Source organism: Dreissena polymorpha, chromosome 1, assembly GCF_020536995.1.
Source record: "Dreissena polymorpha isolate Duluth1 chromosome 1, UMN_Dpol_1.0, whole genome shotgun sequence".
In the NCBI taxonomy this organism is placed as follows: Eukaryota; Metazoa; Mollusca; class Bivalvia; order Myida; family Dreissenidae; genus Dreissena; species Dreissena polymorpha.
In genome coordinates this window covers 143,131,176-143,275,354 of record NC_068355.1, presented here as the reverse complement: position 1 = coordinate 143,275,354, position 144,179 = coordinate 143,131,176, and the positions used below count along the sequence as shown (strand labels likewise).

Sequence of the window (144,179 nt, the reverse complement as noted above, 5' to 3'; positions counted from 1 at the left end):
CCTTGAACTTCCACCATTCAAAATGTGCAGCTTCATGAGATACACATGCATGCCAAATATCAAGTTGCTATCTTCAATATTGCAAAAGTTATGCCCAATGTTAAAGTTTTTTTTCGGACGGAGGGACAGACTGACATACTGACGGACAGTTCAGCTGCTATATGCCACCCTACCGGGAGCATAAAAATAGGCTATGAGCTAGCATAGCTAGTAGTCTTTGTCGTTTTTTCAATAATTCACAGGTTCACCTACAAAAGCTAATATCTAACCATATGACTGGTAAAACATGTTCAGGCCTTATTGTTACATTCATCTAAGATGTTTGACATAGTGGCGCCACAGGAAATTAAGCAGATAAGTTGGTGATTAAGTCAGTGAAAAGGCATATCCAAACTTTTAAGAAACATGTCAATATTTTAAAATTTCATTAATTCAGCAAACCCTGAATAAGATGTAATATGTTGTCACTATTTATCAGATGTCTGCTTCTAGCATATACTGGTACATTAACTTAACATGTTGTTTAGACTTGAATTTCTTTATGACTAGAATATCATTTGACTGCAATTAACAACAGTTATCCTGTTAACAGATTTATACTAATTCTGTAATTATAGCTATTATTTTAATCTATGCCTTAAATTCTATAAACAATCCTCAAAAGATGACCCAAGTCCCTGAACTTGGCCCCTCTTGGGCCTTACAGAATTATCCCCATATCCATGTGGGGTTCCATGAGGGGAACTGTCATCAAACGAGGATCCCAGCCCAAGCACAGTGGACCTCTTCTCCCCTCGAAGAAACCTCTCAAGCTTCCCAACACAGGCTTCCTGGTAGTCATGGATCCACCTGCAAGACATTCATATTTAATCCTGACACATATTTAAAATTATATGAAAGGTTACTTAAGGCCAACAAACTTAAGTTTTTACAATATCCTAAATTAAAGCAGTCTTTAGATATTGATTGACAACAGTTTTCATTCAAAATGCTAGTCTGAATTTGACCTCAGACTGGTTGATAAAAATATAAGTAGTTTTCTTCCATTCCTTTTAAGTCAAAACTTTTGCCAGATATCATAAGGAAACCTAATGACCAATCGACCATCCAATTGACCCACAAGCCAGTGCAAAGCAATATACCCACATTTTAGAAAGTAGTGCATAGCAAACAAATACTGTCACAGAGAGTGTATTCCACACCACAGGTAAAATTTGTACCGTACATACACACTTCCAGTTGGGTAAATATATAATAAATAAGCACAAACTTCTACAATACCTTCCATTGGAGTTTCAAATATCCCCCAAGGACTTCATTACTTTGATCAAAATCTATTAACCGAGAGCTCATACCATTCTGAACCATTCTGAATTATCTCCAGTCAAAAGTTTCGCACTTACCCGCCCCTCTCCCAACTGCATAGGATGGGGTTATTTACCCTCGGGACTTCGGTTAAAAACCATTGCCCGAGCACACTGCTTAACATAGAACTCTACATAAAAAAGCCGAAAACGGCCATAAAATGGACAGCCCGATTTTACTGGGCTGTACCATTGGTATAAATATAAAACTTTGCAGTGTTGGTGCGGTGCCTTAATAAAAATCTATTGGTTTAAAAATATCTAACATTTATAAGAAGCGTTTAAAAGACGCAGTGCTTTACAATGGATGGGCCTAACGCTGTTTAAAAAGCGGCGTTTTTATTGGTTGATGTACTTTTAAAAAGCTGGCGCGGATTGGCCGAATTTTATTATTAAGGATTGCAAGTAGGTCAATCCGTTTAAAAATAGATTTTCCCACGGCTGACGTTGTACTTGAATTAATCCAAAAGAACTTGGAGTTGTTTTATAGTATTAGATTACTATGTTTTGTTATGTTACTGTACTTATTATTAATTATTATCATTAATATGATGTTGTTATTGTATGTTATTGTTTGTATGGTTTTTTAAGGAGGAGAGAGAGAAAGAATAGCCCAATTTTTATAAGTAAAGATGGTGAAAACACACATACTGTTGTATGTGGCATCATCATTACCAGACCCACTGTTCAGTATATACTGCAATGGGTTTGTTGGAGTCTTTAAACTTTGTGATCTGTGTTTTAAATGTTTGAATCCAAATAGGACTATTTTAATATAATACTTATAGAAAAAGGGATACACAGATGTGTAATATGTTTGTGTAACAAAATAATAATATTTGAGGGTTTTCCAGATCACAAAGTGGTTGAACATTACCACAATATGTTTACATACATAGTCAAGTACCATTTTTATGTGTATATTTAAAGTTTAAACTAAATGCCACACAACAAGATCTAATCATAGGAGGGATATGTTTATATCTATGAACATTAATTAATAGGGATGCCAGAGCCTGATTTAACAGCTCTCAAATGTAGAGTGGAGCTGCATGTGTAAATGCAATTATATGAGAAGGAAAGGAAAAAAGACAATATATAATAACACATAGGGAGTGTAACTCTCAATTATATATTAATATTGCAATTGAGTATTGAGTTGTTAAAAAAATTAATGAGTACAAGTTTATGTATGTGGCTCAATGTTGAACACTTGCAGACAGGGAATATAGCCGTAATGCTCCAACATAAGATCCTGTCTGTATGGAACGTAAGGAGGATTGGGCTATGGAGAAGAAAGGTCCCCCCAGAGTGGCATTAAAACAATATTTAAAAGTGGGTTTAGTAATAAACCCTTATATGTTAAGGGCAATAACTTACGTGTCTCCAAACGGTCACCTTCATAGGGCCACATAAAAATTAAGGGTAAGACAATGTGCTTACAGTTAAAAATGAGACAAAAACAGCTAAATTTGTACAAGAGGTACATTATTTACAATATGTACAGAACTATATGCATTTATATATTTAAAATACATGTTGCCACCCTGGAGGGTTGAAAGAAGGAGAGATTTTTGGAAGTGTAGGCCGATGTGGGTGGGGGAAAAGAAGAGCCAGCAGAGGTGGTGTCACTCAGTTGTACTAAGGGAGGTAATTGTGGTGATGGAGTCTACAATGGTTGTTTCCCCTGGACCAGAGGGAGTGCACGGTAAATGAAAATAGTTTGTATACTATTGAAGGAAAATTGATAATGGTAAGATGTAAAATGGTAAAAAGACCAAATATTACCTAGATGCATTAAGATAAACCCAAAAAGCTCTAATCTAACCAATATTATTAATATACTGATGATAACATTGGAGGAAATAATACTAAAGTACCTTGTATGGTATGCAAAATGACAATTAAACAGAAAAACCGAGGCAATTTGCTATATAAAATAGCAATTTAATATAAAAATTAGGATATTTGCTATAAAAGTAGCAATTTTAACATGAGTTAATGCAATACAAAGTAAAATGGTTGCTATGGTGTAGGAATAGCAGTATTGTGATAGAAATTAAGGCAATTTGCTATATAAAATAGCAGTTTTCACAAAAATAAGGAAATTGCCACACAAAATAGCAGTTATTATAATACTTAATGTACTCCAAGGAACAAAATTAGCAGTTTCAACAAGGTCGACAATACTTTGTCCTAGATAGGGCTAAATAGGTGTTTATAATGGTATAAGGCCCTGCACCGTGCACTCCAGTCCGACATGGTTCTTCGAGTTTGAAGGGGAAAGGGAGGGTGGGGTGTCAAAGAGGAAGGGAGGGGGTGCAATGCAGCCAACAATCCCAGGTTACTGGACAGCCTCGTCCTTTCTTGTAGTAAGAAATGCCATAAAATATGATTATATTAAAAAAACTGAAAAATGTAAATGGTGGACTAACGTCATACTCTCATAAAAAATGTATTAAAATAAAGAAGACCAGGTCAATGCCATTGGCCTGATTTAGAAAGGGCGGGGTAGAACAATAAACCCATTAAAAGCTAAAATAAAGGTTGTGTAAAAGCGACACAAATCCAACACAATTATTAGATTACATCAGGTTTGTGCAGAGATTACACATTTTAAAAGAAAAACAGTCACAAGACTGTATAATTAGGTGGGTGTTGGCTGCTCTCCCTCCCCCAATGACCTAGATTTTGTCAGTTATTTGACAATCTAGTAAGTATTTGGCGAGGGCAGAGAAGACCGGGCCCCTAGCTGCTCCCTTGGGGTCTAGCACGTTGGTAAGATTAAAAACTAGTCCATGGGAGTGCAATGCAGCTTCGAGGTGGTCCCTCTGCGCCTTATGGTTAGGACAGTGTAGCAGCATGTGAGGCGCAGTGAGAGGTTCCTGGCACCTAGGACATGCAGGGTCTATACAGAGGACATACTTTCCTGCGCCACCGGGTAATAGGGTGGTTCCCATCCTCAGGCGCGTGATGGCTCTGTCAAGCACAATGCTTGCTGAGTATCTGTCAGGCGGCCTGAGGGTTTTCGCAGGTCTAGTAAAAGTATGTCGATGGGAAGACAAATTGTCGGTCCGGAGATTCCACTCGCCCAAAACAAATTTCTTTGTCAAGGAGTAGATCTCAGATGGTGCCAGGGGTTCCCCAACATCTACGGCCCCCCTCAAGAGGCCCTCTTTGCCCCCCTGTCGGCCTTTTCATTCCCACTGATGTTGACATGTGCTGGACACCATACTAATGTGACCTTTCAAGCTTTATCTAGGCACTGTTGATGAAGTTCCAAAATGCTAGCTAAAATATCAGGCCTAGATCTGCTATTTCTGTTTTTTATGGACTCAAGAGATGACATTGAGTCTGATAAAATAGCAGTTTTAGTAGGTTTATTGACCAATATCCAGCACAGAGAGAATTTAATTGCCAAAAGTTCTGCTGTAAAAATAGAGAGATTGTTGCTGAGCCTGTGCGTTTTACTAATGTTTTTTGAAGGGATTACAAAAGAGTTGGCTACCAAACCAGAGTTAGGGCATTTGGAGCCGTCAGTGTAGATTTTTAGATGCTCAGCATACATATTATCTATAAGAGAGAGAGCTTCTGACTTGATGAGTTGTGGCAAGTCAGTTTTCGTTATTTTATTAGAGAGTGATAGGTCAACATCAATGGGTCCAAGCGTCCAGGGGGGGGCCTTGGAGGGCCTCAGGTCTGCTACATGTACCTTGTCGAGACCGGCATCCTCAACCAGGGTCCTAATACTCGCACCAAAAGGTAGGGCGACATGCTTACGCTTAAGTATTTTCCCCTTGATGAAGGTGCCAGTCCCGTCAAGTTTGTTAACGGGGTTTGAGCCATGCCGAGACTTAACCCTGGTCCAGAAATTTCTCAACTGCATGGGAAAAAACATTTACCGTCTTTATCCTAATAAACGCGCCAGGCGCGATGCAAATCACAAAGAGGGCGCGTTTATTTCACCCTCCTTTAGGTATAATATGAGCCAGCACATAAAATGTGTTAACAGGTATTTGCAAAAGTTCCGAGTTCATTGAGCAATCATAAACATATCACAAATAGTTTTTTAAGAATACTACACCCTATTATCATGCGAAATGAAAGGGCCGTTGTCGATATGACCCTAGCGAGAGCTGTAACAGTACGCGTGGCCGAGATATGAACAGTGTTAATAAGTGAAGGTTAATGGTTACGGTAGCTTTGGCCCAGCGTACCGCATATTGAACAACCTGGGTAGATCCGTATTTTAAATGCACGGTGTCAAAAAAACGTAACATGAATTTGACATTCAAAACTGAAAACACCTATACAATAATAAAATCGCCTGCATGTTGGAGTTTAATTCTTACATCGATCTGTTCCAAATGTATATGTTATTATTATTATTATTATTGAAGTTTTATTTCTATAAGGTCCTTGCCAATAACCTTGTTGATAAAAAAAATTCCGTCAATAAAATGCAATTACTTTACCCCTTAGCAGCCGAGAAATGGGGGCGCTGTTATTTTTATCACTCCTTCATTTTATTATACGATAGGGGCGCGTTTATTAGGGCGGGAGCGTTTATTAGGATAAAGACGGTAGGTCAATAGATACTGAAGAATCATGTCAATCTGCAGACAACATTTTCTACATACATACTTGATGCCATTAAAGCAGACAATCTGCCGAATATCCTCGGGTAAAGCCTCTGCAGCCGGCCAGTCAAAGTTGTCTGTGATGGGTATGATGTTACACTTGCCCTCCAGAGCAGCAACTATCTCCTATAAGACAAAACTTAGATATACAAATTAGGTAGTTTCAAGGATTTGAAAACTACACAAAATGTACAAATTATTGTTACGCTTTTCACATAACATAATTATTCACGGAAGGTCAAAAACATCATAAATCTCAAGCAATCAAGTTTATTTTTACTTAACACAATCTAAAACATTGTAAATTTGCATTAGTTAATAAGAAGTAACGTGTGATTTGTTTCATACATGTGCTACTTTTCATGCAACAAAGATATTCCAGATAGGATCTAGGTCAGACTGTTCAATTTCAACATAAATAGTTATTCGTATTATTTGCCAGCATTTCTGTTACACTTACTTAACCAGTCATGTGCAGCATCTGAATTGGCACATACCCATAATAGCATTCCACTTTTTTACTAAACAAATGTTCAGCAAATGTTTGGCCCTAAGACTTTATTCTTAAATCTCAATGAACTTTACTCTTGTAAGCAGGTAGTGTTCACACGGTTGCACAATACTCTACCTGAATTATAACAAAAATTGCTCTATAAACCTGGTTGCTATGCCAACTTAGAAAAAATGTGTACATTTCTTTAATGTTCTGAGCAACAATCTTTATGGATGGATATAAAATGTGACTTCTGAAATGTTAAAATGGTTTTATTTCAGCAAAATACAAACAAGAAATATCCTTTAAAAAAGATATGTATACGGCGTTGATTGTGGTAGGTAAAAAGGTAAAAAGTTCAATGAATGAGATTAAAGATAGCGAATGTCTTTTTCTGTGCAGTTCTTAGCTGCATCACACGCAGTACGGGATGTTACGCGGAGTTTTCGCGGCTTATTTTACATTATTACATATTGCTGGTCATAAACCTATAGATACAAAACAGAAAACCAAAAGAAAAATGTAAGTGAAATTAAAACATACGAGTCAACCGGCCACACGCGAAGTACAGACCCATGAAGTTTCATGTTGAACTCTTGTAGCACATATGAGATATTGTTTTGAAAAGTTTCATCATACAAAAACAACAAAGGAAAATACATGTAATTCTTAGTTAAGAAAGTGCAAGGTTATGGCACTTCTTGTGAATGGCACTTCTTCACATTGATTTCTACACATCCACAAAGTTTCATGTTGAAATGCTGTATCATATCGTTTGATCATACAAAAACAACAAAGGGCAATAACTCTTATTAAAGAAAGTTAAGGGTTATAGTTCTTAAGCAAGGCCCTTTTCCCCATTAATATCAATACAACCATGAAGTTCAATTTTGAAATCTTGCATGGTATCTGAGATATAAGCCTGACAAATTTCATCATACAAACAAAGGGCAATAAAAGTGTAGGGTAATGGTTCTTTTGCATGGCACTTTTCCTCATTTATATCTATACACCTATGTAGTTTTATGATGATATCATATATTGTTTCTGAGATACAGGCCTACACAATTTTGAGAAAGATGGACGAATGGACAACACCAATTCTATAGCCCTCCGCCTTTGGCAGGGAATAACAAGTGATGCATTTGTAAAACACAATGCCCCCTACTGTTCTTTGAAAACGCACAGCAGCTATTTAAGTAAAAACAAGGCAAATAACTTTGCCAACAATTAATGGACCAGAACAAAACTCACACTCCATCTGTAAGTCATGTAGGTAATCTCACATTGCAAATATTAGCTAAATATCTGAAAGTGTTTCCTTAAAAACCTCCGGAAAACAATTATTATAGAGAAAATTTCCAAGCCAAAGGCCCAAAACTTTGCCATAAATCAATAGACCCAAACAAATTTCACACTTCATCTGTAAGTCAAGTAGGTAGACTCACATACCAAAAATGAGCTCAATATGTAAAAGCTTTAAAAAAAAAACACTGGAAAATGTTTATTTTATAGAAAATTTCTATACCCCCATTGTCTCAAAACTCCATTCCTTTAACTTACTTTTAATAGAAGTTCCTCCATTGGATTATATCCCTTTATAAAATATTACTTCCCTTATCAAAAAAGACATTGTACCTGCCAAATGAAAAATAAAAATTATCTCCCTTTAAAGCTGAATACCTTTCTTGGCCAAAATTTAGATCAGTCAAAGGCCCATATCTTCCTAAAAAAACAACGGAATGGAGCAAATTGTACGCTTAATCTGTAGGTACTGTAGGTAGACTCACAAACCATATTTCAGCTCATTATCTTAAGCATCGCATAAACAAATCCAGAAAAAGGAATGCCAGATGGACAGACAGACTGACGGACAGAAAGTACAACTGCTATATGCCATCCTACTGGGGGCAAAAATAATATCTGAAAATTGTTCTTGTCAAGCTGGCAATAAATGTGGCCTCTAGAATGTTTACTTATGTTTTTTTAACTTTGACATAGTAACCTTGATTTTGACCCCATGTGACACAGTTTCAAAATCAGCAGCAATTTTATTGATTCAAATGTTCTGATCAAGTTAAAACAAGATTTGGCAACCTCCTAGAGTGTTCACTAACTTTTTCTTTTTTTGACCCTGTGACCTAGTTATTGACCGCAAATGACCAAATTTCGAACTTGGCTGAGATATCATTGGTACAAAATTTAATGTCTGTATCAAGTTGTGAAAGCTTTGGCAATAAACCTGGCATCTAAAGTGTTCCCAAGCTTTGGCTTAATTTCATCTTTGCCCATATAATTTTATCTTTGAACTAGGGCAATATATTATTTGGTAAATTGGTGTGACCAAGTTTCATGAAGAAAGGGCAATTAATGTTGCCTTAACAGTAAGCTTCAATCATATATTTCCCCTTGTGACCAATAATTATGTTGACGTCAGTTGACCCAGTTTTAAACTTGATATTGGACAAATGTTCTGGCCAATTTCATGCTGATTGGTCAATAAATGTATAAAAGTGTAAACAAGCTTTTGCTTAAACTTTACCTAGTGCCCTTATTGTTAACCCTTTGCATGCTGGGAAATTTGTCTTCTGCTAAAATGTTGTCTGCTGAATTTCTAAAATTAGCATTTTCTTAGATTTTTTTCAAAGAATACTATCAGAATAGCAAACAGAACGTGGGGTCTCATCAGGATCCAAACTGTTTGCAAAGGCCTTCAAAATTCGGTTCCAGCACTGAAAGGGTTAAAACCAGTTTTGAACTCAGCATCTACATGTACTAGTATATCATTTGTATACATGCAGATGGTTTGGCAAATATCTGTTGCATCAAAAGTGTTCACAATGCAAATGGTGTCAACACTTGACAGACAAAAGGCAATCACAAAAGCTGACCATGAGTATGCTGTGCTCAAGTGAGCTTAACCCATTTATGCCTAGCATCTAGAAACAAGATATGTGTTTGTCAGAAACACAATGCCCCCTATTGCGCGGCTTTGAAGCCATAAATTTGACCTTTGACCTTGAAGGATGACCTTGACCTTGACCTTTCACCACTCAATCTTCAATATTCAAAAATGTTATGGCAAAATTTTAACGAAGGTTAAAGTTTTAGGATGGAAAAATACAATGATATTTGACCTTTGACCTTGAACGATGACCTTGACCTTGTCTGTTCACCACTCAATAGTGCAGCTCCATGAGATACACATGCATGCTAAATATCAAGTTGCTATCTTCAATATTAAAAAAGTTATCAAACTTTAACCAAGGTGAATGTTTTGGACACTCACATACAATGACAGACAGACAGGCCAAAAACAATATACCCCCGATCTTTCAATCCAAGGGCATAAAAAGGCCTTGGCAAACAGCGTAGACCCATATGAGATGCCGCATGATGCGGCGTCTCATCAGGGTCTGCACTGTTTGCTTAAAGGAATTTCTGTTAGACATATTCTAAATATTGAAATAAATATACTAGACTTCCCTAATTTTGGAAATAAATTGATCCAATTCAGAAGGATGGGAGAATCCACTAGGCATAAATGGGTTAAACCATTGCTGTGTAAACCAAATGCTATGCTTCACCCTGTGCACCCAGTCTTTCCTCTGATCATCGCCAATGCACCTCTCTAATGCGTCTGCAGTCAGCACAAGGATGAAGTTCTTGGACTGGGCGATGCTTGTCAGAAGACCCTCATCAAATTTTCCTGCATTCAGTCGCTCAATGTCCAGGAATACGGAGAAGCCCCGCAGTTGTAAGTGAACTTTCAGGAGACTGTAATATTACAGGAAGTTCAGTTTAAAAGACGTTATTTAGAAGTACATTTGGGAAACGGGAATTTCAAGTAACGAATCTAACGGCACTGGCAATACAAATGGATACCATGTACAAGAAATTGGGGGATTTGTTTATTTGTCATCATTTATTTGAATGTTTATATTAGTTTATATGTTATAAAATGGCTAATAATAAATTATAAAATGACTTGAATTAAAGGGACTTTCAACTATGAATGACGAAAAAAGAAAAGTTCTAAAATACCCTATTTTCTTACAATTATTAGTTTATATTGATTAAAATATCACGACTGGTATATTACATTACTTGAAAAAAGTTCATATTTTCAGTATATTTGGTAATAAAATTTGGAGATGTGAAATCGAAAGTACATCACGAAAATAGGTAACATAACGATATACACACTATAAATAACGCAAAAAGATTGATCTTTTTATATATAAGATATAATATACAATTCACTATGCATGCATGATTTGCATTCCTGGGTTCACCACGCAACGACGATAATCAATCTACTGACGTTATTTATAGTTAAGTGGTAGTTACCTGGTAGACATACCCAGTAAAATATATTACCAAATATACTGAAAATATGAAAACGTAGCAACTTTTTTCAAGGTATGTAATATACCAGTCGTGATATTTTAATTAATATAAACTAATAATTGTAAAAAAAATACGGTATTTTACAACTTTTCTTTTCTTCGTCGTCGTGGTTGACAGTCCCTTTAAAGAGTATATTAGTGTTCAAAACTTCAATTAAACGCAAGGCCCTTTAACACAGGATAATTATCAAAAAGCAAACAATCTATACACCAATGTGATTATAGTGTTGAAATGAGAATAATAGAAAATGCTACATACATTTGTTAACCACGCAGTTTACTACTGTAATTTATTTCATGATATGAGGTGAATTAATGAAAAATACCAGGGAATAATTACAGAATAACTTAATTAACTCAAGCTTCAGTGCAAAATTTTTGGGTCATATTTATGTTGTTACAATGCATGGAATCTAATTATTCTCAAGTGACTCTTGTGCATGTTATTACTAAATCAAAATAGAGCATGAAATGTCTTAAAAGCTTTAAGTAAAATAGTATAGCCATTTCATTTATTTGGTGATAAACAAAATAATTTAACTCATTCCTCTGTGACTCATACAAATGTTCTATAAGAGCACTCATCAAATAATAATAATAGTCATGTTCTGAGAAAACTGGGCTTAATGCATGTGCGTAAAGTGTCGTCCCAGATTAGCCTGTGCAGTCTGCACAGGCTAATCACGGACGACACTTTCCGCTTTTATGACATCGTTCGTTAAAATGAAGTCTCTTCGTAGCAAAAATCCAATTTAGGTGGAAAGTGACGTCAATGATTAGCCTGTGTGGACTGCGCAGGCTAATCTGGGACGACACTTTACGCATATGTATTAAGCCCAGTTTTCTCAGAACAAGGCTCATAAGATCTTGCACTGATATCAACAATATCCTCCACCAGTATACCTAGCAAGCTGAGCGCCATTTATCCTTCGGTAGCTGATGAAGGCGTCAATAGTTTTATCACTGGTAAATGTGTCGGGTGCGTCTGTCACATCCACGCTTGACTTAGAGCTCACCCTATGCATTATTTGTTCTGGAAAAAAAAAAAACATGTCATAAAAAAGTTACATTTAAACTAGTTAGCATTCTGTAGCATATGCTTGTAAAACATGTGTTATTTACTATATCAGTATTCTTGTGTAGATAACATTAATCATGGCTTACTTCATATTAATAGCTCTCATATGACAGATCAGAAATCTATCACATGCATAGTTACTGACATGTTTAATATCTTTTTAGTGTATAAAAAGTTAAATATTAATAGAATTGATTTGCATTTGTATAATGTAATTCATGTTGTACTTAATAGAGACACCTCTTATTTTCTGCATCATTTTGACCCTATGAACTCCATTGAGTATCCCACAATCCTCCTTAAGGAGCTCTTCAGAGATCTGAGGTAGGAAAGGCCTGTCCACACCACTCTGCAGCAGCTGGTACGTGTACTGGACAAAGTCTGGCGACAGCTCTTTTAGCCAATCCTCTAGCTTTGTTGGATCACATGACGAATATTCAGAGCATGCCTTCAGTTCTTTCAGCTCACGCAAGAATCTTAAAAGATAAGTTTGTTACCTCTTAAAACAAGAATATCAGTGAAACTGATGGATACTCACCGATGATGCGCTTTGTCAATCTATGTGTTAATAACCACCTGAAAAAATCTTTTATTAGCCTGGATGACCTTGACCTTGACCCCAGTGACCTCAAACCTCATCAAAAGGTAGAGGTCCATGCAAGGTACCTACATGCCAAATATGAAAGAGATCGGTTAAGTATTGAAGGTGCTATGAGAAGCTGTTACAAAAGCGTGGCAGAAAATATATTAATAGACTCGGTGACCTTGAACCCAGTGACCTCAAACCTCATCAAAAGGTAGAGGTCCATGCAAGGTACCTACACGGCAAATATGTAAGAGATCGGTAAAGAATTGAAAGCCCTATGAGAAATTGTAAGAAAAGTGTGATGGGAAAATCTTTCATTAGCCTTGGTGACCTTGAGCACAGTGACCTCAACCCTCATCAAAAGGTAGAGGTCCATGGAAGGTACCTACATGCAAAATATGAAAGAGATCGGTAAAGTAACAAAAGCATGACGGAAAATCTATTATTAGCCTCTGTGACCTTGACCTTGACCCCAGTGACCTCTAACCTCATCAAAAGGTAGAGGTCCATGCAAGGTACCTACATGCTAAATATGAAAATGATTGGTAAAATATTGAAGGTGCTATGAGAAGCTGTAACAAAAGCATGATGGAAAAATCTATTATTAGCCTCAGTGACCTTGACCGCAGTGACCTCAAACCTCATCAAAAGGTAGAGGTCCATGCAAGGTACCTTCACGCCAAATATGAAAGAGATCGGTTAAGTATTGAAGGTGCTATGAGAAACTGTAACAAAAGCATGACAGAAAAATCTATTATTAGCCTTGGTGACCTTGACCCCAGTGACCTCATACCTCATCAAAAGGTAGAGGTCTATGCAAGGTACCTACATGCCAAATATGAAAGAGATTGGTAAAGTATTTAAGTTGGTATGAGAAACTGTAACAAAAGTGTGACGGAAAAAATCTATTATTAGCCTCGGTGACCTTTACCTTGACCCCAATGACCTCAAACCTCATCAAAAGGTAGAGGTCTATGCAAGGTACCTACATGCCACATATGAAAGAGATCGGTAAAGTATTGAAGGTGCTATGAGAAACTGCAACAAAAGTGTGACGGATGGAAGGAAGGACAAACTGGCAACTATATGCTCCCCGAAAATTTCCGGGGAGCATAAAAAGCAAGTTGCTGACTCTTTTTTTCCATATTAGGGCAGTGGCGCATACTATTATATATAATATAATCAGTGAAATAAGTTTTTTCATAAATATAAACAATATGGAAATCTAAAAAAAGGCCAATTAATACATCCTAGCTTTGTTCAGTCCTCTTATAATAATAATGCTAGTGAAGGAATGGTATTCCGTAAGATTAAATTGTGAGAAAGTTTCTGACTGACTGTGCAGTGTGATACATAGAAGTAAATTTATATTGAGCTGAGTAACATCTTCACAAAATATTATTTTACTGACCCACCTATGACAAACAGGGTCAGTAAGAAACCATATTATCAATCTTAAATTAAATGGTTTGCAAATTGTCCAATAAGTGATTGCATAGACGCAGGCAAATATTCTATATCATTGGTGGATCCAAGGGGGGGAGGGGGGGGGGGACGCGGCGTACACCCCCCCCCCCCCCCCCCCCCCCCCTCCTCTAAAATCGCCAAAGTAAAGTCAATTTATTTGATGTTTCACACTAAACTAGATAAAAATCACCTATTTAAACTCATTTTTCTTCTTTTTCGTACACACATTTCCCAATTATCACAGACAATCGCTAAATGTTTTAATTTTAGACTCTCTGTCACCCAGTTTTTCAAGTAAAACTTTGCGATTCCTATGTATCCCTCTTTTTGCACATTGATTCTCTTTTCACTGCATTTTATGTTAACGAAGATGGATGTGCCAACGCCAAAACGAGCGAAAATGCAGAAGACTTTGACAAGCTTTTATCCCAAAGCTGTGGGAAGACAGTAAAACTTCCACTAGCCTGATAACCATCAGTGTGTTCTTTTTTATAGCATTTCTTTCGGCTATATCCATCCATATTATGTATAAACTATGCATTTTTTTGCATTATAAGAAAGTACATAAATCGTGACATGCCGGATAAGTGGTTGTCAAAGCCTTCAAAATCACTAAAATCGTGGACCCCCTAGCAGGTCTTTGCCCTGCACCCTGGACCTGCAGCATATATATCCCAACCCCGCCCTAACCAAAAATCCTGGATCCGCGCCTGTATATGATATATCATTAAATCATATATTCATATTAAAGAGCCATATAAACTCTTTGTGAGAACAAATATTATCCCTTACTCTAATAGTATCGGTCCTTCTCATAGTATCATACCTTAAAAGAAAAACCTTCAGAAGTTCTGGAAAGTTAATGTTTTTTTCAATTTTTATATGTTGTAATTTATTTGATGGTTATCCATGACTATTACAATTAATTCTCATGATTTCTGGTGTTCGTTGGAAAGTAGGTCCTGTTTATTCAACGGTGATGCTATGATTTGTAATTATGTAACACCCAATTATGTTTGTTTGTTTATGGATTAATAGTAGCTTTATCAAATGTTTTATATGCCGCTCATTTTTTTATAAAATGTAAAAATATTTCATGTACAACATGAGCAAGAGTTTCGTTTTTTCATTAAGTTTCTTTTTTAGACCAAGAACATTCGCATAATAACAAATCTAAGCAACCAATCAAAAGGGCCAATATTATGAGACAATTGTACGTGAAATAGATTACTACGGGGTGATAAGTATAGCCAGTATTTTGTCAAAACATTTCCAATTTAAATGCATTCTTCGTTGTTAAGTCCGAGAATACACATTTAACTATAGATCTACATATAACATATGCATGTTTTTGTATTTGTTCACTTCCAAAATTCGTATGTATTCATTAATAGGGCCTATACTACAGAGAGACATGCTATTAACAAGTTTTATGAAGATTGGGCTAGAAAAGTTGTCTGTATATTGTTCAGGAGCTTTTTCTTTAATTTGATGTTAAAACATAGTTGTTAAACTTAACTTTGGTTACCTTTTCCTAATAATGGATGGGGTCATTGCAAGGCTGTCTGAAAGGTCAAGGTCATCTATTTTTAGAAGCAGATCCCCATCCACCTGACACTTCCTGAATTGCGGAATGTAGTCAGCAAACCCAACCTGCAAACAAATAACATGATTGTCGTCTGAAAATCAAGTCTCCCTCTACGGCCAGGGGTAAATGCAGGCCAATAAAATTGTGTCCATGATTAGCCTGTGCAGAATGCTGAGGCTAATCAGGGACGACACTTTCAGCTTTTAAGGATTTTTTTTGTTTAAAGGAAGGCTTGTTCCAAAGAAAATCCAGTTTAGACCGAAAATATTATTGAAGATCCCTAATCCCTGTGGACTTCACTGGCTTAGTGGCACTCCATTGGTCATTGTTGACTCGGGAACTTCTTAAAAGTATCCCCCAGACTTTTGAGTATACTGCGATGTAACCTATCTTGGAAAATATACTAAAGCATACCCATGAATATTAACCCTAAATTGTTTTATGTTGGCTCATTTTTCAAATTAATTATGTTCATACTTAGGTCAATACTCTGTTAAATTGCCTCTATATTATCAAAACTTATACTCAAAAAGGAATGTCCAAGCAAGATTTGTTTAAAGGGGATTTTGTTTCATAATGTTCTACCACATTGAATTTAGGGCTGTTATAAAACTGGGGTACAGCCTAATATTTGCTGGGTACTTTTTAGTATATTTTTCTTATTTGGGGTACATAGCAGTATACTTAAGAGTTCCCTGGGTACTTTTTAGTAGTACCGGAGTTGACAATGACCAATCGAGCACTACTGGCTCAAATCTATGATACATTACGCAGCAATCTCTAAGCCTCTTCAAAATGGTTATTACTTGGTTTCAAGAAGAAATTTCACAACAAATAAACATACTAATATATATAGGTTTCCATGGAAAGGACATTGTCTTCGGATCATTATTTATCCAAATGGTATTAAATATTTTGTTTAACCAAATGTAACTTGCTACTTTATTATTTGACTCCTCTGTAACAATTTTTTAAGTTGATTGAAATGCTAGATGTACTGTTTTAAACGTAAGGTTTTTAGAGAAATGTTTTAAATATACAAATGTATATCCATTATGTCTAAATTGGCAAAAGCACAAAGTAAAGGTACCAGTTTTGTTTAACATGATATCACATTATGACATAATGATACCGATTTAAAAGCAAGATAAATAAATGCTTAAAACCAACACCTGCACATTTGTGAAATAAACTTGCTCTTTAACCATAATAATTCTAATGGCCCTTCATGCAGAGTTAATTGATTCCGCTACCGGTATATCTTTCTACAGTAAACTGAACCTTGAAACTTTCTTACAATTCACATCTGTACAATATACACTTGATATAAACACCTTCCTTATTGTTTGTTAAGTGCATCTGTCAGTGAAGTGGTTCATAAATTTTATATTGACATCTATGAGAGCATCTTTTGCTGATACAGGTATAAACCACTGGGAACTTTCCTCTTCCTGTTTGGTTCCTCATGCCAAGTTTATAGTAATTTCTGGCTGATTCTTTATTAAATGTAACAACTGTTATTTGTTATATTTAATGAATATATAAGTTGTAAACTATTTGCATAATTTTGCGTAATGCTTTAAAAAATTGGCAAATACATGTATATTATTAGAACAAATGTTTTGTAAATTTGATGATGATTGGGTAAAAAATAAGACCTCTAGAGGTCTCGAAAGAATTCATTATAGCGATACAAATCTTCCCAGCCCAGTGACCATCATGTTTCAACTGACTGTAAGTTGTAACCATCTTCTAACACTGCCAAGATGCCATCAGCACCAATGATCTGAACATGTGGAAGGACCATTGGTAAAAAAATGGACTTCTTATGTGTTCAAAAGGTTTCAAAATAGCCATGAAAGGAAATCTTCCACACCCCTTTGTGGCAATGAATTAACAAAGATAATAAATCATCATAACAAATCTGAGAACATTCATGATGACTGGACAAAAAAAGTTACTTCAACAGTATTAAAAAGTCTTTAATTTGACCTTGTGACCTAGAATTGACCCCATATGAATAAAAGTCAAACTCTGCAGAGATATTAATGGGTTAAAAGATCTGATGATGGTTCATGAATATTGGACAAAACATGTGGTATCCAGAGTGTTTCAAAGCTTCTTCTTTTTATTTGACCTAGTGACATATGTTTTAACCCAAATCAAACTGAGGTTGGAACTTGGCAGAACTATCATTGGGACAAATTTCTGACCAAATTTCCTGAAAATTGGACAATAAATGTGGTCTCTCGAATGTTCGTAAATGTTTTCTTTCATTTTTCCAAGTGACCTTGATTGAAGGTAATCACAAAAGCTCAACATGATCATGTTGTGGTCAGGTGGTTTACAGAACACCGGTAATCCTCTTTTCCCCTGACCTTACCTGCGAAACCCAGAAAATGACGTCCTCATTAGTCCAGAGTGGAACACTTTGAGGCAGTTTATGTGGTATCTCCTCTCCAAGAATCTTCAGGGCGCTGGCAGCCAGGCGCGAGGCAGTCGGGTTGGGGCTCGTACTTGCAACCTTCTTTAACGGTTCTATTGCTTCAATCTCTTGAAATATCTGAAATACAAAGTATGCAGAATTGTATTGCTTTTTGAAACTGTAGCTCATTAGCTGGTATTTTTTGCATAAAATGCAATCTTCAAGTCAATCAATGATTTGCTTTATAATTGCATTGAGATGTGGAATTGTCTTTTTTAACAGGTATATGTATTGTGGTTGGGCAAAAAAATCCATAAAAAAATTAGTGACTTTAATTAAGGGTAGAATTTTTAACTTCAGACTTTTCCATATGCTTCTTAAGTGTTGAAAGAATATTTGACTGTGGCACTTCAACCATACCTTCTTTCTGCCCTGTTCAGATTTGATGCCAGCCTCCATGGCGAAGTGGAAAGCAGCGAGTGCCTGAGGTTCCTTTCTTTTGCTGTTCAAGACAGGAACCAGTCTCTGGAGCCACTCACGCGATCTGCCATGACGATGCCACAGGTCCATCTGTGCAAACTCCATCGGCGTATGGCTGCTGATGAAGGGGAGAACCAATTCAAGAGTTCCTGAGTTGAGGACAGCTGTCTCTACTTTTTTGTCATAGGTATTGGCAAGATGGACTAACACTGATATGGCTAGACAGGCATAGTACCTTACAACATCGTCTCTGTTGAAAGCTAACGGGAACAACCACTCTGGAACTTTCAGATTGATCATTTGGCCATGGTTTTCTGTTCCGCCATAAAGGGTGAGATTGGAGAGGGCGATGGCACAATGGCGCAGTGTTAACCGGTCCTGACATCTACACCAGAACAAAATCACTTCCAGTCCACCAAGGTCAATCAGACGAGTGCATGTGTCCTGGGAAGTTTTAAACATGCTCTCTAAAATACCAGTGGTCATTTGTGCCAGTTCTCGGTCTTCCTTGTGCTTTAAACACATGGAAACCAAGGATTCCAACCCATTTGCTGCCACATACTCTCGATTGCCAGTGGTAAGAACCTGCTCTAAAACGCGCACTGCTGCAATCAACAGTGATTTAGATCCAGAACCACATGTTTTTAATATGAAGTCCAGTGTTTTCTCCTGATGAATAATTGCACTTAGTCCATAGGCAAGATCTCTGCCAATAGCAGGCATGGCCCATGCTTGCTCAATTAGAATATTGATTTCAGAAAATATTTCAACAAGTTCTGTTTCCAATTTTGTGGCGCACAATTTTCTTATTTTCTCTTTCAGTGTTACAGACAAAGCCTCAAAATTTGACTGGTAATTCACCGCCTCGCAGCTGCCTCTTGTATCAGAGTCTTGATCAAACCGGAAAACTTTACCATCTACACTTTCCATACTTGAAGCACTACCCATCGATATCGACCTCTGATCACGATAATTCAAGGTCATTTCGTTGACGCGCAATTCTTCGTTTTGTCGTATTGTTTCTAAGAACCGTCCAGAATTTGACCTTGACGGTGCAAAGTATAGATTTTTGCCAGTGTGTTCCTCAAAAGTCTCCTCTTTTGATAGGTCAAAATACACCTTTGAGCACTCAGAAACATTGTGTAGCTCTAATTTTTCTGAATTTTCCTGGGAGCTTACTGAGCTTTTCTGACATCTTTTCCTTGACAACAGGGCTGCCTCAGACTGCGACCTCTCCAGTGATTTGTATGCAAAAGATGTCCCGTCACTTCTGTCCTCCTCTATAAGAAGGTCTGGCAGCTGCCCTGTAAATGGAGAACACATCATTATTGCTCTACAAAAAAACAGGGTTTAAGGCATGCATGTTTAGTGTCATCCCAGATTAGCTTGCGATGATTACACAGGCGAATCCGGGATGGCACTCCACAGGCTAATCTGGGATGACACCATACACATATGCATTTAGCCCCCCTTTACCAGAGAGAGGCCACTATTTATCAGTAAAATGTTGATCATATTGTTGTTGGTGATGTTTAAAATGAGCTGTATCTCCACTGAATAAAAAGAAACACTTCTTGAAGAGCACATCCCCCAAAGTTCTGAACCACACATTTTGAGGAGAAAATAGAGCATCGAGACTGCTGACTTCATGTGCTGAGTCCCAAAACACACACTTCATTTTTGCTTTTCTAGTTCTTCTAAAAATTGTTCATTAATATGACATCAAATATTACTGTATTTTGAATTGAATACATACCACATTGTAGATACTTAAGAAAAATACAATTACCAACTACAACAAGTAATGAAAATTTATCTATACAGAAAAAATACACACAACTGTTCTTTCAAATGATTTGAAATTAAAACAAATTATATACTGACACTCTTTTTACACATATAAGGTTTGCATTCATCAATATCCTTTACATAATAAGTAGACTTATTTAATGACTTCTACCCAACCAAGGACAATACATTTGTGGCAGGGCATTAAGTGGGCAACTTTTAGCAGGTAGAAACTACATGATAGCAAAAACATTGATACAAGCTAAATGCAAATCAATTAAAATATATGCAGTGTACCATACGTGTCTCAATAACAATACCAAGTGACAAAAGGTCACATTGGTGTAACAGATATGGTTTTGACCATCTGACTGAAAGACTATAAGATTGATCTAGGCAATGTTATAGTGATGTTTTGCCCTTTAATACTGGTAATATTTGGGCTTTGAAACAATTCAGCTTTAAGATAGAAAGTCTTATAATTTCACTGGAATAACTGTCTTATATATTTGCAAATACTGAATTTTAATGTATACAGCATTTTTTTTATTTTTTTTTTAAACTGATATTTAAGGACGAGAAACAGGACTGTGATCATGTTAAGAAATCTTCTTATACGAATGTACATACTGAGTAACATCCCATAAGATATTTATTGTAAAGGAAATGGGTTCAAACTCACTCTAAACACTAATCATTAACTTAACCCTTTCAGTGCTGGAACCGAATTTTAAAGGCCTTTGAAAACAGTTTGGATCCAGATGAGACGCCACAGAACGTGGCGGCTCATCAGGATCCAAACTGTTTGCTATTATGATAGTATTCTTTAAAAAAAATCGAAGAAAATCTAATTTTAAACATTCAGCAGACAACATTTTAGCAGAAGACAAATTTCCCAGCATGCAAAGGGTTAACATGTATAGAGTAACATCAATTTGAAAGACCTTAGAAAGAAACATGACCTGTAGGTACTGATGAAAAATTTTAATATATTCTAGCAATTATCACATGTCTTAAGAGATAATTGTGAATCTGTTAAAATTGTCACAATAAATGACACCACAGTTCCAATCTCTACAAGCCTTCAATACATAATGATAAATGTGTTTGTGTATTACAATGTGTTTCTGTTATAAAGGAGACAAAAATGACATTAAATTAAAATTGTCTAATGTTGAATGTCATTTTAAAGGGCCCTTTTCACGTTTTGGTAAATTGACAAAATTTAAAAAATGTGTTTCAAACGATTGAATAATTTGGAGAGTTCTGTTGTTGTCATTATATTTTGTGAAACTACGAGGATTGCTTATATGAAGTATAAAATACAGCCACCATTGTATGAGCACGGATGGCCGAGTGGTCTAAGTGGTAGACTTTAACTCCAGGACTCCAGGGGTCAGTGGTTCCGAGCCGTGTTGACAGTTACTTTTTTTCATTTCAAATTTTTTATTCTCGATTCTTTACTAGAGCTTTTGACATCCAATGTTTACATTTATCAATATAAAGCATTTAATGACAAACTTCAATACATGCCAAAATCTGTGAAATGGCCCCTTAAAAACATAAGAAAATTTCACATAAAGTAAGCAGTTAACCCTTTGCATGCTGGGAAATTTGTCGTCTGCTAAAAATGAGGTCTGCTGAATTTCTAAATTAGCATTTTCTTCGATTTTTTTCAAAGAATACTATCAGAATAGTAAACAGTTTGGATCCTGATCATCTGTATCCAAACTGTTTGCAAAGGCCTTCAAAATTCGGTTCCAGCACTGAAAGAGTTAACACAGATCGACCAGAAGAGTTACAGGCACCAACTTAATGCACTTCTTCTAGGGCAATTACAGCACATGAAGTACTGCCTTTACTTCCCATACATAGCTGTGATAGCATTCTGTGATTGATAGGACCACAATCAATAGCGACTGGATATAAAACAAGACGTAACAATCATTGATTAATCAACCACACAGGCTTGGACAAAAGTAACATTGGAAAAAGTCTTAGAAATGCCTGCAAACTTAAATACGCCATTAATATAAGCCAGCATTTTGCACTGAAAACATCTTTTTCAATACCAATCTAATTTTGGATTTTCTAGCTTTGACAGCTCTAACAGAGGAAGTCATACTGATTTGAGATTTATATGAAAGATGCCAGCAAAATTGTCAAGACATGTTAATGTCACTTACAAATACCACAAAGTATGTTTTAAAAGACTCTGAAACACCTGTGAAATGAATGAGGTCTTACCTGAAATCCTATCTATTCTTAAGGTGTAATTTTCTAGCCAGTAGTTAAAGAAGCAAGAAAAAAAATGTGGGTATATACAGAATAAAAGGTAACTGCCTGTTTTGTAATATATCAGGCGAGGCTTAGAATAAAATTAATGGCGAGGCTTGTCGAGCAGTTTTTATATTCATGCCGAGTCTGATATATTACAAAACCATCAGGCAGTAATCTGTTTTTCTGTTTATCATACCTTAACGTCCTACATTCTATAAGAAATTGTGAAAAAAAAATAGCACTGCATTTTTGCGGGAATGAATATGATTTTTGATGTTTGATGTGTCAATAATGACATCATGAGTACTTGCACTTAATATTTGTAAAATATGTTTTTTGCTGTTTATGTTGCTTTTTGTGTATAACATAACATCTTGGTATGAAATTGCTTTTTTTGTTGAAACTTATTCTATTTTACTTAAAATTATGACTTTATGGTTGATTCCCAGTAATATGACCTACCTCTTATCATCGACTGATATAAGAACTTCCTGTTGAACTGGTATAAAAAAACATATCATGCAACATTATATCAGGCAGATATCAATTCAGTGGTATAAGAATATTCTTTTGTGGAAAACCAACAAAGGGCCATCTGATTGCAGCCAAAATTCATTTCTCTACATAATGTACACATAAAAGTCATTAAACTGTGAAATTTTAGTGAGATCCATATAGATAAAGAAGACTTAAAACCACACAATTTTGGGACTATACTCTTTAGTGGAAAACCAGACTAATGGAAAAATCGTCACATATCCAAAATTCCTTATAACACAATCAAATCATTTGCTTGTGAATGTTCTAGCCACATACACCAAGTAATTAGTTGAAAACTATAAACAATATATTCCTCTGTGAATAAAAAAACCCAGACAGACAGACAGACAGACAGACAAGTGCAATGACTTATAATGCCTCCAAACATGTTGAATGTCTAGACATCTATTAATTGATGTTCAATTAAAGTCTATGATATGTCTTGAACATTTACACTTAGACCAACATCTGCTAGGCTAAAATCTTCTGGTCTGTGGCAGACAAATAATTGCAAGACACGACCTAATTAAGATTGAACACTCAAGCCACCATGGTAATCAGGAAACATGCTCATTAGATCCACAACGAGTTAAGTATTGTGAACTATTGCAGTGCATTTTAAACTGTGACTAAAATGGAAAAAGCTTTCCCAATAAAAACTAGATTCTTGCTAAAATATGGAAATTCAGCAATTATTGCAATTATTTTTTCTTTGCAATTTCAGTGGCTAAAATGTCATCTCAATAATGTTCATATGAGGTAGTTTACAGCTGGTAATGACAGTTAGTGGCTTCACAGACCTTTAACTATCAGTTACACTTTCCTGATGTATATTGAGGAACACAGTTTTTACCAAAATTATTTCTACAGATTACGAAGGTTAAAACATCCAAGCTGTAATAATCAAACATGGAACGCCAAGTATTTAGCTGTAAGCTCATTTAACCCTTTGCATGCTGGGAAATTTGTCGTCTGCTAAAATGTCGTCTGCTGAATTTCTAAAATTAGCATTTTCTTCGATTTTTTTCAAAGAATATTATCAGAATAGCAAACAGTTTGGATCCTGATGAGACGCCACGTTCTGTGGCGTCTCATTTGGATCCAAACTGTTTGCAAAGGCCTTCAAAATTCAGTTCCCGCACTGAAAGGGTTAAGGAAACCCATATGCCTTAATAGTTTCATAATTATAATGCTTCTCACATTTATTTAGCAAAAGATTGCAGCTGGACATGAAAGGATTCATGTGGATTCATTATGAAAAGAAACGAATACTGAATTATCTTCAAACAAAAAACACATTCTTAACCAATACTTAACCAAATAATAGGAATGCAACAATTGCAGGCGCAACATGACATGTAATAGCAGGTTCATCAAGACACAAGAATGCAAGATCAATTCAAGATTGAAACCATGTCTGTTTAATTGTCTCTTGTCTGTAATAAAGTACCATAATGAGTGAGTTTTGGTTTTCATAATGCAGGCTCTAGCAAGAAGATAAATCTCAATGGTAAACAAAACACCTAGGAATTATCAGCATTCATCACATAATGATCCTAATGAACACTAACCCTTAACGTAGCAATTCCCGACGGAAAATGCATGACAAGCAAATGGTTCAATCAAGAAAGAATGATAAAGAAGTTATGAGTTGTGTCATGTTAACATTGGACTCACACCATTATGCCTCCATCACAACTCCAACCCATGTCTGATGTATATTTACACAAGGTTTCATGGTCTCATAAGAAAAGGGCAGCTACTGGCCAGACTGTGCAACTACACAGGCTGGTCTGATGGTAGATTTGAAGCAAACGTCATAAGACCCATTTTTGCAATATGTGCCTCATAGTGTGCCTTGCTGACAGGTGGTTTAGGATTCAATCCATATTCAGTGAGTATCCATAAGATCTTTTCCAACCAGTTCTGCTTTTTTCAAGAACACAGACTAGATAGTGTCTTAGTAAGCTGCCAGGAGTCGGAAAGAGTAAAACTTGTTCTGTGCTTTTACTTTAATCAATCTTAAATAAAATGTATCAAATAATCTTCACATGGTACTCAGTTTTATATTTCCATTTCTTGGAGTAATTTAAGTTATTAAACATAAAGCGATTTAATAAAAATTGCTGACTTACAATTTATCAAAACAACAGAAAACTATTATACAACTATTACATATATGTCTCTTTTGTCAATTTTTCAAAAGCAAGCCACTATTTCAAGCAAGAGATCAAGATGATTGCAACCAAAAATGTGTTCCCTACCTTTCACAGCCGTTGGTTGGGTTGCCTCTGCCATGGTAGTGGGTAATGCAACAAGCAGTCAGGGTCAAACAGTTACCGCTTTATTATTTCCTGAAATGTACCATTTCAAAATCTGTTGAGGTGGTAAACTCTTTGAAAACAGTAATTTTCTTCATCGCATTTATGTAACCCTTCAGTTGATTATTCCCAAACACTTGAGTAACAACAGTAGTACACTTGTTAACACTTATACTGCAATGCACATGTGAAAAAATTACTTACAAAATGCATTCCCAATAATTCACTCATCACATGCTGTAGCTTTGATTACTGAGCCACACAGCGAGCTTGAGATAAAATATTAATATACAAGTACAACACATGCATGCTAAGACACATTATTTTATAGTACTACATCCATATGAGTAGTATTTGTGGTAAATGTTCTACTTAGACTGTATGTGTGGTGAATGTTCTACTTAGACTGTATGTGTGATGAGTGTTCTACTCAGACTATATGTATGGTGAATGTTCTACTCAGACTATATGTATGGTGAATGTTCTACTCAGACTGTATGCGTGATGAGTGTTCTACTCAGACTGTATGTGTGGTGAGTATTCTACTCAGAGTGTATGTGTGGTGTGTATTCTACTCAGACTATATGTGTGGTGAGTATTCTACTCAGAGTGTATGTGAGGTGCATGTTCTACTGACTGTATGTGTGGTGTGTATTCTACTCAGACTGTATGTGTGGTGAGTATTCTACTCAGAGTATATGTGCGGTGCATGTTCTACTGACTGTATGTGTGGTGTGTATTCTACTCAGAGTGTATGTGTGGTGTGTATTCTACTCAGACTGTATGTGTGGTGTGTATTCTACTCAGAGTGTATGTGTGGTGTGTATTCTACTCAGACTGTATGTGTGGTGAGTATTCTACTCAGAGTGTATGTGTGGTGCATGTTCTACTGACTGTATGTGTGGTGTGTATTCTACTCAGAGTGTATGTGTGGTGAGTATTCTACTCAGAGTGTATGTGTGGTGAGTATTCTACTCAGAGTGTATGTGTGGTGCATGTTCTACTGACTGTATGTGTGGTGTGTATTCTACTCAGACTGTATTTGTGGTGAATGTTCTACCTAGACTGTATGTGTGGTGCATGTTCTACTCAGACTGTATGTGTGGTGAATATTCTACTCAAACTGTTTGTGTGGTGAATGTTCTAGACTGTATGTGTGATACATGTTCTACTAAGAGTGTATGTCTTATGACAGTTCTACTAAGAGTGTATGTATTGTGAAAGTTCTAATACGAGTGAATGTGTGATGAATGTTCTACTCCGACTGTGTGTGTGGTGAATGTTCTACTAAGATTGTATGTTTGATGAATGTTCTACTCAGACTGTATGTGTGGTGAATGTTCTACTCAAACTGTATTTGTGGTGAATGTTTTACTAAGAGCGTATGTATAGTGAATGTTTTACTCAAAGTGTATGTGTGGTGAATGTTCTACTCAGACTATTGTGTGGTGACTGTTCTACTCAGACTGTATGTGTGGTGAATGTTCTACTCAGATTGTATGTGTGGTGAATGTTCTACTCAGTCTGTATATTGGGTGAATGGTCTACTCAGACTGTATGTGTGGTGAAAGTTCTACTAAGAGTGTATGTGAGGTGAATGTTCTACTCAGACTGCATGTGTGATGAGTGATAACAGCCACACAGCGAACTTGAGATACAATATTAATAAACAATATTAATAAACAAGTACCACACATACATGCTAAGACACATTATTTTATAGAACTACATCCATATGAGTAGTATTTGTGTTAAATTTTCTACTTAGACTGTATGTGTGGATATTGTTCTACTTAGACTGTATGTGTGGATATTGTTCTATTTAGACTGTATGTGTGGATATTGTTCTACTTAGACTGTATGTGTGGATATTGTTCTACTTAGACTGTATGTGTGGATATTGTTCTACTTAGACTGTATGTGTGGATATTGTTCTACTTAGACTGTATGTGTGGATATTGTTCTACTTAGACTGTATGTGTGGTGAGTATTTTACTCTGACTGCATGTGTGGTGAGTAGAGCTATTCTAATAAGACTGTATGTGTGGTAAAAATTCTACTAAGAGTGTATGTACGGTGAATTTTCTACTCAGACTGTATGTGTGTTGAATGTTCTACTTACCCGTCTGTAGATCTTCCATAGTCATTAGCACTTTTCTATGGAATTCCATAGAAAATGTTATGGAATTCTACGGAAATCGATGGAAATCCATGGAATTTGATGGAATTCCATCCACTTGCCAATTTTCCATCTGAAGCTGTTATGGAATTCCACGGAATCTCGACTAAAATTCCATGCATTTCCACGGAATGTATGGAAAACACCATGGAAAGTTGGACTTAGCCATTTTTTTCAACGGAAATCGTTATGGAAAATAACTTATACATTTTCTTGGATGGAAATCAATGGAAAATAACTTAGAAAATTTTTGCTGGTTGTCTGAAATGTATTTGTAGTTTAATACATGTATGAATTTATTTGCATTATGTATTTTGTATTTAAAAGAAAATGCAATAAAGATAATTATAAATTTGTTCTAGAAATTGGAACAGTTCTGGAACTGTTCCATATTTGTGTTCTAAAACATATGTTCTGGAATTGTTCCAAAACAGTTTTTTTAGAATAAATCCAGAACATTTTTGGAAAATGGCTTAGGACTGAAACTGTTCCAATAATTTCAAGAACCTTTTTAGAACATTTCAAGGACAAAAAATGGTCAAGAAATTTCTAAAAATGTTTTAAAATGTAGTTCTAGAACACATCTAGAATGCTTTAAGAACCAGTAGGTTCTACAAAAGTTCTAATGGGGAATAAGAACACATATAGAACACCTTACACTTACAAATAGCCTAATAGACTTCATAGTAGCGACAGCAGCAGCAGCAGTAGTAGTAGTAGTTGTAGTAGCTGTATAAGTAGTAGTAGTTGTTGTTGTTGTAGTAGGTGTTGTTGTTGTAGTAATTGATGTAGTAGCAGTAGTGTTTTTTATATCAGTAGAGGTTGTGGTGGTAGCTAGTAGTAGTAGAAGTAGTAGCATTAACAGTTTCTGTAGCAATAGTAGTAGCAATAGAAGTAGCAGTAGTAGCAGTTGTTGCAGTAGAAGCAGTTGTTGCTGCTGCTGTTTTTGTTGCTGTTGTTGCTGCTGTTGTTGTTGCTGCTGTTATTGTTGCTGTTGTTGTTGGTGGTGGTGTTGTTGATGTTGTAGTAATTAAAGTAGTAGTTCTGCAGAAGTAGGAGTAGTTGTTACTTTGAAAGCAATTTCTACAAGTTTAAATTCCTTAACCCTGTCCAAGTGGTATATACACTGTTTTTTCTCAATATCAAACTCAGCCAGTCCAGGTTGTCAAATAACAATCTATCTGATAAGACCAGCGCGTGTGCTGTGAGTCAGATGTTGGGTATGTTTGCTGCAAATCTATTGGTTATAAGATATAACAGCCTTTTCTAATTGGCTGAATTCAAATACAGAAAGTTTACCTGTTAGATTGAAACATGAAACATGGTGGACAATGTACTGGTTTAACTTGTTAAAATAAAGTTAAAGAAATTTAACAAACAGAAGAGTTCATTAGTTTTTCCATTAAAAACACTTTCTTCAAATACTTATGTATTTATATCATTTGGAAAGTGACATGAAATATTGTTAAAGAGTGATGCATACAGTGTTTGAGCAGGCTGTCTAGGAATAGAACAACAACTGAAGGTTTGTGATTTTTATTATTTCTAAATATTCCTTTAAATTTAATCTTCTTATGACATTATTGTAGACCTTTTTATGTGATATTTGAGGTTTTAGTATGGCAAATATTAGTTTAAAAGCAGCTGTCACCCAAATTTTCACTTAGTGGAGTTTGCAGGTTGAAAAAGGAAGTAATAAGACCTATGTGGAGAAATTAATAACGTTGAATGTAGTATCGGATTTTATCATGCAAGGTTATAGAACTGAGGCTAAGGAAGTTTTGTACTGTGCATGTTGAGCACTCAATGCTCATTAATGGTGTTAATGTTTATTATTATCCCCCGCCATAGGCGGAGGGATATTGTTTTGGCGTTGTCTGTCCGTCCTTCCATCCTTCCGTCTGTCCGTCTTTCCATCCGTCCGTAGCCATATCTTGGAAGTGCTTTGGCAGATTTCACTGAAACTTGGTGTGAGTATATATATGGATAAGAGGATGATGCATGCCTAATGGTATTGTACACCATTAGTTAATAACAGAGTTATGGCCCTTTGTACCTTGAAAAAATGCTTTTTTGTGTGTCCAAGGCCATATCCTGGAAGTGCTTTGGCGGATTCCATTGAAACCTGGTTCGAGTATATATATGGATAAGAGGATAATGCACGCAAAATGGCATTGTACACCATCTGTTAAAAACGGGGTTATGGCCCTTTGTATCTTTAAAAAATGCTTGTTTGAGTGTCAAATATAATACTTATGTGTCCAGAAGCATATTGGCGGGGGATATCAATTCAACGTTTTTGCTTGTAAATAAAAAATTAAACCAATGGAATTGGTTTTTAGGTATCTGAGTAAGCATTTTCATACCAATAGAATTACACATCATTCTAATTATAGCAATAATAAATTTGTACTAATCATACCAACAAATTAAGTTATGCTTAGTGCTTTGCGATGTATTCACTTCGTTTTTAGTTCTCTTTCTAAAGACCATTTAACAACTTAATATTTAAAACAATTCATGAATTACGTTCCCTATACATTTTCATTATGTGCTTTAATTACCATTGACCAGTTGATGGAAGATACTGCAGAGTTTGGCAGGGAAATAATCCAACAGCAAAGCGGCTCTTTAAGCGCATTTACCTAGAGGACTTACAGGGCTACAAATTCATGGTAAATATTGTCATGCCGTGGGCTAGATAAGTTATTTAATGTTAACCACCTGAAAGTATTTTGTCTTTTTGGAATTCAATATATTAGTCTAAGTCATTTACACTTTTCTGGATCCTGGGATAACTTTAAAAGTTCTAAGTATTTTTTCATGAAACTTGAAACATGAACAGATGACAATAAGGACATTTTGCACGTCATTTCATGTTGTTTATAATGCAAGAATTCTGGTTGCTATGGCAACAAATATATTTAACAAACTTAAAATAGTGAAGTTTAACAGGTAGGGGACCATATTGCTTTGCAATCTCTTGTTATAGTTTGAATGTAAATAACTCTTTGCTTTAGACATTTTTATGATTTTTTATTCTGTAGAGCACATGTGAGCAGTATACAATGTACCTCATACCAAAAAGGACCCGGAGGCAGTGACTGGTGTTCAATATTCTCAGAAGAAAAGGAAAATGGCAGTGGAAGACTTGGACAAACATTTTTAGCCTCTGTGTTAAGCCTGGCAGTCTGTGGCTGGTGACATGTTTTATTTTGGTTACTTCTTGTAAAAAAAAGACCAGTTATTTATTTTGTGAATTGTATTTTGTGTTTGTTTTTTGTCTTAATTTATTTGTTGTTTTTTTTAATTTAGGAATTTGAAACTTGGATAATTGAATTAAGTCCGTGTTCAACAGTACTGAGCATAGTATAATAAATAACAAATTTACAACAGTTGTTAATTTGTTATGTATTATTATTAACTATGCTCAGTACTTGAATACTGGCTGTCTGCATGGGAATTTGTTTTCTAGAAAGTTGGTTTCAGACTTAAATATTTGAAGTTAACCTTCGGAACTTTTCTAGAATTGTACTGGAACACATCAACTAGAACTGAACTTCTGTTATCTTACTGAAAGTGTTCTAGAATTAATAAGGAACAGTTGTTGAACGTTAAAATTTATGAGAAAAAACTCTAGAACAATTGTGTGTGATGTGTGTGTGCATGTAATTGTGTGTGTTTATGAACATATGTGAGAAAGGAAGTATACTTGTCATAAGAGAAATGTAAAATTCTACTTCTATGTTTTATATTGTGCCTTTTATAAGTTTTTCTGTTCTCCCCTGTATATGCGTGCATGTTTATGGATGTGTTTTTGAATGTGTGCATGCATGCCTGTGGTTAAGAGAGTTGGTACTTTATGAAAATGTAAAACCACTCATTTTTGAATATGTACTGTGACTGCATGTGTGTGGTAAATGATTGATGCCAGATCTTGTTCTTGCTTAACTTCTATGATGAAACCTTTAGTTACATTCACATTTGTTTTTCAAAATCAATAAAATGCCTTTGATCTATAATCTGTTTTTATTTCTATTTTATTCCAGCTTTATATTAAATTCCATAGCTTTTCATGGAATTCCACGGCATTCTATGGAATTCCACGGCATTCTATGGAATTCCACGGCATTCCATGGAATTCCACAGCATTCCATGGAATTCCACGGCGTTCCATGGAATTCCACGGCATTCTATGGAATTCCACGGCATTCTATGGAATTCCACGGCATTCTATGGAATTCCACGGCATTATATGGAATGCCACGGAATTCTATGGAATTCCACGGCATTTTATAGAATTCCATCCCATATCAAGTCCCCCTTCTGTTTTTTTTCACTTTTCCATTGATTGCATGGAATCGGATGGAAAGTTAGTGCCAATACTCCACGGAATTCCATCTTACGATTTCCATAGAATTCCATATGATTCCACGGCAGATCTACAGACGGGTTAAGACTGCATGTGTGATGAGTGTTCTACTCAGACTGTATGTGTTGTGAATGTTCTACTCAGACTGCATGTGTGGTGAATGTTCTACTCAGACTGCATGTGTGATGAGTGTTCTACTTAGACTGTATGTGGTGAATGTTCTACTCAGACTGCATGTGTGATGAGTGTTCTACTTAGACTGTATAATTATGTGGTGAATATTATACTCATATTGCATGTGTGATGAGTGATCTACTTAGACTGCATGTGTGGTGAATGTTCTACTCAGACTGCATGTGTGATGAATGTTCTACTCAGACTGTTTGTGTGGTGAATTTTCTACTCAGACTGTATGTGTGATGAGTGTTCTACTCAGACTGTATGTGTGATGAGTATTCTACTTAGACTGTTTGTGTGGTGAGTATATTACTCAGACTGTATGTGTGATCAGTATTCTAGTAAGACTGTTTGTGTGTTGAAAGTTCTACTAAGAGTGTATGTGCGGTTAATGTTCCACTGAGAGTGTATGTGTGATGAGGGTTCTACTCAGACTGTATGTGTGGTGAGCGTTCTACTCAGACTGTATGTGTGGTGAATATTCTACTCAGACTGTATGTGTAGTGAGTGTTTTACTCAGACTGTACGTGTGGTGAGTGTTCTACTCAGATTGTATGTGTGGTGAATGTTTTACTCAGACTGTATATGAGGTGAATGGTCTACTCAAACTGCATGTGTGGTGAGTGTTCTACTGAGACTGTATGTGTGATGAGTGTTCTACTCAGACTTTATGTATGGTGAATGTTCTATTCAGTTTGTATATGTTGTAAATGGTCTACTAAAACTGCATGTGTTGTAAATGTTCTACTCAGACTGTATGTGTGATGAGTGTTCTACTCAGACTGTATGTGTGGTGAATGTTCTACTCTATCAGTATTTGTGGTGAATGTTCTACTCAGACAGTATGTGTTGTGAATGTTCTACTCAGACTGTTTGTGTGGTGAATGTTCTACTCAGACTGTATATGTGATGAATGTTCTACTCAGACTGTTTGTGTGGTGAATGTTCTACTCAGACTGTATGTGTGATGAATGTTCTACTCAGACTGTTTGTGTGGTGAATGTTCTACTCAGACTGTATATGTGATGAATGTTCTACTCAGACTGTATGTGTGGTGAATGTTCTACTCAGACTGTATGTGTGATGAATGTTCTACTCAGACTGTATGTTTGGTTAATCTTCTACTCAGAGTGTATATGTGGTGAATCTTCTACTCGGTTTATATGTGTGGTATATGTTCTACTCAGACTTCATGTGTGATGAGTGTTCTACTCAGACTCTATGAGTGGTGAATGTTCTGCTCAGACAGTATGTGTGGTGAGTGCTCTACTCAGAATGTATGTGTGGTGAATTTTCTACTCGGTCTGTACATGTGGTGTATGTTCTACTTAGACTGTATGTGTGGTAAATGTTCTACTCAGAATGTATGTGTGGTGAATGTTCTACTTGGTCTGTACATGTGGTGTATGTTCTACTTAGACTGTATGTGTGGTAAATGTTCTACTCAGACTGTATGTGTGATGAGTGTTCTACTCAGACTGTATGTGTGGTGAATGTTCTACTCGGTCTGTACATGTGGTGTATGTTCTACTTAGACTGTATGCGTGGTGAATGTTCTACTTGGTCTGTATATGTGGTATATGTTCTACTTAGACTGTATGTGTGATGAGTGTTCTACTTAGACTCTATGAGTGGTGAATGTTCTGCTCAGACTGTATGAGTGGTGAGTGTTCTACTCAGACTGTATGTGTGGATACTGTTCTACTCAGGCTATATGTGTGGTGAGTGTTCTACTCAGCCAGTATGTGTGGTAAATGTTCTACTAAGAGTGCATGTGTGGTGAATGTTCTACTCAGACTGTATGTGTGGTGAATGTTCTACTCAGACAGTATGTTTGGTGGGTGTTCTACTCAAGGTGTATGTGTGGTGAGGGTTCTACTCAGAGTGTATGTGTGGTGAATGTTCTACTCAGACTGTATGTGTGGTGAGTGTTCTACTCAGACTGTATGTGTGATGAATGTTCTACTTAGACTGTATGTGTGGTGAATGTTCTAATCAAACTGTATGTGTGGTGAGTGTTCTACTCAGACTGTATGTGTGATGAGTGTTCTACTCAGACTGTAAGTTTGGTGAATGTTTTACTCAGACAGTATGGGTGATAAATATTCTACTCAAACTGTATGTGTGGTGAGTGTTCTACTCAGACTGTGCGTGTGGTGAGTGTTCTACTCAGACTGTATGTGTGGTGAGTGTTCTACTCAGAGTGTATGTGTGGCAAATGTTCTACTCAGACTGTATGTGCAGTGAGTGTTCTACTCAGAGTGTGTGTGGTGATTGTTCTACTCAGACTGTATGTGTGGTGATTGTTCTACTCAGACAGTATGTGTGGTGAATATTATACTCAAACTGTAAGTGTGGTGAATGTTCTAGACTGTATGTGTGATAAATGTTGTGTGATGAAAGGTCTACTAAGAGTGTATGTGTGGTAAAAGTTCTAAAAAGAGTGAATGTGTGATGAATGTTCTACTCAGCCTGTATGTGTGGTGAATGTTCTACTAAGAGTGTATGTTTGATGAGTGTTGTACTCAGACTGTATCTGTGGTGTATGTTCTACTCATACTGTATGTGTCGTGACTGTTCTCCTCAGTCTGTATTTTTGGTGAATGTTCTACTTAGACTGTATGTGTGGTGAGTGTTCTACCTATAGTGTATATGTGAGAATGTTCTACTCAGAGTGTATGTGTGGGAATGTTCTACTCAGAGTGTATGCGTGGTGAGTGTTCTAATCAGACTGTATGTGAGGTGAATATTCTACTCAGACTGCATGTGTGATGAGTGTTCTTATCAGACTGTGTCTGTGGGAATGTTGTTCTCAGACTGCATGTGTGGTGAGTATTCTACTCAGACTGTATGTGTGGTGAATATTTTACTCAGACTGTATGTGTGGTGGATGTTCTTATCAGACTGTGTGTGTGGTGAGTGATCTTATCAGACTGTGTGTGTGGTGGATGTTCTAATTAGACTGTATGTGAGTTGAGTGTTCTAATCAGACTGTGTGTGTGGTGAGTGTTTTAATCAGCTTGTGTGTGTGGTGAGTATTCTAATCAGAATGTGTGTGTGGTAAATATTATACTCAGACTGTATGTGTGGTGGAGGTTCTAATCAGACGGTGTGTGTGGTGAGTGTTCTAATCAGACTGTGTGTGTGATGAGTGTTCTAATCAGAGTGTATGTGTGGTGAATGTTTTACTCAGACTGTGTGTGTGGTAAGTGTTCTTCTCAGTCTGTATGTGTGGTGAATGTTCTACTCAGACTGTATGTGTGGTGAGTGTTCTACTCAGACTGTGTGTGTGGTGAGTGTTCTACTCAGACTGTGTGTGTGGTGAGTGTTCTAATCAGACTGTATGTGTGGTGAATGTTCTACTCAGACTGTATGTGTGGTGAATGTTTTACTCAGACTGTGTGTGTGGTAAGTGTTCTTCTCAGTCTGTATGTGTGGTGAATGTTCTACTCAGACTGTATGTGTGGTGAGTGTTCTACTCAGACTGTGTGTGTGGTGAGTGTTCTACTCAGACTGTGTGTGTGGTGAGTGTTCTAATCAGACTGTATGTGTGGTGAATGTTCTACTCAGACTGTATCTGTGGTGAGTGTTCTAATCAGACTGTGTGTGTGTGTGTTGAGTGTTCTTATCAGACTGTGTGTGTGGTGAGTGTTCTACTCAGTCTGTATTAGTGGTGAGTGTTCTAATCAGACTGTATCTGTGGTGAGTGTTCTAATCAGACTGTGTGTGTGTGTTGAGTGTTCTAATCAGACTGTGTGTGATGAGTGTTCTACTCAGTCTGTATTTGTGGTGAATGTTCTACTCAGAATGTATGTGTGGTGAATATTCTACTCTGACTATATGTGCGGTGAATGTTCTACTAAGACAGTATGTGTGGTGATTGTTCTACTCAGACTATATGTTTGGTGATTGTTCTACTCAGACAGAATGTGTGGTGAATATTATACTCAAACTGTCAGTGTGGCGAATGTCCTAGACTGTATGTGTGATAAATGTTGTGTGATGAAAAGTCTACTAAGAGTGTATGTGTGGTAAAAGTTCTAATAAGAGTGAATGTGTGATGAATGTTGTACTCGGCCTGAATGTGTGGTGAATGTTCTACTAAGAGTGTATGTTTGATGAGTGTTCTACTCACACTGTATGTGTGGTGAATGTTCTAATAAGACTGTATGTGTGGTGTATGTTCTACTCAGACTATGTATGTCGTGACTGTTCTACTCAGTCTGTATTTGTGGTTAATGCTCTACTCATAATGCATGTGTGGTGAATGTTCGACTTAGACTGTATGTTTGGTGAGTGTTCTACCTAGAGTGTATATGTTGGAATGTTCTACTCAGAGTGTATGTGTGGGAATGTTTTACTCAGACTGCATGTGCGGTGAGTGTTCTACTCAGACTGTATGTGTGGTGAATATTCTACTCAGACTGTATGTGTGGTGAGTGTTCTAATCAGACTGTGTGAGTGGTGGATGTTGTAATCAAACTGTATGTGTGCTGAGTGTTCTAATCAGACTGTGTGTGTGGTGGATGTTCTACTAAGACTGCATGTGTGGTGAGTGTTCTACTCAGACTCTATGTGTGGTGAATATTCTACTCAGACTGTATGTGTGCTGAGTGTTCTAATCAGACTGTGTGTGTGGTGGATGTTTTTATCAGCTTGTGTGTGTGGTGAGTGTTCTAATCAGACTGTGTGTGTGGTGAATGTTTTACTTAGACTGTATGTTTGGTGAGTGTTCTACCTAGAGTGTATATGTGGGAATGTTCTACTCAGAGTGTATGTGTGGGAATGTTCTACTCAGAGTGTATGCGTGGTGAGTGTTCTACTCAGACTGTATGTGTGGTGAGTGTTCTACTCAGACTGTGTGTGGTGAGTATTCTACTCAGACTGTATGTGTGGAGAATGTTCTACTCAGACTGTGTGTGTGGAGAATGTTCTACTCAGACTGTATCTGTGGTGAGTGTTCTAATCAGACTGTGTGTGTGGTGAGTGTTCTACTCAGTCTGTATTTGTGGTTTATGTTCTACTCAGACTGCATGTGTGGTGAATGTTCTACTTAGACTGTATGTGCAGTGAGTATTCTACCTAGAGTGTACATGTATATGTGGGAATGTTCTACTTAGAGTGTATATGTGTGGTGGGTGTTCTAATCAGACTGTATGTGTGGTGAATATTCTACTCAGACTGCATGTGTGATGAGTGTTCTAATCAGACTGTGTCTGTGGGAATGTTCTACTAAGACTGCATGTGTGGTGAGTGTTCTACTCAGACTCTATGTGTGGTGAATATTCTACTCAGACTGTATGTGTGGTGAGTGTTCTAATCAGACTGTGTGTGTGGTGGATGTTCTAATCAAACTGTATGTGTGGTGAGTGTTCTAATCAGACTGTGTGTGTAGTGGGTGTTTTAATCAGCTTGTGTGTGTTGTGAGTGTTCTAATCAGACTGTGTGTGTGGTGAGTGTTCTACTCAGACTCCATGTGTGATGAGTGTTCTAATCAGACTGTGTGTGTGGTGAGTGTTCTAATCAGATTGTGTGCGTGGTGAGTGTTCTACTCAGACTGTATGTGTGGTGAATGTTTTACTCAGACTGTATCTGTGGTGAGTGTTCTAATCAGACGGTGTTTGTGTTGAGTGTTCTAATCAGAAGGTGTGTGTGTTGAGTGTTCTAATCAGACTGTGTGTGTGGTGAGTGTTCTACTCATTCTGTATTAGTGGTGAATGTTCTACTCAGAGTGTATTTGTGGTGAATGTTCTACTCAGACTGTATGTGCAGTGAGTGTTCTACTCAGACTGTATGTGTGGTGATTATTTTACTCAGACTGTATATTTGGTGATTATTCTACTCAGACAGAATGCGTGGTGAATATTATACTCAAACTGTAAGTGTGGTGAATGTTCTAGACTGTATGTGTGATAAATGTTGTGTGATGAAAGGTAAACTAAGAGTGTATGTGTGGTAAAAGTTCTAATAAGAGTGAATGTAATGAATGTTATACTCAGCCTGTATGTGTGGTGAATGTTCTACTAAGAGTGTATGTCTGATAAGTGTTCTAATCAGACTGTTTGTGTGGTGAATGTTCTAATTAGACTGTATTTGTGTTGCATATTTTACTCAAAGTGTATGTATAGTAAATTTTCTACTTAGACTGTATGTGTGGTGTATGTTCTACTCAGACTGTGTGTGTCGTGACTGTTCTACTCAGTCTGTATTTGTGGTGAATGTTCTACTCAGACTGCATGTGTGGTGAATGTTCTACTTAGACTGCATGTGTGGTGAGTGTTCTACCTAGAGTGTATATGTGGGAATGTTCTATTCAGAGTGTATGCTTGGCGAGTGTTCTAATCAGACGGTATGTGTGGTGAATATTCTACTCAGACTGCATGTGTGGTTAGTGTTCTACAACCTGAAAGAGGCCCAGGATACTTTAAAATTAACAACATCATCTTATTAGATACACAATATCAAACACAAATAAAACAGGAAATATTAAATACAGTTCAAAATAATAAAGATGCAATCCAAACACCTTATGGGAAGTAATTAAAGGAAATATACGTAACACAACAATTAGATACACATCATTTAAACAAAAAGAAACACAAACTTGAAACTGAAACCATTGAAACACTTGAAAAACAATTGCATCAAACAAACAAAAATGATACCACCGACATTGAAAATTAAATAACATTAAAAAAACAAATATTAGATGGAATCTATCATACACATCTCAATGGAATAATACTAAGAGCGCATGCACAGCATGCTAAACACAATGAAAAAAATACAAAATACTTCGCAAACATTGAAAAACGCAAAAGTCAGCATGTTTAACACAATGAAAACAAGGGCTGTTTGTAAAACATAAATGCCCCCCATATGGGCTCTCCATTGTAGTGAGAGCCATTTTGAGAATATGTTTTTTGTCACTGTGACCTTGACCTTTGACCAAGTGACCTGAAAATCAATAGGGGTCAACTGCCAGTCATGATCAATGTACCTATGAAGTTTCATGATCCTAGGCGTAAGCATTCTTGAGTTATCATCCGGAAACCATTTTACTATTTCGGGTCACCGTGACCTTGACCTTTGACCTAGTGACCTGAAAATCAATAGGGGTCATCTGCGAGTCATGATCATTCTACCTATCAAGTTTCATGATCCTAGGAATAAGCGTTCTTCAGTTATCATCCGTAAACCATTTTACTATTTCGGGTCATCGTGACCTTGACCTTTGACCTAGTGACCTGAAGATCAATAGGGGTCATCTGCGATTCATGATCAATCTACCTATCAAGTTTCATGATCCTAGGCCTAAGCGTTCTTGAGTTATCATCCGGAAACCATTTTACTACTTCGGGTCACTGTGACCTTGACCTTTGACCTAGTGACCTAAAAATCAATAGGGGTCATCTGCGAGTCCTGATCAATCTACCTATCAAGTTTCATGATCCTAGGCCTAAGCGTTCTTGAGTTATCATCCGGAAACCAATTGTACTATTTCGGGTCACCATGACCTTGACCTTTGACCTAGTGACCTCAAAATCAATAGGGGTCATCTGCAAGTCATGATCAATGTACCTATGAAGTTTCATGATCCTAGGCCCAAGCGTTCTTGAGTTATCGTCTGACAACCACCTGGTGGACGGACCGACAGACCGACCGACAGACCGACAGACAGACTGACAGACCGACATGAGCAAAGCAAAATACCCCCTCTTCTTCGAAGGGGGGCATAAAAATACAAAATACTTCGCAAACATTGAAAAACGCAGAAGTGAACAAAAAACTGTACACAAATTAGTAGTCAATGGCAAAGATATAACAATCAGAACTCTAATACTAGAAGAACAACGTTTATTTTTCGAAACCCTTTATAAACGAAAAAATGTTTATAATAACACCCTTTTTAGAAATACACATCACGCTTTAAATCAAGAAGAAAAACTATTGTGTGACGGATTACTAAATGAATAAGAATGTGGATTGGCACTAAAAGAAATGCAAAATAACAAAAGTCCAGGATCTGATGGCATCACCATTGAGTTTTATAAAATATTTTGGAATGATATCAAAACACATTTAATTAATTCACTAAACTATTCATATAATAATGAAAACTTAACTAAGCTTCAAAAACATGGTATAATATCACTCATTCCAAAACCTGAAAAAAACTTAGAATCCTTATCGAACTGGCGCCCATTTAGTTTACTAAACAATGATTATAAAATTGCAACTAAAAGTATAGCAAACAGAATTTAAAAAATATTACCATCAATCATTTCAAAATCTCAATCTGGTTTCATTAAAAGACGTTACATTGGTGAAAACGTTCGTATTTCAACAATTCAAATAAGCCTGGTCTAATATTCTTTGCAGACTTTGAAAAGGCATTCGATTCGCTTGATCATTCATTTATGTTCTCTTGCTTAGAAAATATGAACTTTGGTGAAAGTCTCATTCAATGGGTCAAACTATTCTATACCGATATTAATAGTATAATAATTAACAATGGCTTCTTTTCAAACAGTTTTAACATCGAACGAGGGGTTCGACAAGGATGTCCACTCTCATCATCGCTATTTATTATTTGCATCGAGTATCTATCACATCACATCCAATCAAATAAAAACATAAAAGGCATATCACTAGAACCTGACGAAGAAATCAAACAGTCCCTATGTGCTGACGATGCAACTTATTTTTTAAACGACAGTTACGATCCTTTCCATAACCTAATAGAGTAGCTAACCCTTTACGGAATGACATCGGGTCTTAAACTTAACAAAAGTAAATGTACTGTGCTACGAGTAGGTAAATTAAAACAAAGTAATGTCCAATATAAAAAAGAAATGAAATTTAATTGGACATCCGATGAAGCCACAACGTTAGGAATTACTTTCACAAATAATGAAAAGGATACAGTTCTTAAAAACATACTACCTAAATTACAGAATTTTAAAAACTGCTTAAAATCATGGCATCACCATAAACTTACACTAATCGGAAAAAACACAGTATTTAAAACGTTTGCACTTCCTAAATTAATTTATGTATTAACAGTTCTCCCAAATCCACCAAATGATGTTATTAATGATATAAAATACACAATATTTAATTTCATATGGGACGGTAAGCCTGATAAAATAAAACGAACTCAGTTAATTCAATCTGTAGAAAATGGAGGTATCCAATTAACGAACATTGACTCATTTTTGAATGCAATCAAATGCAGCTGGGTTAAAAGATACCTAGATAATACCAATACGAGTAAATGGAAATTATTCTACCAGAAAAGCCTAAAAAAATATGGTGACTCCTTACTCTTTGAATGTAACATCAGCAATACTATCTTACATGAAATTGCTAACGAAAACATATTTCTGTCTGATGTTCTATCAGCATGAAGTTATGTAACTCATAACCTAGAAACCCAAACCAGCAGTAAAACTATTTTATGGAACAATAAGGACATAACTTCAAACAATAAGACGTTTTTCTATAAAAATTGGTTTGAACGAAGCATTAAATATGTCTACCAATTATATGACTACAGAATTAAGGATTTCTACTCTTTTGATGATATATGCTACATATACGGAATACCTTCAAATAATTTTCTGAAGTACTACACACTAATCTTAAGCATACCCATGCATATTAAATCTGAAATCAATACAAATAATACACCATGTACTCAAACAACATTCGTAGAAAACATACTTGGAAGAAAAAACAAAACGAATAAAATATTTTACACACTACAAATTAAAAACCCTACAGAAAACTCCAAAACCCAAAATAAATGGCAAGTCCTTTTCGGAGAACATGAACTTAATTGGAAACACATATTTATCATGCCATATAAAGCAACTATTGAAAGCACACTGAGAAATTTTCAATATAAATACATTCATAGAATTATAGCTACAAATAAATATCTCTTTAAATGCAAATTATCTAACTCAAATCTGTGTGACTTCTGCGGTGAAAACATCGAAACTATAGAACATCTTTTTTGGGAGTGCAAACACATCCAGCCTATTTGAAATCAATTAGTATCTTTTCTTGAACAACAGCAACTATATAAACGTTAAACTATCTTTCTTAAATGAAAGTTTCGGAACTTACTCATTGAAATCAATAGACTGTAATAATATTGTGAATTTTATTCTTATATTGATGAAATATTTTATCTTTAACATGAAGTACAAAAAACAAGTACCAAATTTTAATTGTTTTGTCCATAGTCTTAAACTAAAAATCCGGATTGAGAAAGAAATAGCCCTCAGTAATGACACATTACAAAACTTTGAACAAAAATGGAATCGGATTAAATTCTCATAATGTTTGTCCACTTATAAACATTTCACTCTAATGTTAGTTTATCTTTCTAAAATATTTTTGTATATTTTTTTTTCAATCTAATTAGATCATTGTGAATATACAACAAAACACACAAGTCCAGTATGTTTTCTTCCCACTTTATACAACTCATCATTTTTCATAACTATTCTTCTGTTGTTCTTTTCTTTTCTCTTTAAAAAAAAAACAAAACACCTATCACAAACAACCAACGAAAAAAATTCATATTAACCCAGTTTTTTTTTTTTTTTTTTTTTTTTTTAATCTTAAGGAAACCAAAAAAAGTATATATATATTAGCTTATCTTGTATAACAGGTCTGAACACTATTGCTATGTACAATCACTTTGTTGTATGATCATATACATGTCTACATTGTATGTATTAGTTTGAATAAAAAAAAAAGAATCCCATTTCTACTATACATACTAAGCACAGCATTCATTAAACATACATTCCGAGTAGAACTTTCTCTCATTTTTTGTGAGCATACATATCACTGCCCTGCCATTCAGTTCCATTTGTTATGTGCACTTAACTTGTATTCAAACAAATAATAATCTTTGTGTCACGTATCATAAATAACTCATTTGATGTCTGTGAGCACACTAATTCCCGCTAACATTAAATGCAGTGTACTCTCAGGAAAGCAGATCAGTGATCTGGTGTGTGGCTGCTGAATTCCTCTCATTGTATGCTGTGAAATATGTTATCTAGAACATATGTGATCCTCTTTAAAAATAATATTGATCCAATCACATTATTAGGAATATATATAAACTATAAATATGTATTGTATCATTAAACACACAAACTATTTATTTTCAATGAGAAAAAAGACATATCGTAGCCATGGGTACTTAGGATAGTTCTTGTATACTAATGGTTCAACAATGCATAATGATTAAGAGGCAATAAATAAAAACATGAAGTGTGATTCTGCGCAGTCACATACCAGTGCGCTAAAGACCCAATAATCATAAAGTGTGATTTTGAGGTAAAACGACACAGTGTGATTTAGAGGTATTAACTATACAGTGTGATTTAGAGGTGATAACTATTCAATGTGATAAAGAGGTAACAACTATACAGTGTGATTTAGAGGTGATTACTATATAGTGTGATTTAGAGGTAATAACTATACAGTGTGATTATGAGGTAATATCTATACAGTGTTATTGAGAGGTAATAACTGGACAGTGTGATTAAGAGGTAATAACTATACAGTGTTATTGAGAGGTAATAACTAGACAGTTTGATTTACAGGAAATAACTGTACATAATGATTTAGAGGTAATAATTATACAGTGTGATTTAGAGGTAATAACTATCCAGTGTGATTTTGAGGCAGTCAACATACCAGTGTGCTTAAGACCCAATAACTATACAGTGTGATTTAGAGGGAATAATTATACAGTTTGATTTATGGGAAATAACTGTACATAGGGATTTAGAGGTAATAACTATACAGTGTGATTTAGAGGTAATAACTATACCGTGTAATTTAAAGGTAACAACTATTCAGTGTGATTTAGAGGTAATAACTATACAGTGTGATTTAGAGGTAATAACTATCCAGTGTCATTAAGAGGTAATAAATATGCAGTGTGATTAAGAGGTAATAACTATGGAGTGTGATTTAGAGGAAAGAACTATACATTGTGATTTAGATGTAATAACTATACAGTGTGATTAAGAGGTAATAACTATACTTGTAACTTAGAGGGTATAAATATATAGTGTGATTTAGAGGTTGTAACTATACAGTGTGATTTAGAGGTATTAACTATTCAGTGTGATTTAGAGGTAATAACTATTCAGTGTGATAAAGAGGTAACAACTATACAGTGTGATTTAGAGATAATAGCTATACAATGTGATTAAGGGGTGATAACTATGCATTGTGATTTAGAGGTAATAACTATACAGTGCGATTGAGAGGTAATAACTATATAGTGTGATGGGGGGTAATACCTGTTCAGAGTGATGTAGAGGTAACAACTATACAGTGTGATTTGAAGGCAGTAACTATACAGTGTAATTTAGATGTAATAACTATACAGTTTGATTTAGGGGTAATAACTGTGCAGTAAGATTTAAATGTAATAACTATAGAGCGTGATTTAGAGGTTATTACTATACAGTGTGATTTAGAGGTAATATCAATGCAGTGTGATTTTGAGGTAATAACTATGCAGTGTGATTTAGAGGTAATAACTATACAATGTGATTAAGAGGTAATAACTATGCAGTGTAATTTAGAGGTAATAACTATACAGTGTGGTTTAGATGTAATAGCTGTACAGTGTGATTAAGAGGTAATAACTATACAATGTGATTAAGAGGTAATAACTATACAGTGTGGTTAAGAGGTAATAACTATACAATGTGATTAAGAGGTAATAACTATACAATGTGATTAAGAGGTAATAACTATACAGTGTGATTAAGAGGTAATAACTATACAATGTGATTAAGAGGTAATAACTATACAGTGTGATTAAGAGGTAATAACTATACAATGTGATTAAGAGGTAATAACTATACAGTGTGGTTTAGAGGTAATAGCTGTACAGTGTGATTTAGAGGTAATAACTATACAGTGTGATTAAGAGATAAGAACTATACATTGTGATTTAGAGGTAATAACTATACAAGGTGGTCAGGGGGGTAGTTTGAAGACAGTGTAATGTCATGGTAGCAACATGTAAGTGTAAAATAGGGAGAGTCATTATATATTGTGTTTTAAGACAGAAGCATACCATTCAGGGGCAGAAACTAAACTGAGTGTGATTAAGGGGCAATATCCACCAATTAACAGTGTTATAATCAGGCACTTAAAACTAGTATTCAGTGTTATTAAAGGACAATGACTTTCAGTTAAATTTTGGTGAATTAACATACCAATATGACAAATCCCATGCAGCCTGATGAAGAGGCCATATAATATTATATATATAGCAGTATGATTTAGGGGAAATAACTATGTGTACATTTGGAACTGTATACATCAATATTATAAAGCTTCCGTCATACATTCTATTTGTTGTGTTTTTGCGTACTTTATTTGAGAAGTAACTTAGAGAAATCAGAGTTATGGAAGCTTCATTCTTTAGGACACACATGACCCAGATAGAAACTTTGTCTAGTTATTGCCAAGATAAACATTCAGATCAGGGTTACATCACGATTGAGCAAAAAATGTGGCTTCTAGAGTGGTAACATGGTTTTTGAGAGATTTGACTGGGTGACCCAGATTTGAAGGTGGTCAGGATAATTATTGTCAAGGTAGATATTCCAACCAAGTTCTTCAAGATTATGTAAAAAATGTGGTCTCAAGAGAAGTAATCATAAATTCTTATGTCTGTCTGCAACGCTTGTGTGCAATTTTCAAACAAATTTAGATGGGCAAGATATCAAATCAAAATCAGGAAGTATATATAATGGAATGTTATGATTAAATCTATATATTATGTGAAACTTTAAAGAGATCTTTTCACGTTTTGGTAAATTGACAAAATTGAAAAAAGTTGTTTCAGATTTGCAAATTTTCGTTTTAGTTATGGTATTTGTGAGGAAACAGTAATATTGAACATTTATCATGGTCTAATATAGCCATTATATGCATCTTTTGACGATTTAAAAACCTGAAAATGATAAAGCGTTGCAACACGAAAAGATTGAATAATTTGGAGAGTTCTGTTATTGTCGTTTAATTTTGTGAAACTACGAAGATTGCTTATATAGAGTATAAAATACGCCGTTCGTACATACTTGGCAGGATGGCCGAGTGGTCTTATTGGTTTTTACTCCAGGACTCCGGGGGTCACTGGTTCGAGCCCTAATGCGGTCTACTTTTTTTTCCTTTTTTAAATTTTATTCTTGATTTTTTTACTGGAGCTGTTTACATTTGTTGATATAAAGCATTTAATGACAAATTTCAAAACATGCCAAAATCTGTAAAAAGGCCCTTTTAATCTTGTCTGAAATATAAAATGGCTCAACAACAGAACTATATTTCAGAGTGTAGTATTATAGCATCAGACTGCAAAAGATTTGAATGAGATTTCATGCAATACAAAAATTACAGTATACTGGTTAAAACTTTGCATGCTGGAAAATTTGTCGTCTGCTAAAATGTCGTCTGCTGAATTTCTAAAATTAGCATTTTCTTTGATTTTTTTTCAAATAATACTATCAGAACTGCAACTTCTGTGGCATCTCATCTGGATCCAAACTGTTTGCAAAGGCCTTCAAAATTTGGTTCCAGCACTGAAAGAGTTTACTTAATCAAATTTGATCTCCTGCAATCAAATAAGATCTGGATGATGCAGATATTTAATAAATTGGGAGTTGAAAATAATGCATGGTACTTAAAAATGTATGGTAGTCTGTCTACACTGAAATTTTCTGCAAGCAATATGGAATTCCCAACCAAGTTCACTTGTTTTAAGCAATTACATTTTATAACTATTTCCTTAAGATCCCGAAGTACAATTTACAGGTATTGTTAATGAAGTAGTCAAGCAAACAACTCCAATTGGCAACTAAAGATGTTGCAAAAAACTCTCATTATCTGTCAGCTTGCAAGGGTGTTCATACACTATGTTCAATCTATTTTCCAAGATAATTGACAATAATTTGTTATTCATAGTTCAGCACAAAATTCAAATGAAACAAGCAAATTTGTTGAATTTACACCCCTGCCAAATAAATTGTGTATATAGATGATAAAGGATATTATTCTTAAAAAAAAACACGAGAGTTCCAGACATATGCCCCCCCCCCCCCACCCCGCAAACAGAGCTTTTAATTAGTGAACCCAATTTCAATAGGGGTCATCTGCTGTCCAAGGACAATAATCATGTAAAGTATCAAGCCAATTGGTTGATTCGTTGACGAGTTATTGATCGGAAACGATTTTCACACTTATTGTGACCTTGACCTTTGACCTAGTGACCCCAATTTCAAAAGGGGTCATCTTCTGCCTAAGGCCAATGCATATGAAAAGTATCAAGCCAAACGGTCAATTTGTTGACAAGTTATTGTTTGGAAACGATTTTCTCCCTTATTCTCACAGTGACCATGACCTTTGACCTAGTGACTCTATTTCAATACGTGTCATCTACTGTCAAAGGCCCATGCACATGGGAAGTATCAAGCCAATCAATCAGATTGTTGACGAGTTATTGATCAGAAACAATTTGTACTCTTATTGTGCAAGTGACCTTGACGTTTGATCCAGCCCCCAATTTTGAAAGGGGTAATCTACTCTCCTAAGGCGAATGCATGTGTGAATTATCAAGCAAATTGGTCAATTCATTGACAAGTTATTAATCAGAAACAAACTTGTCTACCAACAGACAGACCAACCATTACCGACATCCAGCAAAACAATTAATCCCCGCTTTTTCGAAGGGGGGCATAATAATTCATTGTAGGGTAACAGTTTCTATGCATTGCAATGCTCCATAATTATGATCTATACACCCACAAAGTTTTATGTTGAAATATTTTATCATATCTGAGATATATCTCTGAGAAGTTACATTGTATGACAACACAAATGGGAACTCTTATTTAAGAAAGTGTAGGGTTATGGTTTTTGTGCATGGTACTTCTCCTAATTGATATCTATACACCCATGAAGTTTCATGTTGATATCTTATACGGTTTCTGAGATATATCACTGGAAAGTTGGTGACGGAGGGATGGACAGACTGACAGGCAGATTGACCGATAGCCATTACTTTTTTTCCTGCTTTTGGCAGAGGATTATAAATGAGGATTGCTACAGTCATAAATTTACCTACCAGAAATATTTTAAACTTTATCACAGTAAATGTACAAGATAAGTATTGATGCAAAGCATCAAAGGGCGTCGGGAATTTCAGTGTAAAAGGCACTCAATGACGTTACATGGAACTATTTTTTTCTACTGTAAATATTTATATATTGGCCGATTATTTTAAACAAAATAGAAAAAGATACTGGTATAACCATTATCTATAATTTTGTATTATAACCCCCAAATAACCATTATTTATGATGTTGTGTTATAACCCCCAAATAACCATTATCTATGATTTTGTGTCGTAATCCCCAAATATTTCATAGTTCATTTTATTTTATTTACATTGGTTTCCTTTTTTTACTGGCATCCGTGTGCATTTTTCATTAATGGAACAGAACTGTGTAGGTTTTAAAAAAATCTGCTTCATCTTGTAAGTGTAATTTCATATTTTTCTCAACTTAAAGGGGAGATGATTCTGAATTTATTCTTACGTTGCTCATTTACGATAGGTGTTGAGTACTCATTGATATGAAAACACTGCAAAAGTTTGAAAACAAAATTGAATGAAAACTGTAAATTGCATAAAGAAGCTGCATTTCACAATACTTTGAAATTCAGTAAAAGATCATAATAGATTTATTGCTTCGATATTCATCATTTTCAATAGGGTTCGAGTAATACTGATATAAAAACACTTAACAAGTTTGGAAAGATTCAGACGAAAGTTGTGAAATCTTTTAAACAAGTGGAAATTGTTTATTTTGTCAAATTTAATAGAAAAAATTCTGGACTTATTGTCCCAATGTTTCTTATTTTAAATGAGGTAAAAATGCTCATTGATATGAAGACACAGTAAGTTTGGAAAGAATCCGATGAAAAATGTTGACATAATCACCTAACCAAGCAGTTTTTCACTTTTATTTTTAAATTCAAAGAGACATAATTTTGGACTTATGGTCTGATATTGCTCATATAGAGTTTGGGTTGGGTCCTCATTGATAAAAAAAACCTGTGCAAGTTTGGGAACAATCGGATGAAAATTTTGGACTTCGAACAACGATTTCAAAATATCTCAAATTCTAAGGAAGATAAGTATGGTCGTAATAATCGGATAATGCTAAAGGGCCCATACCACCTGGATAGTAATACGTGTCTAGCTTCGCGCTCTATATGTGGTTCTTAAAAAAAAACTCTGAGGAGTGCTTGACTCTAGGGAAACGGGTTGCTGGGACATAGCTCCTCCTTGATAAGCGGCTGCTTCCTTTCTCCCAACTCATTGTTACAATCAATAATAAGTGTCGCGCTTCGCGCTCTATATGTGGTAGGGATAGTACTTAGGGCCTATGATAGACAACCATAAAAATACATGGATAATAGATGTGTTGTTTGCATTTATTTGTTAATATAAAGACACGTGTATTTTTTTTATAAGATATTTAAGTGATGTAAGAAATTTTAATTAACATTGCCACCACGCGGCATCCATTAATTTTAATAAAAATGTCCAATTGTAGTTAAATGGATTTTGAAATGTCTACATAAAATAAAGCTTTATTATATTTATTAACCTGACTGAAAAAAATTGTCAGCCGCCGAACTGTTCTGTTCGTGCCGGAACCCGGGATAGAACCGGGGGCCTTTAGATGATTGTTGCGTAAACAACTTCAGTCTAACGCTCTCCCAACTGAGCTATTCCGGCTGACATCATTTATGTACTGCTATTTGGTGAAGTTGTGTATAGCGATCGTTATTATATGTCTATTAATACACTAATACATTGTACGTTTTCGTATCACTACGCCTTCTAATAAACTTGCTTGCGCGATAGGTCGTCAAATATCGCACTACATTAATTCTCCACTAAATAAGCAAAGTAGAACTAGGCAAAAGCGTTCTTGAGTTATCATCCGAAAATCATTTTACTATTTGGGTCACCGTGACCTTGACCTTTGACCTTGTGACCTCAAAATCAATAGGGGTCATCTGCGAGTCATGATCAATCTACCTATGAAGTTTCATGATCCTAGGCATATGCGTTCTTGAGTTATCATCCGAAAATCATTTTACTATTTCGGGTCACCGTGACCTTGACCTTTGACCTAGTGACCTCAAAATCAATAGGGGTAATCTGCGAGTCATGATCAATTTACCTATAAAGTTTCATGATCCTAGGCGTATTTTTTTGAGTTATCATCTGGAAATCATTTTACTATTTCGGGTCACCGTGACCTTGACCTTTGACCTAGTGACCTCAAAATCAATAGGGGTCATCGGCGAGTCATGATCAATCGACCCATGAAGTTTCATGATCCTAGGCGTATGCGTTCTTGAGTTATCATCCGGAAACCATTTTACTATTTCGGGTCACCGTTACCTTGACCTTTGACCTAGTGACCTCAAAATCAATAGGGGTCATCTGCAAGTCATGATCAATGTACCTATGAAGTTTCATGATCCTAGGCCCAAGCGTTCTTGAGTTATCGTCTGACAACCACCTGGTGGACGGACCGACCGACCGACCTACCGACCGACCGACCGACATGAGCAAAGCAATATACCCCCTCTTCTTCGAAGGGGAGCATAAAAACCACAAAATAAATATATTTTGAATATGTTTTGTTTTTATACAAAACCAGAAAGTTTTGCGTATTTGCCCAGTCCCTGTGATCTTTCCCCTGTGAACAGTTGTGGATCAATTATTAATTAAAACAATTAGCTTTGTATTATTGGCAATAAATGTTGTAATAAATGTAATACGCACAAATGCAGTACTTATTAACATTAATTTACACAAAAAATCACCACTATGCAAGATACTCTTAAAACAAAAATATATACATTGATCCGTAAAATAACTTCTCTTCCCATAAGCGAAAACAAGAGGGCCAAGATGGCCCTAGTTCGCTCACCTGAGAGGAGTCGGTTCATTCAATCTTTACCAAATGTCAAACTTGACCTAGTATGAAGTTTCATGATCCTAGGCGTAAGCATTCTTGAGTTATCATCCAGAAACCATTTTTCTAAGTTGAGTCACCGTGACCTTGACAGCCATTGTGTGAATACGTTATTCGGCACTGTGACCTTGACCTTTGACCTAGTGACCTGATAATCAACAGGGGTCATCTGCGAGTCATGATCAATATACCTATGAAGTTTTATGAACCTAGGCATAAGCGTTCTTGAGTTATCATCCAGAAACCATTTTACTATTTCAGATCACCATGACCTTGACCTTTGACCTAGTGACCTGAAAATCAATAGGGGTCATCTGCGAGTCATGATCATTGTACCTATGAAGTTTCATGATCCTAGGCATAAGTGTTCTTGGGTTATCATCCAGAAACCATTTTACTATTTCAGGTCACCCCGACCTTGACCTTTGACCTAGTGACCTGAAAATCAAAAGGGGTCATCTTCAAGTCATGATCAATGTACCTATGAAGTTTCATGATCCTAGGCATAAGCGCTCTTGAGTTATCATCTGGAAACCATTTTACTATTTCGGGTCATTGTGGCTTTGACCTTTGACCTAGTGACCTGAAAATCAATAGGGGTCATCTACGAGTCATGATCAATGTACCTATGAAGTTTCATGATCCTAGGCCTAAGCGTTCTTGAGTTATCATCCGGAAACCATTTTACTATTTTGGGTCATCGTTACCTTGACCTTTGACCTAGTGACCTGAAAATCAATAGGAGTTATCTGCGAGTCATGATCAATGTAGCTATGAAGTTTCATGATCCTAGGCATAAGCGTTCTTGAGTTATCATCCGGACACCATTTTACTGCTTTGGGTCACCGTGACCTTGACCTTTGACCTAGTGACCTAAAAATCAATAGGGGTCATCTGCGAGTCATGATCAATGTACCTATGAAGTTTCATGATCCTTGACATAAGGGCTCTTGAGTTATCATCCAAAAACCATCTGGTGGACGGACGGACCGACATTAGCAAAACAATATACCCCCTCTTCTTTGAAAGGGGGGGGGGCATAATGAGAAAACTGCCCCCCTCCCAACAGCCATGTTATTCAACTGACCGGAACCGTTTTTGAACTCAACTCTCGTATCAAGGAAACAAATGTTTTGAGCAAATTTCATGAAAATTGGGCCAAAATTGTGACTTCTACTGTGTTAACATGTTTTCACTATACATATAGAGAAAAATGCCCCACCCACTGGCAGCCATGTTTTTTCACCAATCCCGAGCATTTTCAAACTCGTCCAAGATATCAATTAAACCAATGTTTTGACCAACTATCATGATGATTGGGCAAAAATTGTGACTTCTAGAGTGTTTACAAGGTTTCTCTAAAGCCAAATAGGGAAAACTGCCACTATATACATATAGAGAAAACTGCCGATCTCGACCATTTTCGAACTCGTCCGAGACATCAATTGAACCAATGTTTTGACCAACTTTCATGATGATTGGGCAAAAATTGTGACTTCTAGAGTGTTTACAAGGTTTCTTTATAGCCAGATAAGGAAAACTGCCCCGCCCACTGGTGGCCATGTTTTTCAACACACAGGAACCACTTTTGAACTCAATCAAGATATCATTAAGACAAACATTTTGACAAAGTTACATGAAGATTGAACATAAAATGTGACTTCTACAGTGTTTACAAGGTTTTTCTTTATTTTTACCCAGTGACTTAGTTTTTGACCCGGCACAACCCAGTTTCGAACTCGGCCGAGATTTTATTGGGGCAAAGCTTTTGACCAAGTTTCATGAAGATGGGACAAGAAATGTGGCCTCTAAAGTGTTTACGAGCAAATGTTTAAGGACGGACAGACGGACGGACGGACAGACATACGACGGACAAAGACCGGTCAGAAAAGCTCACCTGAGCAATCAGGTGAGCTAAAAAAATGCATTACATACTAGTCGCTGCTCTCCAGAGCGACGCCAATTATGGCCCAAATAAAAACCTTAATAATCAATGATTGTTTAAAAAAAAAATTACTGACAATACCCCTTTACACAAATGTATACGACATGAGTTGCAGAGGTATTTTTTGCAGGAGCAGTACTTTGTTTTGTACCTTCATATTTTTGGACATTTTAAAAATTGAACATGGATTTGAATAATGCAAAATATATTTGAATATCATTTTAGGCTTTGTTTCCATTTCTTGTTATTTCATTCAGGCATAGTTTGAGATACAATGGGTTGTATAGACTAAAATATTGGGTTAAAACAAAGAATTACCTGACTAATTCATTTCAATGATCCAATTGATAGAACTTTGACCGTTAGCTTTTAGCTCCAATTAACTTCACACCACTGAACACTGCAGGGAAAAAACACCATGTAGAATACATATTGATTGTGACTGCTTAGTCAGTCTCTCTCACTGGAAGCAGCTATTGATTGTGGACTACTTTACTGCTCTGGCAGTCCTTTTATATGGGAAACATTAATTTGACAGACAGGGTGGATCTAACAGGCTATTTTCTATAGCTTCAGATGATTATTAATAAATTAGTTGGGAGGGGAGAGATTTTGTACTTCAGTATCTGTATAATAACATGCTCTTATTATATTTGTTTCTAGAAGAAAGAAAACATAACATGTGCAAGAGAAACTTGTTGAATTATCTTTATTCATTTGCATCATTGCCATGTATAACATGAAATAAACTTGGGATTACAACAAATAGCAAAATTGGTATTCCAATATCATTGTTATTTATTTTAAGTATTAGAATACATGTACTGGTATTTGATTCTCCTGTATTCAATATTTGTAAACAAGATTTGAAATTTTAGTGGCCATGCAGTGGTCTATATTGATAGAGATTTTTAATCAAGATTTTTACTTTGCTATTCTTAGGAAAGGTATAGTTTTTATTTTCTTAATGTACTTTTACAATATTGGAAGAATAAATGACTTCGTTTAACTACATAAATTACTACTATTATGGTGATTGCATGCTATTCATGGTCTGTAATCAAGGGCCCCACCTCTTTGCATTCATAAATGAGCTAATTCTACTTCCAAGGTGGCACTAAGGATCAGATGTATTGCAATTTCACGAATAATTCTACAGGTTGAGTTAGTTGTATATGTTTTTTTTCAACATATTTCGCACTCTTTTAAAAATTGTGCAATGTAGTACCATTCAGCGAAGATGATTTCATCCACCATTGAACAGAAACATATAACAACCCATTTTTTAAACAAGAGGGCCATGGTGGCCCTGTATCGCTTCACTGTTTTTTTTATGCGAAAAAAGCGTGCAATGCGCAAGGGTTGAAATGTACTCAAGCATTCAACTTTCTCTTTCTATCCCTTGTCCCACTGGGCGTTTAAAAATGAAAGGGTGAGCATTTTTTATATATGGAAAACGTTACTACGGTGTAACTAAACAGACTAAAAAGTCCGGGAATTGTCGCACAGGTCCTTTGCTTATAACGTAGGTACATTTATCTCTCCAAAAGATATTGTTGTTCTTTCGATTTCACATATTTTTAGATGCTGAAGATCAAATCTACGCATGTTCTACAATATTAACAAAAGTTCAGTCATTCAATCATGTATCTTTTTCCAAAATTCCATAAAGTGTTTGTAGGTTTCAAAGTTTCTGTTACTTATAAAGTTCATGACATATGCAAAATAACTTATGACGTAGATCACCTGAACTTTACTTCATTCTTGAGGCATAAGTGAGTGTAGCAGGATTGTTAACCTGGTGAAGAAATTGTTTATTGTACAAAGAAGATATTTGCCTGAGGAAACATAAAGTTACATGTTTTTCAGGTTCATGAGGTGCCGAAACTTTGTAGAGGTTGTTTGTTAAATAAAGTACATTTTGTAAATGTTGATGAGACAAAAAATTGAATTATAATTCATTAAGATGTTGCGATCATGGCAACACTACTTGCATATGGCGTGAGGTTTAAAGAGATATCATGACAAACAATTAGCTTGACTTAACTTTCCTTTACTTTTTCCATCTGACATTGGTTACCTGTCATGTTTGTTTTTGAAAAATACTAGGATTGCCATATATTGAAATCAGGTATCTGACCTATTCTCTGATAGGTTGCTAGTAATAGATTTAGCGGCAGTCATGTTATAAACAAGGGGATTGTTCATGGCATTGGTGAAATATACTTTTAATAGATACATCTTTTTTAAGTTGGATTCCCTCCTTACTTTTTTGCTACTGAATATTAAAATCACTAAATTTCAATGTAACAATTTGTTGTTAGCTTTATCTTGAACAAATATTTTTTGCAATCTGTTTATAAATCATAAAATGATGTCATTCAATTTTTTTTTTGATAAATAGGGCCTATCATAAAAAAGAATTTTGAGAATTTTAACATAAAAGAATAATACTAACCATTGGTGAAAACAAACAAAACAATACAATTTTTTTAATAAAATGTTATATACAAACAAGGTTAAGGGACTTAATATAAACACACACACTTGAGTGTTCTTCTTGTGTTAATGATGTATTAAACTGAGTTAAATTAATATATAATTTGTTTACCTTTCAATATCTTGCATTTCACATCTTAAGTTCAATGCTATTTCAATTAACTGAACAGCGTGACAAACATTATAAAGCAGAATATGAATATGAATCTAATTATACACAGATCCACTATCATAAAAATCAAATCATGTTTGTCTATTTCCATGTTCGAAAGATCCTCTTCTAAATTGTTTGAATTCGCGAGTAGACTGAACTCCCAATTTGCAAACAGAAACACTGGTTTCTGTGACACAAATTCACTGTGCACATTTCTAAACAAAATATGTGTTTCTTGTATCTAAAACGTAGTCTTTTTCGTTGACAAACACATTTCATTATTCTTATCAAACTATATGATGTCAGTCGTTAATTCGATTGATATTTGTCATTTCAATAATCTTAATTTTCGCTTCACAACGGCGCCATTTACTAACGAAATACCAAACACATTTTATGAAACCGATTTTAATTGGAAGATTGGGAAACGACAGCCAATTATATCGCGTAATTGTTTTAAAAATGCTGAGGCAGAATCTACCAGTGTAAAATGCGGAGAGATTTCGCGGGCCGCGGATATATTAAGCATATGTTAATTTTTGTGACCCCGGGGCAGGGTCAAATTTGACCCCAGGGGTATAATTTGAACAGACTAAGTAGAAAACTATTAGATGTCACTCCATACCGAATTTGGTAGTCCTAGGCCCTACGGTTATGGACAAGAGATTTTTAAAGTTTGCACAAAATAGGCTTTATATAAGCATTTGTTCAATTTTGTGACCCCCGGGGCAGGGTCAAATTTGACCCCAGGGGCATAATTTGAAGAAATTTGGCAGAGGACTATTAGATGTCTCTACATACCCAATTTGATAACCCTATGCCCAATGGTTATGGATGATAAGATTTTGAATGTTTTCACAAAATAGGCCTTATATAAGCAAATTTTCAATTTTGTGACCCCCAGGGCGGGGTCATATTTGACCCCAGGGGCATGATTTGAACAAATTTGAAAGAGGTTCACCCAAGGAACATTCCTGAGAAATTTCATCAAAATTGGACCAGTACTTTAGGAGAAGAAGATGTTTAAAGAAAAAGTTAATGCACTCACGCACGCACGACGGACACAGGACCATGACATAAGCCCCGCTGGCCTCTGGCCAGTGGAGCTAACAAAATGACCCTTGTAAGTTTTGGTATAGTGAAGCTTTTAAAAGAAAATCACCAAATTTTTCTTTTGATACGAGCAAATTTCCAACCAATTAAATCGCTAACAACATCAAACCATTGCTTTTGACATGTTCACATTTTTGCATACACAAAAACATTGGCCTCTTGTCAGTCTAATACTGATACATGTAATTCTTCATTCTTCCACAAAAGATGGAGCCAATGCCAATGAGATGGCAGTAATGACAGGAGGTGTTGCCAAAGAACATTTTCAGCTGTTTTAATTTTCACTCAAGACCAATATTAACATTTACATCTTGTTTTTATAGAATGTGTATAAGTTCTGCATTGATTTGGGTGTACATGTATGTAAATACGTTGAAAAATGAAAATATAATTGAAAAAAAAAATCTATCAAATTTAAGTCATGTTGTGATTTTCCAATATCGTGCATTGGCAACACCTCCTGTCATTAGCGCCACTTCCTTTGCAATGAGTTCTTTTACTGTTACATGTATCAATTCATATTATTACTAACTTAAAAAATTGCTGCCTTTTGAAGCACAGGTATAATGAACAGACATGCAAAAACAGTTGTTTATTTTTTATTATTATAAGATTCAAACATTGGAATATTAGATCTAGTTGTCATCCCCAAAATAAAAGCAACTTTTTCAAACAAGATTTTAACAAGATTCTGCATTCAATGAATGCTGATACATGTACCTCCAATGGAAGTTTTTCCAGTGAAGTTTAATTGGCCCATTTGAATAAGTCGTAGTCCCAACTATGGTCAATGTCATAAATAAGGTCACATGAGTGTGCTCAGTGTTGAATGGAAGTATCAAAGCCTTTAAGTAAATAGTTTTATGTGAATCAAGTCATTTGGATAACCCCATATTTCCTGAGCTTCAGAAATAGTCCAAAGAATTTAGGTCCATGCCATGGTAAAAAATGCAGTCCAGTGATGTAGGTGTGTTGAGAGAGTTAATATTTTAACATCAGTAAAAGCGCCAAAGCTTTGTAACAAGCAGTATTGATGGAAAGCAATCACTTTGGATTAGCAAGGAATAAACACCATCTGAATATAATAAGTCCAAGTCCAAAATTAGGTCAATGTCAAGGTGAAATTGAGGTCTTTAAGGTCACCATGGTGTAATGGATATGGTGTCCGCCTAGCAACAGGGAGGTCACCAATCGATCCCACCCGTGGGAGCGTTCTTTTGATCTCCCCCAAAGACACCAAGCATTGGTTCTAGGCCCAGGAAAAGGACTCAAAAGCGTTTATATAAGCCATAGGCTTTCGATGCAATCAAGCTAAAATAAATAGGTTTTAACTAAAATGAGGTCTGGTGCTTTGGTTGCGTTGATAGTGATCAGACATCATCCAAGCTAGCATCAGTATTGAGTATTGCATGGGGGGGGGGGGGGCATTAAAATACTAAATCGAATGGTAAACAGGGGACAAAATTGTCACAAAACCAGGTTTTCATTGTGAAAAAAAATCTAATTAAGGGAGACAACTCAAACTGAACTTTTGAAATGAACAAACAAAATTAACCCCCTTTGTAAGTTTGTTTCAAAATAAATCTATTTTAAGTTGTGGTGACCTTGACATTAAAGATATTGACGTGATTCTTTCGTGCGACACACCGTCCCATGATGGTGAACAAATGTGCCAAATAACTGTAAAATCTCACAATGAATGACATAGTTATGGCCCAGACAAGCTCATTTATTACCAATTTTGACCTTTGAACTCAAAGTGTGACTTTGACCTTGGAGATATCTACGTAATTATTTCGCGCGACACACCGTCCAATGATGGTGAACAAATGTGCCAAATGATTTTAAAATATGACAATGAACAACATAGTTATGGCCCGGACAAGCTTGTTCCGCCCGCCCGCCAGCCCGCCAGCCAGCCAGCCCGCCCGCATTCGCCAATCTAATAACCAGTTTTTTCCTTCGGAAAACCTGGTTAAAAATATTACATAAATAATCTGCTAAACCTTAAATTTAAAAATTAATGTAACAAGTAGCTTGGACATATTTCACAATACAATTTAGCTTTCCTTTCTCTTACTGTATTTGAACTTCTGTTGCTGACAAAACTTCAAGTATGTTTGCATGATCTTAATATGTTAAAACAAGCCACGCCATGTTACAGGCTATTAACAAACATTGCATACACAGACTAACCCTTCAAACCAAATTCCTGTGCCTAAAAGAGTTTTCCAGCTATCAATGAGTCACATCACAAAACAAACAAGCTCGTCCAAACCCTTGCCAAAAATGTCAATTCTGATGCCATGACTGCTACAAATAACAAGCATTAATTTAGTCATTCAATAAAACCAGGGCCACCTGTGTCACTCACAGACAACAACCTCATACTGAGAGGCATTGCTTTTCATCAATCTTCTCACACTGGCTAATAACTACTGGCTGGTATTATAGCTTAATGTTTGTCATTACAGACACTCAGCTGCAAAGCAAAGACTGAATTTAATACAAAATACTTTTGCCCTCCTCTCTCAATCCCTGATATGGCTCATTTCAACAATGTGCAAAAGCAACCTCTTGCACTTCTACGTAGTATAAACAACAATATTTAGTGTTCTATCACCTGGTGATCACCTGGTGAAGCTGGATGTAGAATTACAATAATAGCTCGACCGAAGCACTTTATGCTCAGGTGAGCTTAAAATGTATTTATATCTATTGGACAAAAGTTAAAGTCGTTTTCCATTTTTATTAAATTCACAACATAAACATAATAATAGTTGGTGTTTGGTCACATGTTTACAATTGTTACACCTGTATAACATATTAAGAGTGAAAGGTTGTTTTAGTGTTACAGTGTTAACTCAACAACAAAAATGAGACAATTTTATTTAAATAAATGATGTATAGTCGAATTTGCATATTTTGCTTCACCAAATGCATTTCATTTATTAATACAATCAGCTGTTGCATATAGAGAATTAATAGATTGCAGTGTCTTTCCCATAGCCGGCAGCAGACAGGTATACCTCTTACTTAGTAGGGGCAGGCTGGAGATAACTCAACTGGCTCACCACAAGACTTTCCTATTTGCAGGTTGTAGGTCAAAATGTTTTTTATATACTGTGCAGAAACAAAACTACTACAGACCTACACACATATTGTAAGACCGACCAATGAACAAATGAAAAGTAATATACCCCAACTTCTTAAAAGGGGAGGGGGGACAAATATTCCAAGAAATTGCCTTTAAGTAAATAACAAGGGACAAAATTGTCACAAAACCAGGTTTTCATTGTGAAAAAAAAATCTGATAAAGGGAGAAAACTCAAACTGAACTTTTGAAATGAACAAACAAAATTAACCCCTTTGTAAGTTTGTTTTTAAAAAATATATATTTTTAGTCCTGGCGACCTTGACATTGGAGATATTGACGTGATTCTTTCGTGCGACACACCGTCCCATGATGGTGAACAAATGTGCCAAATGATTTTAAAATCTCACAATGAATGACATAGTTATGGCCAGGACAAGCTCATTTATGGCCATTTTTGACCTTTGAACTCAAAGTGTGACCTTGACCTTGGAGATATCGACGTAATTATTTCGCGCGACACACCGTCAAATGATGGTGAACAAATGTGCCAAATGATGTTAAAATCTGACAATGCACGACATAGTTATGGCCCGGACAAGCTTGTTCCGCCCGCCAGCCAGCCCGCCCGCATTCGCCAATCAAATAACCAGTTTTTTCCTTCGGAAAACCTGGTTAAAAATGAGAACTTTGTAAGTAGAGGTTTGTTGTAGCCTTTGGCAGACTGGTAATTTGATGGTGAAAAAAAAAAAAAAAAAAAATGACCTTTGACCTTGAAGGATGACCTTGACCTTTCACCACTCAAAATGTGCAGCTCCATGAGATGCACATGAATTTATTTTTTTTGACCTTTGACCATGAAGGATGACCTTGACCTTTCACCACTAAAAATGTGCAGCTTCATAAGATACACATGCATGGCAAATATCAAGTTGCTATCTTCAATATTGCAAAAGTTATGAGCAACGTTAAAGTTTTCGGACGGACACACGGACGGACGGACGGTCAAAATTTGTGTGCGTATGGAAAGGCGTTGTCCATATACACATGCATACCAAATATGAAGGTTATATCTCAAGGGACATAGAAGTTATGAGCATTTTTCGAAACCTTAACGCAGATTTTGAAACCTAAACGCAGACCCCTACTTCAAGGTCAAGGTCACAGGGGTCAAAATTGTTGTGCGTATGGAAAGGCCTTGTCCATATACACATGCATACCAAATATGAAGGTTATATCTCAAGGGACATTTATGGCCATTTTTGACCTTTGAACTCAAAGTGTGACCTTGACCTTGGAGATATTGACGTAATTATTTCGCGCAACACACCGTCCAATGATGGTGAACAAATGTGCCAAATGATTTTAAAATCTGACAATGAACGACATAGTTATGGCTCGGACAAGCTCATTTATGGCCATTTTTGACCTTTGAACTCAAAGTGTGACCTTGACCTTGGAGATATTGACGTAATTATTTCGTGCGACACACCGTCCCATGATGGTGAACAAATGTGCCATATGATTTTAAAATCTGACAATGAACGACATAGTTATGGATCGGACAAGCTCATTTATGGCCATTTTTGACCTTTGAACTCAAAGTGTGACCTTGACCTTGGAGATATCGACGTAATTATTTCGCGCGACACACCGTCCAATGATGGTGAACAAATGTGCCAAATGATTTTAAAATCTGACAATGAACGACATAGTTATGGCCCGGACAAGCTTGTTCCGCCAGCCCGCCAGCCAGCCCGCCAGCCAGCCCGCCCGCATTCGCCAATCTAATAACCAGTTTTTTCCTTCGGAAAACCTGGTTAAAAACTGTTTAGAATAGCCTTAAAACAGTGCTCCAAAACCTAAAGGGCTAAACTGAGAGGCGCAGCCCACTTCCACCCACAGTTTCCACCCTGCCCTCTTTGAGGACCACCACCATGCCCCTTTTTTGGTCTCATCACATAACAATACAGAAAATTTTATTTGAAATTTCAACAAGAGCTTGTCACAGTAGTGCCAAATCCCCGCCAAAATGTGTTTGCTTGTATGACAACATTTGTTTAAGAGAGTAGAATAATATTTGTAAAACATGGCACCTGTGTCATATATTTTTATTTTTATTTCAATGATCAATTTGTTATATAGTGTTGGAGTTATGCTCTAGAGAATAAAATATATGGACATGAAAGAAAGAGAGGTAATTAAACAAGAGGGCAAAGAGGGCCCTAGTTCGCTCACCTGAGAGGAGTCGGTTCATTCAATCATTACCAAACGTCAAACTTGACCTAGATATTGTCCAGACAAACATCCTGGTCAAGTTTCATCATTATTGAACCAAAACTCTGGCGTATGGAGTGTTTTTGTTTTTGAAAGATTTGACCTGGTGACCCATATTTTGAGTTGACCCCCCTTACCAAACATCAAACTTTGCTTACAAAAATAAATATTATGACCAAGATTCATAAAATCTTAAACAAAATTGTGACCTCTAGAGTGTTTACAAGGATTTTGTATAATATGATGAAAATATGGACAATCATAGGGCAATAATTATGGCATTAATTATGTGATTTTGCTCATTATCAAACTTGACTGAGATCTTTCAGCAACTTTGATAAAGAATGCTTGAGAAATGTGAATGCTAGAGTGTTTACAAAACAAATGTGGACGGGCGGACGGCGGACAAAGACCCATCCTAAAACCTCACCTGAGCAATCAGGTGAGCTAAAAAGTGTGTTTCACCGATCTGAGCCATTTTCCAACTTGTCCGAGAAATCAATAAAACCAATGTATTGACTAAGTTTCACGATGATAAGGCAAAAAATGTGACTTCTATAGTGTTCAATCACAAGGTTTCTCTCTAGTCACATAAGGAAAACTGCCCCCCCCCCCTGGCAGCCATGTTTTTTTTACCGATCTGGACCATTTGCGAACTCATATGAGATAAATATAAAACCAATCTTTTCACCAAGTTTTATGATAATTGGGCAAAAAATGTGACTTTTAGAGTGTTCACAAGCTTTTTTAGCTCACCTGATGGAGCTTTTGTGACCGGTCTTTGTCCGTCGTCCGTCCGTCCACATTTGTTCGTAAACACTCTAGAGGCCGCATTTATTGTCCGATCTTCATGAAACTTGGTCAGAAGATTTGTCCCAATGATATCTTAATCGAGTTCGAAACTGGGTAATGCTGGGTCAAAAACTAGGTCACTAGGTCAAAAAAAAGAAAAAGCTTGTAAACACTGTAGAAGCCACATTTTAATAATGCCCAATCTCCATGTAACTTTGTCAAAATGTTTGTCTTAATGATATGTTGGTTGAGTTCAAAAGTGGTTCCGGTCCGTTGAAAAACATGGCCGCCAGTTGGCAGGGCAGTTTTCCTTATTTGGCTATAGAGAAACCTTGTAAACACTCTAGAAGTCACAATTTTTGCCCAATCATCATGAAAGTTGGTCAAAACAGTGGTTTTATTGATATCTTGGACGAGTTCGAAAATGGTCCAGATTGGTGAAAAAACATGGCCGCCAGGTTTCTCTATAGCCAAATAAGGAAAACTGCCCCGCCCACTGGCGGCCATGTTTTTCAACGGACCGGAACCACTTTTGAACTCAACCAACATATCATTGAGACAAACATTTTGACAAAGTTACATGAAGATAGGGCATGAAATGTGACTTCTACAGTGTTTACAAGTTTTTTCATTTTTTGACCTAGTGACCTAGTTTCTGACCCGGCACGACCCCAGTTTCATACTGGGCCTAGATTTCATTGGGACAAAGCTTCTGACCAAGTTTCATGAAGATTGGACAATAAATGTGGCCTCTAGAGTGTTTACAAACAAATGTGAACGGACGGACGGAAGGACAGCGACGGACAAAGACCGGTCACAAAAGCTCACCTGAGCAAACAAGTGAGCTAAAAAGAAGACTATAAACAGTTACTGTTCTTGATCACTATAATTTTCCTTAAACTCATCTATTCATTTTACAGTGAATACTTCAGTGTTCAAATTAAAATATTAATGTAAAATTAGATAAAGGGAGATATTAACAAGAGATGTGTTTGTCAGAAACACAATACCCCCTACTGCGCCGCTTTGAAGCCATATATTTGACCTCAACGGATGACTTTGACCTTAACCTTTCACCATTCAAAATGTGCAGCTCCATGAGAAACACATGCGTGCCAAATATCAAGTTGCTATCTTCAAGATTGCAAAATTAATGGGCAATGTTAAAGTTTTCGGACGGACGGACGGACAGACAGATGGACAGTTCAACTGCTATATGCCACCCTACCGGGAACATACAAATTACAACAAGGCCATCATGGCCCTAGTTCGCTCACCTGAGAGGAGTCGGTTCATTCAATCTTAACCTAAAACTCTGGCGTAGGGAGTGTTTTTGTTTTTGTAAGATTTGAAATGGTGACCTATATTTTGAGTTGACCCCCCAAACATCAAACTTTGCTTACAAGGATTTTGAATAATATAATGAAAATTCGGACAATCTAAGGGCAATAATTATGGCATTAATTATGTGATTTTTCTCATCATCAAACTTGACTGAGATCTTTCAGCAACTTTGATAAAGAATGCTTGAGAAATGTGAATTCTAGAGTGTTTACAAACCAAATGTGGACGGACGGACAGAGGACAAAGACCAATCCTAAAACCTCACCTGAGCAATCAGGTGAGCTAAAAAGTGTGTTTGATATGAGCCATTTTCCAACTTGTCCAAGAAATCAATAAAACCAATGTATTGACTAAGTTTCACGATGATAAGGCAAAAAATGTGACTTCTATAGTGTTCGAACACAAGGTTTCTCTCTATATAGTCACATAAGGAAAACTGCCCCCCCCCCCTGGCAGCCATGTTAATTGACCCATTGGGACCATTTGCAAACTCATCTGAGATATATATAAAACAAATCTATTCACCAAGTTTTATGATGATTGGGCAAAAAATGTGACTTCTAGTGTTCACAAGCTTTTTTTTAACTATATAAATATAAGAAAACTGCCCCCCCCCCTTCCGGCAGCCATGTTATTCAACTGACGGGAACCATTTTCCAACTCAACTCTCGTATCAAGGAAACAAATGTTCTGACCAAATTTCATGAAAATTGGGCCAAAAATGTGACTTCTAGTGTTTTCACTATATACATATAGAGAAAAATGCCCCGCCCACTGGCGGCCATGTTTTTTCACCGATCTGGACCATTTTCATTCTCGTCCGACATATCAATAAAACCAATGTTTTGGTTAACTTTCATGATGATTGGGCAAAAATTGTGACTTCTAGAGTGTTTACAAGGTTTCTCTATAGCCATATAAGGAAAACTGCCCCGCCCACTGGTGGCCATGTTTTTCAATGGACCGGAACCACTTTTGAACTCAACCAACATATCATTAACACATACATATAGACAAAGTTACATGAAGATTGGGCATGAAATGTGACTTCTACAGTGTTTACAAGCTTTTTCTTTTTTTTTAACCTAGTTACCTAGTTTTTGACCCAACATGACCCAGTTTCAAACTCGATCGAAACTTCATTGGAACAAATCTTCTGACCAAGTTTCATGAAGATCAGACAATAAATGAAGCCTCTAGAGTGTTTATGAACAAATGTGGACGGACGGACGACGGACAAAGACCAGTCACAAAAGCTCACCTGAGCAATCAGGTGAGCTAAAAACAAGAGCTGTCACCATAGGATGACATATGCCCCCTATAAACGCTTTGATAGAAGTGATAGCATTTTTCGAAACCTAAACGCAGATTTCGAGACCTAAATGCGGACCCTAAGTTCAAGGTCAAGGTCACAGGGGTCAAAATTTGTGTGCGTATGGAAAGGCCTTGTCCATATAAACATGCATACCAAATATGAAGGTTATAACTCAAGGGACATAGAAGTTATGAGCATTTTTCGAAACCTAAACGCAGATTTTGAAACCTAAACACGGCCCCTAACTTCAAGGTAAAGGTCACAGGGGTAAAAAATTGTGTGCATATAGAAAGGCCTTGTCCATATACACATGCATACCAAATATGAAGGTTATATCTCAAGGGACATAGAAGTTATGAGCATTTTTCGAAACCTAAACGCAGATTTCGAAACCTAAACGCGGACCCTAAGTTCAAGGTCACAGGGGTAAAAAAATGTGTGCGTAAGGCAAGGCCATGTTCATATACACATGCATACCAAATATGAAAGTTATATCTCAAGGGACATAGAAGTTATGAGCATTTTTCGAAACCTAAACACAGATTTTGAAACCTAAACAAGGACCCTAAGTTCAACGTCAAGGTCACAGGGGTAAAAAAAATTGTGCGTATGGAAAGGCCTTGTCCATATAAACATGCATACCAAATACGAAGGTTATATCTCAAGGGACAAAGAAGTTATGAGCATTTTTCAAAACCTAAACGCAGATTTCGAAACCTAAACGCGGACCCTAAGTTCAAGGTCAAGGTCACAGGGGGAAAAAAAATTGTGCGTATGGAAAGGCCTTGTCCATATACACATGCATACCAAATATGAAGGTTATATCTCAAGGGACATAGAAGTTATGAGCATTTTTGAAAACCTAAACACAGATTTTGAAACCTAAACGTGGACCCTATTTCAAGGTCAAGATCACAGGGGTAAAATTTTGTGTGCGTATGGACAGGCCTTGTCCATATACACATGCATACCAAATATGAAGGTTATATCTCAAGGGACATAGAAGTTATGAGCATTTTTCGAAACCTAAACACAGATTTAGATGGAAAGGCCTTGTCCATATACAAATGCATACCAAATATGAAGGCTATATCTCAAGGGACATAGAAGTTATGAACATTTTTTGAAGCCTAAACGCAGATTTTGAAACCTAAACGCGGACCCTAAGTTCAAGGTCAAGGTCACAGGGGTAAAAAATTTTGTGCGTATGGAAAGGCCTTGTCCATATACACATGCATACCAAATATGAAGGTTATATCTCAAGGGACATAGAAGTTATGAGCATTTTTCGAAACCTAAACGCAGATTTTGAAACCTTAACGCGGACCCTAAGTTCAAGGTCAAGGTCACAGGGCTAAAAAAATGTGTGCATAAGGAAAGACTTTGTCATACACACATGCATACCAAATATGAAGGTTATATCTCAAGGGACATAGAAATTATGAGCATTTTTGGAAACCTAAATGCAAAGTGTGACGGAAAGACAGACAGACGGACAGACAGACGGACGGACAGTCCGATCACTATACATGTATGCACCCTTTTCTTCGAAAGGGGGCATCAAAACATCCAACCTCAAATAACAACACATAAATGAAACTCAACAACACTGTATTATTATGAAAACATTAATAATCAAAGGGGAGTAACTACTGTATTCTTAAATGCAATATTTAGAAGAGTTATCTCACATGTTACATGACCTTAAATCATGATTGTTTGCAAGCCTTTTTACTATATAAATATAAGAAAAACTGCCACGTCCCCCTGGCAACCATGTTTTTCATCAGACCGGAACCATTTTCAAACTTAATTCACGTATCTAGGACACAAAAGTTCTGACAAAGTTTCATGAAAATTGGGCCAAAAATGTGACTTCTAGAGTGTTGACATGTTTTCACTATATACATATAGAGAAAAATGCCCTCCCACTGGCGCCCATGTTTTTTCAAAGATCTGGACCATTTTCGAACTCGTCCGAGAAATCAATAAAACCAATGTTTTGACCAATTTTCATGATGATTGGGCAAAAATTGTAACTTCCAGAGTGTTTACAAGGTTTCTCCATAGCCAAATATGGAAAACTGCCCCGCCCACTGGCGGCCATGTTTCTTAACGGACCGGAACCACTTTTGAACTCAACCAACATATCATTAAAACAAACATTTTGACAAAGTTACATGAAGATTGGGCATCAAATGTGACTTCTACAGTGTTTACAATTTTTTTCTTTTTTTTGACCTAGTGACCTTGTTTTTGACCCGGCACAACCCAATTTCAAACTCGACCGAGATTTCATTGGGATGAAGCTTCTGACCAAGTTAACGGACGGACGGACGTACGACAGACAAATACCTGTCACAAAAGCTCACCTGAGCAATCAGGTGAGCTAAAAAAGCTTAAATATTTACTATGAAATTAAATTTAATATAATTTAAAATTATTAATAAATAAAATAAAAAAATTAAAAATAATAAAGGGAGATAATTCAAAACTATGGCCGAAAGAGTTATGGTTCATGTTCACTGCACTTTTCCTAGTTGCCATCTGTTTATATTTCTAGTTTCAAGTAAAGCCCTTCAGTAGATTTAGAGTTATGCTCCGGACAAAAATTTACTTTGAATTAATTAAAGGGAGATAATTCAAAAACTAAGGTAGATAGAGTTATGGTTCTTAGTCACTGCACTTCTCCTACTTGCCATCTGTTTATATTCTAAGTTTAAAGTAAATCCATTGAATAGATGTGGAGTTATGCTCTGGACAAAGTTTTGGACGGAAAGACAGACGCACAGAGACTAGAACTATATCCCCTCTGAAAAAAAAGTGACGCGCATAATTAAGCCCTAGCACTGCTTTACATGTTTATATTGGTAAAATAACCTCCATGCTACATAATGAACCCTCTTAATTTAGTGTTTACCTAATCTCTGTCTAAATCCATCACCTGTTCCAATGAATCACCCAAATCCATCAGATCTACCAAACACTAAGAATAATGCTTTACATAAACATGTGTTTATTTCGAACACCAGATCTTGTGAAAATATATGCAGGGTCTCATCTGGGTCTATGCTGTTTGCTCCAACACCAGATCTTGTGAAAATATAACCATGGAAATGTAATTAGAGCATAAGTTATGCTTTCTTATTGGTTGAAAGGTGCTCGGGTTACTTTTACAACAGGTAATGTCAAACTTATGTTTCAAAGTCAGAGCTTGTTTTTCTTCTCTCATGTTTTACAGTAAATATAAAACCATATTTTTGCACAATATAATTATTTCTATGGTATCTGCTGCATAATTATATCACTGAGGGAGAAATGTGGAATGTATTTTTTCCATATAATAGCAATTATTATAATTTAAAATTTTGAGGATTCGTTGGTAATATATATATAATTTAATCTTATTATCAATTTTTGCTAATCTGTATTTCTTATCCTGAGTAGAAAGATTGCATACTTGAAAGAATATCTTTAACTTGACTTACCAATTGTTAATAAAAAAAATCACCAGATAAATGTTGTTTATTATATAATTGTCAAGTCTATTTTATGCATTTTTTTGGGTTTCCAAATTCAATCTAGATTGAGTGACTGCTTCAATTAATAACTGTGACAGCTGTTAAACTTTTCTACTATAAAAGCCATTTTGATAATGCGATAGTTCTCTTAAGTAGAATTTTTATAGTATAATACAGTTAAATAGTGACATATGTGTTACATTAAACGTTAATGAGGTGTAAATGATTATAAAACAAGAGCTGTCAGATGACAGCACGCTCGACTTTTCGAGTGCTTGACAGTTAGAAGGGGAAATTGTTCATATTCAATAAGGTCAAGGTAATATTGTCATATTCTAACTGGAAGAGGACCATAATTGAAACATATTGATTGCTTATGTTTTAAAGAAGTGGTACATTATAGACGATTCTGAGTTCAAGTATATTTTCCACAATCTATTGAACATTTTTAAAGACATAAAACAAACTAGTAAGATTATATTTCAAGTTTGATAGCAATAGCTTGGGTGTGATGGTTGGACAGTCTTAAAAAAATAAAATAATAAACATAAATATTTGCAGTTTTTTTACCATGTTAAAAAAAAATCTTTTTGTGTGTGTGGGGGGGGGGATGGAGAGGGGGAATAATGTGGGTGTGTGGTCATTTATTAGATGATATTTCAAAAATAAGAAGAAAACTAAATTAATAAAAAAAATCGGGGGGGGGGGGATTCTGGGGTGGGGGCTGGGGGATGGTTTGGGTGGAGTCCATTGTGGTATGTCAGGTAAGTGCTGTAAGAGCTGTGTTCGTGAAACACAATGCCTCCTACTGCACCGCTTGGAAGCCATATCTTTGACCTTGAAGGATGACCTTGACCTTTCACCACTAAAATGTTCAGCTCCATGAGATAGGCATGCATGCCAAATATCGAGTTGCTATCTTCAATATTGCAAAATTTGACCATTGACCTTGAAGGATTACCTTGGCCTTTCACCACTCAAAATGTGCAGCTCCATGAGATAAACATGCATGCCAAATATTGAGTTGCTATCGTCAATATCGCAAAATTTGACATTTGACCTTGAAGGATGACCTTGACCTTTAACCACTCAAAATGTGCAACTACATAAAATACGCATGCATGCAAAAATCGAGTCGATATCTTCAATATTGCAAAATTTTACCTTTGACCTTGGAGGATGACCTTGACCTTTCATCACTCAAAATGTGCAGCTCAATGAGATACACATGCATGCCAAATATCAAGTTGCTATCTTCAATATTGCAAAAGTAATGACCAATATTAAAGTTTTCGGACAGACTGACAGACGCCATTTATTTGACCTTTGACCTTGAAGGACGACCTTGACCTTTCCCCACTTAAAACAGCAGCTCCATGAGATACACGTGCATGCAAAATATCAAGTTGCTATCTTCAATATTGCAAAATTTGACCTTTGAACTTTAAGGATGACCTTGACCTTAACCTTTCACCACTCTAAATGTGCAGCTCCATGAGATACACATGCATGCCAAAAACCAAGTTGCTATCTCCAATATTGCAAAATTTGACCTTTGATCTTGAAGGATGACCGTGACCTTTCACCACTCAAAATGTGCAGCCCCACGAGATATGCATGCATGCCAAATATCGAGTTGCTATCTTCAATGTTAAAGTTTTCGGACGGACGGACAGACACCATATATTTGACCTTTGACCTTGAAGAACGACCTACACCTTCCACCACTAAAAATGTGCAGCATCATGAGAAACACATCTATTCCAAATATAAAGTTGCTATCTTCAATATTGCAAAAGTTATGGCCAATGTTAAAGTTTTCGGATGGATGCACAGACTGACGGACATTTCAACTGCTACTGGGGGCATAAAAAAAGGAAAAAATAAATTTTTTTTTTGGGGGGGATTCTGAGGTGGGGCCTGGGGGATGGTTTGGGTGGAGTTCAATGTGGTATGTTCGGTAAACGTTGTTTTGTCAAAGTATGAATCAAATCTGATCCTTAATAAAGAAGTTATAGCAATTTAAGCAAAATTTATTTATTTGACCTTGAGATTCAAGGTCATTCAAAGGTCAAGGTCAAATTCAACTTGCCAGGTACAGTACCCTCATGATAGTAAGAAAATATTTGAAGTCGAAAGCAATAGCCTTGATACTTTAGAAGTAAAGTGCATTTAAACAGTTACACAAAATTTAACAAAATATTCAAAGTTACTAAGTCAAACAAGGGCCATAATTCAGTCAAAATGCCAACCAGAGTTATGTATCTTGTCCTGTACAGACCCCTTATGATAGTTAGCGAGTGTTCCAAGTCTAGAAGCAATAGCTATGATACTTTAGGAGTAAAATGGACCAAAACAAATAACTTAACCACATTTTCAATTTTCTAAGTATAAAAGGGGCCATAATTCTGTCAAAATGCCAGTAAGAGTTACATAACTTTGCCTGCACAGTCCTTTTATGATAGTTATTAAGTGTTGCAAGTATAAAAGCAATAGCTTTGATACTTTAGGAATAAAGTGGACCTAAACACAAAACTTACCAAATTTTTCAATTTTCTAAGTATAAAAAGGGGAACTCTAAAAATAATGCTGACAGAGTTATGCAACTTACCTAATTGTCTTTTTGCCATAAAGAAGTATTCCAAGTTTGAGTTAAGTATCTTTGATAGCGTTAAAGTATAAAAGGGGCCATAATTCTGTCAAAATGCCAGTCAGACTTACATAACTTTGCCTCCACAGTCCCCTTATAATAGTTAGTAAGTGCTGCAAGCATGAAAGCAATAGCTTTGATACTTTACGAATAAAGTGGACCCAAACACAAAACTTAACCAAATTTTCAATTTTCTTAGTATAAAAAGGGGCATAACTCTAAAAATAATGCTGACAGAGTTATGCACCTTGCACCACACAATTGTCTTGTTGCCATAAAGAAGTATTCCAAGTTTTAGTTAGTTATCTTTGATAGTGTTAAAGTTATTTGAGTTAATAAAAAACTTTCACCTACGCCGACGCCGGGGCGAGTACCGTAGTAATACTAGTATAGCTCTCATTTTTCTTCGAAAAGTCGAGCTAAAAAAAAGGTTTGAAAGTGTTTCGTACGTTAGGGGGAGGGGTCCCAGAATTGTGACAGTTTGTGACTGGGGGGAGGGAAGGGGTTAAAAATGTTCAAAAACAGTGTGACATACTTTATGGACGACCCTTTTATTTTTGCAAAGTTTCCAGAAACAGTTTAGAAACAATTAGTTTTGTGATTCCATTTCTCAATCACCAAGAATAGTGATTAAGCAAGCATATTTAAGGACCAATTTAGGTACATTCATTTACAACTACATTGTAACTCATAGGTTTTAATACCACCTTACGTAAACTAATGAAAACAATACTTTTTCATTTACCATTTAAGTTTATATGACCAATGAGGTATATTGTGTATGGACCTAGAATTAACATCTTATCATTAAATCTTTGATAAAGAAATGTGAATTCAGTGTGTACAAACCAAATCATTAATTACATGTACCTAACTCAATACAGTATGTTTTGCAAACAGCACGGCAAACAAAAATAAAACTGAATTTAGGGATCAAATTACCACATTCATTTATACAATTAATTTGTTCATTTAGTTTAGATGCAGTGGTCAAATTTTAATTCACAAATTAAATATACCATTTTATAGTCTGCTGTGCAAACTTGTTAGCTTTGACTTCAAATTAACGATCCATAGCATTGTGATAGGATACCCATACTGTGTTGAACTACATCTAACTTGATCATCTGTGAATTATTACATTTTATAATGTCTAAAAAAAAAGCATATTATGGTGTTCACTTTTCGATATCAATTGAATCTACATGTACATAGAAAATTTGACTATTCATTTTATTACTTTTGGTAAATGCTGAATGTTTTTTACACCTGCTTGGATTCTATATAACACAGCATAAAGGCTAGAAGGCATTCTCAATGTCTGTAAATCTGCAAGAAGATTGCAACGTTTTTAGATGAACCTCTGAAGATCACAGTGTGCAGCCTGAGGCAGTTATGATTCAAGACATGGATAACACTTGAATATCAAGAATTTAGATATAGCTTTTTATAGTTTGAGAAAGAACTTGTACAAATAAGAAAATTATGTACATTGTTTATATTACAAGAATTAATAAATTAAGATTTTACCTACAACTTTACAAAATTATGAAATCACTGATTTACATTTGATTTTGCATTGTCCACAATCTGATGTGCAAAATAATCATTTCCAATAGAGCGAGATAACACTTTGGCTAGATTTCTAGCAACTATGACCAGTTTTAATGCTTTATAACCTTGATGTTATGAGTTGCCCAATTGGACTATTTTTATGTCCCTAAAGTTTCCTGGCTAATTAAGTACAGACCTTTCAACTGCAATGCTGCTGCAATTTCGAAGAGCCAATGATCTTAATTCATGATCCTCATTAATTGCATAGGAAAAATTGCAGAATATTAGATGAAAAAGAATCCAGAATTGATATCCTGGAATACCTGAAGAAAGCAACAATTACCAGTAACTGCTGCATTAAGATAACTGTCTGTTAACAGAGGGGGTAATCATGTGATAATCAAGATGGCGACGTCCATGCCGAGACCGATATTTTTCGCAGTTGTATTCCCTTTATTTCTTTTGCTTAATTTTTAAATGATGCTTACTTTCCAGCCATATCAGTATAAAGGTGATTTTGTGTTAAAATTCGCATTACATCTCGACTTTACTCCCCGCAATTTTTTTTTGTGAAGTTGTAATTAGGTCATCACACTAAGATATTTGCAGAGAATAAAGTCGAGATATAGAACGAATATTAATACAAAATAAACGCTATTAACTTTCTTGCTGATATGGCTGGAAAGTGAGCGACATAAAAAAATTAATACATGTAATAAAGGGTATAAAACGAAGAAAAATACCTGCCTCAGCATGGACGTCACCATCTTGACTATCACGTGATAACCCCAATTGGTAAATAAAATTGCCAGGAAAACTTATGTAAAACCTGATCTTTATACAAGAAATGACGAAATAATGTTATGCAAAAAAATCTAGACATATTTGGGTAAAAACCATTCACCCCAGCAGTACATTAACTGAGGGCGCTATTGTTATAAAGATATGCCTGAAAATAAAGCTTTTTCTGAGATGGCAGGACAGTAAAATAGGAATTATTTCTTAATTTATTATTCATGTCAGCAATCCCCAAAATAAATATTGCAAGCACTCCATTGTTTGCATCACAAAGGCTTATCGGTATAAATGTAACAAGGGCTGTTTGTAAAACATGCATGCCCCCCATATGGGCTGTCAGTTGTAGTGGCAGCCATTGTGTGAATACGTTGTGTTTTTTTGTGTGTCACTGTGACCTTGACCTTTGCCCAAGTGACCTGAAAATCAATAGGGGTCATCTGCCAGTCATAATTAATGTACCCATGAAGTTTCATGATCCTAGGCCTAATTATTCTTGAGTTATCATCAGGAAACCATTTTACTGTTTCGAGTCACTGTGAACTGGACCTTTGACCTAGTGACCTGAAAATTAATAGGGGTCATCTGCCAGTCATGATCAATGTACCTATGAAGTTTCATGATCCTAGCCGTAAACATTCTTGAGTTATCATCCGGAAACCATTTTACTATTTTGAGTCACTGTGACCTTGACCTAGTGACCTGAAAATCAATAGGGGTCATCTGCCAGTCTTTATTAATGTACCCATGAAGTTTCATGATCCTAGGCCTAAGTGTTCTTGAGTTATCATCCAGAAACCATCTGGTGGACGGACTGACCGACGGACAACCAACGAACGGACATGTGCAAAACAATATACCCCCTCTTCTTGGAAGGGGGGCATAATAAATTATCTCAATTTAACACAGGGATTATTTACATGTATTAGAAAATCTATGTATATATACTTTATTTCTAAGGGTACTCGACTCATAATACCTGTTTTTTCAAATGTGCATTTACATAATACTTAATTGTGTAGCTACAGCGATTTTTTCCATCTTTATGAAGTACCCTGGTTCTGTAAAAACAATTTTCCCAATCAAAGAAAAAATACAGAATTCCCAATTGCCGTCCAAAAATTCCAAAACTGAAGGAAAGTTGTCCATTTTGTTTCAAAAGAACATTATGTACATGTATTAGTGAACAAATAAAATGAGAACTGGAATTGAATATTAAAAAGGCATGTCAGAAGTATTTAGATGGGTTTGTGCAATTAAGAAAAATCCAATTAAAACAACCAATAATTCTCAAATCTGAAGATTTAAGGATGCAAATTTTCAAAATTTCAGGGTTTTTGTCCTAATTTTCCACAATTGGCTAAGTTACTTTCCCTATTGGGAAGAATAACAGTTTTAACAAAAAATGTGCATGTTAGATAAATGTATTAACAATTATGTTACTTGTTAAATTGTACACACACCATAGTATGCACTAAACCTTTCACATGAATTCTTTTTCGTAAAGCTATATACACTCAGCAATCAGCATAGGTAATCAAAAAGAACATACATCATGGAAGAAAAGGCATCACATTAAAACAGTAACTTTAAGTGCTCTTATTATACATGTTCTTGCATTTTTTCAAATCTAGGTACAATGTACTAAAAAAGTTTCTGTCATTTTTAAAAGATTACTGCATGCTTTACTTTTGGTGTTATGATAACATGCAAGTTTTAACCTACCACAAACACCTCCGCAATAGCGATACAGTGTCCAGTGAGTAACATGTTCATAAATGTGAGTTGTTGCCTATCTCGGATTCCCCCACTGAGTCTGTTACATATACATGCTTAATAATTATCCAGATGTCAATAATAATAACAACAATATAGTGATCATGAAATTTTCACTGTAGCCACTTTTTGGACACATCCCTACTTTGTCCCATCACAAAATGAACAAGAATTGAAACATCACGACTCTATTTCATTTTAATTTTTGCTGGCTCATTTGGTTTCTTTGAAGAACTAGCTCCTGATGGACTGGCAACCATTTTAAAGGCCTTTGCTTCTACTGACTTCACCTTTTGTGTGATCTCTTGCTCAATGTTTGTTTTAATTGCCTTGTCCAAAGCCTGAAAATAACAACAATATATCAGGGTAACTTAGTTCAGCTGTATCCAAAACTGATAACCGATAGTTTTAAATACCAAACCAAATATATGGCAATATCATTTTTTATACCAAAACCACAGCTTTGGCAATGTCAGAAGATAAGACATACCATTAGTACCGGTAAGTTGATTTGTTTGTGAAGGGAAATTGTTTATAAACATTTCTATTCAAAGCCAACTTAATTTCATCTACCAATAGTCTATGTAATGCAAGAAATATATGAATATACAGTCCAACCTGTCAATAAAGACCACTCAAGGGATTTGGTCGTTGTGGTCTTTGTTCACAGGTGGTCCTTATTCGCAGGGTCGATCGAAACTTTGCAAAATATGCTAGTACACATGTAGTTTTTTAACAGGTACCTTATCTATGTATGTGCTCTTTTGTTTAAATGTTTGAATACTTATGCATATATAATGAAATAAAGGATTGAAAACACAGTTTTGTTTTACATTTGTATATTTATTACATGTTGCTGTTTCTTTTTACAAAAGACTCGAGCCAGCCATTGCTAGCCTTAAAGTCCAAATATCCTAACTCACACGCAAACTTCAAGGCTTTTTCCTGGATCATAGGTCCAGACACAGACAAGAGCCTTGCACTTGCGTCAACAAACCACTTATGCACTAAGTCATTCACTGCACGAATTCCGACTTACGCTTAGGGCGTTTACTTTCACAGTTTACGTTCTCCTCGAATTCGTCCATAATCTCATGTTTACGCTTTAAAATGCTCTGACTTTGAGTTTTTCCTACACCAAGATCATTATAGCCACTCGTCTACAACTGTGTCCTTTACCTAACAAACTAATGACCTTAACGCGTTCTTCCAACGTCAAGAACTTAGGCTTGGAAGCCATGTGGTTAACTCGAACTGACAATTTACTTTTCTATAATCTATGAACGTCTTATTACGGAGAAATTTAAGAAGAGAATGACTATCAAAATGTTTGTCTTTAATAGGCATCGTAAATGATATGAAACCGTTAATTTCCATAATGAGTTTATGAAAGCCCCAAATTTGTCTTTGATATTTTCGGCAATTAGTACATTAATCGCGAGTCACTTGAATACAAAGGCAAATTTTTACACTTTTGACAAACTGTCAAATGTATAAAAGAAGCAGGCGACTACCAATTAGCAATGCATGTTAAATAAACAAACAAATGCCATCGAGTGCAATAAACTGTCACTTGCCAATATCTCCATAGCGACCGACGAGTCCACTGGTAAGATGTGTATCACGTGACTACGCAGCGTCCTGGCGGCCATTTTGTTTTTTTAAAGTTGCAAAATCGTTGATTTTCATGATTGCAGTGGTCGTTGTAAGCTATCAAAATGGAGATTTGGGAATGTAAAAGGGTGGTCGTTGGTCTTTGTTCACAGGTGGGCTTTATTCGCAGGTTCAATATATAGTGAAATCGTTCGGGAGAAAATCGGTGTGGTCGTTATTGACTGTTGGTCGTTATTAACAGGCGGTCGCTCGGGCAGGTTGGACTGTACTAATTATTTGGTTGATTCCTTTAAGACAGAGTTTTCTAAAGTTTTTAGTTACAAATACATTTTATAAAATAATTGACACCATTGTGTAGATGAGCAACTGACACTCAGTTGTTAACTCTTAGGGCTTTCATTTAAACAGAATTGCAAGGGATCCCCCTTTAATTTTAAGGTCCCAAATTGGTAAAATATGAGGCCCCTCTTCCACGATTATGCCTCACCATTTTATGCCCTCATGCTCTTTTCTGTTTTAATGTTCTCTTAAATAAATTTACCGGTACACACAATGATTGTATTGGCTATTGATGATTTTATTGATAATAATTAAGTATTGCTTAAATACTTGGTATTATCATCAAATTATTTTTAATAGGGAACATGCCTCAAAACTTGACCATACATAACTTAACCATACAACAATTTTTTAGGAAAGAGGCCGCCCTGCCCTTAAAGCCCCCAATTGTCATTTTTGTTGTCTGGCTTTATCCCTGATTAATGAATCCATTAGTCTCATAAATAATTTTTACTAAATACAAACTATGGCAAATTGGTTAAACATAATCATGTGTACATAGTCACCTTCTTCAGTTTAGCTTGCTCCATGACCTTGTGTTTCTTTGGTGCAATGTATCTGGCTAAAAATAGAAACAAAAACAAGATGAAGTTCAATTACTTTGGATATTTCAGTCCGAGGAAAAATATTTTTACTCTTCTTTAAACTTTTGTGACCAAAAGCATTTCTTTCGAGAAACCTGACTGACAATAATTTTTTTGGCTGAAAATAAAGTTGATTGGTATTCGAGTTTCAGATTTTGATCATTTATACCAAACAGTGTACACAAAAATCTTTAAATGAAATACAAGAAATTATGAAATATTTCCTATCACAGCATTAATAAAACAAGATAACATTTTTTATTTGATATGCAAGGTTTAATTAAAATGATTTTACTACAATACATACAGTACAGCCAAAGCGGCACAAACATAATCCGCGGCTACGCCACGGCCAGATTATTAGTCCGCGGCGGCCGAATCGTGTGTTCACGCGGCGTATCGCCGAGGCACTCGGCATCGATCCGCGCAATGACGCCGAGTCTGTATTAACCTCGCGTACTTTCGCGGAGTAAATCCGCCGCAAACGTACGCGGCGGATCGAGTGAAAAGATATCCACCTACATTTACATACATGTATGTGTAGCGTAGAATTAATTACGCGCAACTGTTTATGTTTCGTTCGATTATCATTATTATATTTGTAATCCGAAACACACTTCCGAATTTTAATGCTAACGCGTCCTTTGGCAAATTCTAGCGTCAAATAAACAGTGCTAAAATATCCTTTGTTTCATAAAAAGCGCGCGAAAATTATGCAGACATGTAGAACGTCGTTTGGAAAGTTTGGGTGTATTTTGTGTTGTATAAATACATGAACATCACGTCAGGCGTAAATCGCGTGTTCAGTGGAGAAAAAAAACGCCCCGATTAGACGTTATTTCATCATCTCTATAAATAGTAACAAATGCCCAAATGTATTTGATACTTAAGGAAATATTGAGAATGTTTGTGTATCATAAATATTTACCAGCATTTGCTTTAAAACTGGAATATACGGGATTATCGGGTAATTAGTAGCGATATTAATCGATAATATGAACAAAATAAAACGTGTTTATATATGCATATTCAAACAATAGTTATAATAAGCTGATAATTAACAAAACTCTAAATACGTCGTCACCGTCTTGATTATTGATGTGGCTTCAAACTGCTAATTTTCTCAGCTAAAATATAATAGCGGAATCAACATGCAATTAATTTATAAATCCACCATATGCTGGAGCCTTGACCACTTGTATGTGCGAAAACATAATTACGTGACCTTGTTTATGTGTGAATTACATACGCTACGGGCGGGAAACAAACTTAATAATTGGCCAGACACATTAACTATGCTTACATGTATATGCAAATACAATCCGCGCACAATAAATTTATTATGATTTTAATTATTATTATAATTGTTCTTTCAAAATTTGTTAACTACATGTAACTAATAATTAAAAAAAAAATATTTCATGATCGCATCGACTCGGCATCATGTCGCGGACCGCGGCATGCCTCGGCGGACAGATGCGAAGTTTCGCGGCGAAATGCGACTTGCCGCCGCATGCTGACGCGGCTTCAACGACTGACGCGGCATCGACTCGTTTCGCCTTGCCGCCGCGGATCGCGAAATACGTTTGTTCCGCTTTGGCTGTACTGTATAATGATCATATATGCTCACTTATCGTAAGCATACAGGGGTGTCAATTGTCACAAATTAAAAATCCGGAAAATTAGGAAAAAGTCCCCAACGGAGATAAAGGGCTGTGCCTTATCCCCCCTCTTTGAGCCCTCACTTATTGTACTATTTAATAGTCTTTCTAGTTGCAATTTCTGGTGAATACTATGCGTAATATTATAAATCAGACAGTACATATCTCCGCATGTGTATTCGTCATAGTATGTTTGTTTATGGCCTTCAAACATAAATTGAATCGGCGAAAAATGCAGTATCCGAAAACAACAATCTGAAAAATGTGTGTTTTGTGCATGAAACAAAATGTGCATATCGTTTGAATGCCAAAAATTTGAAAGCCATTTACCTAGCAAATATGTAATCAATATATAATTTGGCGTACATATTGCTTTACAATATGCTATTGCACAACTTTACTTTGCTTATCGATCACTTAGAATATTTCATGATGGCGGACATGTGTGGCGTTTGGTTGACATGTAAGATTTCGGAAAGTAGCGACGATTTTTCAACAGTTACCGTCGCGAAAATACATTACATATATGATGTTTTACACACTTGCCTCCTTTTTTCATATTTTGCTTTTTCGTTCTATTCTTTTCTTTCTTTGACGCGATTCCTGGCGCATTTAGCTTTTTATTTCCTTGAGCCATGGAATGTCAACTACCATGTAAACGAATCCAGAAAAATATCAACAATGTGTCTGAAAGGACTGTCAACAATTTTTATCAGGGGGAGTAACTCAAAATATTATTGAGCTCTTTTTGGAGGTATGACGATTTCTAAATTAATGATCGTATTACAACATCCAAAAAATAGTTCAGTGTTTGGGATATTCGCATCAAAATATCTCCCTTCAAGTAAGTGTGTGGTGACCTTGCGTCATGTTACCATTATTGTACCAAAATAATTAATCAAGTATTAAATTCCATAATTGTCACATAGGATAGACGTAGAAATCAATCGAAGGACCAATGCTAATGAGGGTCCATACAATAACCGAAAAGCACCGAAAAGCACCGAAAAGCACTCAATTTCTCTCTATATATATGCAATATATCGTTTTTAGTGTATGTTAACGAGTTTAATTAGTAATAAATGGTTATATGATTGTATGTTTATACTACATTGTGCCCAAAATGGTAAATATCGGCAATTACCGACCGAAAAGCACTTCATGTGGAAACCGAAAAGCACTCAATTTCTCGCTATATATATGAATATTTGCGTTTCTATTGTGTGTAAACGGATCAAATTAGTTATAAATGGTTATATTTCATGCATATTTATACTACCTTGGGTTTATTATGAGGTATTAAGCCCCAAAATTGGATAAATATCGGCAATATACCGACCGAAAAGCACTTCAAGTGAAGACCGAAAAGCACTCAATTTCTCGCTATATATATGAATATTTGCGTTTCTATTGTGTGTAAACGGTTTAAATTAGTTATAAATGGTTATATTTCATGCATATTTATACTAACTTGTGTTTATTATGAGGTATTAAGCCCCAAAATTGGATAAATATCGGCAATATACCGACCGAAAAGCACTTCATGTGAAGACCGAAAAGCACTCAATTTCTCGCTATATATATGAATATTTGCGTTTCTATTGTGTGTAAACGGTTTAAATTAGTTATAAATGGTTATATTTCATGCATATTTATACTACCTTGTGTTTATTATGAGGTATTAATGCCCGAAATTGGATAAATATCGGCAATATACCGACCGAAAAGCACTTCATGTGAAGATCGAAAAGCACTCAATTTCTCGCTATATATATGAATATTTGCGTTTCTATTGGGTGTAAACGGATTGAATTAGTTATAAATGGTTATATTTCATGCATATTTATACTACCTTGGGTTTATAACGAGGTATAAATGCCCGAAATTTTATAAATATCGGCAATATACCGACCGAAAAGCACTTCATGTGAAGACCGAATAGCACTCAATTTCTCGCTATATATATATAATATTTGCGTTCCTATTGTGTGTAAACGGTTTAAATTAGTTATAAATGGTTATATTGCATGCATATTTATACTACCTTGTGTTTATTATGAGGTATTAATGCCCAAAATTGGTTAAATATCGGCAATATACCGACCGAAAAGCACTCCCGCGACAGCAGAGAATCACCGAAAAGCACTCAAGTTCTCTATATATACATGCAAGTTAACTATAAGGGCCGATTTTAATGGATTGAAAAGATGTACATATTTATTTAGTCAATAATGACTTCATTAAATAAAAAGTTTAAATATAAAGCTCATTACTATTTTTGGTGGCCACCGAAAAGCACTCCCCGCGACAGCACAGAATCACCGAAAAGCACTCAATTTCTCTATATATAAACGAAACTAAGCTATAAGTGCCGTTTATAATGGATTGAAAAGATGTACATATTTATTTAGTCAATAATGACTTCGTTAAATATTGATTTAAGTTTAAAGATAAAGCACAAGCACTCAATTTCTCTCTATATTTAATATAATCAATGATGACTTCGTTAAATATTGATTTAAGTTTGAAAATAAAGCACTATATATATATGAGGCGCGTTCTGAGAAAAGTTGGCTTAATGCATGTGCTTAAAGTGTCGTCACTGATTAGCCTGTGCAGTCCGCACTGCTAATCAGGGACGACACTTTTCGCCCAAACGTGATTTTCGGTGAGGAGTGACTTCCTTGAAACTAAAAATACCATAAAAGCGGAAAGTGTCGTCCCTGATTAGCCTGTGCGGACTGCGTAGGCTAATCTGGGATGACATTTTACGAACATGCATTAAGCTCTTTTTTCTTCCCAGAACACGACTCATATATACATGAGGTAGTTTGCCAACATAATGAATATGTTGCCCAGCTCTTGCCACGTGGAGGCCACCTCTTGTAAGAGCCAAATTTTGAAAAAAAAGGCCGAAATATTCCCGAAAATTTATGCAAGAAATAAAAAAAAACGGAAATAGTCCCATTTGTATAAACAAGAAATTAAATATTTGCAGCTGTTTGTAATGAAATAAAACTGCACAGCTTAAGATAAGCTTGTCTGTCAACGATTATGTTACCCTCAAGTTCAAATCAGATTATGATTATAGAAAGTAATGATATGTAAAAAAAAATCCAGGACATACACCGGCATTTGGGACGCAATGTGTATATAAATATATGGTACATACTAACTAATAAGTGGTACATAATATAAAAAACATAGAATAAAAATTGATAAACTATACATACAACTATGTTACATATACATATGCAAAGAAGGTAGTAAAGTTCGAATAAAAGATAGATTAAACAAAATAAACAAAGATACAACTATGTTACATAGACATATGCAAAGAAGGTACAAAAGTTATAAAATTCAAGATCATGATTATAATAACAAATGTGAACAATGATAAAAAACCAGGTATGATTATCATTAAGATTTGTAAAGAAATCTATACGACGGGGCATTTAAATCGTGTTTCATTTATTTTCAGATATAAATATCAACGGAATGCACAGGTAAACTATCAGTGAGTTTTAATTACAACACAACTGATCGAAGGTGTTAATACTGTTATCTTATCAGCGGGGTGTTAATTAAATAGCATCCGATTGAAGGTGCGATAGTCTTAATACACGCAGCGCGCAATCTGATTACCCGCTGCGCACACGCGTCAATATGATAGAAATGGGGTTTAATTTCCCACTAAACAATGTTACAGTTTTGTCTGCCTCAGAAGCCGTTGCTTGGTCATTTGTCAGTTCATCATTCTGATTTGCATCACTGCTCTCAGATAATGAGTTTTCAAAAGACCTTTCAACAGTTTCCGAGTGGTCATAATCGGAGTCGTCACCATCAATTACCACAAAAGTTGCATTAGCAGGAATTGAACATGTTTCTACCTTTGTAACTTTAATATCATCACTGAGTGGCGAAACATCATTTACTAAAATTTTGTTTGCAGGAATCAATGGCACAAAATGGTTAGGTTCTAGTCTGATTATCTCCGAGCGAGACATTTGAGACCACATTATTGTTATATCAGGTGACATGTCTTTACATCCCCTACCCACAACACGCCGTGTTAAGACTTCGGACGTATAGTCCGAGAATGGCTGAGGCGGATAGTACGACTTAATGCATTTTTTGATTACTGCGCTTACCACAAAGATTAGCTCGACGACTGACCAAGTGTATAGACCTATAACATCATGCAACAAATTTGAATATTCCGCCTTAAGTATTCTGTCATCGGCGAGGAACTGATCAGATTTGTAGTAACTTTCGTTTTCAATAAGTTCAAGAGCAGATAACAATCTCAACAAAATATGTTGCTCTTCACTACCATTCAAACATTTTGAAATAGATCTAAACAGACAGTTGCCGTCACCGATTGTTTTTATAGGTGTGTAATGCCCTATCATTGCAGGATGAAATTTGTGCAGAATATTGATCGCCATCTTGTCCGCGTCTGAAGACGGGAACGTAACATCAGTCTGCTGTAATCCCACATTATACGCATCTAATAGTTTCCTTTCGGACTTAGCAGCATTTATCAATGCATTTTTCTTTTTTGACTGTAATGCGGCCCGAAGTCTGTAAAAAGAGGGTGTCCCGAAGAGTTGACTAAATTTCTACAGCTAACATTTAATCAAGCGCGTAAACTTCTCAAAAAACGATATTTCCCTATTTCCGTTCACATTTTAAAAATGTATGTATTAATGGCTTACTAACGCTCGATTGGTCATTGTCGGCTCGGGTACTACCTACATGTACCCGGTCGATATTAGACTGTACCCCAGTTGTATTTCCCGCCCAAAATCCGATGTCGTAAAACGCGCTAACGATTATCTTAAACAAACTTCTGTTAAGAAAAACTGCATCAACATGAGTATGAGTTACTTAAGAGTACCCGGGGTACATGTAAGTTTTACCCGAGCCGACAATGACCAATCGAGCGTTACTAACAGTAAAATACCCAACAGCGGTATAATGTTATAGATTTATTTTTGCATTAACATTAATTCAAAACATTTTTAGTTCAAAATGTTATTCACGTTAAATAAATACATCAGTTCTTCTGTTCATTTGCATCAAATTAAAGGTTAAAGTCCGATTGTTTTTAAAAAACTGCTATTTTATGAATATATCAAGCATGTACACTTAACAATAATGATGTTTTAAAATTTTGTGAAGTGCGCGGGCCATTGAACGTTGAGATAAGCAATGTTGCGAATTAAATTACACATAATTAAAAACTTATTTATTGTAGGATACCGATTACACGGAGCTTGATTACGCTGCGAACTAGAACTCTGCCGCAATGTATCTCCAATGAAAGATGTAACATTAATTCAAGCACGTATACTTACCAAAAAAAAGATATTTCTTTATTTCCGTTATCAGTTTAAAAATGATGGTATTAAGGTGTTACTAAACAGTAAAATACCCAACAGCGATCGGGATTAATGCACTTGGCCGCTAGACGAAAAATTTTATACAACTATTCTGGGCAAATTTCACTTTCAATAAATACATCAGTTATTTTTATCAACCAAATTCCTGTTGTGTGCTACTGTTTCTTATCAGAATTATATATTTTACAATACACCATCAGACCCGAATGAATACACCATTTATTCCAAGCAGGTAAATAACAATTACTATAATAAAACAGTGGAAGTCTACACGGTGTATTAGCAACCTGCTGTGGTGATCTTATCAGTTCAATACACAGGAACATGGCTACTGTACTGGAATTGGAATTACAGCCAAAATAACTGTTTTCATTTCAGTCTACACTGTGTATTAGCAACCTGCTGTGGTGATCTTATCATCTCAATACACAGGAACATGGCTACTGTATTGGAAATATCGGATTTACAGCCAAAATAACTTTCATTTATTGCTGAAGTGGTGTGCACTAACAATTGATCCACCTCACCGTTGCACTTTTTTTTATTACATTAATTAATTTACTGAGTCGGCGCTGCGCTAATAAAGTGTGATGGTGGAAATTAAGAAATAAGATATATTTTCGCATGAAAACTGAATACACATGATACATGGATAAAATATATATAAGACACATTTGAATTTTTCATTTCTCCAAAAATTAGCACGTAGTCACATATATATAAGATAGATTAAATACCAGAAAACAATATAAGTAAGACACATTTGCATCTTTCATATCTTAAAAAAACAACATGTGAATTTAAAGAAATACATTTATTACTGGCACTAGCTATTCTAAAAGTCGGCCGTCAACATAAGTTCAAAGAAGGAACCACAATTAAATACGATCCATTTTCGAATGGTACTGATTGTATAGCAAGTAGTCACATATTAATTTTAGCTTGCATTAGTTAAAATAATTTTGTTAATTTTGTTAATTAAGGTCAAATTAATCTGTTCTTTAGAGATTACAAGGGTTTAAAGACGGCGCTAATAAAGTGTGATTGTGCCCGTGCCTGAAATATACGTGACACGTTGCCACGTTGTTTTTTCTGCACTCATTTGGGGAGCTATTGAATTTCAAGTGTACATGTTGATTTTTTTGTATCTTCAATTAAAATCGCTATTATTAATACAGAGCACATTAACTAAAAGTCATGCTGCAATTTCTATTCAAGAGTTTCACGTCAATTAGAAATACTTAAAACATATACATCAATTTACGTATAAGATGATAAACACCATGAAATGCTTTTCGGTTGGTACATTGCCGATATATTTATAACTTGCTACCTGTTTTTTATAAAAAAATATATATTATATTCGATTTTTAACATGAATGTCTCAGTCCTCTAAACCGAAAAGATCCGTAACATAAAATAGTGTCTTTGTGTCGTATGAACGAATCTGCACTAAAACTAAGATTAGATTCACATCGTACATCGAATAATTAATTGAGCACATGTAAATCAACAAAACTGTACATTAATTCACACGAGCCGCACTGTTCGGACATGAATTAAAGGCACCGATCATAACGCAACTTCTCATCATTATCTGGAATATAATTAATTGAAGGTGCGAAAATCTATTTCCAAACTGCTTTGTGCTGATTAAAGAAGCGTACCGGCCGTTCGTTCACAAGTTGTTAATGATGACTTCAGACATTAAAATTAAGTTTCAATATGAACAGACTTTGACTAAATAAATATGTACATCTTTTCAATCCATTAAAATCGGCCCTTATAGTTAACTTGCATGTATATATAGAGAACTTGAGTGCTTTTCGGTGATTCTCTGCTGTCGCGGGAGTGCTTTTCGGTCGGTATATTGCCGATATTTAACCAATTTTGGGCATTAATACCTCATAATAAACACAAGGTAGTATAAAAATGCATGCAATATACCATTTATAACTAATTTAAACCGTTTACACATAATAGGAACGCAAATATTATATATATATAGCGAGAAATTGAGTGCTTTTCGGTCTTCACATGAAGTGCTTTTCGGTCGGTATATTGCCGATATTTATCCAATTTCGGGCATTAATACCTCGTTATAAACACAAGGTAGTATAAATATGCATGAAATATAACCATTTATAACTAATTCAATCCGTTTACACCCAATAGAAACGCAAATACTCACATATATAGCGAGAAATTGAGTGCTTTTCGGTCTTCACATGAAGTGCTTTTCGGTCGGTATATTGCCGATATTTATCCAATTTCGGGCATTAATACCTCGTTATAAACACAAGGTAGTATAAATATGCATGCAATATACCATTTATAACTAATTTAAACCGTTTACACATAAAAGGAACGCAAATAATATATATATATAGCGAGAAATTGAGTGCTTTTCGGTCTTCACATGAAGTGCTTTTCGGTCGGTATATTGCCGATATTTATCCAATTTCGGGCATTAATACCTCGTTATAAACCCAAGGTAGTATAAATGTGCATGAAATATAACCATTTATAACTAATTCAATCCGTTTACACCCAATAGAAACGCAACTATTCATATATATAGCGAGAAATTGAGTGCTTTTCGGTCTTCACATGAAGTGCTTTTCGGTCGGTATATTGCCGATATTTATCCAATTTTGGGGCTTAATACCTCATAATAAACCCAAGGTAGTATAAATTTGCATGAAATATAACCATTTATAACTAATTCAATCCGTTTACACCCAATAGAAACGCAAATATTCACATATATAGCGAGAAATTGAGTGCTTTTCGGTCTTCACATGAAGTGCTTTTCGGTCGGTATATTGCCGATATTTATCCAATTTCGGGCATTAATACCTCGTTATAAACACAAGGTAGTATAAATATGCATGCAATATACCATTTATAACTAATTTAAACCGTTTACACATAATAGGAACGCAAATATTATATATATATAGCGAGAAATTGAGTGCTTTTCGGTCTTCACATGAAGTGCTTTTCGGTCGGTATATTGCCGATATTTATCCAATTTCGGGCATTAATACCTCGTTATAAACCCAAGGTAGTATAAATGTGCATGAAATATAACCATTTATAACTAATTCAATCCGTTTACACCCAATTGAAACGCAAATATTCATATATATAGCGAGAAATTGAGTGCTTTTCGGTCTTCACGTGAAGTGCTTTTCGGTCGGTATATTGCCGATATTTATCCAATTTCGGGCATTAATACCTCGTTATAAACCCAAGGTAGTATAAATGTGCATGAAATATAACCATTTATAACTAATTCACTCCGTTTACACCCAATAGAAACGCAAATATTCATATATATAGCGAGAAATTGAGTGCTTTTCGGTCTTCACATGAAGTGCTTTTCGGTCGGTATATTGCCGATATTTATCCAATTTCGGGCATTAATACCTCGTTATAAACCCAAGGTAGTATAAATGTGCATGAAATATAACCATTTATAACTAATTCAATCCGTTTACACCCAATAGAAACGCAAATATTCATATATATAGCGAGAAATTGAGTGCTTTTCGGTTTCCACATGAAGTGCTTTTCGATCGGTAATTGCCGATATTTTCCATTTTGGGCACAATGTAGTATAAACATACAATCATATAACCATTTATTACTAATTAAACTCGTTAACATACACTAAAAACGATATATTGCATATATATAGAGAGAAATTGAGTGCTTTTCGGTGCTTTTCGGTTATTGTATGGACCGTGCTAATGATAATTGTTATCCTATCAAAATGATGACTTAACAAACTGATTGGAAAGATGTAATAAAAAGCCAAGGATGCCAACCTATGTATAGCATTGTTTGACAATTGATTCCTTGCTATAGATCATGGACTGCATGATAAGATTGTAAAGCTTGATTGGTCATTGTCAACTCCGGTACTACTAAAATGTACTCGGGAACTCTTAAGTATACTTACATGTACCCCAGGTACAGTAAAAGTCCTTAAACGTACCGGACTGATATTAGTCTGTACATAAGTTGTATTCCAGCCCATAATCCGATGTTGTAAAACGCGCTACCGATTACCATAAACCGATATTGTTTATCTTAAACAAACTTCTCTTTTAGTTTTAATGAAACTGCATGAACATGCTTTTTGAGTATGAGTTTCCATAATAAAGAGGTCATTTAACAGAAAATTTACATAAATGTTAACATAATTATTTTGTTTTAAAGCCAACAACAACCGATTTAGCGTCAAAATTCCAGGGTACGTTTTAGTATATTTACCGTACCCGGGGAACATGTAAGTATACTTAAGAGTACCCGGGGTACATGTAAGTAGTACCCGAGCCAACAATGACCAATTGAGCAATAATAAGATTACTTTCCTGCCCTTACAGCTTGAGGGGCTACTTGTGTATATTTCAAATTTTTATTTGCTGAACATAATCTTTACAATTTTATTTGCAGATGTAAAACATGGCAGAAGCCAAATTTGATGACATTTTTGAGGACAGCGATATCAAGTCCAATGAAGTAGACACTATCCATTATAGTGATGATGAAAGGGACTCCGATTCATATAATATTGACCGGTTTAATTCCAGTATTTTTCCCCAGAGATCACAGTCGGATGCTGAGCTCACACGGCGAGATATTCAGAGCATTTTAGCAGGAGCTACCTCAGCCGGTAACTTTGATGAACTTGACTCTGAACCGCCACTGTCTGGAAAGCGTGTGTCAGAAAGTGCCCGTGTCTTTTTTGATCTTTCGAAAATAGACCAAGAGATTGAAAGTAGTATAAGCACTGCTGCTAGCACAAAAACGTTAAAAGATATCAGGTTTAGATTACGACTGAATCAGAGTCCCTTGGAGACAATTCCGCAGGATGAGATCCTGGTGACAAAAAAGAAAACCAAAGTTTCCTACAGCTCCCTGAGCAGCTGCACTAAAACATACTCCTCTGACACTCTTGACGATATAGAAGAAAGTGATGACTCCATTGAGGCAGAACATGTTGAGGCACTGCATGTGGAACATTATGGCAGCTACTACAGCAAATATCCTCTGACTCTAAATGTAAGTCAGAACTCCACTACCTCAGGAGATAATCACGCATCGTGGCAAAACAAGCACAACTTGAAATTGAAGTATCAACAGTTTTGTAATGTAATGGAAAAAAGTATAACGGAATTAAAGTGTGCAACTGGATCTGCTGAAATAAAACCCTTAACAAAAATTAATGAAACCATGGAGGAGGCATGGAACTACAAAGTTTATGGCAGAGATTTGGCATACGGTCTTTGTGATATTATACGAAATGAAAGTGTATTAAGTCTTTTGATAAAAAATTGTGAAAGTGACTGCAAGGAAATATTGATTGCCACCACCTCCTTGCTGGAACAGGTAATGTCTTATCAGAACCGTGTTATGATTGCGGAGGAAGGACTTGAGGTGGTTGTGAGAATGACTCAGAAAAATATTGGAGAACATAACCTGGCCATGAGTATGACCGGAATCCTTGAAAATCTGTTCAAAGTCAGTGAAGAAGTGTCAAAAAAAGTTATAGAGTTCGGTGGTCTGGACACGATTCTCCACTGGAGTCGCAGTACAGATGTTAAGGTGCTACGCAGGTGTGCTAAGGCGTTGTCAAATCTGTCACTGTTTGGTGGACCAGAAAATCAACAAACAATGACTCATTATAAAGTACCTGAATGGCTTTTTCCATTGGCTTTCATGGAAGATAAGCACATTAAATACTATGCCTGTCTTTCTATAGCAGTTCTAGTTGCAAATAAGGAACTGGAAGCTCAAGTTATGAAGTCAGGGACGCTAGAACTTGTTTTACCGTTTGTGAGCACAGAGAAGCCAGATGTGTTTGCCCACAGTGACTACAGTCACCAGCAGGGGAGGGACCCAGTTTGGCTGGCAAAGCTGAAGCCCCTACTGTATAGCCGACGACCCGAGGCTCAAGCCCTCGCAGCCTTCCACTTTGCCATGGAGGCGGCAATCAAATCAGAGCAAGGAAAGAATGATGTAAGTGTTTAAATGTTACTGATGAACAATTAATTTTATAACTAAGTCTATTTATACATGGTGATTTTGTTTGCTCAGTTAACAGGGGCTAATAAACAGGACCCATTACCAGGTGGTTACCTTAGCAAATGCCGGCTTGCTTTACTGGGTAAACATGTTGGGGTAAATAATGAACCACATACACACCCCACTTTTAGTGCTTTCCACAGGCTTTTTGTCAGGCGCCCCGGGGCTGATAGGGGTGGTTCGGGAGGGGTGTCTCCTCCCAACGTTGATTTTAAAAAAAAATAACGTGTCAATTCACGTTCTGTGGTGCGTTATAACTCAAAGAAATACAGCGTCAAAAGACATCATTTGGTGCGCTATGACTCTTCAAGAAAATCCCCCCTGTCATTTAAGAAAATATATAAATTTTTATATTGTTTAATTGTTTTAAAACTTTTCCGCACAAATAGTAAAATCCCGACTCGAACGATTCCCCAATACATCCGTTTCAACCCGACTCTATTACTGTATACTTACTATTTTTCAAGTTTCTATTTATTACCCGATAACCCCGTTTATTCCGTTTTTATAAATCACTTTCTGGTTAATATTTACGATTAAAGCTCTCAATTATTTCTTTAACACAAACCTTGCCATTTTGCTACAGTATCAAATAAATTTTAAGTGACTATAGATTTGATAAAATATTGCCTCTGAACATGCGTCAATGCCCTGACGTGTTGTGTGCTTGTTAAAACGCTCAATTACCGCACGCTTTCTATGCAAATGACCAGGGACCTATTTGTATAGGTCCCTGAAATGACACGACGTTGTAATGCTGAATAATTTTCACGCTCTTTTTAATTGAGAAAAAAATTCAACACAAAATAAATTTGCACTGCTAACTTGAAGCAAGAATATTTTAATGTTGCGGTAACATTTACATTTGGAAGTATGTGTCGGATTAAAAACGCCTTAACATCGACTTACGGGAATGGGTTTCAGATTACACATTTAATTATTCCCATTTGAGATTTTAACAAATATTAACAGTTGCGTTATGAATTCAACGATAATTCGTTTAAACACTTTACGAGTCAAATAAATGTTTAATGGAATTATGCATGAAATTCACGTTGTCCAAAAGGATTACGGCCGGTTGTCATCATCAGTCTAAAAAGTATCGATTATCGGACGAAACATTTAGAAGTGTGCGTAATTAATTCAACAAAAGTTTGTTAAAGCGCATAACGTGTCGAATAAATGTCAGAAAAACGAGGTGAATCAGTTCTATAAATGGACACGATGAAATATACATGTACTGGAATTAAATTGTTATCGCATAATTGTAACCGGGAGTTATTTGCACAACTTACTAGCTATAAGTAATTAATTGTTTACCACTTGCAATTAATTTCTGGCATTAATTACGAGTCATAGGTAACACTTGTTTACAGTAAAAAGGTGTGATGATGATGCCCGAAACCGTCTTTAATATACTGTACTGTACTAGTTACCGGTTTAATATTACGTAAGTGGTACAACTTCTTGCTAATCAAGCTGCGATAAACTCTTTTTCGTGCCCAACGTCAATCAAAAATAATGGTCGATAATTAACCCCGCCCTCATAAGCATTCGCGTAACCAATTGGACGATGAACATCGCAGTTTGAAGACTGGAAAGTTACTTGATACATCCTTGTCACCATTTAAATGACTGTGTAATGTGGCTAGAATAATCGATACGCGCGTCTTATCAGTGGATTATCCAATACCCCATGTGGTGTTTATGGCGATTACTTGTGAAAGTAGGTACTGAGTGCTCTTTTAAAACAGGGAATATTGATACACTGATAGATAAACCTTGATTTTTTTGACAATCTCCACTTTCTTTTACTGAAAAATACACTGATCGGAAAATTTCAAGCGCCCCGGGGACTCTGATTTCGAAATTCAAGCGCCCCGGCGAGGGATCGTTAAATGGCCTGTGGAAAACCCTGCACTTTAATATGTACATTTACTTTGTTGTAAACGAAACATTATCATTACCTTGCAATCATATTTCAATTAGAAACAACAATAAAACCAGTTAAATACAAAAGTCTTAGACAATCACAAGTCAACAGTGTTACCAGATGACATCAATTAAACCTATGTCTTAAAAACTGCAAGTTGTATGGTGTCGGCAAACATCAAAGGTCTTTGATGTTAATGCCAAGTTGGGGCAAGTCTCTAGGACGTTAAAACTGTAAATTTGTTACACATCAGCAAGTGACCATTTCAAATGGCATTAATCAATACTACATTACTGGAAGCATGCTCATACTGTCAGATAAATTATTAATGCTAAGTGGTGCGGTAGTCGAGTGGTAACACACTTGTCTACCATTCCAGAGGTCCCCAGTTCAATTCCTGACCGGGGCAGCCCATTGGAAATAAGTGCTTGCATTTTCATGATTGCAAGGTCAAAAGAAATACTTACATATTACATACATACAATGCTTAGCTCCAAAGAGTATTGGATGTGAGAAAACTATTGGACAGTTTAGAAACATTACTCCATTTGATTAATTGGATTTTAAACAGGTGTGCGGAAATAAATTGTGTTGACTTTAGTTTAAATAGGAGGTTGCTGTACAGGTTTTGTTTGTTAATGGATTGACTTGAAAAACCCAGTTATTCAAAAAGGTGCATCCTTGGGACTCTCAATTGGTTTCCAATAAGTGTCATTTTTCAAATTTCAACATTCATATTTGGCATGCATGTGTATCTCATGGAGCTGCACATTTTGAGTGGTGAAAGGTCAGGGTCATCCTTCAAGGTCAAAAGTCAAATATATGGGTAAAAATCGCTCATTTAATGTACACTTTTGCAATATTGAAGATAGCAACATGATATTTGTCTTGCATAGCAACATATTTGTCATGCATGTGTATCTCATGAAGCTGCACATTATAAATTGGTGACAGGTCAAGGTCATTCTTCAAGGTCAAAGGTCAAATATATGGGAACATAGTGTTTCACAAACACATCTTGTTTAAAATATGGCTTTAGTAAAAACTTGTTAACACTGTAAAAGTAACATTCATTGTCCAATCTTTATGAAACTTGGTCAAACATTTGTTTTAATGATATCTTGGATGAGTTCGAAAATGGTTCAGTCTGTTGATAAACATAGGGCATGCAGGTGGGGAATTTATCATTATATGGCTATAGTAAAACTTGTTAGCACTCTAAAGGTTACATTTATAGTTCACTCTTCATGAAACTTGGTCAGATCATTTGTTCTAATGATATCTTGGGGCTGCACTGAGCAGGTCAGTTCCTGTGTATCTCGGGTGAGTGACTTTGGGCCTTTCAGGCCCTCTTGTTTACAGTATAGGTCACAGATTTTGCTAATGATATAAACTAGTCAGAGCAGCGCGCATGCTCTTTCTGAATTTCTTCTATACTAGCCCATGGGATCCCGTACACAACTCCGTGGTTAAAAATAACTTGTCTTGCTCTACAACGCTTTTTACCTTTCAGGTTTTCAAATTGGCAAAAGATGCATTTAATTAATATTTGGATATATGGATATTTAAGAGCATGGTAAATGTTCAGTTTTCTCACAAATATCATAACTACAATGAAAATGTGCAAATCTGAAGAAAAAAAATTAATTTTGTAAATTTACCAAAAACATGAAAAGTTCCATTTAAAAGCATGCAAATATAGTTCTATGATATTATTTTTTTACTATAATTGTTTTTTCACTATAATTTTAAACTGTTAGATTTGTAGAGGATTCAAAGTATTAGAACTGATTAGTAGAAGAACAAAACATTTCTTAATTTATTATGTAAATTGCTTTCCAATTTTCATTAAAAAGTAATCTAGCTTGACACATGTAATTGTTTGCTGCAATACATTCTGCATGGACATGATTACATATGTACATCTTAACCCTTTAAGCGCTGGAACCGGATTTTAAAGGCCTTTGCAAACAGTTTGGATCCAGATGAGACGCCACAGAACGTGGCGTCTCATCAGGATCCAAACTGTTTGCTATTCTGATAGTATTCTTTGAAAAAAATCAAAGAAAATGCTAATTTTAGAAATTCAGCAGACGACATTTTAGCAGAAGACAAATTACCCAGCATGCAAAGGGTTAATAAAGGCAGACTTTTGGGGCACCCTTTTTCCATTGGGGAAAGAAGATGGTCAAAGTAACTTGCTTTGAGTCATGTTGAAGTCAAATCCTCAAGTAAACCATTGAATAACTTATGCCAAACATTGTTATTGTTTTTTTCCCATGGTAGTGTTAATTTGAAATACAAAATATTATAAAATGATTAAAATATAACATGTATTTGTGATGCTATTAATATAGGGTGGAATGTTATTGTTGGTTAACATTAAAATATCATTTAATCCCATTTTTGAAAAGTTGATGGCCCATCAAATAATTAAAAGTACTGAACATATTTATTTATAGAATGTTATAGAATACTGAAGTGGTAAATGTAATATGTTTACTAGTCCAAATCGATTCTAAAACCAAAACATTTGTTGGTCTGACATAAAAAACTTAAATGTATGGAAATCCGATCTTGGTGTATGTTAATTTGTTTCTGTTTGCATGTAAGTGGTACACTTGTTGGCTTATAGCCCTAACTTTGGAATCAAATGGTAGAATCTCATAACGACCTACATTTTCCTCCAAAGAACAACATTTTTGTGTGTCCTACAACTAATTGCCATTTTTGATTACCATGATATGGAAGTCAAGAATGCATCTGTACAAACTTAAAGTTAAAAATCAAATATTGCAATAGTTTAAATTTACTTATATAGTCAAAGAAACTTCATATTCGGCCAATTATGCAATTGAGATGCCAGATTGTACTCCAGAACGATTACTTACTGTCTCACTGACTTATATACATCCACCATCTGTGCTTAAACTTTGAATCCTTGATGACATTTTCCACCAGACATATCATAATCTCTCCATACAGGACTGAGTTTTTATAGGAGTAGAGCAGCAATTAAGAAGAAGAATATCAAGAGACTTTAAAAGCTCTAACAACACTGCAACATTGTGTCAATACATAATTAAATAAATGTCATAGCCATTTTCATGCATAAGTATTGTCATAGAAAATGTTGAAAGCTCGCAACCTGGATAATAAAGGATTAAAAGTATGTTTGATCACGGACGTCAGTTACTTTGAGTGCCTGTACTTGCAGGTGTTCTATGACATCGAGGTGGTAGAACCGCTGAGAAAAGTGGCCAGCAGCCCCAATGCGGTGGCGTCCAGGCTCGCCCGTGAGGCTCTACAGCTCATAGGCGAGGACATACCCCACAAGCTCTCACAGCAGGTGCCCATATGGACCACTGAGGATGTAGCACACTGGGTCTCACAGGTACGTACAGCTCAACTATGTTTGTTGTCCCCTACCGGTGAAACCGGAGGGGACTTATGGTTTGCGCTCTGTGCGTCAGTCTGTCAGTCCGTCACACTTTTCTGGATCCTGCGATAACTTAAAAAGTTCTTCATATTTTTTCATGAAACTTGAAACATGGACAGATGGCAATATGGAGATTATGCATGTCAATTCATTTTGTTCCTACGTCAAAAATTGTGGTTGCCATGGCAACAAATGTTAAAAGAAAAAAAATTCTCACAATGGTGGAATTTCACCGGTAGGGGACCATATTGCTTGACAATCTCTTGTTTACTCTTGATTGCATGGATGATGGAAAATCTTAATATTATAGAGAGTATGTTTTTTGGGAAGACCAAGAGCAAGTACTTTGTAACTTTAAAAGAAACACGATTCCTTCCTTAGTTGTGTGGATCCTGACTATTCTGTTGCATAGCTGATATAATATCAACTTAACCATAATTTACAGTCTCTTTGGACAGGTACTGTGGACACCACATCTTACCTACATAACTATTATTTACCAGCTGTTTGGAAAGATAAAGCACAAGGTTATAAATGCAGTCAGTGGAAATTTGCAGGTCACATATTTGCACAGTTATTTTGTTATCCCCCCCTATAGGCGGAGGGATATTGTTTTGGCATTGTCCGTCCGTCTTTCCATCCGTCACTTTTGTGTCCGGAGCCATATCTTGGAAGTGCTTTGGCGGATTTCATTGAAACTTGGTATGAGTATATATATGGATAAGAGGATGATGCACGCCAAATGGCATTGAACACCATCTGTTAATAACGGAGTTATGGCCCTTTGCATCTTGAACAAAATGCTTTTTTGAGTGTCAAATATAACACTTTTGTGTCCAGAAGCATATTGGTGGGGGATATCAATTCAACGAATTTGCTTGTTTCAAATGTGAGAATCACTATCCACAGTTTACCTAGTTTAATCAAATATAACACACACCTATGTATAACACGCATTCCTTTTTAAATTCCAAAATGAAGAAAAAAAGATCTCGAGCCAAAAAAACAACAAGCAAATCGGACTGAAAATGGTTGCCTTTGACTATTGCGAAATTAAATAAGCCAGTTCATTGAACAGCTTAATTTTGCATTCAAAAGAGGAAGCATCATTATCATTAGGAGCATGGGTTGCATAGCACTATATTTTTTCTGACAATTTTGTAATTTTCTAGCAACAGATTAACAGTCCACGTGCATTTCGTGTACAAATAAATAAAAAAGGCACAAATAAGAATTCATTTACATCCTGTCACTTTTTCTTTGGGAAAGCCTGGGCTTTAAATTTGAATATTGAATAAAAACTTTGTAGCACATGGGCTTCAATTGTTGAGATAAGTCAGTATTAACATAAAACTGTTCATATATTATGTTGGACATGTGGGGTTATTGTTTGAAGGTGTGAATTTGATGTACAATGAAGGTGCCAAAAATCTGGACCAAACTTGCAAACACTAAGAAGTCCCTGTTGAAACCTACCGTTACCCGCGAAAAAGACCTTGTTGACACATACCTTTACCAGCCCAATGTAAGCTGCTAATGAAGAAGTGCACAAACACAAAGACATTTATCCAAACAGATAAATTTTTGTGCTGGCGTTATGTAAAGGTCATTAAAGGTGGAAAGCTGGGTAAAACAGCTACGCCGAAAAAGCACATGATTGTTCTATACCGATGTTAAGGTAAGAGACTGGTTGACATAAGGTGAACTACAAGGGTAACAAGTAATGCATAAGCAACAAAGTATGGGTCAACAGCGCTGTCTTTATGACTACCTAATTTGTGAGTAAAAAGTACTGCTCGCAGATTTGTTAATTTTTTTATTTTCATCAATTATATACATGTAACTAATTTTTTCAAATTGTATATAGTGTGAAAAAAAGTTTTGAAAAGGGAATTTGAATCATGAAATTATATTCTTAGTGTGATAGGTATTTGATATTGCCACAATATTAATTTAATATGATGGTGATCAAATTTTATTCTGTATTAACTGGTTCTCATCATGCTTTTTTTGTCATGTTTTAATGCTTTCAGAACGTCTACAAAAGAGACATGTTGTTGTTATTTTTCGTTTAGTTATCTCTTTAACATAAATATAATGATACACAGTGAAAATACATCTTGACCTGTGCATTAAGACACACTCTTTATAAATTTGAAAGGGTTGCGTTCATTTTAAACTTGCGATTCAAAAAGCTATAAGATACTGTTGAAAAGTGAGTAAACTGTTGCATCTAAGATTATACAATAGCGAACAACTTCAGCGCCTTCAGCGCTTTGATTTAGTTTGATATTTGGAGGTAAAAAATGTGTGTTATACATGACAAATTACGCTTAGAAAACAGGTTTGTTTCTTTTTGTCCCCTACCGTTGAAACCGGAGGGGACTTATGGTTTGCGCTCTGTTTGTCTGTCTGTCTGTCACACTTTTCTGGATCCTGTGATAACTTTTTAAGTTCTTAACATTTTTTCATGAAACTTGAAACATGGATAGATGGCAATATGGAGATTATGCAAGTCATTTAATTCTGTTCCTATGTCAAGAATTCTGGTTGCTATGGCAACAAATAAAAAATAAAAAGATAAAAAAATTCTGACAATCGTAGAGTTTCACCGGTAGGGGACAATAATTGCTTGGCAATCTCTTGTTTTAATCAGGAAAATAATTTTTTTGCATATTGAAAAAAATCCAATGGGCAACTTTGGTTGTTCGGTTGTCAAATACAAATCATCTCAATGATGATGTATTAGCCTGTTAATCTAACACATGGTTAACAATGATTTCAGATTGGATTCGATGACTACTCTTCTCGGTTTGAGGAGTGCAAGATAGATGGTGACATGCTGCTGCAGATGACAGAGTCAGATCTGGTAGAGAGCATCAACATGGTGCCTGGCATGATTCGTAAAAGGTGAGTCTTGAGTAAGATTGTTAGACTCGTAAGTTGGTATGATTGGGAAACTGTGAGTCTTCGATGTCGTTGTATGTTTGACTTAGCAAGGCACCGTTGAGACCATTTTAGTCATGCATTAAATTGTATGATTTACTTTGGCATATTAAGAGAAGGGTGTAATTAGTGGCATGCTTTACCAGGCAATATCTTAAACATTGATTTTAATTATCAAACCTATTTAGTGTAGTTTTCCTTTAAACTAGCTGTACAAAAGATAGAAACAACGTACTGTATGGCTTTTATGTCACACACATTCGGTTTTAACCTCTTAATACCTTAAAACAAAATTTATTTTAATTATCAAACTCAATACATTGATATTGAATTTTCAATTAATATATCTGTCCATTGGACTTTTGACCCTTCAATACCTTTTAAGAAAATGAATTGTAATGATCAAAGTCAATATATGGATTTTTAGCTCGGCAGTTCGGAGAAAACCCAAGGTATTATCATAGCCAGCTCGTCGTGTCCGTCGTCGTGTCGTCTGCGTCATGCTAAAATCTTAACATTTTGTTAAGGTTTTTAACATATTGGCTCTAAAATCAAAGTGCTTCTACCTACAACTTTGAAACTTGACATGTAGCTGCACCTTGACGAGTTCTACACGCCACACCCATTTTTGGGTCTCTAATATAAAAAAATTCTCACAAGCTTTCACAGCCGAGCGTGGCTCCCGTTATGCGGTGCTCTTGTTCAAAAAATATTTCTGTTTGTTTACAAATCTTATATCAGGGGTGTGATTTTTCCGCGGATCAGCAGATTTCCGCGGATCGGGTTGTCCTGGATGTCACTTCTGAGATTTGCGTAAATTCGTTTTTAAAAATGTGGGGGAGAGGGGCTACCACCGATTCTGCGGACGTATTTCATAAGCGGCCCGAAATATCCGCAGCCCGCGAAATCTCTCCGCATTTTACACTGGTAGATTCTGCCTAAGAATTTTTTAAACGAGCCATATAATTGGCTGTCGTTTCCCAATCTTCCAATTAAAATCGTGTTCTTAAAATGCGCTCAGCTGATTTGTTTGCAAATGGCGCCGTTGTGAAGAGAAAAATAAGATTATTGAAATAACAAATAGCAATCGAATAAACGACTGACATCACCTAGTCTGATAGGAATAATGAAATGTGTTTGTCAAAAACAGACTACGATTTAGATACAAGCAACACATATTTTGTTAAGAAATGTGCCCACTGAATTTGTGTCACGGAAACCAGTGTTTTGCAAATTGGAGTTTAGTCTACTCCCGAAGTAAAACAATTTAGAAGAGTATCGTTCGAACATGGAAATAGACAAACATGATTTGATTTATATGTCTGTGGGTCTGTGTATAATCAGATTCATATGCATATTCTGCTTTATTATGTTTGTCACGCTGTTCAGTTAACTGAAATAGCTTTGAACTGAGTGAAGATGTGAAATGCAAGATATTGAAAGGTAAACAAATTAAATATATTTATTTAACTAAGTTAATACATCATTAACACCAGAAGAACACTCAAGTGTGTTTGTTTTTATTTAGTCTATTAACTGTAATTCAATACATTGAAAAACTGCTGCTATTGATCACAATAAATACTTACTTAACTGTTTACTTTGCATCCTCAGTATGTTAAATGTGAAGTTTTTATAAAAAAATATTGTTATGAAGTTCAAGAAGTTGTTTATTTTAATGTCTGTTTTTAGGTTTGTCATTGCGTTATGCCCGCCATTCGCGTAGTCAAAATCAGTCAACAGAATTTTCCTCCCCTCTGACTTTGCCTCAATCACACCCCTGTATATCAACATCCGGGTAAATGACAAGCTTTCGTGATGCACCATGACATTATCACTGTGGGGGAACTGACTCTGGCATATTTAATAAGCAAAAATAGAAATGTCTTTGTACACAGCAGTCTTGGCATACATTTCAGGTTTAGTTTTTAGCTCATGTATTTTTATTTTTTTTAAAGAGCTGTTGTCATCACCTGAGCGTCGGCGTCGGCATACGGTTAAGTTTTATGTTTAGGTCCACTTTTCTCATAAAGTATCAAATCTATTGCATTCAAACTTGCTACACTTACTTACTATCATGAGGGGACTGGGCTGGCAAAGTAAGATAACTCTGGTTGGCATTTTGACAGAATTATGTGCCTATTTATACTTATAAAATTGAAAATTTGGTTAAGATTTGTGTTTAGGTCCACTTTATTCCTTAAGTATCAAAGCTATTGCTTTCATACTTGCAAGACTTACTAATTATCATAAGGGGACTGTGCAGGCAAAGTTATATAACTCTGACTGGCATTTTGACAGAATTATAGGCCTTTTTTGACTAAGTAACTTTGAATATTTGGTTAAATTTTGTGTTTAGATCCACTTTACTTCTATTTAAGTATCAAGGCTATTGCTTTCAAACTTCAAAACTTTCTTACTATTATGAGGGTCCTATACCTGGCAAGTTGAATTTGACCATGACCTTTGAATGACCTTGACTCTCAAGGTCAAAGTATTAAATTTTGCTAAAATTGCCATAAATTCTTTATTTATGATCAGATTTTATTAATACCTTGACAAAACAACACTTACTTGACATACCACAATAGAATCCACCCAAACCGTCCCCCACGCACCACCCCAGAATCCTCCCCCCATTTGTTTTCCATTTTTTTCTTATTTTTGAAAGAGCATCTAATAAATGATCAAATATTTATTTATTTATTTTTATTTTTGAAAGACTGTCCAACCATCCCACTCAAGAATCCCCCCCCCCCAAATAAATAAATATATGTTTCTTTTTTTCTTTTTTGAAAGATAATGTAATACATGACCACACCCCACACTATACACCCCTCTCCACCCCCACCCTCCCCCTTTTTGATTGATGTATTGAGATAGGTCCCTTCACCTTTAAAAAAAAATATATGAGCGGTCTCACCACTAGTCGCTGCTCTTGGTAAACTAAGTTATAAATACAACAAAGTTATCTATTGTATCATATCATTGATATCCCTGCTAGTGTTCTTTTTATATTGTTCCTTCCTTGTAACCGATGATGCACCATTTGGGGTTAAATTTATTTAAAATGACACAATCTCAAGTTGCAACATAGCCAATGAACTGATTTATATAGACAATCTTAAGCAGATATTTGAATGCAAGCAGAATGTAGAATTGTCATTTTGTGTACTGTAGTGAAAAGAAAACACCTATTGAACATTTATTTGGTTCAAAGTGTCTTTATATCTTAAGGCAAATAATGGATTTTTGAACTGTTAGAATCCAAATTAATTGAAATTTGGCCTATTCACAAGGTTCTTCTATGCCAATAGATGATGTAAAACAATATTGAAACAAGATACTTTGGCTAATTGCATTTTTGACCCAGTTATTTGAATCAATGTATGCCACAGTTACAAGACAGATTGTTGTAGAGTAAAATTGTGTAATACCTTGAGTATGTTTTCCCCATGTGATTGTGTAGTTATTTAATCCTGATTTTTTTATTTAACAGTAAGTTGAATAACTTTTTTTGCATGTTAAGAAAAAAGAGAGAGTTTTCCCAAAAGTTCAATTTTCTTTGTCACTTAAAGACCCTTGTTTCATGGAAATGTACAGCAGCAATTCGTTAAGGCCATAGAAAATAAATTCCTATATTCTCATCCCCGCCCGCCCCTCGAAAATTGTCCCGCCCGAACGTATTTTACTTGAAAAAAACGGGAAAAAAATTCGAGCTGCAAAATACTGAGGACGAAACAGCTGAAAGTACGAAAATAGCGAAGTGCGAATCGGCAACTCAATGTCTCCGAGACGCTTATTGATTTTTAAAGGCGCACAAGAGTCGTCTGAAATTTTAGTGATCGAGCGCAAACAACAACAAAATGTTTCTAATTTTGGGGTGTAAAAACGGCGTTACAACTGTAAAAGATTGGTACCAGGTGTCAAAATGTGCAGAAACTTTAACCTTTTCGGACCTGTATGATGAGTTCATTTTTGGTTCGAATTATCAAGCCCCATCATTGAAAGTTGACCACCCGAAAATCACCAGTGCCTTCGTCAGCCGAAATAAATTAGAGTTGACACAGGTGTCACCCGATGTTACAGTTAGTCAAGCTGTCGTCTGCCTAGGAAATTGTATTCCGTTCTGTTACAGATTTGTATTTTCTTAGTCAAGTTTTTATACTGTATTTCTTTTATTCTCTTTAATTTTACATACATATATACATACATACATGCATATAAACCAACAAGTTCGTTAACATTTCATTCCTTATATATAGGTCCGACACATAAAATGAAAAATAAAAAATAATAAATAAAACCCACCCACCCGCCCCAATTTTCCCCAAAATTTGGATGAGAATCTAGGTATTTATTTTCTATTGCCTAAAAGGCAAGAATTATAGTTAACAATTTCATTGTTTACAAATTTCATCGCAATGAAATGTGACCTCCATGCAGGGGATATTAATACCACGGTCATGCACAAAAGATGTCTCCTAAATGAAACCTGACCTGTGTGCTTGTAATTTTCGTTCTTCTTCAACAATAGAGCAGATCATACTAAGTTTACTTACAACATTTTACTTTACCAGAAACTGATGTAGTCAACACGCACACAGTTTTTAAATTATTGGTAAATTAAAATTCGGCACTTTTTGTTGTTTGCAGATATCTGAATTACTTGCAAAATTACCTTGTTAACATTTTAAAGAAATATTTAAAAAAACAAAAACGCATTAACATTATAAATTCACTGTTAGGATTGTTGTCTGATCAAAGATCTATTACTATTAGTAAAAATGTTTATTTATAGATCTTTGTTTTCACTCTTATTTACAAATGCAGAAGACGATATTGAACCATCAAATGAATGTTTGTACATCATTTTATCATTCAGTTTCATTTTATCTCTAATTTTTTCCAATTACTCAATCTATATAAATGTCAGGTTAATACTTCTGTACAGTGGAAAATTACCTCCCTTAATACAACCCTTGTACAGACCCATGGGCACATCAAAAAATGTTTCGTTTACATTTGCTTGTAGATGACTATCCAAGGATGTATTAGTAAATTTTTCATACAATATTTTGTATTATTAAGAAATTTATTGAAGAAAATCCCTATTTTGCGTCCGAAAAGTACTTGCTTACTAGTGCTGTCAACAAGCATTGCTATCTATCAATTTAACTGATTTCTGATGTAAATCCAAAGCATTCATTTGATATAAAGCAAAATTTTACATTGTCGTTTTGTTAAATGTAGTGAAAGTTGGTCTAAAATTGTAGACAATCGGGGAGGGGGGGGGGGGGATATCATTACCCACTTCACCTGAAGAACATTCATTTGGTCCATATTCGGTTCATATCTAAAGGCATATAATTGATTTTTCTACAGTTGAAGTCTTAACTAATCGAAATCTGGCCTCTTCACAGGGTTCTTGTATGTCAATAGAATAGGTGATGTAAAACAATATTAAAACAAGATACTTTGGCTAATGACATTTTTGACCCAGTTATTTTACAAGTATATGCCATGATTACAAGACAGATTGTTGTACAGAAAAATCATGAAATGTCTGCAGTACGTTTTCCCCAAATAATTGTGCAGTAATTTGTATAAATGTCTTTATTTGTATTTACCAGAATGTTGAATGACTTTTTTCATATTGTCAGTATATTAAAGTCATACTTGGTTAATCTTTCGAGCACTGTCTACCAGAGGGTACCATATACATGTGCCAATCTAATCTAAAAACATGCCATACAGTCGATTGGTGTATAACGGATAGCTAAGGACTTCGAGTCTCATTTCAACGTAAACACCATGCATTCAGTAATTAAACTATTAAACCTAGATAGACACATGTCTTTCCTATTGAAACATGCCAGCGGTTTTAAATTTCCGAGAAAAAAATTGTTTACAGCGCGAATTTCATGGTACACTGATTCAGCCATTACCGGATCGCTTAGGTCTTTATTGGATTACATGTGTATCGTGTTATTTCTTGAAATTTGACACAGCATTTGTAAAAAATAATTGCAATATATGTAAATTTCCAGAAAGGAAATTCATTTCTGCGTTTAATAAGACCAAGTTCATGGAAATCGCTGCACAATTGATGAAGTAATGGCTGTTCAAAGCGATGCACCCTATTCGGGTCATTTTGAGTTGAATACCTTGTTATATATATAGATTTGATAGTGAAAAATATGTTTTCAGAGAAATCGTTTTTAACTATAATTTGATTATTTTTCATTAAAAATGATGTTTTCACTAATTAATTTCATAGCCACACACTAACCACATGTGTATTGGACAACTTCAATTGAGTTTATATTTATTTTGAGACAATCCCCACATTCCTGAATATGGGTCACCACATGTCCGTTATTCACTAAATCCCGAGTTGCAGCTTTCATGCTTATTTTATATGGTACGCATCAATTTGGTTTCTGAGCATTCTTACTTTTGTAAAGGACACATAATACTAAAATATTACATCAATGAACATTATGTTTACCAAACAAAATCTGCAAAATTTTAAGAAACAATTCGTCTGCACTTTTCCTGTCGTCACAAAAATGGTGCGTACATATAGTGACCTTGTTTTTCTTTCGAAAAAAGAAACAGTTGTAAACATTGACACACGTCAACATAAACATGAATCGACTTAACAATGATGGCTTTTTGTATTCGATTCATAGAAAACTATAAATCTTAACATTAATAAAAGTATTTTGCAAAAATGTTTAACCTATCCTTTACTCACTAAAATCTGCTATACACCAATCGACTGTATATATGCTATGTAACGTATTATTTACAGTTTCATGTTTACCAATGACAGTGTATTGTGTAACAAAATAATAAAAAAAAGCTTACCTAAATATAGTAAGTTGAAATTGTTTGCCCACCTGAGCGCATAGAAACTCATGGGGAGTTTTAAGGGTACCTTGATGTCAAATGTCAGCTAGTGCGGGCGTGAGTTAAAAAATAAACTCTTACAACTTTTCTTCTTTAAACCCATGACAGATTTTATTGAAATGTCACACAAATAAGTCGTGGGTGATTCAAATTGGAAGTTGTTCAAATTGTTTCTGGTCAGTTGCATATGTGGGTAACCAGAGCTTGAAATCAAATAAAAAAAATAAAATGTTAAAAAACTTCTCTAAAACCAAAAGGGTAAAAGCTTATATGTTTGTTGTGTAACATCATCAAGTGGTCCTTAGTTTTTTAATGTCCCTGAATGTCATAAAAAAACTAAATTAGTATAAACAAATACTAAAACTAAAACAATGTAGTTTTCTTTAATCAATTAATTTAAAAAGGAGGACAAATTATTTATACACCAGTTGACGGTATGTCAAAACGTAATGATTTCAGTGAGGATAAGGTTTGTAAATGAGCTTTTTGAGACATCGATCAGCATGACCTCAAAGGCAAATTATGCCTCACAATGGTTTTGCCATGTCCTTCAGTCTCGCGGTAGACCAATTTCATTTCCGCTTTCTGTTCCTAATGGTTTTCATCAGATGGTACTTCATAGATATATTTCTGAGTAAAACTTGCTGGATGATCATCAAAATCTCAGGCTTATTTCTGTGTCTTTAAACAATTCACAAATTTGCCCTTTTCAGTCGTGTCCTCTGTCATACAATGTTAAACATAGTTCTGATCTCTGTAAACCTTAATAAAAATGTCTGTCCTTAAAGTTAAAATGACAAAATGTTAAAACTGACCAGTTGGCTCCCATATTTGAGAATCGGACAGGTTTTGTGATTTTTCGTCTTCTCTTTTTAAGCAATTATTTTAAATCATTAATTGTATTTGTTTGACTCCTAGATTTCAACGGGAGCTAGTCAATCTGAAGATCACAGCTGACTACTCCTCATGTGATCCTACGAAGATCGACCCCTGGTTGATGAGCATCCTTCCTGATCTCTCTCAGTACGCTTACACGATGCTGCGTAGCGGTATGGATCGTACGCTGTTGTCGACAACAACGGAGGAGGAGTTGAAGTCAGTGTGTGGCATCGATAACGGCATCCACCGTAGAATCATCATGGGCCATCTCAGTGGTAGGTATCAAAGAGCTTGGAAGTGGAGCAATTTTACACCTTTGTTTAGTCTAGTGCAAAAAGAGATACTTCTTTGTCAAAAGTGCTATTATGATCTCATGTTTTTCAAAATTTATCATATTCAACTATCAAATGTGTCGTGTTCTGAGAAAACTGGGGGTTAATGCATGTGCGTAAAGTGTCGTCCCAGATTAGCCTGTGCAGTCCGCACAGGCTAATCAGGGACGACACTTTCCGCATAAATTGGATTTTTGCTAAGAAGAGACTTCATTTAAACGAACAATGTCATAAAAGTGGAAAGTGCCGTCCCTGATTAGGATGACACTTTACGCACATGCATTATGCCCAGTTTTCTCAGAACACAACTGATATGTATGTCCCCCACAAACTGGGGGGCATTTATCATGGCACTTGTCTATCTGTACTGACATTCTTAAAGGTTTTTGTACTCAACTCCTCTTTTATTTGCATTTTGCATTTTGCTGAAACTCGCGCAGGTGTTGAACATATTGCCGTAAAGGAATGGCTGAAATAATGGTCATTTTTTCCACTGTTAAATATATACTTCCTTAAATTTTGTGGATCAAACCCTCTACAATTGATAGGTGGATCTGCTTAAACATTGGCAGAATCTCAGCTCAAGTATTAAGTATGTACAGATGATGTTTAGGTGAAACAGATCCTCTCTAACAATGTCAAAAGATATGTGTCTTGGATGCATGGGTGCCTCGAAACATAAATAATTGATTTTCTTAAATAATTAATATGAAATTTTCTTATAACATTCTTTAAACAAATTATCAGTGAGGCCTTAACAAATTGATCAGATGTTAGTCAGATTTGCTGAAACTGAAAAGCATAAAAATTATTTTTTATATTTTAACCACACTTTCCAATTGCACCTAACCTAACCTTTAAAAGAATGGGCATTTATACCTCCTGAGGGTTGCAAATAGTTCCGCACTGTCTGTCAGTCTGGCCAAGCTTTTTGGTTTCGCTTTTCAGCTCAAGCAGTTGTCTTCTAATTGTCACCTGACCTTCTGATTATGTGTATAAGCCTAAATGGGAGCCAAGTTAACTACGTGTTACCAGCCAAATCACACTACGCTTTTAAAGACCTTGAAATTTTCAAAATATGGCTTTTTAATTATTTATGCTCTCCAAACTTTCTGAACCTCATCATTAACTTAAGAGAAATCAGCCTTGATTTTCTGATATTATTCAATGACTGCGGTAATTTTGCTGAAGTCTATAATGATATTTTATGACAAATATTTTGTATTTTAACAATCACAACCAACAGACAAGGACGAAATACTTGGCCCGATATGTTGTATAAGTAGGACATTATTGGAAATATATAAAGTTTAAATGCGACATTTTCCGTGCATGTACAGTAGTTTAAATGTTTTTTATTCTGCATTGTGTGCTTCTCTATGATAATATTGAAAATGGAATAAATGACAATAAAAATTCACTCACTCGGTCCAAATTTTGTGGCCAAAGTCTGTCCAACAACTGATACATTTGTTTTGACCTTAAAGTAAACTATCAAAATGAAATGAAAGATAATTAAATGAGCCGCATTTTGAGAAAACTGGGCTTAATGCATGTGAGTAAAGTGTCATCCCAGATTAGCCTGTGCAGTTTGCACAGGCTAATCAGGGACGAGACTTTCCGTATAAACTTGATTTTTGGTAAGGAGCGACTACCTTGAAACTAAAAATACCATAAAAGCGTAAAGTCTAGTCCGTGATTAGCCCGTGCAGTTCGTGATTAGCCTGTGCAGTAATCTGGGACAACGCTTTACGCACATGCATTATGCCCAGTTTCCTCAGAACGCGACTTAAATATTCAAAACAAATGAATGGTATAAATGAATCTATTTCAACATTTTATCTTTTGAAATTGCCATTTTCATTAATCACTTTGTATTGATAGTTGATCTAAATCCTTTGCACGCTGGACATTAATGCTGTATTTCTTCTGTTTTAGGGTATCTTAAATAGCTTGAACAGCGTAACGTTTTTATTTTATTGGATTGGGAACAACAGAGATTTCCCATTGCCGTAGAAATGAAAATGTTGTATCTTCAAATAAAATTTTATGAATAAAACAAATGAACATGAGGTTGACTTAGATTCTTGAATGCTGCATGTTTATAGTTATACTAGTAACACTATGATTTTTGCACCTAATATATTTTTAAAGGTATGCTGATGATACAGTGACCCCGTTTATCCGGATCTCGATAGTCCAGAAATCTCGCAATCCAGATGAAAGTCAAGGGGAACGGACTTAATACGCAGTATTTTGCCCTGTTAAGTTCGGAATCTGCGTTGCGGATCTGGACGTAGATTTCGCGACACCGATATGTGTATTTAGCTGTAATTATATCTCATTAATCCGGATGCTTCCAAACATGGGGGCTTAATCGCCCACCCACCGTATGAACAAAAGCGCAATCACCGAGGCGTGAAGTATTGTTGTTTTAGGCTTAATCGCCAACTCGTCCTTTAAACAAAAGCCCGATCACAGAGGCGTGAAATATTATTGTGTTTAGGCGTGATAGCTAATAGGCGTGACTAAACATGATCTGATTCCCACTTTAAACTTAAATTGATGTCCGCATTACACAATGCATCTTAAATGACACAATGATTTTCTTTAATGTCTTTAATGAGCTGAACGTGTGACCAATTAAGAAGCTGATTACAATCGAACAGTCATCGTGCGTGAAAAGTTGTGCTAGGATTATTAAAGCAATCCATTTAAAACGCATCAAACGTTACATGTCGCTATTTTAATAATTTCAACATTCTTTTGTATGAGACGGGTTATAAATAAAGATATTAAAAACAGTATCGCAGTTTTATATTTTATTTTCATTTGCCTTCAACACCCATGATTTGTAACTCTGTGGCGCCACCCGCTTACAGCTTCCACCCATGGCAACGTCTTTTCACTGCAGCAGTATCACACGAGATACATGCAGTCCTCATGGAAAGTGTATACAGCAACCAAATATCAACTCAATACTTAGCTTTCATCGCTTAAATGTGTGATTGTAACATACACAATGCTTAACGCCATGTGTGTACATGTACATATACTAAAATTCGGTTACACGTTTTTGTATTTACATTGTTTAACAACATTTGATTTTTTTAACTAAATAAATGTCTGCGTAACAAGAAAATTTAATTCTTGATGCAAAATAAGTATGTAAATGTACATAAACATAAGGTTTATGTCATAAGGTAAATATTTAACTCTTGAAACGGAACTGGTTTGATAATCCGAAAGATTCATTAATCCGGAAATTTCTGCTGGAACGGACGTGTCCGGATAAACGCGGGGTCACTGTTTTCATAAAATCTATGTTCAAATTGTTTTGGGCATTTTCATAGCTAAATAAAAACAAGGGATTGCTTTGTTGTAAATTTGTCTTTCTCCAATTCTATGGGACATCTCTGCGTACATATAAATCTGGCATAAACCTGACACGGTGGTGCTTGCATTATATCTGCATCTGTTTGTTTATACCTCTGTGAACTGCACAATCCTTTCTAATGTATATCTACATCTCGCATATATTTGTGTGTTTAATTTGAAAAACACTAGAATGTTTGTAAAGTATATTAGTTTGACTAAATGCTAAACAGATTTAACTTTTCACAAAACATCCATTACCTTGCTAAGTGTCTGTTGTCTTGAATTGCATCTATCGCTAAATATGAATGCCTGTCTGTCACATTTAAACTATTCTGTAGCAGTTTTTCTTTACTTTTGAGATTTTTTTTCCAAATTTCATTGGCTCAAAAAGCATTATGGGATGATAATTATTGAGCATTCGTATCTTTGCATACTGACATTTGTTGCTCCATGGATAGTGAGAATCCAAAGGTTTTCTCCTTAACCCTTTCCCACTTAGATACTTATTTTGACGTGTTTGTAGTCTCTTAGAAAGTTATATTCAATTGAAGACCTTTCTTACTAGATTCAAGTTTTAAAGGCTTCATTTCCAACCCTTAGATTTTGCTTTTGAGTGGGTGAGGGTTAAAGTAAAATCATTTAGTACATCAAGTTAATAGTTAATGCTATCTTAATATAGTAAACATTGTGTATTTGTTTTTCTGTACTAATAATTTTGATATCTAATGTATTAGACAGTCATATAAAATGCATTGAGTCTGTCCGTATAGTTAAATGTGTTTTTTAGCACAGCTGTTTTTGGAGAAAACCCAAGGTATTGTCAAAGCCAGCTCGTCGTGTCGTGTCGGTTGTCGTGTCGTCCGCGTCGTGCTAAAACCTTAACATTTTGTCAAAGTTTTGAACTTTGGCTCGAAAATCAAAGTGCTTCAACCTACAACTTTGAAACTTCATATGTAGCTGCACCTTGATTAGTTCTACATGCCACACCCATTTTGGGTCACTAGGTCAAAGGTCAAGGTCACTGTGACCTCTACACACACAAAAATAAATTCTGACAAGCTTTCATTTATTCAAAACTGCACCCGCAGCTGAGCGTGGCACCCGTTATGCGGTGCTTTTGTTAATCTACTGCCCATTAGAAAAGCATTTTTATGCCCCCCTTCGAAGAAGAGGGGGTATATTGTTTTGCACATGTCGGTCGGTCACGGTGACCCGAAATAGTAAAATGGTTTCCGGATGATAACTCAAGAACGCTTATGCCTATAATCATGAAACTTCATGGGTACATTAATCATGACTCGCAGATGACCCCTATTGATTTTCAGGTCACTAGGTCAAAGGTCAAGGTCACAGTGACCCGAAATAGTAAAATGGTTTCTGGATGATAACTCAAGAACGCTTATGCCTAGGATCATAAAACTTCATAGGTACATTGATCATGACTCGCAGATGACCCCTATTGATTTTCAGGTCACTAGGTCAAAGGTCAAGGTCACGGTCACTCAACTTAGAAAAATGGTTTCCGGACGATAACTCAAGAACTCTTACGCCTAGGATCATGAAACTTCATAGGTACATTGATCATGACTTGCAGATGACCCCTATTGACTTTCAGGTCACTAGGTCAAAGGTCAAGGTCACGGTGACTTGACACAGTAAAATGGTTTCCGGATGATAACTCAAGAAAGCTTACGCCAAGGATCATGAAACTTCATAGGTACATTGATCATGACTCGCAGATGACCCCTATTGATTTTCAGGTCACTAGGTCAAAGGTCAAGGTCACAGTGCCAAAAAACGTATTCACACAATGGCTGCCACTACAACTGACAGCCCATATGGGGGGCATGCATGTTTTACAAACAGCCCTTGTTTAAATTTATCATACAAATTCTATATATTTGTAATTAAAAATGTAACAATATACACAACCAGTCGCCTTTGTGTAATGGATATGGTGTCCTAGCGACAAGGAGTGTTCTTAAGAACTACCCCAAAGATGCCAAGTACTGGTTCTAGGCACAGGATATGAACTCCAGAGCATTTAAAATAAGAAGTAAATACTTTAAATGCAATCTAGCTGAAATAAATAGGTTTAAACTAAAGAAAAACAGTACACAGTTGCAGATATACAGAGCCATTGAAAGCTGTGATGGATCTGGTACATAATGTATGTTTAGAATTCAATTGCAGTGGAAATGGTTGACAGATTTAGCCTTGATTTTAAGTTTTTAACAAGAGCTTGCAAGTTCTTTGTGTTTTTGATATGTAATATAGCCTGGCATGTGCGTTTTAGGGTTGCCAATGTTGTTGGATACTGATGTGTTGCCTGCTTCGACGAGTAAGTAGACATTTGGAGATTTATAAATACAGGGCCATACCATCTCTCTTGCAGTTTGACAATGTGCACAACTTACTCGCTTGGTTATGGACATTTTTGTATTGATTTTCTTTAAGTTTTACAGATTTTCACAACTTTAAAATACTTACCACTCAAATCTTAAAGCCAATATATATTATTTTTTGAGTTGAAATTTATTAAATGATTATAATATTATTGTCTCTCTGGAGCATGTTCACTTGTTGGACCTTTAAATGGGTGCGGCCAAAGATGAGTTCCTATAATTGCAACAATTAACTGTGCATCATTAAGTAAATTGCCATGTTATGGTGCTCGGATCATTGTTTGTTCGTGTTTTGAGTCATGCATCTTGGAATCTCATTCTTGTCCATTATAATCTAAAATGTTGAAATAACTCACTACACACAAGTGTAGCTTACCCCACGTTCACACATAGACGCCGCTTCTACTACGATCAAAGCGTGGTCGATCGTGACAAAACGCAGGAGAAACGTAGTGGAGTCTTCATAAGCGCAGTATGATCGCAGTAGAGTCTTCATGATCGAAAGCTCTACGCTCTCAACACGCTTATTTTGAACATGCTCAAAACAAACGTAGAGAGATTGTAGCCAACAATATTCCGTGTATATATATAGGGGCATCATAGTACGGTTGAAATGAAGACCATAATTTGCCAAATTGCTCGATTTAGACTCCGATCAGTCCCGATCAAACCTTTTTCATATCGTGGCTTGATCGGGATGATCGTCGTTAAGTCCCAGCTCTGTCAGAACGGGGGCTTACCTACACTTTTGGCACCACATACCTAAAAAATGTTTTTACCAATGTATTAGTTTTTTTTTATAATTATGTATATTTGTACCCTGACTTTGGACTTTCATGGTTCTCATTTAGCAATTATGCTTTTATTTAAATTCGCATTATTCCATTATAAACTGTAAATGAAGCAGATATACCCAAGTATAATAAAACGCTTAGTCTTACATCATATATTAGTTTTAATTAGTAGAATAATTAAAGTTTCTTTGAAAATTAGCATAATAAAGTAACACGATGTTAATAGTGCATATCATTATGTCTCATGATTTTTTGTTGCACAAGTGTATTACTAGTAGTTAAAATTTATGTCAAGGGTTAAGTGTCAGTCACATTAAAATGTAAATATTGAAAGCAATGGCCACATGGTCCGGTCAGACATTTGTTTTTTGAACATCAACCATAGGTCAGAGGCTGCTGTTTGATCATCCACCAGGTTTGCCTGATTTAACATTTTATTGTTTTGTTATTTGTTTCTTATTTAGCTAGCGCATGCTTTTTACTAAATAATATTCAACTTATTAAGCTTATTTTGAGATATGTTTTCATTTTTGGATTTATTTTATAATAGTTCAGTCACATAATGGCAGTTATCTGTATACTACACTTTTTAATTTGTTAGTTCGGTGTTTATTCAAAGTTTTTGGACTGTAGAAAATAATCAATTTTTTTCGCGTCCAAAATAAAGATGTAAAAACATTTTTAAAAAAGCAGGTGTCAAAATATTTAGAGACAAAAATACAGGTGTTTGAAAATTTAGAAGCTTTTCTTAATCTTCTATTGCACTTACGATTGGATACTGTTATGCAAAGTGTGTAGCATGATTTGTTGCAACAAATAATAGCACCTGCTTGTAAATTACCACGATGTATAATATAAATTACTTTTATACATGTTTCACTTAGGCTATTGTGTGAAACCATTTTTTATAACGATTTCATTTTTGTCACAAGTTTGGACTTCTATTATTAATTTTGTTTTTGTTAGCTCACAGTGAGCTATTATGATTCACCATATGTCCGGCATACTGCATTGTTTGGTGTACATTGTTATGTTTCAGGTCTTTAACACTCCAGTGGCCACACTTGTCATCCAATATTGATGAAACTTGGTCACAATGTTTGTCATAAGAATATCTAATCAACTGTATCATTTCCTTTTTAAAAACTAGGTCACCTGGTCAAATCATAGAAACACCTTGTAACTACTCAAGGGGCCACATTTGACTCAATTGTGATAAAACAGAATGTTTACCTAGACAATATTTAGCTTGACTTTGAATCTTGGTCACAAAGGCAAAAAAACAAGGGCAGCAGGTTAACATTTATGAAAACCTTGTAACCACCCTAGTGACCATATTGATGTCTCTTACTGGATGAAACTTGGTCATATTGTTCATTCTTTACAATGTCCAGGTTGAATTTAATTTTGGGTCATGTGTGTCCAAAAACAAGGTCATAAGTCAAATCTTAAAGACGACCTTGTTACCAATCCAGAGGCCAAGTTTATGACTGAATCTCAATGAAATTTGGTCAGAATGTTTATCTGTTCTAAGTTCTAATCTGAGTCATGTATGTTCTTAAAGTAGGTCACCTTTTTATGTTCCCCACTAGTAGTGGGGGACATATTGTTTTTGTCCTGTCTGTTGGTTGGTTGGTTGGTTGGTTGGTTGGTTGGTTGGTTGGTCTGTCTGTCTGTCTGTCTGTCTGTCTGTCTGTCTGTCTGTCTGTTTGCGCCAACTTTAACATTTTGCAATAACTTTTGCTATATTGAAGATAGCAACTTCATATTTGGCATGCATGTGTATCTCACGAAGCTGCACATTTTGAGTGGTGAAAGGTAAAGGTCAAGGTCATCCTTCAAGGTCAGAGGTCAAATATATGTGGCCAAAATCGCTCATTTTATGAATACTTTTGCAATATTGAAGATAGCAACTTGATATTTGGCATGCATGTGTATCTCATGGAGCTGCACATTTTGAGTGGTGAAAGGTCAAGGTTATCCTTCAAGGTCAGAGGTCAAATATATGTGGCCCAAATCGCTTATTTTATGAATACTTTTGCGATATTGAAGATAGCAACTTGATATTTGGCATGCATGTGTATCTCATGGAGCTGCACATTTTGAGTGGTGAAAGGTCAAGGTCAAGGTCATTCTTCAAGGTCAGAGGTCAAATATATGTGGCCCAAATCGCTTATTTTATGAATACTTTTGCGATATTGAAGATAGCAACTTGATATTTGGCATGCATGTGTATCTCATGGAGCTGCACATTTTGAGTGGTGAAAGGTCAAGGTCATCCTTCAAGGTCAAATATATGGGTCAAAATTGCGCATGTAATGTCACTTCTGCAATATTGAAGCTAGCAATTTTTTATTTGAAATGTGTGTGTATCTCAAGGAGCTGCACATTTCGAGTGGTAAAGGGTCAAGGTCAAGGTCATCCTACAAGGTCAAACATCATATAGGGGGACATTGTGTTTCACAAACACATCTTGTTATCACTCTTGATGTAACAGTTATGACTAAATCTAGATGAAACTTGGTCAGAATGGATATACCTTGACAATATCTGAGCTTAGTTTAATTCTTGGTCATGTCTGTTAAAATCCTAGGCCACTAGGTTCAATCATAGGAACAACAGAGTCCACATTTATGACTAAGTCTTGATAAAACTTGGTCAGAATGTTTATCTCTACTACATGAAGGCCATTTTTGAATCTGGGCCAATCCAAGTAAAGTCTTCAATGTCTGTGAACACATGTTAAAGCTTAAGGGCTGTCATGGCCCTCTTGGTTAATTTTTGTAGAGCAAAAAACACATTGTTTATGTTTATCTATGTTCTTTTTTGTGCTTTTGACAATATACCTTGCTTTCATTATTTATTATTTGTGAGCTTTAGCTCACAGCCTCATTGGCCAGCCTAGAGTTTATCATTGAAATCTGTACATATTGGCTGCTTTCTGGGAAACAGGGCTTTATGCATGTCAAATAAGATTAGCATGTGCACACTGATTAGCTGTATCAATGATTTGGAAAAAAACCAACACACCTGTGTTTTAAGACACACTCTTTATAAATGTGAATGGGTTGTGATCATTTTAAACTTGCGATATAAAAAGCTATAACATAATTTTAAAAACTGAGTTGCATCTAAGATTATACAACAGCGAACAAATTCAGTGCCGTCAGAGCTTTGATTATATTTACTGACTTTACATTTAAATAACAACAGAAATGATTTTCTACCAATTTTAATGTGGTCTTTAATTTTGTAACAATTGTTTGTAAATCCTCATATTGTTATTGTATCATGTCTATATGTTGCCTCCACTTCTTGTGCGTTTCTTTTGTGATGAAACAGTCTTTTAAAGCATGTTTTGTACAGAGGTCAAACTGGCATAGTCTGCAGAATCAGACAAAACTTTGAAATCAGTGATGATGCATAGTGTGCATACCCTATACAGTGTAACAACTTTTTAAATGATTCCTGGTTTGTTATCTTGTCTTGTCTGACCACTGATTAGTGCTTTATTGTGCTGTAATGTCTCTGACCACTGATTAGTGCTTTGTTGTGCTTTAAGGTCTCTGACCACTGATTAGTGCTTTGTTGTGCTTTAAGGTCTCTGACCACTGATAAGTGCTTTATTGTGCTTTTAACCCATTACCACTTAGATACCTACTTTGACGCATTTGTGATCCCTTAGAAGGTTAATTATAATTAAGGACTTTTCTTACTATATTCAAGTTTTAAAGGCTGTATTTCCAACCCTAAGTTAAGGATGAGCAGCAAACAGCAGGTTTTATGCTGTTTGCACATAGCTATTTTCACTTTGCTTCTGAGTGGGAAAGGGTTAAGGTCGCTTTTCGTTTATGCTCTGCTTAGTGCCTAGCTTTGTACACAGGTGAAAATGCAACGTGATCTTGTCCTGTCCAAATATAAGTACAAATATGAAAATGTACCACTTAAATTATGATGTCAATGTGGCATATGGTTAACTAGTAGATATGCGGCTTCATGAGTTTTGGACGTACTTGTCCATTCAGGCCATAGAATTTCAGCTCACCCTTCTTCAACCTAACTTTTCCCAAGAAGGAAAGAATACCTAGCTGTCAACTGAATGGTTCACAGGCATGCGTATCTTGCCAAATCGCAGTCCGGGTTATGGGCCTTGTAGTCAATTTTGAACTTAACTTTAGCCTATTAAGCTTTTGCTGCTCATACCGTTTTCATCTGATAAACATCAAAGTTTTTTTAAAAACATTTTGGGTCAATGATCAGCTAAATTCATCTACAAAGTACGAGGATATTGCCGCTTTATTTATTTAAACATGTCAATCAGCTAAATGTGAATAGTTCTCACTGATATTTGCCTAAGTGACACTGAACAGATTGATTTTATCCTAGAATGCAAATAACTTTTTTTCCTAAAAGCTAGTAATTTGTAAAAATTAAAGCTTTGAGAATTTATGGAAGGTACAAATATATTAAAACTTATATTTGTTCAATTGCTTTAATTAATTCAAAGACTTCACAATTATGCTTATTTTAAATGCATATTTTATTTTACTTTTATGAACCATAAACTACCTGAAATCTGTTTTCTGTTGTTGATCAGGAAGCTGTGTGATATTACTTTCAGATTTACCAGGTGTGGGGGCACTTGTGACACGGCCAAGCATTGACTGTGGGGCAAGTTTGTCAGTCTGTCCTCGGATGGTTGATGTGTTCATCAGCTACAGACGCTCTACTGGTTCCCAACTCGCAAGGTTTTTTGTCTATTTGCTTTGTATGTGTTTGTTTGTTCATGTAATGGACGACACTAAAGGTTTATCTCCTGTCCTTCCGTTGGCCCTTGATTTGGTATTTCAGTCTGAATCTGATTCCTGCAATTACTCAGAAAATACTTTAGGTAGGTTGACAAAACTTGGTTTGTTGATAGAGGGCCATGTGGGGATTTTGCACATTAGGTCATTTTTTACTTGGACAAAAACATGGTTTCTATGGTTATAAAAATCATTAAAACCTAAAATCTGGATTCTATGTGTTTGTACAACTTAATGTTTGAACAGTTCAATTAAGAACCAAAGTAAAAGGTGTGTCTTGAAGTGTTCCATCAGAGTATGATATATAGATTTCAATTGTTTGATAATACTGGCAATATTATAGGATATATAATGACTTCAGCATATACTGAAAATGGTTTTGCATAGACACATTGATACATTTCTTGCTTTTGCCAGCCTTTTGAAGGTCCACCTGCAGCTTCGAGGTTTCTCTGTATTCCTTGACATTGATCGGCTGAGGGCAGGAAAGTTTGATGAGAACCTGCTGTTGAATATCAAGTTGGCCAAGCACTTCCTGCTTGTACTTACAAGCAACGCCTTGGACCGTTGTGTCAATGACTTTGACAGAACAGACTGGGTTCACAAGGTATACAGTCAGGGCAAGCTATATGTGCTCTGCTGAGGATTGCACTCTTTGATGAATGGTAGAATATTTTAAGGAAGGTTTGTTTGATTACTTTTGAAAAAGAAACAGAAAAAAATAAAATGTTTTATTTTTTACTTTTCGGTGGTTTATAGAGAAATATCATTGAAATAAAACTGAATAAAAACAAAATTTGTTGGATTTGGTGGAATGTCGATTTTAATTCACTCGTGATCATAGAAAAATTGATTTTCCACCAAATCCAACAAATATCCTCTCTTTATTATTATTTTATGTATTGTTCATGATTAAGTGTTTTTACATATAATGGATTCAGAGGATAATTACAGTACTAAACAGTGGGGAAACCCAACCAAAGGATGTTGTAACATAGCAATATGTAGTTGTGCATGTAATCCAGTGTCATCGCCATTATCATGTACACACGTGATTTAGTAAGTGGTAATAAAACTGAATAATCTGATAAGTTTTGTAAAGGATGAAACAAATATCTTATACAAATTGTTGAAGTGTATAAGCACCAGCTTTAGGTTCAGAATGGAGCACAATGTACATGTATTGCTTATTTCAGGAGATAGTGACAGCCTTGAATAACCAATGTAATATCATCCCAATACTGGACAACTGTGAATGGCCAGAACCAGAGCAGCTTCCGGAGGACATGAGACAAGTTTGCTACTTCAATGGCATCAGGTATGTCTGTCCTTGTAGGACTTGAGACAAGTTTGCTACTTCAATGGCATCAGGTATGTCTGTCCTTGTAGGACTTGAGACAAGTTTGCTACTTCAATGACATCAGGTATTTATGTCCTTGTAGGACATGAGACAAGTTTGCTACTTAAATGACATCAGGTATGTATGTCCTTGTAGGACATGAGACAAGTGTGCTACTTAAATGGCATCAGGTATGTATGTCCTTGTTGGACATGAGACAAGGGTGCTACTTCAATGGCATCAGGTATGTGTGTTCATGTAGGACATGAGACAAGTGTGCTACTTAAATGGCATCGGGTATGAATGTCCTTGTAGGACATGAGACAAGTGTGCTACTTCAATCGCATCAGGTATGTCTGTCCTTGTAGGACATGAGACAAGTGTGCTACTTCAATGGAATCAGGTATGTGTGTCCTTGTAGGACATGAGGCAAGTGTGCTTTTTCAATGGAATCAGGTATGTGTGTCCTTGTAGGACATGTGACAAGTGTGCTTCTTCAATAGCATCTGGTATGTATGTCCTTGTAGGACATGAGACAAGTGTGCTACTTGAATGGCATCAGGTATGTATGTCCTTGTAAGACATGAGACAAGTGTGCTACTTCAATGGCATCATATATGTATGTCCTTGTAGGACATGAGACAATTATGCTATTATAATGGAATCAGGTATGTGTGTCCTTGTAGGACATGAGACAAGTATGCTACTTTAATGGCATCATGTATGTGTGTTCATGTAGGACATGAGACAAGTGTTCTACTTAATGGCATCAGGTTTGTATGTTCATGAGACAAGTGTGCTACTTTAATGGCATCAGGTATGTATGTCCTTGTAGGACATGAGACAAGTGTGCTACTTAAATGGCATCATGTGTGTGTGTCCATGTAGGACATGAGACAAGTGTGCTACTTAAATGGCATCATGTGTGTATGTCCTTGAAGGAAATGAGACAAGTGTGCTACTTAAAAGGCATTAGGTATGTATGTTTTTGTAGAACAGGAGACAAGTGTGCTACTTAAATGGCATCAGGTATGTATGTACTTGTAGGACATGAGACAAGTGTGCTACTTCAATGGCATCAGGTATGTGTTCATGTAGGACATGAGACAAATGTGCTACTTCAATTGCATCAGGTATGTGTGTCCTTGTAGAACATGAGACAAGTGTGCTACTTAAATGGCATCGGGTATGTTTGTCCTTGTAGGACATGAGACAAGTTTGCTACTTAAATGGCATCAGGTATGTAGGTCCTTGTAGGACATGAGACAAGTGTGCTTCTTCAATGGAATCAGGTATGTGTGTCCTTGTAGGACATGAGACGAGTGTGCTTCTTCAATGGCATCAGGTATGTATGCCTTTGTAAGACATGAAACAAGTGTGCTACTTCAATGGTATCAGGTATGTGTGTCCTTGTAGGACATGAGACAAGTGTGCTTCTTTAATGGAATCAGGTATGTGTGTCCTTGTAGGACATGAGACAAGTGTGCTACTTCAATGGCATCAGGTATATGTGTCCTTGTAGGACATGAGACAAGTGTGCTACTTCGATGGCATCAGGTATGTGTGTCCTTGTAGGACATGAGACAAGTGTGCTACTTTAATGGCATCAGGTATGTATGTTCTTGTAGGACATGAGACAAGTGTGCTCCTTCAATGGCTTCAGGTATGTATGTCCTTGTAGGACATAAGACTAGTGTGCTACTTCGATGGCATCAGGTATGTGTGTCCTTGTAGGACATGAAACAAATGTGCTACTTCAATCGCATCAGGTATGTGTGTCCTTGTAGGACATGAGACAAGTGTGCTTCTTCAATGGAATCAGGTATGTATGTCCTTGTAGGACATGAAACAAATGTGCTACTTCAATCGCATCAGGTATGTGTGTCCTTGTAGGACATGAGACAAGTGTGCCTCTTCAATGGAATCAGGTATGTGTGTCCTTGTAGGACATGAGACAAGTGTGCTACTTCAATGGCATCATGTATGTCTGTCCTTGTAGGACATGAGACAAGTGTGCTTCTTCAATGGGATCAGGTATGTGTGTCCTTGTAGGACACGAGACAAGTGTGCTACTTCAATGGAATCAGGTATGTGTGTCCTTGTAGGACATGAGGCAAGTGTGCTACTTCAATGTAATCAGGTATGTTTGTCCTTGCAGGACATGAAACAAGTGTGCTACTTAAATGGCATCATGTGTGTATGGTATGTTGTTGTAGAAAATGATATAAGTTTGCTATTTTAATGACATCAGGTTTTTGCCCTTGTAGCATCAGAGAAGAGCAGTGAACTATGTAATACATAATACACTTTAATGCATAGCATATACTGTCAAACCAAGATTATTCTTCAAAAACTATATTTTCTGGAATATTAAGGTTCCTCTCAAATGTTCAACAAATGTTTTTGTCCAAAGTCTTATTTCAGACAATATGGAGGAAGACAACATTTAAAATCAGTAAATATATGAGATGTTATGAATCCACACTGTGTTATATCAATTAAATGAATCCACATTATACCAATGGGGCAATAGTATATTGTAGTTTTGTTTCATATATTTACATATTTGTATGCATTTATGGCTTGACTATGAACTAAATAGTCTAAGCTTAATTTTGGTGTTGGTGTCTGCTTCTGAGAAATGCAAACATATAAAATGTACATATCAATGTTTCTTCTACCGGTCTTCAAGTCTAGCTTCACATATGCTTTTGTTGTCATTATGTGAGGTGACTGATTAAGCAATTTAGCAGTATGTATGCTATTTTTTTGTATTTTTGAAATTTGATCAGGTTAACATGCAACATGTCCATATCTGTGTTTATTTAATTGATACTTGACACATTTGTCCGAGTTCATCGTGAGATTTTACTGACCCAGTTCTGCAACTCTGCATCGTACCCTGGAACATTCTGGTTAATCTTTGTGTGCAACTGTTTTATATGTCGATATCCATTACAGATTAAAAGAAGAAAAAAAGAGGTCAAAAACTAGTTCGCTTGTTTGAATTGAATAAAAAGTTAGTTAACACTCTAGAAGTCATATTGTTTACCCAAATTTACATTTGCTTCAATACAATGAAGTCCAAGTTCAAAACTTGGCGATTGAAAGTGAATTTTTACAAGAGTTAATGGAAGGAAAGCTTTTCAACACAAGTGATAATCCATTATTTCTTAAACAAAGATGAGTGACATGGTGCCTTCATGATTGTCTTGCTTTAATTGCTGACCTCACAATCTGACCGAATTTACCAGTATTGCTTTCTATTAGTAATTTTTTAAATTAACTCACTTTTTTATGTTTCAGTTTATTTTTGCTTTATTTAAATAACAGTTTGAATATTGCTTTATTTAAAATGCTACAAAGTTTGATTTTTTTTAAATTTCATAATGTATGACTTAAATAACAATATTTCAGACCACTCAACAAACAATTTGTATATAACTAGGACAAGAATTTATGTTTGTAAAAAGTCAAGAGTGGTGGATACCATTTTTGCTGGTTTTCCAAAAAAATAATATAGATTTGCAAAGTATGCTAATTTCTCTATAAAAATTTGAAAAATTGACTTAAATCTCTAGTTTCTTTGTTTAAACAGATGTTGGAGTTGTCTCAACATTTGAACATATCAGCTAACATGTTTTGGTTTGAACTTGCATTTTTAGGCTTTGAAGTAAATTATTTGTCAAACAATTATTCAGATAAAAGTGAAAACATGTATTTTTAAAAATCTCTTTGACTAACTCAATAAAGTGAAAGCATGTATTTCTAAAAATCTCTTGGACTAAAACGATACCTATATATATAAAACATCTACAGGATCAAATTTGAATGCTTGTCTGCCTGTTGTGATATAACCTTTATGCTAAAAGCTGCATAAAACCAAACCAGCCAACCATAGAAATAGTTCTGAAAGAGTTCAGTTATTATGACACTACAACCTTTGCCATATTTGAGTAGTGTTCTGAGAAAACTGGGCATAATGCAAGTGCGTAAAGTGTCGTCCTAGATTAGCCTGTGCAGTTCGCTCAGGCTAATCAGGGACGACACTTTCCGCTTTTATGACATTTTTTGTTTAAATGAAGTCTCTACTTATCAAAAATCCCATTTAGGTGGAAATTGTCGTCCCTGATTAGACTGTGCGGACTTCACAGGCTAATCTGGGACAACACTTTACCCACATGCATTTTATGAAACAGTTGATACTGAGTGTAAAGCATATATTTGTAGCTGTTCATGTTAGATTGATGCAATTGATGATATAATGTGTAGGATTTCAAAAATAAATATACATATACATAAATAATCATTTTTCTCACCAGAGCTTGAGTATCCATAAACCAGAAAGTCTCGTGTAAACATTTATGTATTTTACATAAGAGACATTTTTTAATATGTTTCTATTAAGACTTTTCAACAGTTTATAAAATCCAAACTTGTCAGATCTGGATGAGACAACAGGGCTTAATGCAAGTGTGTTAACCCTTTCAGTGCTGGAACCGAATTTTAAAGGCCTTTGCAGACATTTTGGATTCAGATGAGACGCCACAAAACGTGGCGTCTCATCAGGATTCAAACTGTTTGCTATTCTGATAGTATTCTTTGAAAAAAAATCGATGAAAATGCTAATTTTAGAAATTTAGCAAACGACATTTTAGCAGACAACAAATTTCCCAGCATGCAAAGGGTTAAGTGTTTCCCCAGATTAGCCTGTCCACATAGACTAATCAGATTTTCAGTAAGAAGAGACTTCCTTGAACAGTTGTCCCTTATTGGCCTTGATGAGCCAGTGTGGACTCAACAGGCTTATGTGGGACAAATCTTTATACACAAGCATTCAGCTCTGTTTTCAGAGCTCATATAAAACCAGTTCAGTTAAAGCTTGTTGGTCATGGCCAGCTTCATTGCATTTCAGATGGGTGCATGAGTACCAGGATGCATGTATTAACAAACTGGAGAGCTTTTTGCGAGGGCAGATCAAAATGCTTCCCGATAAAATGTGCCAGCCAAAGGTACTCTATAAATCCACAAAGCGAGGCTCCCAGCCAAACCTTTACCCTCAGTGCACCTTTGATTTGCCCGTACCGTCTGATTGGAACATTGAAGATGCCCCGATCATAGGAAGCTTGGTGCGATTCTTTCCCATAGAGTAACATGTGTGATATTGGCATTGTAGAATGTGAGCTGCCATTTTGTCACCCATTTATTTCTTTTGCTGTTGTATACATGTATTGCCTTGGTCATGTTGTGCACTATGCATGTTGGCATTGCACATTGGTAACCTGGTAACAATGGTTTTAGCAGATTCTCCTTCTTTTGCTTATTTGTGTGATCCTTTAAGTTCCCGTCCACATACATCAGCTTGGTACATTTTAAAATGGCATCTGTTCTAATTAAAATAAATGCTTTCTCTTGTACTGAAAAATACCAGGTATTTCATACTTAAAAAGTTCTAAGAGTAAATGCAAAAACTCCATCAAATCTTTTGAAATTTCTCTTAGGTTTCATCAGTAAGCATCATACAGAGCGATTAAGTATAGGCTAAAATAAATGTATGATAAATTTCATCTAAAATGATAAGTGTTTTCAATTTTATAGAAGTCTGTAAATGAACTTTCAGGATAGTCCTTGTATAAGGTCTTTTCTGATGCTGATAAAATGTTACCAGTATTTAAGTTTCATCGACCATATTAGTTGTACTTGAAAATGTCAGTTTTTGGTAAAATTAAACATCTGTTGCTACAGATATTCAATTGGACTTTGGTATAATTATGTTAAGTTTCTGAACAAACTACACATTATACACTTGGAGACTTTTCTAACGCAACACTTTTCAAACTTAATTATCTGTTATGAGTTAAGATTTTTAGTTAAATTGTATGTGTGATCATTCGACTACATTCTGAGCTAGCTCACAATGAAATCATTCATCCGTGATGATAAGACGCTTTACATGTAGCACGTGGGGTATGTATAGTTTTGTCTTTATGAAACTTGGTCAGAACATTTGTTTTAATTATATCTTGGATCAGTTAAAAAATAGTTCTGGTCTGTTGAAAAACATTGGGGCCAGTGGGCGGGAATATATCCTTGTATGGCTACAGTGAAACATTGTTAGCACCATAAAAGTTACATTTATAATTTGCTCGTCATGAAACTTGGTCAGAACATTTGTTCTAATGATATCTTGGGACTACACTGAGCAGGTCTGTTCCTTGTATCTTAGGTGAGCGACTTTGAGCCTTTTGTTATTAGGAACTTGGTAAGGCTCGGAACATTTGTCTTATAATATCTTGGTAAAGTTCAAAACTTGGTCATGCGAGTCTAAAAGCTTGATAACACTCTAAAGGTCACATTATTCTCCAAAGTGCATGCATTTTTTTCAGATAACGTTTCAATTGTTTCTTATAGAATCAACATTTGTTTAATCTCTATCATATTATAATAAGAGCAGCCTAGGGCCCTTTTATTTTGAAAAATAATGCCTTTTTATATTATAAAAATGATATAATATAAGATTGTTATGATTTTTATTATGTAACAATCTCATGTGTTGCCATTGACTTGTTTGCTATTTAATACTCTAAAAATAATTACTGGTAATATCCAAGGTATCTAATGATTGAGAATTAAGATTGCTGACCCTTTCCTTTATTCAAGGATCACAGTAAATGTTGATGAAGATGCTACATTGGTTATTTTTACCCACGGGTGGGGTCGCATAATGGTACTTGGTAGCAGTTTGCATTGCTTCAAATCTTGTTTATGTTACCTATCTCTTTACATAGAAATCCTGCACAAAAATGAAAATGATTGTTGTCAATCATGTGAAAAGCACGTCTTTACTGCATGGTGTGTGTAGAACATAGTAACTGCATGGCTTGTGTTAAGAGCACATCATTACTACTTGCTGTGTGTGTAGCCTCTGGTAACTGCATGGCTTGTGTTAAGAGCACATCATTACTACTTGCTGTATGTGTAGCCTCTGGTAACTGCATGGCTTGTTTTAAGAGCACATCATTACTACTTGCTGTGTGTGTAGCCTCTGGTAACTGCATGGCTTGTGTTAAGAGCACATCATTACTACTTGCTGTGTGTGTAGCCTCTAGTTACTGCATGGCTTGTGTTAAGAGCACATCATTACTACTTGCTGTGTGTGTAGCCTCTGGTAACTGCAAGGCTTGTGTTAAGAGCACATCATTACTACTTGCTGTGTGTGTAGCCTCTGGTAACTGCATGGCTTGTTTTAAGAGCACATCATTACTACGTGCTGTGTGTGTAGCCTCTGGTAACTGCAAGGCTTGTGTTAAGAGCACATCATTACTACGTGCTGTGTGTGAAGCCTCTGGTAACTGCAAGGCTTGTGGTAAGAGCACATCATTACTACTTGCTGTGTGTGTAGCCTCTGGTAACTGCATGGCTTGTTTTAAGAGCACATCATTACTACTTGCTGTGTGTGTAGCCTCAGGTAACTGCATGGCTTGTGTTAAGAGCACATCATTACTACTTGCTGTGTGTGTAGCCTCTGGTAACTGCATGGCTTGTGTTAAGAGCACATCATTACTACGTGCTGTGTGTGTAGCCTCTGGTAACTGCATGGCTTGTGTTAAGAGCACATCATTACTACTTGATGTGTGTGTAGCCTCTGGTAACTGCAAGGCTTGTGTTAAGAGCACATCATTACTACTTGCTGTGTGTGTAGCCTCTGGTAACTGCAAGGCTTGTGTTAAGAGCACATCATTACTACTTGCTGTGTGTGTAGCCTCTGGTAACTGCAAGGCTTGTGTTAAGAGCACATCATTACTACTTGCTGTGTGTGTAGCCTCTGGTAACTGCATGGCTTGTTTTAAGAGCACATCATTACTACGTGCTGTGTGTGTAGCCTCTGGTAACTGCATGGCTTGTGTTAAGAGCACATCATTAGTTCATTACTTCTTGCTGTGTGTGTAACCTCTGGTAACTGCAAGGCTTGTGTTAAGAGCACATCATTACTACTTGCTGTGTGTGTAGCCTCTGGTAACTGCATGGCTTGTTTTAAGAGCACATCATTACTACGTGCTGTGTGTGTAGCCTCTGGTAACTGCAAGGCTTGTGTTAAGAGCACATCATTACTACTTGCTGTGTGTGTAGCCTCTGGTAACTGCATGGCTTGTGGTAAGAGCACATCATTACTACTTGCTGTGTGTGTAGCCTCTGGTAACTGCATGGCTTGTTTTAAGAGCACATCATTACTACTTGCTGTGTGTGTAGCCTCTGGTAACTGCATGGCTTGTTTTAAGAGCACATCATTACTACTTGCTGTGTGTGTAGCCTCTGGTAACTGCATGGCTTGTGTTAAGAGCACATCATTACTACTTGCTGTGTGTGTAGCCTCTGGTAACTGCATGGCTTGTGTTGGGATAATGAAAAAAAGAAATATAACTTTTTGGATGTTACCCCTATTTATTCATTACTTTCCAAATTGTTAATAAATTTAAAAACAGAGTTATTTACTAAAAATTATCTCAATAGTTGAAATGCCAAATATAAACTGTCAGATGCAAGATTCAGGTAACACATAATTTAGAAATGCACAATAGAAAGTGTGCTTTGCATGATTTGTTTTAAACTCCTATTTTTGTCCCTGTTAAAAACCTTATTGTATACTTCTTATAATCTTTCTATAATACCTCGTATTTGAGAGGATATTTTACTTTGGAATAAAATATTCACGTGCAAATAATTTGTGTGTTTATATGTCTGATTAATTACATGTTTTATTATCATAATTTTAAAATAACTTTCTTATCTTAGGACTTTATATATTTGTGTGTGTAGTAACTGTATCACTCACTGGCAGAAAAAGTTACTGGTTTTGCTAACATGTTTCCATTTGAATTTGTACATGTATTTTTTACACAAAACTAATCCAAACAGATTTGCTTTTTGTGTAATATGTATGAGCATAACTTACCATTGGACATTATAACCATCCCACAATGTGTAATTTAATACTTTAAATAACATTGTATAATATATTACTCCAGGTGGATCCATGATTATCAAGATGCTTGCATAGACAAGCTTCAGAAGTTCATCAAAGGTGAAAATTCGACCTGCGAGACTGCAAGACCTTTGACCTCCATGCATTCTGTGCAATCATCCAATCAGATGTCAGAAGTCCACCAAGTGCCCTTTCTTGACATTGAATCACTGAGCCTGGTTCCAAATTATCAGGTGGCAGAAGACAGGGCAAAGGTTTAAGACTTAAAGAACAAGGGCTAAAGGTCACTTATAAAAGTTCAAAAGAATTTTAAAAAAAAGAACTTGTCAATCAATTGAGTGTTTTGGGGACACTTCTTTACTTCTCTTTATGGGCATGTGTTATGCCAAATTGCCAGTGAAGTTGTGAATTTTTAAAATTTACCCTGACTTGCCAAATTATTGTGTATTTTTAATTAATTTATTTTCCAAACATTAAAATCTCAATTCTTAACATGCACGTTCTTCGTATTTGATGTTTGTTCTGTAAATGAAGGCTCATTGTCTCAATTATTGCCTGAAATATGCATACTAATATGTATACTGAATTATGTTTACAAGGAAAATATAGTTTAATATGTTATTTTGAATGCATGATTAGTCTTGATTATTTATGTTCATTAGACATATCATTTATAATGATATTATTTTAATGTTTGGATAACCTCTGTTACTTATATTACTACTATGTCTATTTTGTTATTGATTCAATAGGTTGTCTTGTGTTTTTATTGGAAGTATGTTTATTGATATGGTATCTTAATCAAATAATTATGTTATCATTCAGACAATGGAGGAAATGATGCATTTCAATCAGATACCTTTTAATCAAAATTATAAACAATCAGTATTGTTGGTGACAAAAACGTAGGATTCAATGTAAGTTTGTTACAGAAAGATAATTGTGTCTTTCTTTAGTGTTTCATGTTTTTGGTAAATAAAAAATGTGTTGTCAAGCTACACTATTAGTGGGAAGCATTTATGGAAAAATAAAAATAAATGTTTTTATTTATTATAGAGCATTGAACAAGTATGTGTTTAATGTGGGCTGTTTGATATCTACAATCTAACAAGTCTTTTTATATGCTCTGAAATATGAGCTCTTGTTGAGGCCATGTTTTGCTGAATTTCAACCGGTCCTTTGATATAATGAATATGTTTGCATTAACTAAAATGTTTATGACCTTGATTACTACCCATTATCTTTGGATTTAATTGATTTTATATTTAAAAAAAATCAACTAAATTAAATAATAAAGAACTTTCTTAGTCAGGCACTTATATTGTGTCATGAGACTGACTTGGAAAGTTTTGTTTTTTTATTGGATGCAGTATTATTTATCTAAGTTTAGTTAAGTAGTTTGGCAAGTATTGGGTAATAGAGAAAAATATGCACATACATCACAAGTACCTTTGATGTATGACTGAGCTAACGTCTTTGTTGAAATATGTAAGACATTTATTGCTCAAACATTTTCAGTTTTGACTTGGTGTTATACAGCTTAACTCCTATATCTATCAAGTACTGTTTAGGAAATAAGTTAGATTTGCAGGTATTTACACCATTGATTTGTTAAGAATCTTAAATTATCTTGCACTATTTCTGGGAAAATTAGGCATAATGCATATGAATAAATTGTTGTTCAAGATTAGCCTGTGTTATCCGAAAGTGTTCTCCCAAACTGAATGTTTGATAAGATGATACTTCCATAAAAGCTGAAAGTGTTGTTCCTGATTAGTCTTTTCTATTGACATTGAGCAATATTATTTTAAGCTCACCTGAGCACAACGTGCTCATGGTGAGCTTTTGTGATCGCCTTTTGTCAGTCGTCCGTCGTGCGTCGTCAACATTTTGCCTTGTGAACACTCTAGAGGCCACATTTATTGTCCGATCTTCATGAAACTTGGTCAGAACATTTGTCCCATTGATACCTCGACTGAGTCATGCTGGGTCAAAAACTAGGTCACAAGGTCAAAAAAAAGAAAAAACTTGTGAACACTGTAGAAGTCACATTTGATGCCAAATCTTCATGTCACTTCGTCAAAATGTTTGTGTAAATGATATGTTGGTTGAGTTCAAAAATGGCTCCGGTCCGTTGAAAAACATGGCCGCCAGGGGGCAGGGCAGTATTCCTTATATGGCTATAGAGAAACCTTGTGAACACTCTAGAAGTCACAATTTTTTGCCCAATCATCATGAAACTTGGTGGAAACATATTGATAGCTCGAACGAGTTCGAAAATGGTCCAGATCGGTGAAAAAACATGGCCGCCATAGGGCGGGGCATTTTTCTCTATATGTATCCTACCGCAACCTAAATTCGACGAAACCTAACTTCGACGATGTTCTATTTGTATTGATTAAATGGATGATTATTGTCTTGGAATCATTTCAAAGTAATACAGCTGAGTTTACAATTATTATTTTGTGCTATTAAACATTTCATTATTTCTTTCATTATTTGCTAAATATTGCTTCATGTAACCGTTACATCGTCGAATTTGGGTCACATTGGGATATATAGTGAAAACATGTGAACACTCTAGAAGTCACATTTTTTGTCCAATCTTCATGAAATTTGGTAAGAACATGTGTTATCTGTATATGACGGTTGAGTTCAAAAATGGTTACGTTTGCTTGAAAAACATGGCTGCCAAGGGGCAGGGCATTTTTCCTATAGTAAAATCTTGTTAACACTGTAGAGGCCACATTTATTGTCTGATCTTCATGAAATTTGGTCAGAAGATTCATCCTAATAATATCTTGCACGTGTTCAAAAATTATGCCTGTTGGTTGAAAAACATGGCTGCCAGGAGGTGGGGCATTTTTCCTTATATGGCTATAGTAAAACCTTGATTACACTCTAGAGTCCACATTTATTTTCCAATCTTTATGAAACTTGCTCAGAAGAGTTTTTCCCAATGATATCTTGGATGAGTTCAAAAATGGTAACCTTTGCTTGAAAAACATGGCTGCCAAGGGGCGTGGCATTTTGCCTTATATGGCTATAGTAAAATCTTGTTAACACTCTAGAGGCCACATTTATTGTCCATTCTTCATGAAACTTGGTTAGAAGATTCATCCCAATAATATCTTGGAAGAGTTCGAAAATGATGCCGGTTGGTTGAAAAACATGGCCGCCAGGGGGCGGGCATTTTTTCTTATATGGCTATAGTAAAACCTTGTTAACACTCTAGAGGCCCCCTTTATTTTCCCATCTTCATGAAACTTGGGTCAGAAGATTTGTCCCAATGATATTTTGGATGTGTTGGAAAATAGTAACCTTTGCTTGAAAAGCATGGCTTTCAAGGGGCGGGGCATTTTTCCTTATATGGCTATATTTGGCTATAGTAAAATCTTGTTAACACTCTAGAGGCCACATTTACTGTCCGATCTTCATGAAACTTGGTCAGAAGATTGATTCATATAATATATTGGAAGAGTTAAAAAATGATGCCCTTTGGTTGAAAAACATGGCCGCCAGGGGGCGGGGCATTTTTCTTTATTTGGCTATAGTAAAACCTTGTTAACACTCTAGAGGCCACATTTATTTTCCGATCTTCATGAAACTTTGTCAGAAGATTTGTCCCAATAATATCTTGTTATCTCAGGTGAGCGACTTTGGGCCTTTCAGGCCCTCTTGTTTACCAATAAGATATTGCACCGACATAGGTTTTGTCTTATAAATTATACTAATTAATGAAAGGCACAGATAGTTAATAAAATAGTGACGGTAACAATTATCTGAATATTACATGTGTTAGTGTTACAGTTTACTTCAGTGTAAAACTAAATTCAGATTTCATTACACAGTGTACATTTAAAAATCATCAATTACTGGTAATATCATTGTTTTCTTTGTTGTATTGTTTTGTGATAATGTAAAACATGAAATCCACATTTATATTAAGTTACCCTCATTAGATGTTTGAGTACTAGTATTGTTTTCATTGATTTGAAGTTTATGTAACTTATTTCTCAACATTTTACTTTCTATTTTACAACTATCGTCGTTATCATAAATAAAGGTATTAAATTTTAATGTATTTGATGTAAGATTTTGTTAAATTCTGAATTGCATATATATTTTGTATTTTATTTTCTAGTCTACAATTCTATCAGGATTTTTTATAAAATATCTCTGCAAAGGTATTGACTTACTTGCAACATTTTTGTCTTGTGTAGTGTTCTGTCATTTTGTTACAGTTTATTTCCAGTATGTTCCATTAAGGGAAGGAAGCATTGGAGACTCTAAATTCAACAATATGCTATCAGTAACTGCATAACTTGACTTTAAACCAATAGGTTTCTAGTACGTTGTATGTTAACCAACAAGTATAATACTATTTTAGTAGCAAACAATGTAATTTTCAGTTAATTTTGAATGTCACAAAATTGTTTGTGAAGAAATTACCAATGAATCAGATCTTGTAAACTATTGAGGTTCCATGTGGGAAAACTGGGCTTAATACATGTGCTTAAAGTGTCATCCTTGATTAACCTGTGCAGTCGCTCAGTTTAATCATGGACGACAATTTAAGCCTACATGGGAGTGTCCGACTGTCCGTATAAAGAGACTTTTTTTAAATTTATTATTCCATAAAATGGAAAGTTACATCCCTGATTTGTCTGAATGTACTGCACAGGCAAAGCTGGGACAACACTTTAAGTGTAAATCTGAACATGGTATGAATAAAACAATACCTCTCCTATCCGATATCAGGAAAATGCACTACAACCAAGAACTGTCTGATGGTTTGAGGTATTTGTAAGGGTAATATTTTTTCAAATATAACATATTTATGTTTTTACAATAAAATTATTCTGAATATTTTGGAGTCTTTTGACTGCATCGAAAATTGTTTGACTTCCATGTAAACATGTTATTAACAAAATATTAAACTAACACTATACAACCATACATAAAAGTAGATATGTAATTACCTTTGTTAACTGCATTAAATTGTTTTGAATATATCTACCTTTTTATAAATGTTATATAGCCTTTATTGAATCATACGTATTATTATTCACTCTATTGTAAATGTTTGTATGTTAAAAACCCTGTAAAATCATCATAAAAGTTAACCTCATCATTACCATTATAAAAGCATGATTTTTTCGTGTGTCCAGTTACCATAATTGTGTGTGCCTGGTGATGTTACAAGGTATTGAACTATGTATCTTTGCTGTGTTTCTTTTGACACTATCAGTAGATCTTTACCCATTTTCTTGCATTGTATTTATTATGCTCCCCCTAAATTTTTGGGGGGAGCATATAGTCTCTGCTTCGTCTGTCCGTGCGTGTGTCCGTCCGTCCGTGCACTATTTTTGTTTGGGCTATTTCTCAGCAATTAATGACCGTAATTCAATTAAACTTTATGGGAAGCTTCACTACCAAGAGGAGATGTGCATATTATCAGCCGGTTCTGGTTGGATGATTTTTCACAGAGTTATGGCCCTTTGAAATTTTCTATAAACTGTACATATAGTGCAGTTCTTGTCAGGGCTATTTCTCCCCAACTACTGACTGGAATTCAATGAAGCTTTATGAGAAGCTTAACTACCTTGAGGAGATGTGCATATTATTTGTGGGTTCTGGTTAGATGATTTATTTAGAGAGTTATGGCCCTTTGAAATTTTTAAGTTGCTAAACCATCCATCGTATTATTTTGTCCAAAGTTATGCCCCTCAGGACGTTTCCTTTTATCTGAATATATAGTGCAATATTGTGACAAAAAAAAACTTTGGGGAGCATCACCCGTCTCCGACGGTTTCTTGTGTCAGTTTTGATTGAGATGAGTTTTCTACTTCCAGGACTTATTAGCTCGACTATTATATATGAAATATATATAGTGGAGCTATCCTACTCACCCCTGCGTTAGCGTTAGTGTGCAAATGTTAAAGTTTTCGTACTACCCAAAATATTTTCTTTGTACCTTGACATATTGCTTACATATTTTGCATACTTGTTTACCAACCTGACCCCAGCCTATAAACAAGAGCAGACAACTCTATCAAGCATTTTGTCATAATTATGGCCCCTTTTCCACTTAGAATATGCAGCAAATGTTTAAGTTTGAGTACTACCCCAACTATTTTCAATGTCCCTTGACATATTGCTTTCATATTTTGCATACTTGTTAACTATCATGACCCCAACCTATAAACAAGAGCAGACAACTCTATCAAGCATTTTGCCATAATTATGGCCCATTTTCCACTTAGAATATGTAGCAAATGTTAAATTTTGCTTACTACCCCATTTATTTTCATTGTCCCTTGACATATTGCTTTCATATTTTGCATACTTGTTTACCAACATCACCCCAACCTATTAACAAGAGTAGACAACTCTATCAAGCATTTTATCATAATTATTGCCCCTTTTATACTTAGAATATGCAAATTATTGATAAATCTATGTTAAAGTTTGCATACTACCCCAAATATTGCCTATATCCTTTGACATATTGCCTTTATATGTTGCATACTTGTTAACCAACATGACCCCAACCTATAAACAAGAGCAGACCACTGTATCAAGCTTTGACAAAATTATGGCCCCTTTTACACTTTGATAGTTTTTTTTTTTTAACATCATCAGATAAATTACCCCACCCCACATTATACCCCCCTCTCACCCCCCACCCCCCTACCCCCCATTTTTTTTTTTTTAAATATCATCCAATAAATTACCACAACCCACATTATACCCCCCTACCTCCCCCCCCCCCCACAAAAAAAAAAATAATAAAAAACATATTTCCTTTTTTTATTTTTGAAAGATCGTCTAATAAATTATTGAATATGAATAATTTCCCCATGATGGCTTACGTTATACTGTCAAGCACTCGAATAGTCGAGCGGGCTGTCCTCTGACAGCTCTTGTTTTTTTTAAATGCCTCATGCGGCGGTTTTCTGTTAGTACATTTTGACACATTCTTGGTCTGCACTGTACTGTACCAGATTTCATACTGTTATTTCTGCATGTGATGTAAGGTAGGCATATTGTCTTCCATTGTTTGTTCAATACAGCTGTTGGACCTTGTGAACACATTTGTTAAATGTATTGAACTCCAAGTTTCTACATGATAAAGTTCCTGAGTGTTTGACCCAGTTATTTTTTTATATAGGTCAAATTTGGGGTTCGTTTGGTGAAATCACTGCAGAATGAGAATCCTAGTAATGGAGAAATGCTATGTGATTGGACACTTTCAAAAGAATTAATGAAACCACTGACAGCACACCTGATAAATAATTACAATAAAATTAAAATGTACATTTAATTTAATGTAATGTTTTTGTTAAGCATTAGTTCAGAACAACCTTTACTTGTTAACTCTACTATTGTCTATACCCCCATGGAGTGAGAGGCAATAATCATTGCACTTGTGTGCCCATTTTGTCAATATGTACATACTGAAGCTTGTATTCTGAAATCCTCTTTAAAGACTGGGCGGATCTGGCTTAAATTTTCAAATGTGGATGATCTAAATGTGGAGATGATCATAAAGATAGGAATTCTGGCTGCGACAAGTTTTGGCAGAATTATGGCCCTCTGTTCTTCTACTTTAGAAATTGTAGCCTCTTGATGCTTTTGTTTTGAACTCCTCTTTAACTACTGGTTGGATATCACTCAGATTTTGACAGTTGTCCCTTTTTCTTTTTTTCCACAATATAATATATATAGCCTTGACACTTGCATTTGAATCCCTTTTAAACTAGTCTGTGAATCTTGTTGAAAATTTCACAGTTGAATAACCTGTATGTGTAGACTACGTCTCTGGTGTAGTTGATCTTACAGATGTATGGCCTTCCCTTTTTTCAATATAAATAATATAATTATGGTCCCACAATTTTGTTTTCAATTCCTCTTTAACTTCAGGTAAGATCGTGCTTAAACTATCACAGTTGAACGACCTTTATGTGTAGATGATTATTTATAAAGGATTTTGGACTTAACAAGTTTTGGTAGAAATATGACCATTTATTTGTGTTTTTGCTTTATAGAGGTTTTAGTCCCAGAATATTGTTTTTACCTACTAGGTGAATCCTGCTCAAACTTGCACAGTTCAATTGCCTAAATGTGTATATGATTGTAAAGAAAGTAATTTTGACTGCCGCCAGTTTTGGCCGAATTATTCCCCTTTGTCTTTTGTCCACTGTAGAATATATAGTGGATAAACTGGACTCAAACATGTCTTGTGGGAGAATCAGTGTCTGTGATACATTTTTAGATTATGTTGACTAAGCAATTTCCATCAAGAATAGAGCATTCATTTCCTTACTTTACTCTACTGCTCCATTCATGGACATAAGCATTTTCATCATTCTATTCTTATGGTCCTCTAATTCTGAAGAATAAGTGTTACCTAGTACTTTTGTGAGTGGATGCATATGTTCTTTCAAAGCGACATAGACGCGTGGGTGGTTGTGTCGTATGGACACAGTTTTTAAAAATAAAATACACCGTTTACTCTCTGATCGGCAAATTAATAATAACATCCGTTGTGACATGTTTTGTACATATAACCGACTCTCCCTTGTCAATTTAAAACTCAATTTTTACCAAAACACACATTTAGCGTACTTAAAAGTGCGTTAATTCTGTGTTTTTTGTTAATATCTGTTTTCAGTGTTCAAAAGTGCATTTAAGTGTGCATTTTGTGCGTTTTTTCTTTCCAAGTGTGTTATTTAAGTGAAACAGTTTGTTTTTTGTGTGTTTTCTTCATCTGTAAGTGAGCTTTTGAGTGTAGATGTGAGCAGAGTGTGTGTTTTTTATCTTAAAGTGCGTCTTTTATCTAAGAAGTGTGTTATAAGATTTACAGATGTGGGTTTTTTCTCACAAAAGTGTGTTTTTCTTTTTTGATGTGTGTCTTTTTTTAAGCATAAGTTAGTCGTTTATTTCATAAGTGCGTTTTTATTGTATGATCTGTTTTAAAAGGATTTATCTAAAAAGACACATGTTTGACACACTTCTTAAAAAGTGCGTCTTTAACAACCGTTTTGTTGTACAGAAATTGAACAAGAAACAAAATTGTTGCAGGCTCTAACAATTTATTTGCATAAAATGAATAAACATAAACATATACCTCAGTAACCTGTTATAATATAAGGTGGAGTTTGAATTCAAAGCAGTTACTGGTTGTGCATATGAACTTGTTTAATGTTAATATACTTTATAATACAATTTCAATGCATATAACATTGCTTTCGTTTAAATCTCAAACATTTCTAAAAAAAATCCACCTAAATCAGGCTGTGGGTAACTAATTAAAAATATTGAAAGTGTCAAAAATATTATGTGGGCTTGATAGTATCAATTATATTTCCTCAACATAAAAAATAAGTTATTTAAAGTGTCAAAAATATTATGTGGGCTTGATAGTATCTATTATATTTCCTCAACATAAAAAATAAGTATTTGAACTTTCTTATACTGATATTTATACGCCAATACAATTAATGTCTACCAAATTGACTATTAACATACATTTTAAAAGGCAATTAAAATAATATAGATAATATTACTTTTATTTGCTATCACCATTTAGCCTGTTATATTAAAATATTCACAATTAAATATAGTATGCTAATAGTGCTGTGTATTATTCAATAAATATTTTGGTGTTGAAGTGTGCCTATCAGTGGATATTACCCAGATTGAGTAATTGGCTGAGACAGTAGATCAGATAAGAGATAAGCATCATAAAAATTAATCCCTATCAGTGCTCCATCTAAGCCTAACAAAGGGGTGTTGATAGACTTTTGATTGATTGAGGCACCATCTATTTCAAAAGAAGCCACTTTTGATTGGTTGAAGGGCAGGAAGTTATTGAAAACAAGCTTGTTTCAGCCACTGACTTTGAGTTAATTTTTTGGTATTAAAGCGGGTATATACGATTTTGTCAAATATTTATGAATTTATATAAAATGTGTAAAAATTTATTATATATATATTTCAATATAAATTAAAATAAAAGTTTAGAAGAACATGTGTCGAAAAATGCGAAATAAGCCAGATAATTAATTCTGAAATTGAAAACGGCTGTACAGCCGAATTCGCCAGCATGTATACCATACATGTACGATGTGAATCTAAACTTAGTTTAACGGTTTATTTGAATTCCCGCAACGATATCTATTCATACGACACACGAACACTAACTCCGATCCTAATACAAAGACGAATGCTTCGGTTATTGTAGGAAAATATGTACGTCACAATCGGCTCGGGGCGCTAATTTGTCTTTGCTGCATTTTATGAAATTCGGCTTTAATGTATAATTTTTCTTTCCCATTTTATGTTATTGTAACATATTTTATCAGTATATTACAATTAAACACATATAAAAAAATCGTATATACCCGCTTTAATTGAGAAACATTAAGACATATAATTCTAGTGTTAAATGTCTTGAAATACTTTCAGCATGAAGTATTGTGTGATGAAAACAATGTGTATTTACTACAATGTGTAAATCAACAATATGTTTGTTGCAAAGGAGATTCAAAGTGGGTGGTTAAAGTGATATGGTCTAGTTCAACAACTGCATGTATTTTTGGAATACAGAAGAACAGTCTGTTGTAATAGGTTTGTATTTTCAATTCTGCATCCCTTTTTATTTAGTTTATTGAATTAATTATGATCATTGTCATATTTATGTATTGTCACTGGGAAATGTAAATGGATGGGTAAATGTAATGCAATTTTAAGGAAAAACAACACCATTTGAATTATTATGGCTGTATTTTATGGTTATTGTCATCTTAAATGTTATTTATATCTATTTCTGGCCAAAAATGAACAGATTTTTCCCCCATATTAAAGGAGAACTTTTATATTTTTAATTTAACGGTTAAACCCCATGGTGAAATTTACATTGATTGGAAGATCCTTTGGAAAGAATGTGCATCATCGCATCGCCTGCCAAAAAAGGAACCAAAAGGGAGACTACCTGATGTTTTGACTTGAATACCATGTTTTACCCTGCACAAGCTGGCCAAAGTGAGGAGAACAGGAGTGGGCAAACCGCGCCCAAGAAAAACTGGATTTGTTTAGAGGTAAAACTATACAGGGTACTGGTTAGTGCATTTTAAAGGCGTCACACTTCCGACCAGTCCACACAGCCAAATGAGACCACGTATATTGGTACATTTTCAAACAGTATTTTCTACCAAACGTATTTTCTTTTAATTATTTATGAAAAGCGTTAAGTCACATGTGATCAGGGGATTAAAATTGCAAAAATAAACAACCAAAAACAACAAGCAAACAAACTAGTTTTGATTTAAATTTATACTTTTTATAGCAACGAGATTACCATAACAGCAATATTCAACACTTACATTATAAAATATCTTTCAGGACCTGATCAAATGAGATCATGCATGAGACGCACAGCGCAAAGGTCATGACAGTATAATATTTGCAAAGAAGTTTGACCGGCTGGTGGCAGACGTGGAAAGATGAGAGCCGCACTCCGCCGCCTCAAAGAAATGACAGGCCTTGATTGATTCTCATCGTTTTAATGTATATAGATGTTCCTGTGTATATACTGTACATGTTATTATTAGTATGCTATTATTTTTTGTTTATTTATAATCTTATTATGTTAATATTTATTTCATCAAAAAAACATATTTAATTACTCATGTATGTTAACAAATTGTGGTGTACATTAAAGTATTAAATTGAATTATCTTGTAATTATTTAAAATATACAAATATATTTTTATATAATTATGGGTTTTTATTGCGTTTCTGAATTAAAAACAACAACTTTTAACAGCATATAATTGAATCAACTGTTAAGGCAAAAGATGCACCTTTAACGCACATGTGTGCTTTTTGTGAGTGCGTTTTGACTGCCATTCATGTGCGTAAATTGTGCGCTTTTATGTGGGTTAAAACTGCGCTTTTAACTGAGTTAAATGTGCGCTTTTTATAAGACAGTATACCTATAAAAGTGCACATTTAGCTCGCTTAAAGCACATTTTTAACCCCCAGAAAAGCGCACATTTAACACACATGTGCGCTTTGTTTGTGGGTTATAACTGCGCTTTAAGCGAGCTAAATTTGCGCTTTTTATAGGTATAAGTGCACGTTTAACCCACATAAAAGTGCACATTTTACACACATGTTTGTTTTTATGTGGGTGAAACTGCGCTTTAAGCGAGTTAATTGTGCGCTTTTTATAAAAAAATGCACACATACATGGCAGTCAAAAACGCACTTATAAAAATGCACACATTTAACACACTTAAAAGCGCACATTTACCCACATAAAGCACACATTTCTTGTTGGTTTGTTTTTGTTAAAAAACTCACTCGGTAAGAAAAAGCGCACATAAAACGCAGTGCCAATACCGCCACGTTTAACGCACGCAAAACGTACTTAAAACGTACATTTCACAGCTGCTTTCTGCAACTCTTTGTTTCATTCAAATATGTATCTTATGATACAATTTTATCAAATTTTTGTGACCCAATTTAGACTAAGTTTGGCAATCAATAAGAGTTTTTTGTTAGATTTTTACCAGATTTGACTAGCAGCAACACGGTTTAGCACACCTCCTGAATACTTGCACCAGTGCTCCAGCTAGGCCTAAATCGAAGGGCGCCGCGCCCTGCCCTCCCGAACCTCCGCCCTGCCCCCCGAACCTCCGCCCTGCCCCCCCCCCCTTAAAAAAAAAAAAAAAAAAAATTTTTTTTTTTTTTTTTTTTACATATGATAATTCATAAATCATTAGTTTAATCCACATTGTAGACATTATATTTGAATTGTTTAATAATAATGGGAATAATACAATTATTTATAACATATAAATTAACATGCAATAGAAAGCATTCCAGAAACACCCGCGCGCTCGAACGTGCCCTTTTCACAAAATACTGCGCGTCGAAAGTGCCCTTTTCACAAAATACTGCGCATCGAAAGTGCCCTTTTGACAAAAAAGCCACCCTGCCCTTTTCAAATTCTAGCTGGAGCACTGCTTGCACGTATGTTGCTTACAGACCAGTCCACGCGTTACGTGCGTTTTTACATCCGGACAACTCTGGTAGGCAAAAGGTATGTGTCTCTGAACCAATATTAAGCAACGATAATAATAGTATTTAAGGCTGAGTTAACTTTTTTACAAGTACACCTTTCATTACGCCATTCCCTTAAAATTAAATATTTCTTTTTGGAAATAATGAATAAAGTATAAGTATATAGGTGATTTAAAAATCTAAGTCTATAACTTGGTGCTTTAAACTTTTATATTTATTTATCATTTTAAAGGAAATATAAAAATGTACACAGCTACGAAAACTTTTTTTATTTTAACGTGAGTAGTCTCAGAGATATTCATAAGCGAATCTTTATAACATTTTAGGCCGATGCAGATTTTCTGATTGGGTACAGTACCCACCTTTACCTAAAACTGCATTGTTTCTTTATAAATACTTCTGATTTACGTATCATTTTAAAGGGACCTTTTAACGTTTTGGCGAATTGACAAAATAAAATGTGTAAGATTCGCAAATTTTCGTTGTAATAATGATATTTGTAAAGAAACAAATGTCGTTATATTTTGTGACACTACGAGGATTGCTTTTTTATAAAGTATAAAATACATCGCTCATTGTATGAGCACGAATGGTCGAGTCTCAGCATTAGACTTTTACTCCAGGGGTCAGTGGTTTGAGCCCAGAGGGATACCTAATTTTATTTTTGTTTTTTACTTGAGCTTTTTAGAACCAATGTTTACATTTATCAATATAAAGCATTTAATGACAAACTTCAATACATTTTAAAATCTGAAAAGGTCCCTTTAAAACTCAAAATCAACGGATATTTCCTAAAATATTTCGAAAAATATAATTAACACATACAAACTCAGTTTTCCTTATAGCAATAGCCAAACTTTCAACGATAGATGTGGTCTGGTAACATAGATTTGACGAGAAAGTAAGTCATACATAATGTTTGTTTTTATCTCCACTGGCCAAAGGCCAGCGGGGCTTATGTCATGGTCCTGTGTCCGTCGTGTGTGCGTGCGTGCGTGCATCCGTGTGTTTACTTTTCCTTTAAACATCTTCTCCTAAACTACTGGTCCAATTCTGATGAAATTTCTCAGGAATGTTCCTGGGGTGAACCTCTTTCAAATTTGTTC

The 144,179-nt window shown here is 35.5% G+C and overlaps 3 protein-coding genes and 1 long non-coding RNA gene across 12 annotated transcripts in view; 2 read left to right on the top strand and 2 right to left on the bottom strand.

Annotated features, from left to right (window-relative positions):
- LOC127853634 (NAD(+) hydrolase SARM1-like) overlaps positions 1 to 25,522 on the bottom strand; it is a 25,549-nt gene extending 27 nt beyond the window's left edge. Inside the window, exons 1-9 of the mRNA XM_052388312.1 lie at positions 25,403 to 25,522; positions 18,471 to 19,834; positions 18,009 to 18,188; positions 15,566 to 15,690; positions 12,225 to 12,460; positions 11,810 to 11,939; positions 10,085 to 10,274; positions 6,009 to 6,130; positions 1 to 849 (exon numbers count right to left, since the gene is read on the bottom strand). The exon at positions 1 to 849 is cut by the window's left edge and continues 27 nt beyond it. Of these exons, the coding sequence (XP_052244272.1) occupies positions 645 to 849; positions 6,009 to 6,130; positions 10,085 to 10,274; positions 11,810 to 11,939; positions 12,225 to 12,460; positions 15,566 to 15,690; positions 18,009 to 18,188; positions 18,471 to 19,834; positions 25,403 to 25,436 (2,586 nt within the window). The 5' untranslated portion in view covers positions 25,437 to 25,522 and the 3' untranslated portion in view covers positions 1 to 644. The remainder of the gene's footprint in view (positions 850 to 6,008; positions 6,131 to 10,084; positions 10,275 to 11,809; positions 11,940 to 12,224; positions 12,461 to 15,565; positions 15,691 to 18,008; positions 18,189 to 18,470; positions 19,835 to 25,402) is intronic.
- Positions 25,523 to 28,845: 3,323 nt separating this feature from the next.
- LOC127853715 (uncharacterized) lies at positions 28,846 to 31,660 on the top strand. Its single transcript, XR_008036721.1, has 3 exons — positions 28,846 to 29,163; positions 30,213 to 30,313; positions 30,686 to 31,660. It is a non-coding gene; the product is annotated as an uncharacterized LOC127853715 (long non-coding RNA).
- A 42,893-nt stretch (positions 31,661 to 74,553) lies between these two features.
- Positions 74,554 to 81,064, bottom strand: LOC127853704 (UPF0390 protein zgc136864-like). 2 transcript variants are annotated; one of them, XR_008036720.1, is made up of 4 exons: positions 80,872 to 81,064; positions 78,591 to 78,642; positions 75,058 to 76,472; positions 74,554 to 74,774 (listed from the first exon to the last, which is right to left on the bottom strand). XR_008036720.1 is itself a non-coding variant. In XM_052388436.1 (3 exons), exons 1-3 carry the CDS (start codon positions 80,964 to 80,966, stop codon positions 76,320 to 76,322), a joined length of 300 nt encoding a protein of 99 aa, XP_052244396.1. In that variant the 5' UTR covers positions 80,967 to 81,063; the 3' UTR covers positions 74,554 to 76,319. The 2 variants fall into 2 exon arrangements, 1 of the variants encoding a protein (XP_052244396.1); XM_052388436.1 differs by having other exon boundaries at positions 74,554 to 76,472; positions 80,872 to 81,063.
- LOC127853592 (NAD(+) hydrolase SARM1-like) lies at positions 81,064 to 135,109 on the top strand. Of its 8 annotated transcripts, none has more exons than XM_052388305.1 (12): positions 81,064 to 81,173; positions 90,199 to 91,764; positions 96,981 to 97,157; positions 99,988 to 100,112; positions 107,982 to 108,217; positions 113,949 to 113,993; positions 115,237 to 115,266; positions 119,473 to 119,599; positions 120,074 to 120,263; positions 120,853 to 120,974; positions 125,911 to 126,007; positions 130,022 to 130,168. In XM_052388305.1, the coding sequence occupies exons 2-12, from the start codon at positions 90,208 to 90,210 to the stop codon at positions 130,031 to 130,033; spliced, it is 2,718 nt and encodes a 905-aa protein (XP_052244265.1). In that variant the 5' UTR covers positions 81,064 to 81,173; positions 90,199 to 90,207; the 3' UTR covers positions 130,034 to 130,168. The 8 variants fall into 8 exon arrangements, with proteins under 8 accessions (XP_052244265.1, XP_052244229.1, XP_052244225.1 ...); XM_052388269.1 differs by having other exon boundaries at positions 125,911 to 126,124; XM_052388265.1 differs by having other exon boundaries at positions 107,982 to 108,214; positions 125,911 to 126,174; positions 130,022 to 130,159.
- Positions 135,110 to 144,179: the final 9,070 nt, after the last annotated feature.

What these genes read in the sequence shown, in the direction of transcription:
- LOC127853704 (XM_052388436.1), bottom strand. Translation starts at nt 80,966, where the DNA reads ATGGCTCAAGGAAATAAAAAGCTAAATGCGCCAGGAATCGCGTCAAAG. An exon ending in AATATGAAAAAAGGAGGCAA is followed by an intron (nt 78,643 to 80,871) that starts GTGTGTAAAACA and finishes ATTTTTAGCCAG; the next exon opens with ATACATTGCACCAAAGAAAC. An exon ending in AGCAAGCTAAACTGAAGAAG is followed by an intron (nt 76,473 to 78,590) that starts GTGACTATGTAC and finishes TGTTATTTTCAG; the next exon opens with GCTTTGGACAAGGCAATTAA.
- LOC127853592 (XM_052388259.1), top strand. Translation starts at nt 90,208, where the DNA reads ATGGCAGAAGCCAAATTTGATGACATTTTTGAGGACAGCGATATCAAG. An exon ending in TAGCACACTGGGTCTCACAG is followed by an intron (nt 97,158 to 99,987) that starts GTACGTACAGCT and finishes CAATGATTTCAG; the next exon opens with ATTGGATTCGATGACTACTC. An exon ending in ACTGGTTCCCAACTCGCAAG is followed by an intron (nt 119,600 to 120,073) that starts GTTTTTTGTCTA and finishes TGCTTTTGCCAG; the next exon opens with CCTTTTGAAGGTCCACCTGC.